Genomic DNA, 144,179 nt, shown 5'->3' with positions numbered 1-144,179 from the left:
GTCATGCAGCTTCATGCAACATGGTGTGCAGCCCTGGTTGCAGGTTTGAGTCTCCTGTTGGCTGGCTGCGGATGGTGCTTGCCCCAAATCACTGTCTGGCAACAGCACCACGAACCTCAGACACAGAAAAATATCTGAAGCCTCAACTGGTGCCTCTGTGGAGATGCCACAGCTCTCAATGAAAGCTTGGTGTGTGCTTAACTAAACACTGTGTCTCCAGTGCTCCAGACTGCGAAGGAAACTGTTCTGCTGACTGACCGACTGGGTCCTGCAGGGGAAAAAGCAAACACGAAGCGAGTAGCAAGTCCCCCAACAGCTATAAGCAGCTATTGACTTAAGCATCAACAACGCTCCTTTTTTTTCATGGGTGATTATCGCACCTTTTAATATTGAGCTGACACTTTCCCAGCGTGACTGGGTCCATTCCTGAGCCTGCCAGTTGTAAGTTTCAAAGGGAGGTGTTACAGAAAGGGGACTGTAACTGGAATTTTTATTGAAAACAGGAAGATTTACAGAAAGGGGATGTTGGTTAGGAAGGGAAGTTTTACAGAAAGGGGATTGCATTAGGAAGGAAAGCTTTATAGAAAAAGGACTGTAAAACCAGCTCATTTTGATAACCCTTCACTTACCAATCTATTTAGGACAGGTATTTCATCCAAACAGAATAGAAACTCATACTGCACTTATTTTCACTGGAAAGTAAATGGTCTCCCTGTTTCATGGCACTACTCCCATCACATGGGCAGCAGCACAAGCAGTGCTGCTGTCCTCCAGGAAGACCCAAGTCAGCAGCAGGAGCAGCAAAGCAGCTCCCTAGGGATGAGGACTCACTTCTGGTGCTGGTGGGCATGCCAGAAAGCCTGTCCAAAAACTGAACAAAAAAAAGGGACTTTTTTCCACCAGTCTTCAAAAGATCTTTCCACTCCACCCTCAGCCCCACTCCCAGCCACTGGTAGTGTTCAGCCCTTCTACAAACTCCCTTTCAAAGCTCTGACCTGGGATGTTGCCTTGGGGGGCAGCATTTTGGGGTACCAGCAGATGTTTGTGTCTATCACTTGTTCTAAAAGCCCGGCTGTTCTCAGCGAACACAGCTCCTAACCGAGCCCCTCACCTTTGCAAAACTCCATGGGCTCCTGCTCCCTGTGCCCACTCTGGCTGGGTTCCGTGCGCTGGCAGAGGCAGGCAGCGTGGTCCCTGCTCCAGATGCACCACACTGGGGACCAGGCAGCAGTCCTGGATACTGCTGGGGATGGGTGGAGTGCCAGAGGTGTTACAGGCTGGTCCTGAGGTACCAAATGACCATCACTTGCTTATCCTGGAATTTTACAGTTCAACGCAACTTTTGACTGACATCCAGTTTGTGCAGTGAGAAGGCAGATGGTCTATGCAAAGATTTCACCAGTACACCCTGGACTTCAGGCTCTTTCCTCCCATCTCACACTGCAGGATTGGGGCTTAATTTACCAAGTGTCTTAACCATATCAGAAAGTGAAAACACTTTAATAGAATACTGTGACTAATGAAAAGGTATCTTAATCTTCAGGTATCTTTTCTATTTCTGCTATTAATTTATATTAATGGCAGAAATCTGTACCTAAAGCTACTTCCAGCAAAACTCAGCCCACCATGAACTCTCCGCAGGGACTGCCCACACACATTTATTTTAAGTGCCCACATATCGCACATGCCTCTCTGATGGCATGGCAGGAGACAGCTGGTAGGATCCCCCAGCTTGGAGATGCTTCATCCACGGACCAAGCTCATCAGCACTTATGTGGAGTCCCATGTAGCTGGGATTTTCCTCCATGTCTTTTACAACTGGGAGGCTGCCAGTGTTACATCTGCCTCTACAAGTTGTGAGTCCTGTAACAAGTATTTGGGCTCCAAAAACCAGGGCCCCAGGAGGGAGAGGATTAGGCACAACCCTTAAAAAAATGAAGTCTTTGTGTTTTAATATCCACACTCATATCTCAGGCCCTGTCAAGCTTTTCACACAGCGCTTTGGGTGGGGGGCAGCCAAGAGTCATGGCACCTCGGAGGGAACTGCCGGTGGAGGGAGCACGTCCTTAGGCACCAGGAAAGGCAGCAATAAAGCAGACCCCGGAGAGGAGAAACACTTGCTCCTTTCTGCACCTGTATAATTCCCCAGATGGACACCCACTAGGGCTGCCAGATTTAAGATCTGACAATATGAGATGCAGCAGCCACAGCAGCTGGAGGAAGCTGTGAGGAACCATTTTTCCATCATCTCACCAATAAAAAAAAAAAAAAAGAAAAAGAAGATGGAATAGAAATAGAAAAAAAAAAAAAAGAAAAGAAAAGGAAGAGTAAAAACTGCAGAATGGAGAGGAACAGAAGTAACAGAAAACAGGAAAAAAACCTCAACACTCTCAGTCCTGAAGAGGAGTAAGTTTGGAGGCAAAAAGCAATTCTGCTCTCACAAAAACACCAAACAAACCCCCTTGGATAGACAAAACTGTGGCCCTAATAAAAAACTCATGATCTCCTCATTTTTTTAGGCAAATGACCAGCAATATGTCAACTTTTGTGCATCGATCCTTAGGAAACAGCACTCCCCCCGACTCCTGTCAAGAAGGACAAGGGATTAGCTCAGGCACTGAGGAGCTGACATAGTTAAACACTGCTGCTGGCATATACAATCCAGTTTATGACTGAGGCTGTAAAAACACGCATGAAAGCAAATTTGTAAGAAAGATACTCTAATGAAGATGTATAGAAGGGCTGTAATGCCATGTAGCCTCTTGATAGCTAAGGCCCTGATCCTGCAAATTAAGCTAAGCAGCGAAGTTAATCAGATGCATAAGCATTTGCAACATCAGTGGGTTTTTTTTTTCTTCCCCAAATGAGCTAAATTCAAAAAGCCTTGGCTTAAATTACACAAAGATATTAGCAACATTGGTTCTTTATTAGAAGCAGTTTATTCATTCAGGATGTACAGTATGGAGCAACACGCCTGGCATGGTTAGTGATGCGTGAACCTGAAGGGGAAGAAATCCCTTTGCATTCCCTTCACAGCCAAGTTGCACAACAATTCAGGCTGCTGCCTCAGCAGCCAAATGGGCAATTTTCCAAGCCTAAAAGTCAGCAACGAGCCTAAGTGTTAAGGCAGCTTTGTTCTCCCTTAAAGCTGACGAGATACCCTTGGAAATCTCCCTCAGGTCATTCTTCTTCCCCATCTTCCCCCTGACGGTGTTTTTCACTAAAAGAGTACAACCATGATGTTCCATTTTCCAGCCCTCCACTCCAAAGCAAGGGGTGAAAACCTCACGTGGCTTTACAGGGTCAACAGCAAACCCTTTGGTTTGTGGCAAAGCTATAAACATCCCGGTAAGGATGACAAAACTGGAGCAATGCTCCTGAGGGATGAGGAGAAATAAAAATTCAGGCTCTTGACAGCTCATCTTCTATCTCAGAGGTAAGTTTAAAGCTGTGGCAAATGTGTGTTAGCAGCAAGCATGGCAGGGTAACACTCTAGAGCCACCCTGCGCTTGTTTTCATGGCAGGGAATGAAATACTAACTCAAAGCAGCACTTAAAATTTGCACACCTCAAAGATGTCACTAAAACCATCTCTTTTGTACAATGCAGGAAGTCTTGTTCAACGAGAGAGAAAAACTGTCAACAGCTGAAGAGGCAAAGGAGAGCGAGAAGCCCTCCCTGCTCACAGTGCACCTCCACAATCAAGGCTGGGAGGCCTGGGGCCCTTGTTTCCTCTCAGCACACCCATTGACACCCCCAGTGAGATTTTTTTGCATTGATGAGTTAAATGGCAACTGTTTCTCATTTCGGTAAATTTTTAGAGAGGATAACAAAGCATCTGAGCATCATCACCAGGTACACTCATGCGATATTGGTGTGATCAGGCACTACCTCCTTTGCAGCGAAATGCGGGTGATGTTGGGATGGGATGTTTAAGCTACACCACAATATACAGCAATGATGTGTAAACGGGAAGAGATTGTGTAAAACATTTTAGAAATAAATTATTCAGGAAGAAATGTAACACTGAGGGGAAAGAGGAAAACAAAGAGAACAAGTGTATAAACAGCTCTTGCTTTTCCCCACCATTTTTTAAGAGGCTTAAATCATAGTGATAGAATCATAGAATCAGCTAGGTTGGAAAAGACCTTTAAGATCATAAAGTCCAACCATTACCCTAAAACTGCCAATACTACCACTAAACCACGTCACTAAGAATTAAATGGAAATTTCTAAACATATTTTTCACTTCATTTCCATTTTTTCTCGATCTATATCTTCTCAATTTTCTACTGACACTGATGAGATTAATTTCTCATCCAGGCATTCCAGCAACCTCGTTTACTAGCACTGACGATTTAGCAAATATTTTCATCCCACACCATGGCCGTATCTGGCTTTTTCGTAGTCAGTCTGTGCTGAATGGCTACAATGCATTTAGAAACTAAAAATGCCTATAAATATTTCACTGTGCATGATCTGAAATTTCAGGGTAACCCCAAAAACTCAATGGTCATTTCGGGTCATTCATGACTTCTGCAGCAGCAGCAAGGGATCTGATCTTATCTTTGAACCTTGGTCCTGTACTGAGAAGGAAGGTGGCAGTCACAGGAGTGAAACAGTATTACACACAAAGATATGATTTCTAATTCCCTAGCCACACATGTACAGAAAATATTTTGAGTACATACAATTGTTCTTGGTCCCTTTTGCAGTCTTGACTCCACATACCTCTTCCTGGTTATTCCTGGAGAGATAAATACTGTGCTAGATGGACTTTCATCCTGACCTGGTACACAACTTCCTAAATGGCTGTAGGATCAAGACCAAGCTTTTAAAAATTTTCTAGGTCTGGAAGCACTGGAAAAGTAGAAAAGAAAAATAAATGTTATCAATGTAACAAAATTTTAAATTTCGTTTTGGTTTTTTTCCATTCTTCCCTGCACTGTTTTTAATAACCAGAAAAGTATCAGTTACAGAGTGACAAGAAAAAGCAGAGGGGAAAAAGGAAAAGAAAAATCCCTGATAGCTCATTTTATTTCCTACAAGGCAAAAAGGGATCAAGGGAGTATTAAAATTATCTTAAGAAGTGAAAATAAATGCTAAGAATGATTAGCAAAACAAGATGCTGTTTCATTTCAAATCTACAAGAGAAAATCTGCTTTTTTTTTTTTTTAATTCATTAAAAATGAATTAAATTAATTCAATTCATTCAGAAGGTAACCTCTTCATTTCATTCTAACCCCTCCACATCAGAGTGCCGGATGAAGGGGACATGAAGGGAAAAGAAGAGAGGGCTTCCTGGAGTGCTTTGTGCCAAGGCTATTTTGGGTTGCATAGCAGCTGATGGGCAACTGTGGGCAGCATCTATAAGCTATAGCAACGCTTGGGGTGATGGCCAGCAGCTGTGCCAGCCCTTGGATCAGTCCTGAGGCCCAGAAATGCAGAGACATCATGAAGCCATTTTCCTCCCTTGTTTTGTGTTGAGCCTCCTGGGAGGCGCAAGACAAAACCTGGCACTGATATTCTTGATCTCTATCATCCAGAGCTTCCACACCCAGAACTCACAAAGTTGGAGCACTGTGTTTCAGAGATCACTCTTTCAATACAGTCAGGACAACAACAAACTCTATACGTATGTCAGCTCTTTGGAATAGCTGCTGGAACAAGATCAGATCGGTAGGCAGGATGTTTAGTCCAACAAAGCCTGGTTTTCAAACCAGAAACACTTGATAACGGTGCTCCCTTAGCTTGCTGCAGAAGATTGCTTTTGCTAAATCCAGGCACTAACAAGCGCTGCTGAGCTGCTCTATTCATGGGATATATGGCATGGTGCAAACGCACTTTCTGAAATAATCTGTTAACACAACTATGTGTGCAAATATAAGGATTGAACACAAGCCGGTACTTGTGCAATCACTGACTAAGACATTTTCTCTCGAGCTGATTTATGTTGACAATGTAAATATGAAAGTGAGCAGGTTCTGGGAAGTGCAACACAAAGTCAGCACCATTGGTACCACACCAGGCACTGCTGGTTCATGACTGCCAGTGAATGTGCATTTTGGCATTGTTTCTTCAGGAACAAGAGGAATGTGACCATCAGTCCCTGGATTCTGAATAACTAAACACAAAATGCTTGTCAAGAAAGAAAACAACAAAATTAATCTTCTCTTCAAGTGGCTGCCAAACCTGACATAGAAAAAATATCAACCAGGTGAAAAATGCTGCAGTTTCCCCTACAAATCTCTAACTGCAGAGCACTCAGCCACAGCTCTCTCCCAGATTAGCTAGAAGGTCAGCAGCTCCCATTAAAGAGCAGCTTTTGCTCCGCAGCTCCAGGCTGACAGCTGTCAGCTTCATCAGCTGGAATTGAAACCTTCCCCAAACCTATCCAGAGCAGGCAGCCCAACCTGAGCTCAGGCAGTACCAATGCCGATCGATAAGTGTTTTCATCCTATTGGCATCTGCAATCTGGCACCTATGCCAGAGAGAAAACAGTACTTGCTGGCATGTGATGGGTCTGCTCCAAGGGCTCTTTGCTACTGCCATCACCCCTGGAGGTGACACCGGGGACCTAAATGACTGGAGAACCTGGGAACCTCAACAGCAGAGCTTCCTACCTTACCTGCACAAAGTTCCAGCCAGGTGGCACCGGTGGAAGGCTGGAATTGGAGTTACACGGTAAGCCACGTGGCGTGACATGACCTCACTGGAGACTTCCTCCCTACAGGATTTCTGGGGGACACCGTACTGCTACTAATCTAATATTGATTTTCTTACAGGACTGCAGTGCTGTGCTCATGTCAGATGCTGAGCACTGCTGGTTGCAGGACTGGTACCTCCACTTCAGGCACTGGGAATCCTGCTTGAAGTCATTGGTAAAAAAGCAAGTAAAAAAGCAGTTTTCACTAATCCCCAGTTGGTTGCACCGCAGGAAAGAGCAACGTTTGCTCCAGAGAGATCCAAAGTGAGGATTTCAGGGCTCCAGGAGGTTTGGGCTGCAGCTTGCAATGGCTTAAGCATTCGTGGCTTATGTCAATTCTCTATGCTTTAAGTCTCATAAATGCTCTCATATTAAGCCCAGTTTCCTCATTCCACAGCAGAACTGAATGCTGCTTCCAAAATAACCTTAAATGAAACTCAAGTGGTTGGATGTGGCTGGTCTGCTTGGACAGCAGTTTTGTAAAGTGTTATATATATGTGTGTGCATGGGTGTGTGAAGGGGTATATATGGGATATTTGATATAAACAAGTATGGGAAACATCTGTCTGCTTCCACTTCCAGATTCATTGGCACACCTCAAGGTATAGCTAAGGCTGGGATTTTTGCTATTGTACCAACAGTTGCACTGAGATGTTTGGTGCCTGAATGATGTCCCTTCCATAACCTTATCCTGCATCGATCTCGTTCATGATTTGACTTCCTCTGGTCTCATTGTGCTTAAACATACCTTGAGTGCAAGGCAGGCACACCTCTTGGAACCTGGTTGTACTGATTCCTGGTCTCAGGCAGTCCTGCAGTTAAGAAGCATCACACTTGCACAGGACCAAGGGTTCAAGCTCTGTGAAAGCATGCAGTTAAGAAGGGAGGCAACTAATTCCACATTGGTGGGCATTTCCAGTGCATTTCCATATCCAGGAAAACTGTTGTGATTCCATCCAAATCAAATGTAAGGGTTTGTTTTTTTTAAATATCTATATGACATTTAGTATCATTTATCTGTTTTGAGTTTTCTTGTCTTGCTTCTCTTACATTGGTTATTTCTCAGCTTATCTTTCCATAGGTCTCCAAAATCAGAAGGGATGGTGGCAATTATTTTGTCTCATCTCCTGCACTGAACAGACAAGAGTTTCATCAAGACCTCTGTTGAGTCTTTCATTTCTGTCTGAGCAAAGAAATGTCATTACATGAACAATTTACTCCTGATTTAAAGGCTTCTACTTGTGGGGAAGCCATCACATTTTTAGGTATAAGCACATATGTAATTGTGCGTGCACATTTCTTTCAGTGTTTAAAGCATTTACAGATTTCCCAACAGGAAAGACCTGAAAAGGTCCAATTCCGGGAAGGAATTGTGAGATAAGCTTCCACAGTTAACTGAAACAAATATACAGAATATGTATTGAAAGCCCACTTCCGATATCACTCATTAAGTAATGGGCTTTGTGCAGTGAAGGAGCCTGGTCCCATTTGTTAATGACTGCAGATTAATGTGAGTGGTCTGTTTGTACACAGCTATCAGCAGTGCTCCTTGGACCAGAGGCAGATGCAGAATTGCTTCCTAACATGAAAACAAACAAACAATTCAAGTGAACTATCTTGCCCAGGGCAATTTGGAGAGGTACAGAGGAGCAACGAAAGGTTTGATCCACCTGATTTACTGCAGATAATCTAGATTATCTGGTTGTTGTAGTTTAATCGAAACTGGCAACTAAGCACCACACAGCCACTTGCTCTCCCCCCTTGGTGATACAGGGGAGAGAATCAGAAGAGTAAAAGTGAAAAAGCAAAGCAGAACAAGGAATTAATTCACCACTTCCCATTGACAGGCAAGTGTTCAGCCATCTCCAGGACAGCTGGGCTCCATCAGGCCTAACAGTTACTTGGGAAGACAAATGCCATCACTCTGAATGTGCTCGCCCCTTGCTGCTTCTTCCCCAGCTTTATATGCTGAGCATGATACCATATGGTATGGAATATCCCTTGGGTCAGTTGGGGTCAGTTTTTCCAGCTATGTCCTCTCCCAACTCCTTGTGCACCCCAGGCTCCTTGCCGGTGGTGTGGGGTGAGGAGCAGAAAGTGCCTTGGCTCTGTGTAAGCACTGCTCAGCAGTAATGGAAACATTCCTCTAATATCAACGCTGCTTTCAGCACAAATCCAAAACATAGCTCCACACTAGCTACTGTGAAGAAAATGAACTCTATCCTAGCCAAAACCAGCACACTAGTAGCCTTGTTCCTAGTACCAAGAACAAGAAGGCCCATGTGATACACAAAGCTGTCGAGGTCCATGAGATATAAAAAGCTGTCAAAGCTCTTTTTACTTGAAAAGTGAGCATCTATGAGAAAGTTACATGACTGCTCACATACAGAAGTTGAGCTATGCTCTATTTTTACAGACACATGCAGGTCTCGAGAGAAGGCCAAGCTACCAGTCAAGGAAGCTAAAATGATGATGAAATTGTCACCTGAAAGATTCAAACAGCACAGCTTTGCTTGTCACAAACTATCAAAAGTTCAAATGAACATCTCTGAAACTCTTGAATGGTATTTATAAGACCTAAAACCACCTGGCTGCACTGGGGAGAGGCTGGATGTAGTATCTAAGTGGATGTGCAGTGCTATCAGTTCTAGTGGCTGTGGTAGTTACTCAAAACATCTATTGCAGATACAGTTAATTTCACTTACCAAATTGCATGGCTTGCACTAACTACAGTATTTGCTTGATAAAATAAAATTTAACATACCAAGGTGGATTCTGTTGGGAAAATATTACACATTTTGGCTTCTAGAAAAAGTCTGTTTAAGTTCATGCAACCAGGTTGATATCTCTGCTAACTTTGGGGTTCACATTGCCCATGTTTATGTGCCTCTGTTAGCTTATTCAGAAGGACTACTCATTTAGATCCACACAGCAGACCCTTAAGGCATCCCCATAATAACTCCAAACATGACCATACTGTGCCTGGGGCACCTTCAGTTTTTCCCCAAATCCTCACAGCATCCATTCTAAAGCACTTTGACTACTTGCTCTTTCCTCAGCAGATCAGCATCACTCCAGACCTGCTGCTTCACTTGTACTTATGTCCCCCGTGTGGCTTATCTTGCCCTGTGGAAAATTGCAGAGCTGCAGCTTATCAGGGTGAGGGATAGAGCAAGAGCCTCCTGACAACTCCATTCATGATGCAGGATGGTCTCTGCAAAGGAAGCCAGTTACCTGTTTTTCTCAGCACTATGCCATGTGCTAGCATGTCACTTTTCAGAACTTCAAGAGCATTTTTCAACAGGACATGGCTCAAATCTTACACACTGGTAAGACATCCTTCTCCTTTTCACACAGGGAAATGCCAATTTCAGACTTAGATGCCTTTCCAGCCATCCAGTTTTAGGTTTCAGTTGATACAAAGTGGAAGCACTCTACTGGATCAGAACAAACCAGTTGTAGATGTTCCACATGGTGAAGTGCAAGGAGATCACTGGATAAATCTGGCTTGACATAGATGCTAGCATTAGGCTGCTGTAATTGCTTGTTACATGTTTCACATTTACTGTCTAGGAGACTACTGAGCACTGGTGAGGGCATACCTGGAGCACCGTGTCCAGTTCTGGCTCCTCGGTACGAGAGACACGGACATACTGGAGAAAGTCCAATGAAGGGCTATAAGGATGATAAAGCATCTTTCCTAGAGCAAAAGCTGAGAGGGCTGGGACTGCCTAGCCTGGCGTTCGCACTGACAGGCTCAGAGGCAATGGGCATAACCTAAAACTGCAGGAGGCTCTGTCATCAAGAAACACTTTTTTTACTGTGAAGGTGTCAGAGAACTGGAGCAGGTTGCCTGGGGAGGTTGTGGAGTGTCCATCCTTTCAGATATTCAAAAGCCATCTGGACATAGTCCAGGGTAACTGGCTCTGAGTGGCTCTGCTGAGCAGGGGAGTTGGACCAAATGAGTTCTTTGCCAACTGCAACCATTTTGTGATTCTGTGAGGATGCTGCCCACAAATCTATTGCCAGCATGTGAATTAGACTGGAGGGGACATCGCATTCTTCACTGCTTATAATCCAGTGTATACAACTTTGCCTCTTTGAGCCCTTATTACTTTTACTATCTTCTCTTTATTATCTTTTAGGCTGTCATTTTTCAGGGGACAGGAACTACTGTATCCTGAGCTTGTGCAGTACCTTTTGCAACAGGATGATGCTCTCACTGAAGTCTTTTGATAGACAGTGGTATGTTGAAAACACAAAGAGAAAATGGAAATCCAATGTTAAATACCAATCACTTATTTTTTTCCCCTACTTTTGAAGTAAAACTGAAGACATTGTTTCACCCACCTTGGCTTCCCATCAAAACCAAGTCAAAGGATGTTGCTGCAGCTGTGAGTCTGAAACCAGACCACACGAACAGCCACCAAGCAAACAGCCATGCAGCCAGTGTGCTCTTGTCCCTGGGACTGCCCACGGGTGCAGAACATAGGCACTTGCCTCCAAAGACCCCAGCTGCCACTGTCCTCCCTGGACAGCAGGGCACAAAGTCAGCACACTGGCCAGCGGGTGCCGCATGGTACAGTCTCCATGCAGCCTTCATATGGACATCTCTAGTCCTCTGGTATCTCTCAGTTCATTTATTTTTCTTGTTTAAGCGGATGAGAAAATGGTAGGGTTTGTTGTTTTTTTCTAACAGGTAAAAATCAAGCTTGTTCTGTGTTAAATGAATTTTTAATCGTCTTGCAGCTATTGAAAAGAATTTTCAAGGCATTTTGCTGTTTGAGGTTGAAAAGTGTTCTTGTCTTGAAATACTTTGTATACTTATTTTCACTGTCTAACTGAATCAGTAAACTGATGTGTGACCCAAACATAATGACTGAATTTTTAAACCAGTAAAAACTTCAAAGGAGCATGTTCATTGCAGACTACAAAACTGTCCTAGAATATTCACTGAGATACTCTACAACAGGAAACACATACATATTCATTAGGAGTTTTTATTTATCTTCAAAACACTACTGTTCTGAAAGAGCAAATCAAACAGAAGTCTAAAAAGCCTTTGTATTCAGCCAAGATTCTTCGTAGAAAATGATTAGTATTACTGCAATTGTACTGAGTAGACAAGGTTATTAATTAAGACATATTGGTTTGCTCTGTTGCGCTCTATCCTCAGCAGAAGATCTGTCAAGTTGTTGTGGTTTGTACAAAAGTTTTCTCTGCGTACCATTTCTTATGTTTTCTAAACTAAAAACTCACTCGAGGTCTTCATGCTTTCACATCTCTCAGGGCTGTATTCTCTGAAAACAATGGCAAAATTCCTACACACTATGATCTTAACAGACTCAATCTAGAAATATATCTGTTACACATTTAAAAGTGTCTTGCTGTCCCCCCCAGTAGATAACTACACAGCTTGTTTTATAGGCCTTCAAGTCTGGGAACAACTGCCAGCAGCCTGTCCTGTGAAACAACGGTCTTCTGGAGACCTTTGTTTGATTTGCCACAGAAGTGAAATCTTATCTCCTAAAGAGAGGAACAATGAATCAACAGTCCCATAAAAGGCTGAGATTTAGAGGAGAGGAATTAAATTTTATCATAAATTCAAACTTCTTATGTGATCTTGCACAAGACCCTTGTGAAGGTCTACGCTGCAGTGTCTGGGAAGCAATCTGACTGTGGAGAATTGGTGCTATGTGGAGCCTTATGCTGTTGCGGATGGCCTATTTCTGGGTCCTGAGACAGGTCCAAATGTGTTCATGCTGGTATCTTTATGCTGATCTCTGCATTGTAAGCCTGAGGGGACAGCTGTAGCCACAGACCTGAGAAGACTGGAAAATTAGCCTACACTGTGACACTAGACTTCTAGCAATAGCTGAGGTAGCTCAAATATCTCTAAAGTCCACTAGTCCTCCTGTGTCATTTTATTCTTCATTTTAAAACGGGGACGACAGTGCTGACTGGTGAGGTGAGTCTGGCCAGCCTGTTTTGGGGGTAAAGGTGTTCATTGAGCTGGGCCATTCATCCCCAGAGCAAAAGATTAATCCCTGGTGTCTCCTGTCATCTGATATCTCAGTGCCATTTACACTGATGCAGGTGTAGCTATTCTCTTCATTTTAGGACTCATTTGTTTTTTAAATAATGATCCTGTGGTAAATGGTATGAAGTGAGATTGCACTGACTGAATAAACAGCTTGTGAATGTAGCACAATCGCAACCCTTCCAGGTAGTACTGATGCTTAACAGAAGGAAATCTCTATTTTCCCTAAACCAAAACTGCAAAGAAATATAAACAATTTGATTCATACGTCAATAAAAAGCGGTAAACAAGGTACTTCTGCTGTATCTTGAGCTACTTTTTCCAGTAGTTGATTAAAGTGGAACTGCATACTGATTCTTAATCTTCCTCCAACTTTGACCCAAGTAATGCCCTTATGAGATCTTTGTGTTGCATTACACCTGGAGACTCTTACTGAGGATGGAATCTGCCTTTTCCTAGCTTTTGTGACTGTCCCTACCTCAAAGACTTCACAAAGTAAACATACAAAGCAAGACCAATATATTTAAAAGACAGTCCTGAGGATCATAAAGGAACAGAGGGGCAATAATGAGAACTGAAATGGTCACTGTCACAGCATGCCAACTCCACATAAAGCAAGTTGCACATTTTATGTCCTAAAGTAAGCACAGCCACTTCAACGTCGTGTAAAACTGTTCCGAGATAAGCACAAGCTACAGCAACTCTTCTTCTACGCATCACACACTCGACACACAGTGCTCTGCCTGTTCAAGGCTGCAGGCTATATTAACACAAACTTCCTCCTGCAAATGCCTATTAAAATTTGTCTTTCAGATAAAGTATTCCATCAGGAAATTTCACAGATAATACTTTGTCTGAAAAGTGAGCATCAAGTGCCTTTTGGAGGGTTTTTGGCTTTTTTTATTCTTCCCTCAAAGTGAAAAACATTTTGATCTCAATGGAAAATATCAAAGTATTTAATTAATATTCTGATCTTTCCTCTGTCAAGCAGACGGTACTGGATTCATCCCAAATCCCTGTGTCCAGCAAAGCCTGAATTATCATCAGTAACCTGCCATGATTAACTATAGTTTGAGCTCGGCTGTGCTTAGCTGGAGCTCTGTCTTCTTTTTACAGTACTTTAAAGTTCTGTACTTTTTTATTATTATTATTTTTCAACTTTCCTTACTCCACAAGTCCTGTAAGCATCTTTTCACTTGTTTAGGTTCTCCATAAGACACTCCTCGAACCCTATAGTGGGAAGACATGCGGGTTAAAACTTAAACATGGGAAGTTTGGATATAAGGAAGAAGTTATTTACTGTTAGAGTGGTGAGGCACTGGAATGGGTTGCTCAGGGAGGTTGTGAATGCTCCATCCCTGGCGGTGTTCAAGGCCAGGCTGAACAGAGCCTTGGGTGGCATGGTTTAGTGTGAGGTGTCCCTGCCCATGGCAGGAGGGTTGAAACTTGATGATCTTAAGGTCCTTTCCAACCCTGACTATTCTGTGATTCTATAATTCTAAAACTGTCACACATTCAGCTCCTTTGAGCTTCTTAGACTGGAAGTTCCCTCTGCAGTACAGGTCACCTCTGGAGAAGTGACAGCTTAAGCCTAGATGGATGCTGCAAAATACTCCATAGAAAATCTTACACCTACTCCAATTAAAATGGATAGTCTTCATACACCATCTAGCAGATGGAGTAAGGCTTGATCTTTGGTCTTACTGAAAGGCTCTTTGCAAACATTAGAGGCTTGTCTGTGCTGAGGTAAAGTATAACTCTTCTACTTCAGCGGATTTAGGATCAAGCTGTAAAAGCACAGGGATAGCCACAGCAACATGGAGTCTTATACAGAGCCACCTACAGTGAACAACCTCTTGGTTTCTTCTGGGCTTCTCAGAGTGATGTGTTGTATGGCTGGCGCTAAAGGTTTGCATGCTAAAAAAAAGTTGTGCTGTAACAATGCAAGTGTTTAAAATTCCTTTGGATAAAAATATCATCGAAGAGTCCACAGCTTCCACATGGGAAAGGATGGGAAGGAAATGGAAGCAGAGAAAGGTGGTGTGTCTTGAGGAAGGTCACAGAAAGTGTTGGTAGTAAGACCCAGAACAGAAACCAGGTGATCTGGATGGGACTTTTGTAACAGGAAAACACTGTCTCTCTTCTCATAGGGATCCCTTACCTTAGCATAATGATGAAGTAACTGCTGAGGGGACCACGTAAACCCAAGCATCGGCCAGCCACCTTTCCAGTAAGGAAACTCTGAGAAATTTTAGCAGGTGTCAAACAATTTCTTCTCCAGAATGCAGCACCAACATATGGTTGTGACATGTGCAATACGGCAGCATGGTACCAGCAATACCTGGCAATGTCCTTTGAAAATATCACTCACATTAGATGGCGTATTCAGATGCACACAAGATCAAAAGCAATAATAATAAAAGTAACAGCCGTAAAGTCACCCTTACAGACTGGCCATTTTCTGCAGAACTGTTTACCTGCAGCCAGTGTTTTTTCTTCGATTCTTGTTTCAGTTTAAAGGACTTTTCCTTCATTATTTTCTCATATTATACAAAGTATTCCAACAGCTGCTGGAAGCTGAATACCATGTTAACAGTAAATAATTTAGTAAATATATGCCCACATTGACATTGAAAGAAAACCTGAGATTGCACCACTGTACTGTGTGTTTTTATTATACTGCAAGTACAGTTTCAAACATAATAGGATTTATTCATAGCATATTTACTCCGCTGAAGTGAGCATAAATATGTAAATGTCTAAGGCTTAGACTGGGAGTTGTCTACTGCTGCTTTCAAGTCATGCAGCACTGTTCGCGCTGTAAATGCAGGCTGACAGCAGAAATGGCAGAACTGTACTTCCAAGGAAAGTATTACAGAAGGATCAAGCTTGCATATCATTACCTTACCCCTGACTTCTTATACAGAATGACATTGGACACACAGCTGTAGCTTTCACACTACTTTAATGCAAAAACTACACAGAGAGGGCAAGGGAGCACACATTGCTGACTGGGGCAGCTCGCACCAGAGTGTGATTAGAAGGCAATAAAAATCCCTTCTTATAAGATACCGTTCAGACGTACAAAGCAAAATAATTTTGTGTTGAAATAAATGGAAGTGAAGGGGGTTGATTTTGTTCCCTAGTTGTCAAGGAAGGACAGCAGAGTGCCTGCTAGCAGCACTCAGGTAAAATCTTTTTCGGAGTGAAATAAACATGAAGCATGTGGTGAGAAAGTTATTTTACTGAAGCCAGCAGATGCAGCTCTTTTGGCTTCTCTGCAGTATGAGCCATCAGAGACCTGTTCCAAAGGCTTGCAGGCATGAGAAGCTACACCTAAGTGAGGGAACTCTGTATGGGGTATATTATGGTGAGGGACTGTGCCTATAGCTTCCTCTGAGGCAGAAAGGTCACTCAATTTTCAAAGTTGCAAATAAATAAATAAAAAGACACAGCAGAAAAATTGCTCACAAGGCAATTACCAAAGGGTAGCTGGAGCAAGAGAATAATCCCAGCTTTACAGCTGGGATTTCAGGTCTAAGCAAATATCTGAGTAATTGTCTTTAGCTGTGTACACATTTTAATTCACACCTTTCCACTCACTTATTGCCTCTGTGCCAGATACTTTTTAAAAAAGTGAATCAATTGCCCATAAAAGGTGTCAGATTGTCAACAATGGAAATGAAATCCCCTGGTTACTGAACAAACAGGCTTGGAACAGCACTACAAACTTCCGCTCACTGCAGAGGCAATTTGCCTCTCGTGTAACCTGGAGGGTATTTCTCATTATAATTGCTACTCAGTCCTGGCTTGAATTGCTCCGAGCACTTCTAATACAATCTGATCCCTTCAGACCCTGCTTTACTGCCCCTGTTCAAGCATGAAGAATTCAAGCTGAAACAGGTGCAGAGCAGGATGATTAATACAATCTGGGGAACAGGGAGTCTTTCACAAGCAGAGCTGCCAACACTATCAATTTATGTGGTAGACAACTGCTTTGGGCAGTAACCTACTGGATTTCCAGTATCTGGCAACTTAGGTTCTTGGATGCCTGGAAATTCAGGAGGATTTCACAGAGCACACACAAAGCAATCTGAGGTGGAACGAACAGTGTGTGATACACCCCTGATACCCAAAGGGGTATGGAGTCAGTTTATCATTGTCACTTCTGGGCCTGCAAGGGCAGAATGGTCCAAGGGGGTCTCAGCTTACATAGTGCAGTAAAGGCTGACTGTTGTTGGGGCTTATATGGGGAAGGAAAAACACTGGGAAGAAAGAATATGTCACTTATACTAATAAGTGATAATATCAGCACATAAGACCAAACAAGTATGGACTGGCCAGGGATACAGGTACAGCCACACTGCAAACTGGAAGATCTCAGGTAATTACTAGCATTAAGGATGTTGCACAACAGCCTTCCTCTAAGGGAGGGGAGGCAACAGCCTACCTACTTCTAAAAGAAGCTTGGACCTTTATGAAAGGATTCTATTAAAAAATATTAAGATCCCGTAACATGAGGGATTAAATCTGCTAAGTCCAAAGATCCTGTCCTGGTTTTGACCACACAGTAGCCCTTATAGGCCTTTCTCATAAAAAAACATATGATCTCTCCTTTTTCTGTCACTTCCTCTGTGTTCTTCTCCTCTGGGCATTAGCAGTAGCATTGTGTTTTCCAGTGTGTTAAGTGCAAGTCTTTGCATTAGCTGTCATTTCTTTATATGTTTTCTGTTTATATGTCTTTACATCACACAGGCAAAGGACCAGAGATTTTGGCATCATTAGCTTAGCTGACAATACAGTCATTAAAAGAATTGTCTTGAAATTACGTGAATCTCCCATTTTTTTCTATTGTTTAATCCATTTTCTTTCCCTAAACTTTACAATATAATCACAATTGTAGCCCTCTGAAATCAGAAACAAACATATCTGTTCTATGGCTGTTGCATCATGGAGTCAATCGAAAATCTCCTGCAGATCAGAAGCTAAATTTCCATTTAAGCTGAAAGCTGGTATATTGTGGATAAAAACTATATAAATCCTATTAATTTCACCAGTGAAGGCCACAGGTGACATTCTTCCCTGTTACAACCTCCCTTACAAAAGTCCATCTGAATCTTTAATACTAAGCCATGAAGAAAAGACAACAACCTAGAACTTAAAAAATAAGGTCTTTTTCAATTAACAATTTAAAAACAGGTGAAGGCACCTTATGTACCTTTTCCTTATCTTTCAGATAAAGACCTCTTGGATAAGCTTGGTAAATCCTTATCTGCTAGACAAAGGACCACTATGATGGGCCTTATCGCTTAATTAAATCCTAGTACTATGTACAATGAAGTCAATAATTTGTTATACAAGATAGCACTTCAAATTGTGGCTGCATTGGATAACGCATCTCTATTGGTTCCCTGTACCACAGCACGATGTAATGGCTCCTGTTCCATAACCTGCTCCTGGGCTGCAAGGAACTCATTACAGAAAAGGTGCTCAGCTTAGCAAGGACAGGCTGTGATAAATAAATCTGTTGAATTGACTAGATAAACTAAGGTCCCCAGATGAAACTGATTTGATATGTAGGGTCTAATTCTGTCAGTTTTCCTTGTAAGGAACTCAGTTGAATGCGAAAGATTTGTGGATTTTGGCCCAAATAAAATACCGATGCTACAGATCACTGTAATGGAAAATAGTATAACCAAAGTTAATGCTAGGTGGTGTTGTGAAACCTGTAGAACAAACACAGCTACTGAAGAAAACACACAATAAGGTATAAATCCTGGCCATCCTTTTACTCATTACAGCTTACATCACTCATTGTATTTATACCCACACATATCTGGGAGAAAAAAAGAAACTGATCAATAATAGCTATAGCAACTATCACCAGATATCATCTTGGCAAAGTCTTCCGGAATACTAAACCCAGTTCAAATGATTCTCTTTTCCACACAAACATATTTGCATAAAGAAGTCTAATAATTACAATGCTTCATTTCACTAATTTACTGATAATGTGCTAAAGTAATCTGTTCCTGTAATCTGTTGGTGAGCGACAACATTTTTGTGCATAATAACAATAATAATAATATGGATAATCCATAAAATTTGGTGCAATGCATCTCCAAGTCTCTGAAGGACTCCATTATAGCCTAAACCTGTTACCCGCTACTTGATATTGCAATACACACTGAATCTCTACAAGCCAGGATGCTTTTCCTGGTAAATGTGCAAAATTTTAGACCTGAGATCTGTCACTGGCTCTAATCTTATTCAGCTCTATCAAAATAGAGACTCTACGGTTAGCATTTATCCCCCTTCACTTTTACCAAGACAGCTAAGAGCTGCCATTCAGCCCATCCAATGAAAATAAACAGAGGCGGTTCACACAGTGAGCTTAGGTTAGGCATTTAACTTTTAGGCAATTAGAGCTAAGAAACATTTCCTTTCCCTTAGAAAGAATCCCCGAGGAGTGTGAGCATGCTGTGGCAATATGAGTGTGAGCTGTAGCACTGCTATGACACAGATATCTGTCCACAAAGGACGGGGCATCAAGATTCTTGGGTGCTCATTAAAACAAAAGGTCTGGATGCAGATCTTGTTCATACTGAAGATGCCAATTGCTTTGAAGGGTGCTACTGAAAGTCTATGCTTTGTATGGTACGCTGTGAAGAGGAAATAAATTTGACCTTTTGTCCCTGTGGCCACACAGTATTCTGTAAGACCTGTGCTGCACAATTGCAGTCATATCCTGTTTGCAGATCTCATGTAGAGCATGTCCAGCATGTGTACTTGCCAACCCACACCAGTCTGCTCAATCTGTTTTGTTTCTTTTAAATAAAATAAAATAAAATTTAGTTTGTCGATGACACCAAGCTGTGTGGTTCGGTTGATACACCAGAGGGAAGGGATGCCATCCAGAGGGACCTTGACACGCTTGTGAGGTGGGCTGATGCCAACCTTATGAAGTTCAACCACGACAAGTGCAAGGTCCTACACCTGGGTTGGAGCAATCCCAGGCACAGCTACAGGCTGGGCAAAGAAGAGATTCAGAGCAGCCCTGCGGAGAAGGCCTTGGGGGTGCTGGTAGATGAGAAAATGAACACGAGCTGGCTTCACTGTGCGCTTTCAGCCCAGAAAGCCAACCGTATCCTGGGCTGCATCAAAAGGAGCGTGACCAGCAGGTCGAAGGAGGTGATCCTGCCCCTCTACTCTGCTCTCGTGGGACCTCACCTGGAGGATTGTGTGCAGTTCTGGTGTCCTCAACATAAAAAGGACATGGAACTCTTGGAACAAGTCCAGAGGAGGGCCACGAGGATGATCAGGGGACTGGAGCACCTCCTGTATGAAGACAGGCTGAGGAAGTTGGGGCTGTTCAGCGTGGAGAAGAGAAGGCTGCGTGGAGACCTCATAGCAGCCTTCCAGTATCTGAAGGGGGCCTATAGGGATGCTGGGGATGGACTCTTCATTAGGGACTGTAGTGATAGGACAAGGGGTAACGGGTTAAAACTTAAACAGGGGAAGTTTAGATTGGATGTAAGGAAGAAGTTCTTTACTGTGAGGGTGGTGAGGCACTGGAATGGGTTGCCCAAGGAAGCTGTGAATGCTCCATCCCTGGCAGTGTTCAAAGCCAGGTTGGACAGAGCCTTGGGTGAGATGGTTTAGTGTGAGGTGTCCCTGCCCATGGCAGGCGGGTTGGAACTAGATGATCTTAAGGTCCTTTCCAACCCTGACTATTCTATGATTCTATGATCTTTACTTATTTATGCCAGTGATATGCTCAGAACTACACTGTCAATGTTAAGCAGAGACAACTCCTGGCCACTGGGATAAACAGGAGTAAGTATAAAATTACCTAGATCATGCTAACCAAAATCCTGCCAGGGCTATTCTGTAAATTAAGCATTTCCACACATTTACAGGGTCTGTTACAATCACATTCATGTTTTCATAAAGCTGAGGGCATAAAAAACTGCTTCCAGAAACCACCAGTATTGAGGCCAGGCTAAAAATGCTCTAAGTTGCTAGAGCTGTGCGCAGTTCTTGGATTTCACAGCTGGGTACTTCTAGCAAATTGTACTCCTTTCTGTGCATAGTCCCGAAGGATTTCCCCATAAATGCATAGACCTAGTTCTTGCATGTCTGGCAAACTCTTCCTGTATGCTTGCCAAGTTCTAAAGGGCAAGGAATCAACAGCTGATAATTTATGCCAGGAACCTACAATGATCCAAATTCACCCCTCATGTAATTCTGGTAAAGCCAGCAGAGTGCCAGGGGAGAAGTTGTTGGCTTAGCAAAGTAAATTTTCACTGACATTTGAGGAATACACAGTATCAATTAAAGCAGAGCTAATTATTGCTACTATTATTTGCATTTCAGTAGTTCCCAGAGGCTTTTAACAGGATTATAGCCTTCTGGTACAAGGAGTTCTTAGGAACATAAGCTCTGATCTGGAAGTTCATGTATGAAAGCTGACATTTAGAACGTGTGTACAATGTCTCTACATTCAGTGGGGCTCCACAGAGAACTGGGCTTTGCTCACAGGTATGGGCCACAAGAATCTTAGCCACAGAAGTTGCTTGTCATGCTCTGAGGTTTGCCTAGAGCCATCAAATGTCCTGCTCTTTACAGAGTGAAAGGGGCCACCCTGGCCTGTGTCCAGAGAAAGCAAGCTCTTCCCAAAACTTGGCATTTGGGCAAGGCCAACGATGCCGTACATTGGCTCCTTGTCAGAAAACCTTGGGAAATGCTCCTAACTTTTACTTACTCTGATATATTTATTATGGGGTACCATTCCCTTTGCCTTAGAATAAGGCATCTTAGACATTTTCCACTATATTCTGAGTCATTCTTGAAAGGAAGGACTGTCTTACATTTGTCGGCTTTGCCCAACTCCCTTGCTGCCCCTGACACCAGACGGGCATCCTTATGAAACAAAGAAAAGCTTAGTCACCAAGACTTCCAGCACCCAAACTGAAAAAAAAAACCATGAATAAAATGCTGTAAAGTTTTGTAATCTAATATTTTGTAATGTAATAAAATCCATGCTTAACATTTGGATTCTTCCAGTGTTTATTGATTTCTTTCCTCTAGAACCCTAAAATATATTGCAAACACTGGGGTCTAGGGCAAATACCCAGTCTTCTGCATACTGCTCTCAGTTCAGAAGCCAAGCTACAGCCCAAACGTCCCTACAGCCAGTTAGAGCTAGTAATGATCTACATACTTCATACTATACTTCAACACTGTATGTGTTCTGTTGAGATTCTGAACTGTGGTGGGTGACCAGCCTTCTAGGGACTCCACATGTGACACATTAATAATACACTTGACAGACACATTGCTTGTTGAGACCATTTAGCAGTACACAAGCTCTCCTATTCTCCACCCTAGCAGCTGTTTCAGGGGTCCTTAGGTCACCTTGCTCAGAAGGTATTACAGCTGAAATAAGATGCATCAAGTGCATTGCAGACAACAAGGTGGATAAGCTGCAATAAGTGGATAAATAAGTAACAAGAACGGGAGAAGAAATAGAAAGAAAAATTACAGCAGTAACAAAATCTGGTACACATAAACACTGTCTGCAGCTCTGAAACTAATTAGTCCAGAGGCTGTAACACTCAAAATGTTTTATGTTCAAAGTTTACCACAACAGCCTTTTTCATGTATTTTAGTTGTATTAACCTCATACTGTTCCCTTTCCTTAAGTAAGATATTCAGTAGTTTTTAGAGTCTTTCCCATTTCCTACTCTGCCTTTGCCCTTCTGGGGAATATGCTCAAAGAAGAAGCTTATTTTACCTGTGTATACCTTTTAAGAGGTACTGCTGCTTCTGCCAAGAGGTCATAGATCAGGCCCAGTGACACTTACAAGAGACCGAATTCGCTTTTTCACTCCTTGTGTGTACACTTTAAATCCAGAATTTCCTGTCAGGTGTGACAGAATATTTGTTGCGTCACAGGATGTTGCTGACATAACCCAAGACCTGTTTAGTACCCAATTTGGAGGAACTTATCCAAAGACAAGCTTAACCCTGAATGGAAGATGGTGCTTGGAGTTAGATGTTGCTTTCAGAGGTTCACCACAAAAAGGTTATGAGCCAAACCCACAACCTGAGCACCCATCTCAGCCAGCCTGCATGCTATGAAAACTCTGGCTTTGCCAGACCAGAGTGAAAGCTCATAGAGGTAAGGGTGGTTAAAAAATAAACTAGAAGTATATTTTCTCTAGGGTATTAGAAGCCATTTGGTGTTGATAACACTGTTCTTAATAATTTTGTATTAATTTTAGGGTTTTAATAAAATTAAACTTGGAAGTCTGCTTTACTGTGTTTCTGACTGGTGATTTCAAACCATTTCAGTGCGTACGCAAAAATAGACAATAACTGAAATAAGAAACAAAATAAAACCAAACCAAAACAGATAAAAAATTGAATGTGCCTGTTCCAAACCTAAGCTACTAAGTATACTGGGGGAAAAAAATTAACATCCAAAACCAGTGTAAATAAAACTGATAATGACTATTGCCATGCAAACAGCGCAATGTGGAGGTCAGGACACAACAATTTTTCCTGAAAGGTTTAAAATGATCAGAAAAAACAGTTGTTTAACATTATTCTCCCTAGTTTAGGGGGAAATCTGAAGCAGCAGATGCAAGGCAACCTGCCCTAGTAATGCAGCAAGCGAGTGCAGAACCAGGATTAAAAGTTTCTTGAGTTCTGGCTCAGTTATTTACTTAATCTCCTTGCAAGTCAATCTGTTGCATTCCCAACTGCAACTGGATTTGCTTTGGAAGACATATGGCAAATAAATTATTTATGCAGAACTTCCAAAAGTATTTAACAAATTGATGATGACTAGTTCACATAAAGTCATATTAATTCATGAATTCCAGAGACAACAAGTATGTTAACCCCATGTACAGAAAAGACACAAGCACACATGAATTTTACAGCACAGGTTAGGTAGTAGCAGAGATTTTTATACAGAATCCTGAGCAACTATAGTTCCTGGAATTTCAAAACTCAGTGAAAGTCCTGAGTGAAGACTACATCTGTCTGTCGCTGTAGTTTAAGTCCCTGTTCCACACCTGCTGAACTTCACACATCTGGGAATGGTCACTCTTTTGTATTAGAACTGTGAAAAATGCCTAAGGACTCTGCATATTAACAGAGTAACACTGAACTATCCTGCTATTCTTTTTTAATATTAGTGTGTTAAGCAAAGGGTAACCTGATTTATGTTTGGACAGTCTGTCATGGAAATCAAATCAGCCATCATCATGAGCAAAAATACAGAGCATAAAATACACTCTTCTACATGTCTGAATGCTACAGAAATGCTCATTGTGAATAGTGCTTCTGTTTAACATGTAATTTCCCAGCCTCAAACAGAAGGGAGAGGGGATAGAGAGAATTAGGACAAGAGAGCTATGAATTTTAAAAGGCTGCTGAGAGTAACTGAGTTTTGCCCCCCCCCCCCCCCCCCCCTTCTCCATCCAGCTTTTAGATGGTTCAGAAAACTGCCTTCCTTACCAGGAAATGCTCTTGTGTTGCAAACTTGCTAATCAAAAGAAAGATCAACACCAACCAGCGATGGCTGAAATCCTGGCCCCACTCAGTCGTCATGGTTTTATACCATTGATAGCAGTTGCATTCATCTCACTGCCTCCATGTCAGGCAACCAGGGCTGGACTGGTAGACTATGTGTTAAATTAGCCTACTGATGGTCTGTTTCCTAAACTGAAGTCAGAATTTGATGTGACTTTACAGGAATATGTAAAGAATAAATGTCTAGCTGTACAGATGTGAAGAAAACCTGAAAAATGAGACCAAATGAGGTAAGTCTGCAGAGAGCCCAGAACAAAGTGACATGAGAACTTCCCTATTCTCATAGCAAGGGTTTAATCAGGTAACATCGATAATTTAAATACTAACATTGTTAATTATTTCCATGAGGAGTTGTTCACCTGGGAAAGATTTGCCATTCCCTTCAACTAGTCTTGTTACAGGAGGCTCCACTAAACTGTTTCAGATCAGATTTGGCTTCTTTGCAAGTAGTGTAACCTAAAAGTTTGTTTTATGTAAAGGCACAATTTTATTCTGTGTTTGATCTGTCACGTGCAGAATGCCAAAGTTCTGACTTCCCCATTAAAAGGTGGGAAGGAAACTCAAAAGGAAAACTCTTTTTGGAGAATTACTTTTCTGTGGGATCAGTGATCCAAACTGAACTACTCTACAGCCACATGATCACTGGGTCCTTTGAAAAGGAGAAGGGCAGCACATTGCCAGGCAGCCAGGAGGGATGCGCTCAGGGAGAGGTAACAGAAAAGGACTTCCAGCTTGCACTGGAATTTAGGATGACTGTAACAGTGTAAACAGATTTAGGATGTAACACCGTGTAAAGCACCCACGTTCAGTGAAGCAAAAATTACATGGCCCGAACTCTTTAGTTTATGCAAGCTCAAACCTCCCTGTACGCTCAAAAGGTGAAAGACTACGCATGCCCTTAACATAGCCCAAATTGTCCTTTTCATAGTGTGTTTTAATCCCATTAACTCATGGTTTTTTTTCCGACACAAGAGGCAGCTCAGCTTAGGAGCAGCAGCTGGCCCCACGACCTAGTGAAGCCTCAGTGGTGCCCAACGCGCACCTGGCATTTTGGGGGTACTGCGAGCAGCCCCTTTGGCAAAGACATCTACAGATCCGTATCAGGGAGGTGTGCGAACGCTGCCAAGCTGCCCCTTCCTCCCGTTCCCACTCCCTGCTACTGGTCCCGGCTAGGCGAAGGCACCGCAACCAAGCGGCGGACAGCAGCCTCCCTGAGGGCCGGCGAGCCTGCTCCACTGTGACGGGGGGTGGGGGAGCGCTAGGCCCAGGCCACCAGGGCCTGCTCGCAAGAACCCTGGGCACGGTGCAGAAGCCCCCCGAGCACGGCTCCACGGTGGCTCCCGAGAGCCCCTGCGCAGATCTCGGACCCAAGGCCCGAGGCGGCTGCTGCACGTCTGCGGCCCGACCGCCATTACACCGCGCACCACGGCCCTCCCCGCCCCCCGCGCGCGTGCGCGTTCCAGCCCCTCCACAGTGACACATGCGCGTTCCCGCCCAGCCCTGCCCGCAGGCGCAGCAGACAGGAGGTGGCTCAGCGCATGTGCAGAGGGCGCTGACGATGGCCGCGCACGGAGCTCCTGGGCCCTGTCTGGCCAACCAGCGGCGTCCGCTGCTCGCCCTCCCCGAGAGGGAGGGACCGGTCCTCCGCCATCCCATGATGCAGCGCGGGGGCGGTGGCGACAGCGACAGCGGTGGTGGCGGCCGCCGCCATGTTGTGGTAGTTTGTTGTTCTTCAGTGGTGAGTGCGTGCAGAGGGGCGGCGGGAGGGGGAACCGCCGGGCGCTGAATCCGAGCCTCTTCCCGTTCCGCGTTCCCCCCCTCCCCGCCGTTGGGAGCCGCCGCCGCCGCCTGGGCAAGACGAAGAGCTATGGCTGCCGCCCTAGGAGGAGGCGCAGGTGGGTGTCACGGCCTTGCAGGGCTGCGCCGGGGGTTCGGAGCGCTGCGGCTTAGCCTGTGGGAGCGGGGCCGGCTAGAGCCGCGGCGAGAGGCCTGGCCGGGGCGGCGGGGCTGAGGGAGCCGTGGGCTGCGCGGCCTTCCTGGGGCGGTGCCGCCCGTGCACCCCGCCACCTCTCGGTCTTCTGCCTGGGCGGGCGCGGCCAGCTGCGCCGGCGGGGCGCGGGTAGGGTGAGCCCCGTGCTGCCGCGGGGCAACAGGAGCTCCTCAGGCTCCGCAAGGCCTTAGGGGCTCCGCTCTTGCTGATGGGAGTCGGCGTCGTGCGCTGGTGGGAACTCTTGTGTTCCCTCGGCTGGGGCAGGGCCCGTGTTGCTGTTGGCCTTGCTTTCACTAGGAAGAACTTTTTTGATAAAGGCTGGTCAAAGTTGTCAGTTAATCCATTTACCCTTGTCTGTACAAAAGTGTGTTGATTTTAGTCTGTGTTTGTGTTCTGTAAGTAGGTGTAATGAAGAAGAGCATGGCTCAACCGTGTGATCACTCACCAAAGTGGTCAGATTGTTTGCATTGTTAGCTTAATTGGCTACAATGTACATACACACAATTAAACTTCTTATTAAAGCTAAATATCACAAAGAAATTCTCAAGTTTAGGAGTTGAGTTTGGGGAGAAGGTTAGGAAGGACAGCACTGATGGGTAAAACAGTAAATATCTTAATATCTTGGGCACTGTTTTAATGTTGTTAAATATGTTGCAATGTTAGTTATTTTACAAAAAACCTTGGTGCTAGAGCCTGTGGTTCAGATGAGTTACATGTGATGTGGAAGCAAAGTTTGTACGGATGTTCTGCTTCTGGGAGATTTTGTACTATTATGAGGACAGTAATTTAAATAAAGTGTCACTTTTGAGTCCTTTTGATTCTTGTGTTTAAAACTACTGCGAGGCAACTGAATGCGCCTTCATGTACAAAGGTATATGCAGCAAACAACCTTCAATGAAGTGGTGAAACCGCAGTTTCAAGACTATTTGTTTTTAGTTGTGGAGTACTGTACGTGTTTAGCCATGAGTTAGGTCCCTTTGTACTAAGTGGGCACAAGCAGTTTGTTCAGCATTAACACTGCTTATCAATAAATGGTGCAAATTATAAATACAATCGTTGCCCCATATAAACAGTGTTTGTCTAGCCTAGATGGTCACTATGCAGCGCTTGCATTAATGAAGAAACTAAGTGGTGTCACACACTTACGGCCATATGACTAGTCAAGGAAAATTCCTGTTTGAAGTTGTCAAATACATTTCTAAGACACAGTAAAAAAGCTTAGAATTTACAGGAGTGGTGTATGCAACTCTTCTTGGAAAGGGACTACTATCCCAAGTCAGTGGTACTCACAAATGGGAAAAAAGACCAGGAGTAAGTGGTTGTCTGTCTTAAATGTTTTTGATCAGTTGAAGTTTTAACTGTAGAATTTAGTGGTTTTTTTATATTTTGGGGGAGACGAAAAGACTTTAAAATATGGCGATACCAGCACCTTGTTTTGGTGTGGGGTTTTTTTATTTGTTTTTAAGGCTCTAATAATTGGTAAAATAGTACAAAATAGGTCTTGAGAAGGTAAATAGAGTGTTAATTTGATGACATTGCAGGGTAGCATGAGCAAGTTTTGGCTTTGAAGATGTAGATTAAAGTTTAAATTTTCTGTAAGGCTGTGTTGCATGGCTGAAAAAGAAAGTGAAATGGCTGTGTTGGCTGAACATTTAGATATGTTTGATGGAAGGAGGGTGATTTGTTGGACAGCATTTCTGGATTCACTGGTTATTTACAAGCTTTTAGGCTTTTGGGGAATACAGGCTTGATTCATAAGAATAAAGTATTTGTATGTACTTTTGTGACCATCTGTTGGTGAAGCTAAGTTTTCTAAGGGTGAAGGTAAAGGCTTTTTTGTGATAGGTTTCACAAACATAAACTGGAAAGTTTTCAGGTGGTGGTATCTGGGAGCTTCATGTAACTTCACAAATTCCTTTGCTATGTAGCCTGACTCAATTTACTTCTAATTCTAGAATGGCTGTATTGAACTGTAGAAGTTCAAGGTGTGTGTGCTAGTAATGACAAGGGACTTTAAGAGCTTATAGTTGCTTGTTAGTCTACTGATATGGTTAAGACAGCAGTTCCCAAACTTGGCTGTCATGTAAAAACAGAGTCAGAGCAAACATGTTGAATGTTGAGTAACATAATCTTACTCAAAGGGTGGCTGTAAAGAGAGTAGAAGCCCTCTATTCACAAGGAGCCACATGGAGAAGACAAGGATCAATGGCTACAAGTTGCATCAGGAGAGGCTTCCCTTGATAAAAGGAATACTGTTTTAATTCTGTTTTTACATAGAGAACAGTCAGTCACTGGAAAAACCTCCAGGGACATAATGAAGTCTACGTCACTGGAGGTTTTCAAGATGTGATTGGACTAGGGTGCTAGATAAATTATTTCATCTAGGCTTCCTGTCCCACAAAGGTTGGACCAGATGGTCTTTCAAGGTCCCTTCCAACCTGGGCTGTCCTATGATTTAGTGATCATCTGCTTATAGTATAATGTAATAACTGTGTTGTGTGGATGCTGACATTCTTTTCTTGGTGTTCACTGCAATTGGCTTACAGCTAGATTTTAAGCTTTTTAGGGAGAGATGGTTGTGGGGTAAACAACAGACCATTACTAAAACAAAGCAAGGAGCATGTATCTTGCTGGTCATACTGAAGTAAGGGAAAACTATTTGTAAGTTTTCTTCCTTTCAGATTAATTAACTTCTGATGAACTGCAGTACTCCACCAGACTTTTAGTGTAGATATTCTTGGGGTATGAATCATGACAGGGGTGGAGGAGGAGCTGAAGAGGGCTCTGTCTATATGTGTCTACCTCATATTCCTGCCGGAGGTCCTGTACCAAGAGTAGCTGAATGGATGTTTCTCTACCTCTGAGCCTGTTATGTTATTCCTCCAGCTTGAATTGCGCTGTCATCAGTTTAAGTACTGTAAGGGCTGCTGTTGTGCTTTCAGCAATGCAGTGGCTTTAAAAACCTTGTGAAGCTATTGATAAAAATTGGAAAAGCTTATACTGCTAGCACAGCAATCACCTTTCTCTGTGTTGTGGGTCACTGTCAAATTCAAAGATGTACTAAAAATTCTCTAGCGTGACAAATTCAGTTGAACTTGTTGTGCTTCAGGCTGTTCAACAGTAGCATACACGGGCTGGAAACAGATTCTGCATTTGTGCCTAGATGAAAGTGTGTGGAGTGCTGGCTGTATTTTCATCTCTCTGGGTATTGCAGCCTACTTTGTTAGGTGGACTGATACAGTTGGTCACTGTAACTTAGTGTGTGCATATTACAGTAGAACTCTTTCAGTGTCAAAGGCCTATAGCATTTGCAGCCATGAAATAAAAATATATGGTCATAGGCTACTCTACCAGCTAAGGACTAGTGCCAAAACCCATTACTGCTTGAATGAGCTTGTGGCAGGCAAATTTGCTTTAAACTGTAGCAATTTTTAATCTCTGTGCTTCTTTGACAAGCTTTCACTGAAAGTCTCATTATTCTGAATGTTCTCTCAGGTCATCTAAATTAAGCATACTATCACTTGTGTTTACAAAATCCAAACCATGCTTTGTTGTATGAAATACTCAACCTCAGATTTTAGGTCACATAGAACTTGTTTTCCAGAATAATTTAAGAAGATGGTTGTTAGTGACTTGGCCAAAAAACCTCCAAGTAATGTGTTTGGTCCTGTGTTATATTCTGCTGTAAGGCAGCCTCTGTTTTTACTGTAACTTTTGGTGACTATGAAAGATACTGGAGAGTTTCTGGAGAGTTGCAGTTTCTCATCAGTGTCCAAAGCCATTTGGGAGCTTTCATGTGGATTTCATTTAAGCTCTTGGCCATCATTCACTGTTCAACATTTGTGAGGCAAGGACTTTGAAAACATACTTGCTTTGGAAAAACATTTTAAAAATGTCAAAGCCAAGGAGACTTTGGAGTTGTTTTGGTTCTTTTTTCAATTTTTTTTTTTTTTTTTTTTGTGGCTTGATGGTTCCAGACAGCATATCATAGTTCTCTTCTTGCTTATTGTTAGTGGGTTGCTTTGCATCATAACAAACTCTCTAAAAAGAAAATTGTTTTTGAGAAGGTAAAAATAACTTCTGTGGAAATTTTCTACTTTGTCTCTTTGAGGAATTTAAACTCCATAGAGTAATTTGGAAAGAAAGCATGAAATACATTAGTTGGGGACCATGTTATGCAGTTGTTGCATTGTTATAAATACTTAAGGCTTCTGTGAGTGTTTACCAGTATAAAAGCTTTATGATGTCTGTTCCTGAACAGATAAACTAAACTGTGTCTGGGTGTGGTGTATTTGTGTTCTTTTACATAATGCAGTAATAGGAGTGAATGTGACTTCCCCCCCCCCCCCTTTTTAAGAATGGGTAGAGAGCTTGAGTATCTATAGTAAATGGGACTGCATTCATAGTGTGCTTCATAATGTCTTAGATTTACATCACAGGCATAGGAGTTCCTGTTGACCTTGTGTTTTTATTGCTGGATGCTGTCATGATTTGTTACCCAAAGTTTCCATTCAACCGATGTTAGTAAAGTTATATTGCCAGCCTGTGTTTTAGATGTGTCTGTTTCTCGTGAAACCTGTTACTTTTCTGTATTGCATAGCAAGAGATACTGAAATTCAGTTCACTACCAGGCAGAAAAATAGTATATAAATGTATATACTCAGTTCCAGAACACTGAGGCTTTACAATACCTGTATGTTGTGTAATCTTTTACAATAAAATATAAAGAAAAATATTCGTAGAAACAAGCTATTACGTAACAATAAGATGGTAATCTGTTTTTAAGCTGGAGACTTGTGCTTGAAATGCTGTCAAGTTGTTGTGTTGTGTTTTAAATGTGATACCAGGGAATGGGATGGGTCAAGATAGACTTACGTTCAGCACTAAATCTGAGCACAGAGAATTGTTATTTTTTCATGGGGTAAATAATTTTTTCCCTCTAGTTTTTTGTTGGTTGTTTTTTTTTTGTTTTTTGTTTTTTTTCCTAATGCCTCCCTCACTCTTACTTGCTCTGCCCCAAAGCAGTGTAGCTGAGTTACTTATTAAAAGACCTGTTAGGTAAAAGGTGTGTAATAAATTTTATGCATTGAACTACTGGATCATTGTGGCGTCTCTGTCTTGTTTCAGATAAGGAGACATCTTTGATGCTTTTTTGATGCCTGAAACTAATAGTATGTTTTATGTTCATCATAGTATGATATTGAGGCAAGATACAAAATTTTGAACTGTTAAGGTTTATGAGACAGCATGTGATTAGTGTTCCAGAAAGTGTGCAGGTGTATTTATAGGAAGACTAATGGTGCAGTCATCAAATGTTTTTCCTAGTTGAGAAGTCTTGGCCATCTCATTGCAGTAAAATACTCCAGCTTAGCAACAGTTGCTATGTAGGACTACCTTTTTAGGCTATATTGGTACCATTTTAAGATGTTTTAAGCTCTGCAGTGTTCTTACTGATTCACCTCCTACGCTTGTGAGACTTGACTGTGTAGCTTAGGACTTCCATTTTACATAGAAAAATGATTAGTGAAGGTTTTATTGAAAGGGTATCTACAGAGTTAAAAACTGCGACTGGCATAGCCAAAGAGGAAATGAGGCTTGTATTTTGTGGATTTCTAGTGTGGATGATTTGTTCTTATTAAGCAGTTCTGGGTATATATCATAAAACAACTGGAAAAAAAAAAAAGCTGTATAGAACAACTTTTAGCACTGCTGGTGCTACACCAGGGTAAGTGTAAAGCAAATAGGAACATTTTAATGTGGAGAACCAAGCATGTTTGGCTGTCTTTGTGCTTCTTAAGTTCAAACTTAAGCAGGGGAGATTTAGGTTAGAGATAAGGAAGGAATTCTTTCCTGTGAGAGTGGTGAGGCGTTGGAACAGTTGACCAAGGAAGCTGTGAATGCCCCATCCCTGGCAGTGTTAAAGGGCAGGCTGGACAGAGCCTTGAGCAACCTGGTCTAGTGGGAGGTGTCCCTGCCCAAACTAGACAATTTTAAGGTCCTTTCCAACCCAGGTCATTCTGTGATTCTTCTGGTTCACAGCTGGCCAGAGCCTTCTGAGGCAGACTGGCCTTCCAAAGCAGCCTGCATTAGTCAGTCTCTGCAGCATCCTGCAGCTTCTCTGTCACTTTGATAATGGTGATTTTCCTGCAGTAGGAAGAGCTATGCGGTAGATTATTTCTTTTGTTTTCCTCTATAACTGGCCTGCCCTGCTCCCTTAGTCAGTTAGTGCTTTTTGGTATTTCGTAGGGCTTAGTGTGGTTTGGTTGGGTGGTTTTTTTTTTTTTGTTTGTTTGTTTGTTTGTTTGTGGGTTTTTTCCAGTTTTTTTTTTCCAATCCTTCTAGTGCTGCCTGGAAGTTAGAGAGGAGGCTTAGTGTACTTAGTGATCACCTGTTAGGATCTTACAGTTGATACCCAGCTAATGTGCATACACCTTGGTAAGGTTTGCCAAGAGAGCCTTGCCTTGAAAGGAAGAGCTGTACCATTGCGTTGCATCTCTTAGCAACAGTTGCTGTATATGACTGCCTTTCTAGGCTGCACTAATGCTGCTGGAAGAAACACAAAACCTCTTCCAGCTTCTACAGTGGACGTTTTCCTGCTTAAAAAGCTTAAGTTCATGGATTCCTCCCTTTTTTCTTCTCTGTTCACCTCCTACACAGTACTGAGAATTATATAGGTATATATAAGTCTTTGGCTGTTGCTGTTAGTGGTTTTGTGCTTTGCTGATGCTGAGTGTTCCTCTTTCTATACAAGTTAATGTTTTACAGGCACTTAACCATGCTTGACGCAGACATTGACTTGAGTTTCTTAAGGAGAAACATCCATAAATGTTATGCTGATTGCTGTTTACTGCTCTTTTGTTTTACCTAGACAGGTAGAAGAAAATGAAAATATGTGTAGTGTCAGAAATGTAAAAAAAATGATGCCTCACTGAGGTTTGCTAGGTATCAGATCACATTGCTGGTGTGAGGCCTGTGTCTATTGCAATACTTGCTGTCTCACAGATGATGAAGCTGGCAATGAATGCTATTTGTAGATGCATGATTGTTGTGACCTTCTTTTCTAAAGGAGAGCTACAACCTGCTTTGGGCTCTGACAGTACTTAATGTCAAAATAGCATAATTTGTAATGCTCATTGTCACTGTCAGCTGTCGTAGAACAAATAAGTATAAAAAAACCACAAAAAACTGTCTTCCTCTGTCCCAAAGATCTTTGTATCATTAGAGTGTGATGAGACAGGGAGAGATAAGGACAGGGCGGTGGTGGGGACCTAGGTGAAGTGGTTCCTATAAGCTGTGGTCACCACACACAGGTTGACCAGTCATTTTTGAGGCTTTCGTATGCATCCTGCTAGACTTGTGAAAAGGGCTTTGTATGGATGTAACTCAGCTTTGGATTTTGATAGGGGTTGCTCAAAACCAAGGAATAGGTAGTGAGAAATTTGGAGCAGCTGGAAGAGCTGGAGGTTTGTGATACTGGTATCATGATAGAGTGGATGTCTGGCTCTGCACTAGAAACTTGACAGGCATGTGGACTCTCTTTTGTATTGTTTCTTTACTAGTAGTAATACTAGGTTGTAGCACTTGTATGGCCATTGAACTTCAATATCTGGCCTGGAAAAGTACTATGAATTGTACTGAAGAATGATGATTTTTGCTGTAGAGAGATCTCAGCAGAGATAAAGGGTTTGGCACATAACTTTTCTAGATTTAAACCTGTTTGACGTAAAGGTCCACGTGTGTATGAATTGTGTGCTGAAGAGCTAAGATCTTCAAGTGGTGCTGGTTTATAATGCAGCTCTCTGGAGTTCTGCAAGTGGTGCCTGGCATGAAAAAATACTGTATCTTGCAAGCAAGCGGGCAATGCTTAAAAAGAAGCTAGGTCTTTCTGATAGTGGTGTCTCAAGCTGTGTTAGTCAGCATGTGGACACTGTAGTTTTGGGCTGCTGCAAAAGCAGTTACCTCATTGCCTTAAAAATAACCCACAAACTAAAAGAAAAAAACCCACTTTGGAGGTGTTTATGTCAAGTCAGTGGGTTACTGCAATCCAACTCTAAGAACAATTACAGTGCAGGATACTTGCACCCTTAAAATGGCAATGCAGTAGAGATGCAATTGCCTAAAGAAGTTGTGGCTGCCCCATCCCTGGCAGTGCTCAAGGCCAGGCTGGACAGGGCTTTGAGCAACTTGGGCTAGTGGAATGTGTCTCTGTCCATAGCAGGGGATTGGAACCAGGTGAGCTTTGAGGTCCCTTCCAACCCAGACCAGTCTGTGATTCTGTGGTAGTCAATGCAGTATGATTTTGAATGACCATAAGGAGAGCAAGGTGGGGCTTGTTTTTAGTGGTGTGTTTTTTTTGGGTTTTTTTTTTTTTGTTGTTGTTGTTGTGTGGGTGTGGGGTTTTGTTTTGTTTTTTTTTTTTTTTTTTTTTTTTACTTTTTTGTTTTTTGTTTTTTGTTGGTATTGGGTGAAGCTAGTTAACTTATGTCTGTCTGGCTTTCCCCTGTGAGTGAAACAGGAATTGGAATAGAAGGAGTTTGCAGAGAAATGTGAACTGACAGTTTGTTTCTATGGTGTTAGCCAGTAAATTAGTTTAAATATAGAAGATTAGTTAAAAACATAGAAGTATCTGTAGGCAGTAAAATGGGGAACCTGATAAAAAGTAATTCTATTTAGCTACTGTTTCAGAATAAAAGAGTTGCCGCACTGGGCTTGGCTTGCATCATAATTCATACAGGGCAGTCTTATTTTCATAGCTATTTATGGCTGAATTTCGTGGTTTGAAAGCTCTTAATTTAGTGACACTGCAAGAACTGAATTTTGTATTTTTGATGTTTTTACATCTTCTTAAACTTAGTTGGTCACTATCACTTGTGTTTTGATAATATGAAGAAAGAAGTGAATAGGTTTGTCATTGCATGTGGGGAATATTCGCTGAAGGATACCGAGTTGAATTTAAAGAGTTGAAAACAGATTTGGTTTTGAAGTTTCACTGAAAAAACACAAACACCCAAAAGACCAATTTACCCTTGACATTGTACTTGTTCAAGGAGTCAAATCCAAATAGAGTCAGGAGACTGACCGGGTATATGGCATCTTAGTGATCATAATTTCTGACTGTCAGACTGCAAGGACTGGATTGCTTAATCTCCTGTATTTTGCAGACCATAAAACTGCAGTGGGTTTCTCGTTTAAACGTAACGTTCATTTGTGCATTTGTTTGACTCTTACAGAAGTAATTAAAAGGTGCGAAAAGACGCTAAATCCAGGTGTGCCTTCTCTGCTGGGCTTTAGCCACAGGATGGGAGAGTGAGGGTTGTGTGTTTCTGAAAGTGTGTGCTTCCAGTTTGCAGATGATAGAGACATCTGGGTGTCTGAACAAAGCAGCTGAGCTTTGCATTTCTTTTGCAGATAAATGGAAGATTTAAGATTTTTAAGTAGCAAAATTATAATTTGCAAACTAATCTATGCAAGAGTAATTTGTGATTTGACAGGCTAAAGTGAGGGTACTTGCTGAAATATATGGAGCACCAATTTTATCTTGGAAGGCATGTTCTATGCTTAGGTACCTGGAGTAACCTGCTTCAGTGACTTCTAATGGTTGTAATGCCCCAGTTGAGATAATTGATGGTGTATTACACCTGACTCCTCTGTGCCAGGTGGCCTTGTGCTGACCTGAAGTTTACTCCTATTTACAAAGAGCCTTTGCAGGCTCAATGTAGGTAGATAAGCTTGTGGCCCCCAAGGCAAGCAGGGAACTGGCAGATGTCATTTCCTTCATCTCTGTTGCACCTCAGTTTTGTGCATTCCTGGGGAGTGCCTGTCTCTGGAGTTACCTTTGTTGGCAAAATTTTCCAGTGATTTATCTCATGTTCTATCTGTTTTCCTTGGGTCATCCTCAACTCAGTGGTGAAGAGGGAAAGCTGTATAGTATATTACATTTTTTTAATTAATGAGGCATGTTGGTATTTATCAGCTTTCCTTATGTTAACATGGAAAGCAGAAAAAGGTATTTTTTGCATCTTCTGAAAAACAACCTGCACCAAATAATCCTGATTGTATGGTTGTTTCAGGAACCTTTCAATTCAGTGAGAATTCTTTAATGTAGTCACCTGTTTTGCAGATGATGACTTTGATCAGTTTGATAAGCCTGGTGCAGAAAGGTCTTGGAGAAGAAGAGCTGGAGATGATGACTGGGACAGGTAGGTAGAATACTTTCACATTCAGTTTCTGTGCGATGAATTGCATTGCTGTTTTCCCATTCTGTCATTTTGTATTCTAACATTTACAGCAGCACACATTTAGAAACTGATGAAGATGTTGGTGGTTATGCATGTCAGCTGATGCTAGATTGTGCCAAACATATACTTGCCTTGAGGAATATAAGAGCACTATGAAGAGATACCATTTAAATTCAGATAAATACAAAGTATTTGTGGTGTGTAATTAACTTTGCAATTACTGTTCTGGTTTTCCTTTTAAATATTTAGTAGATCCCAGTGATTTAAGTAGTTAAATTTTTGCTACTACTTGAATTTGTCCAATTTTTTTAATTTTTAATGAGATGTTTAAATTCTTATCCTCAAAGTCCTACTTCAGTTTTATGTTTGGGAAGAATAATGGAATGCAGGTGTGGGCTTCTATTGAAAAATATGGCTGCTGTAAAGATTTAAAGTATGCATGAACTTAGTTATTTTGGGAGAGAATAAGAACATGTTCTTTTATGTGAAGGCACTCTAACTGGGAGGACTTAAATCAAGCTACTGAGCTACTGGCTAGACCTGCCTGTTTATAGGGGAAAACATTTCACTTTTGTGGTTGGTTGGTTTTTTTTTTTTTTTGGGGGGGGGTTTTCTCTTTTTTTGTAGTTATCACTCCTTTTTAGTAAAAGAGAGACTTTTTCAGATTTTGCCAGTGGTTTTCACTATAAAAAGGAAAAAAATCCCAAACATTAAAATAGATTTTTGTCTTTTCTAATAATAATTCCAGGGATTATAATAAAAAAAATTACTGTAAGTACTTTTCCACTGAGCTGAGCCCTTGGATCGAATCAGGTACTCTACATTTATTGTCATTCCAGAGGAATTAGTTTCCTCTTCTGTGCTTTTCTGCTGGGTTAAGTGGGTAGTTTTCATTGCTCTAAGAGGTGAGTAAGAAGGAACAACGGATTTGGACAATAGCTTCAGTGTATGGGGTGTTCTGCTGTACACTGGTGAGGGGTGTCTGTTCTCTCTCAAGGCAGCACAGCTGTTTGAGGGCTGGCTGCTGAAATGCAAGGGACAGATCCAGTGTGAGAGTGTAATTAAAATAACTTTTTCAGGTTGGGTCACTGTACTGTGCTGCCTCCCAGCCCCAGCTCTGGGTATTCAGAACTCCTAAAGTCAATATTACAGGCAAAATGTATTAGAATATTTTCTGAACTTTTTGCCTTCACTAACTTAATTGTATGAACAGATGAGATTTTAGATGCTGGCTGCCCACATCTATGTTTAGCTGGCCTACTCTTATCACTTCAGAAAATTTGGAAGCATCAAACGGTTGCTGTATTGCAAGTTGAAATCTTATTGCCAATGGTAAAAATTTTAAGGTGCAGTGCTGGAAATCCAGAAAGTCATCTTGTTGGTAATTTCAGAAAATGTTGTGGGGTTATTTATGGGTTTTGTTTGTTTGTTTTTCCAGCTTTACCTAATAGAACAGTATTTGCATGTGTTGGATTTTTTAAATATAGTAATTATGTGTAGATGGAGCTGTCTTTGGAAATGTCAGGTTCTGTGGTTGTCTGGGCAGTTACGAATGCTGTACATGGATATATTGTTGCCTTCTGTAATTGCTTGAATTTTTTAACTACTGGCTTAATGCAGTATAGGACACAGTTTCTTGAAGATGGTAAAAAAGCTGAATGAACACTTTTTTTTTTTTTTAAATCCATCATGCTTTGTTTTGAATCCTAAATAATTTAGTGGGGAATGGTGAAGGGGTTATGCTGTTAGTCATATATCTTGATCAACCGTTAACTCTTGCTGTGTTGCTACTTAACTGAGTCCTATCTCCAAGATGTGTAAATAATTTTGAATTTCCAAATCTCTCTCCCAAACACATGCCCCTCTGATTTGGGAATACAAATGTAACATTGTTCTTGGAGAATTTTTCCCATTACTTTTTTTTTTTTATGAGTTCTTTTCCTGAAACACTTGTTGCCTTGCTACTGCTCATGTTTAATGAGGCATGCTCATGAAATTGGAGGCCAAAAAGGGCCAGTCTGACATCTTTATCACGGGCTGTTAATTTATATCTTTAGCTCTGTAAAGAGCCCAAAGATTTGGTTTGGGAAAAAGATGCAATTCTGGTGTTATCCTATGAGATGATAGGGCTGATTTAGTGGTTGACTTTTGCTGAAACTCGCATGTTCTAACCCTTCTATGAGTTTATTAGTTTCTCTACACTGTCAGAAAACTTTCCACATTTGTTGTCTCTTTCTTTTTTTTCCTGTTACTTTCTCTTCCACATTTAGTAAGCTGAATTTATTCAGTGAGGGAATGTTGAGTATTGCGAGTTCAGGAAGGGGAGGAAATGGATCTGTCTGCTGTGAGAGCAGTGAGAACTTTTAGATTATTTGAACACTAATTTCCTAGAATTGTGTTTTTTGGAAAGACCTTTGCGTCTTGATGGTAGTGAAGGTGAGTTGCCTTTGGAACAATCACAGATAAGTACTTTTATTCCAGTTTAGTTTATGTGGCGTTGTGTGGTGTCAGATTGCAACCATTCATTTTTGTCTGTTTTTCTCAGCTAGCCTAAGATATTTTAATATTTTTTTGAATTTTTTTTTTTTTTTAATACTCAGATCTGGTAACTCTGATCCCTCTTCTTTCTGATAGATAACTTGAGATTTGGATAGCTTAAAAGAAGCTTGAAATGGGTCTGCTTTACTGTGTAGGCTTTTCACTGTTAGTTTTTTCAGAAAGTTACCATGGTAAGTTTTCTTCTAATTTATCAATGAAAATATTGAGTGACAGTGAATATTATAATAGGTTTTGAGGGGCATTCTGTGAAAGACTTTTCTGTCATGAGCTTCACTTATGTGCTAGTGCTTAGATAATTTAATCTTTCCCTTTTTAATTCATTTTTTTGTTTGAATTCCTTACTACCTGAGCTTGGTTTTCATCATTGAATGCTATTATAACATGTGGTTTTACTGTCTTTTGGAATTTCTCTAGTGAAGTTTTGTTAAAAACTGTCAGTGGTGGACCATAGTGCTGGGAAATACTTTCAAACTTTTTTGTGCATTTGTCAGATTAGTGAAGAGGTTAGTGACTTTTTTCCTGCTTCAGTTTTGGTTCTAAATTTTTCGGCACCAATTTCTATTAGGTTTTCTGTCCCTGAAATAAAGACCTTAAATTCTGGTGATTTGGCTCTTTGGAATGTGTATGTTTTATGTCTCAAGTTTTGTTTAATATTGCAGTGAACACAAAGCAACTGGTATTTGTTAATGTTGAGTCATTCCTGGAACTGTTTGAGATCAGCAACTATGGTCAAATACTGTGTACTCATGATAACATCCTATTTAGAGCTGATTTCTAATATAATCTGTTCCTGCATTATCTGTGTAGGAACCAGCTCTGAACAAGGTTTATCCAACTGCAAAAATAACTCTTGGCACTGATTTACGTCTTGGGATTACCTCCCAATTTTCCAGTATTTCTTTTGTCATCCTAAAGAACTCTTCTACAATTTCCTCTTCTGTTCGTATAGCCTATTCTCACTTTTGGGTATTTAATTTTGATGTAGTAGCTAAGGCATGGGGGGGGGTGTTTGGTTTTTGAGGTGCTGGTAGAGTCTCCTTCTTGAATTACAGCTCATGTCAAATCACTGGCATTTTATTATTAAGACATGCATGTTCTAACACAGGCATTTGTGAGTTGTGTTTATTATAGAAGGGGGAATCTCTTTACTCCTGTCACTGGGTAATTCTTCCCCTGAAGAAAGAATGAGATTAAGCAGCTGTCCTAAAGTTTAGCTTAATCTGGACTGTAGTTCTTTGTGTTGCATCCTATTTATGGGACAGATGCTACTTGATGGCAGAAGTTTTGTAAGCCAGGTATTTCTATGCTTCCTGAATTCTTAGCCACACTTATAGACGGTGAAGCATGCATCTGATTTTGTTATTCTACTAATGTCTGTTTGACCTCGCTCTCAATGTGAAGTGGAGGGAGTATTTATGAAAGATCTAGGCCTAAATGGCCTCCCAAGCCAGCTGGTCTCCCAGTGGCTCCTTGCTGAAGTGCAGTTGGGCACTGAGTCTTGCCCTCAGGACACTGCTGTCACTTATTTCCTGAGGAGATGGGAACCAACAGTGTGGAGACTATGCCCACGTGGTCTTGAAGTGAAGGATCTAGAGTGGGGACCTGGCTAAGTGTACTTTAAATGTCTGTGCTTTCTCTAGGTTTATGTGCTGTGTTATAGTTTGGGGGACATGGAAAGGAGAGCATATGAAAATAACTGCCCAACAATGGTCTCAAGATGTACAGTCTATTATTTAATTTAAAATATGTTTCTCGTTTTTCAACTTCTTAAATGCTTTGGTAAAGGAAAGCTTTGTGCAGACTCAGCATCAATTCTCCTCAAGTTAGTTTTTTAAGATGTATATCCTGTATGGTGTTTGTTTCTGTTTTCTGAGATTCAGCTTCTGAAATTTGTTAATGTTTTCCAGTGAACTTGATGATGACTTGCTTGGAGAGGATTTGCTAACTGGCAAAAAGGTAAGAAAGAGATGTGCATTGAAGTGAAGTGTTACAAATACTAAAATATTAATGTTACTCAACTTGCCAACTTCAGTTGTTTGATATGGCCTCTTATGTATCTTATGATCACCTCCCTCAAGCCTGACAGCCATAGGTACCTGAGGTCTGCCCTGTAGCCAGATCTGCACCCAGAGCTCTGTTTGCTTTTGTGAATTACCTCCAAGTGTGTCTCTTTAAAATACGAGTTTTAGAAAACCTGTACTTTTTTTTTCTCAGATATTTCTTCTTGTAACACACTTTAAAAAGGAGATGGTTCTCAAAATTGGTTCATACTTACTTAATTAAAAACACAAACCCAAAAAATCAAAGAAACCCCAAATGAATTAAAAAAAAAAAAAACCAAACCAAAACTCCAAACCCAACAAAACTCCCACCCCCCAAAAAAACCACCAGAACAACCAAATCAACCCCTCATGCCTCCAGTTATGCCTCCTGAGTACTGATTGGCATTCTAGACAATTTACTTCAACTGCCAGTTTCCTGGCTATTAAAAGTTAGTTATCAAAGTATGGTATTTACCATACTTATGGTATTTACCAGAGAGTAAATAAAAAAGCAATCAGTGATGTCTATTAAAGGTCCACTCAGTGTACGCAGTACACTACTACTTTGTCTGCCAAGTAGGCAGAGGTTTTCTCTTCTACAGTTAGGGAAGAATACAGAGCAGCTAGCACTGGAGAACGTAAATGAGCCGTTCATGTCTGCTGCAGACTCCTCACTCAGGTACCTATTTCCAAAATGGAACTCTCAGAAAGGAACTGCATGTTTGGATTTGCCAGATACCTGCAGAAGACAGGACTTCTGTTTGGGAAATCAGAACTAGCTAGTCTCCTCTTCTTCCACTTTATCTGCTAAATAAATTAATCTAGAAAGTAATTTTCAGTGTTTTAGTTGGAGATGAATGAGTTTGTGAAGAAACCCAGATCTAGTGAAAGTTGGGTTTTAATTGATGATGTTTTTTACAATCACACTTTGAATGTTTCAAATTCAAAATAATTTCTTTAAATTATTTTGCAAGAAATCCCTATTAAAGGTACGAATTTCCTTTGCCTCATGTACTGGTTTAAAAAAATAAAATTCCAGGAGGATAGGGATTGCACATGTGTGTGTCACACAGTTATCAAAAACATAAGCAGTTAATATTGCATATGTGTTCGTAGTTGAAATGTGAGTTGATAAAGCTATTTATTTATATTAAAACAAATGGTGTAAATATTAATACTAGATTTCTCTCATGTATTATGTGTTCTTGTTTTTTTTCTATTCTTGGTTTCAGTTTGCCATATTACAGGGCTCTGAGCAGTGTCTGTGGGTATGGACTCATATGATGGAGTAATAATAGATTTCTCAATAAATTTTTCCTGGGCTAAATAGGCTAAACTTGCTTCTACTTCATCTCATCCCAGTACTTTTAGATAAATCTACTCTTATACAACCTTTCTTCCTCTACTAATTTAGAGATGGAAATAATGTTGCTTAGCAAAACTACAGTTACTTCCTCCTAGTGGGTAATTACTGAAAAAAAAAATAAAATATAAGTGAAACAACTGAAAGTATAATAGACAAAAGTATCTCTGCTCTCTAGAAACTGCAGGAACATAGATTTTCCTGTCTGATGCATCAAGGTCACAAGGCAGCATACTAAAGCTAACCTTTCTTTCTTCCTGGCATTTCTTAAGTGATTTGTTGTCTTTGGCTGTATTTCGGAATGCATCAATGATAAGTGTTGATATCTAGGCAGATCTGAGTTTTGTAAATGTCCATAAGACTGTCATATATTTATTTTAATATTTGTTGTTTTATGTTGGCCTATTTTTATCATCAGATGAGGTAATCATGATATGGTTTTAGTCTGGGTTCTGTTTTTTTTTTTTTACAAAAAAATACCTAAATGTTCAGAAATGTCAACAGTTTTGGTACCTAGTTAGTTGAAAGTTTATATCCTTGATGTTCATGATTTTTTTCTGAAACCTAGAATCAGTCAGACTTGTCAGATGAAGAGCTGAATGATGATCTTCTGCAAAGTGACAACGAAGAGGAACAAGAATTTCGGTATCTCTTTTCTAAATTTTGTATTTTGGATAACTCAAAGCCATCTTAATTTTAAAAATATATCTTGCCTCCTAAGATCCTGAGAAGGGGAGCTTTATAGTTTGTAATGCTTGATTTGTAACTGAAATATATATGTACAACTACACACCAGAAAATTTTGTACAGTTTATAGGCTTAAGCAGGTACTTCCATGGGATTTTTCTGAGGATCCTACCCTGTGAATACTCTGTGGTGATACAGCTCCACAACTGAATTGCGGGCAGTACAAGTCAAAATCAGTGTCCAGACATTTTTGCTCTTCGTGTTGGACTGAAGGGGAAGGAAGATGCTTGTGATGCAGTGCTGCTTTTAATGACCTGTGTGTTTTGTTAGCTTTTTCTTTACTTGTTTTATGAATATATATATATATTCCTCTGAGATCTTTCTATTCTTGGCTAGAATGGGATAAGGATTCCTATGCCTGTGTTGGATTGTTGAGGGTATATTGAAATAACTCAGACAATTTTCCATTACTTGTTTTCTTCCTTGCATGAGTGAGGGTTGGACAGTTCCCTTCAAAATGGGGAATCACAGTTACAATCCTTGCTGATGCTTCTCTGGATTTCCTCCTTGTGAGCCTTGGGCAGCAGGGATGGCTATGTGACTGCATGAGTCAATGAGAAAGTACCTGAAGTGTGATAATATTTATCAGTGGAAGCATGTTCTTGTAGACAAGTCTTGCATTTGTAGAGGTTTTATTGCCAGAGAGTAAGCTTTGCTCCACTCCTTCTACTCTCTATTTGCATTGAAACTCATTTATGCCTCTGTAGTTGGGAGGATAATGATAATCCTGGATAATGTCTTCATTTTGGTGTTAAATTTTCTCTGTCTCATAGATGCAAATAGTTCAAAGCTGCCTAGATCTTGTTCCCCTAAACACAGGAAGACAGTGAATAAGAATGTAGTTTAAAAAAAAAAACCAAAACAACAAACAAACTTTGGGTTTCCTTGTATGCAGAGCCCTCAAATCAAGAAGAGCTGTTCCCCCTGCTTTTCTAGCTAGTCTGCAGTTGTTTGGTTGCTCTTGTATGTACTGATGGCACTAGTTATTGTAAACAGTGAATTTTGAGTTTTGCTTTTTCTCCAATGATAAACTTGCCACTGTCTGTATTGATTTTATTTTTTTTACAGTGTCTGTGCCAGTGTTGTTACAAAGTTAGAATAAGTCTTCGGCATTTAAATGACAGTTCTTGACTATAGGTATTTTACATTATTTTTTGTAGAACATAAAATGTCATAAAAATGGAAGTTTGAATTCAAGATAATCAACAAGGAAAAATAATTCATTTAATTAAAAAAAATTACTAGCGTGTTCTGAAAGATTGGGATAACAGATGCAGTTATAATAATTTTATGTATTTTTTGTTAGTCTTGGAGTTAAAATTAAATCCAGTCTGCTTTGGTTACTAAGCAGGACTTTTGCCAGTTTGACCTGCTAAACCATCTGGTTGGTTTGATTCCCCTGGTCAAATAGCCTGCAGCTGGTGATAAGCTGCATACAGTATGCATTATAAGAATATGGCATGGAGTCAAATAGCATATGAGGTATAATTTTGCCTACCAACTTGGAGAATTTGCATTTGTTGGCTTTGTTCTGCTAAATCTTTGTGAGTAGTTGACTGTTATGCTTCAACCTCTGAATTTTTCCCCCCTTATACCATAGTTCTCAAAGTGTCACAGTTAGCCTCAATGCTACATCTGGCATACTTGCATCATATGATCTCTCTGAGACCATCAACGATCCATCGCTAGAACATGAGTCTGAGTATGACCAAGGGGAAGATGAAATTGGTTATGACAAATCTGAAGCATCTGACGTATATGCTTCAGAGTATGCAGAGGAAGGACATTATGAAGGCAATGATCCTGAGCTGACTGAAGACCAAATAGAATATGGAGAAGAGCATGGAGAAGAAGATGAAGTGCTAGACCTTGAAATCAATGAACCCCTAGATGAATTTCCAGTGAGTTTTCTTTTTTCTATTGTATCTTCAAAGGTAACACTGGTTCACGTGCACAGGATTTTAGACTGATTTGAAATCTGTTTACCTCCCTAGGGAGGAGGGGGAAATTAGACCTATTATCACTGTCTGCCAGTTTCTTTATCTAGCCTGTGACAAAGTTTGTGTTGACAGCTTGTTTGGCAGTAGGTAATGCTCCTTTGTCATGCTGGAAGGCAGTTTGGAATCATGACCTTGAGGATTGTATCCTTAAGGAAGAAAACAGCTTTGTGTGGTGCAGATACACTGCCAATTGTTAGAAGTACTTAATGCAAAAGCTTTTATCCAGGCTTTAGACAAGATCTGATAAAGTCCTTCGAAGGTGAAAAGATTATTGACCTGCTAAAGACATCTTTAAGGTGCTAATACCCCAAAGTGATTGATGTCCTGCTCGTTCATCCTTTTTGTAACTGAGAACTGTCTAAACCTGAATAAAGAGATTGGAGGTTAGTTCAGAAAATGTCACCTGCATAATTCAATATAATTTAAACAGTGTATTAGAGAACATGCGCTGGCTTTAATTGTTAGTGAAATTATTTAATCTTAATTAAAACTGTACGTGATCAGTGAGGTGTTTTCAAATACAAGCAAACTTAAAAGGTTTTGATGTCATATGTAAGCATGTGCAGAATGTTTTAAGAATGTTTATATTTTCCATGGCGTAACATCTGATGTTAATGTGTATGTGCTATTGATACATGTTTCCTTTGGTAAGAAAGTACTGCAGTGCTGGCTTCATGATTTTATAAGAAACGGGAATAGAATACAGAAATAGATGGGGCAAACAGTAGTAAATGGGATCTTTGACACTGAAATCTGAGTGAAAACTGTTATAGTTATTTTTTTTTTTTATAATTATACCTTATATGTCACTTATAATTGACAGTTGTGATAGCTACAGTACTTCCAGTTCTGAAATCAATAACAGTGCATACAGTTGCCATCTGTTAATGGGTTTATGATTCTGTAAAGTTGGCCTCTGTCTTTTCATCTGCATGTGTTACTGCCTTAGGATGAAGATTACATGCAGTCATATAATGAGCAAGGAATGGAAGAACAAGAATATACAGCTGATGAGGAACTGGAAGAATCCCACGCAATGGCAAATGAATCAGAAGTATGTTGTGTGTTTAATGGATACTTAAAATAACTATTTGTTCCAGAATTTGAATTGGTAGAATTGTCCATATTGCTGGGTAAGAAGTGATGCAGCTTTGCTGTTACTGGTGATACTACTCTTTATATAAGATGAATTGCAATAGCATCTGTATTATCAGATACACCAGATCCCGTCACTCTCTTGGCATCAAAATCATAAGGGAGAGCTCAAAATGTCCATATCTAAATGTAGTTTCAACATCAGAAACTTCAGGGGCCCTTTTGGCAGGACAGTGATAGTAATACTGCATACAGTCTGTTAAATTGGTAATAGCTGTGGTGCCTTGCTTTCCAGGTGGTTAATTTGCTGCTCTTGGGAGTGTGGATACAGTTCTTGGGTATCCTGTTTTGAGGAGGAGTGCGAGTGTGGAAGATTCTATGTTAGAAAGGCATAGTTTGTTTTTCTGAAAGATGTGTTGGGATTGAAATTTCTGTGAAGTTTTATCTTTATTGTTTGATTAGGGAAAGTATGAGTTCCTTCATTTGTAAGAGCAAAGCTTATTCCAAAACCTGCCAAATATATGCTAACTAGTTATAGCCTGGATCAGTAGTGTACGTGTTACTAATTTGCCAGTAGATTTTGGTGTGGGATTTATTTCCTTTCCCCACCAGGAATCTGCTTTAATATTACTTCTTTTTGCAGTTCTTAATTAAATAGGATTGAGTGGATTACCTGCTGAGAAGTGTAGTCAGAGTGTGTTCCCTCTTTGGAGCTTTAACTCATCAGAAAATTAATTCCTCAAAGACACAGCAGTGTTTTATTCTATGAAAATGGGTATGCTGTGATACTCAAGTTGTATCAAACTTGCTATAATAAAGTAACATTATTTGCTAGGTAGAGAGATGCATCGAAAGGGGCTGCCTGCATTTTTCGATCTTTGCTGTTGCAAGCATGACAACTTACACCAAATATACCTCAATGTAGTTAATTTCCTACTTTCTAAGTATTAAATCTACCCTTCCAAATAACTGTGAAACGCTTTTTATTGATTCACTGCATTATGTACACTTTCCTTCTGGTGTTTTAAAAGCAGATTGATGCGTTTGTGCTAACTGCAGCCACAGTCTGTATGAGACGATGAATGCATTGCACATTGTGTAAAGTTTTTCTAAGTACATAGTTGGGTTTCACTGTCAGACTTACTGCTTTAAAAAAGCACAGCTTCATTTTCAGAGTGTGAACTAAAGAGAATTCATAATGATCATGTCTTTGTCCAATTCAGAATGAAATTGCTTTCGTTCAAAAATTAATAGTAAAGCAAGTTTTTAATTGATTTTTGTTAACAGAGCTTCTAGAGGGTTTGTTAATCATATAACATGAATCTTTTGGCCACGTCTTTATTCAGTTATTCTACATTCTGCCTTTATTCTGGTAGCTTGCAGATTGCCACAGGTTTCTTGTTTCCAAAATGCCATCTTTTTATTCCGTTATTAATTCCTATGTAGTTTACTTATATTTGGCAGGAAGCTCACAATTGCACCTCCAAATGAGAACACCTCCAAATGAGAACACCACCAAGAGAAGAGAACCTTTGAGGAGCATGCACTTTTGGGTATTACATGGTTAGATGCATGCCTCCAGCTCTAAGGAGTTTTGTTCTTTATTCGAGTATTATATAACAGCACTCCTCCTTAAATCTCAGAACATTTGCTGCTTGTAAATGAGGGTAATTGTTGACATTCTTCTGTAGAAAATGCAACACAAGAATGGACCTGTAATAGATGTGGTACAAATAAATGGCATTATTATTTCTTGATTGAAATTTGACATCTGAATAACTGAGAGCAAGCTGATAGAGAAGAGTGTTGGGTAGTGTTGTATTTTAAGCATTTTCCTCATTAAACCCAAATAAACTCTCTTATTATGTTGCACGAAGGAAATTTGTAAAACAAGAAAGCCTGGCTAGCCGGGGAATTGGAACATGGCGGGGGGAAACTGGTGAATAAGAAAAGTGAGACACCGGTTGACTGGCACTCACAGAGGAGGACGAGGCAGGAGAAGTTTGTGTCCTTGACCAGCTCAGGTTCAAGGCATGCTTTTTCACTTGATATTTGATTTGAAACAGTGCTTAGATCTTGGATTTTTAATAAATAACACTTTGTGGAGCTTCCTTGAAAAATGTACCAATACTTCAGGAAATATTTTTGCCTTCATAAGGTACAAAGCAAAACCCAGTACCCAGAAGTTTCAGCAGCAAAGAACTGTGGTAAAACCATCAGTTATGTGAGTTATCATGTCCCAGATATTTTTCAAGGAATAATACCAGCAATTTTCTGCAAGACATTTTTAAAAATATACATTGTGAAATCAGAATTCATAATTTCTGTTTTATATTGGAACTAATCTCCTATGAAGTCTGTGACAGCATGTTTTTCATTGCATAAATGTAAATCATGTCTTTGGTTATGGTGATAACAAATGATAAGGGCTTCAATTAAGAAAACATTTCATAAAGAAATGCTTCGTACTGCTTTTCTTTTGCTAAAATACAGACTTGGGGGGGGGGGGGGGGAAAGGCTGATGTGCCTGTCTGTTGAATTGTTCCATCTTTGTTAAGCCAAGACTTACACATTTTAGTTCTTTTGCTCAAATTTGAAGACACTGCCTGTTAGTCTGGAAGAAAATGATGAAAAGAGTGAAAGCAGAAACGGCTAAGCTTTAAACATTTAGAAGCTCTTAGGTTTGATTTTTGATTCCTGTTTTTCATCCGTGAATGGAGATGCACTTGGAATAGGGTAACATCCTCTTATCTACTTTATTCTTGATCCCTTAGGATTGAGTGGTTGCTGCTGCTTCAGTGTTAGCCTCTGGCAGAAGCCTCCGCTGCTTATTCACTAGCTTGTTAATAAAAGTTCTTTGTTTCACCTTTGTAATGTTTCCTATGGAAGGAATCTGGTTTAGCCTTTAGAGTGCTTACCTGGTTTGTACATCTTGGCTATCTCTGACACAAAGCTCTCCAGAACACTTTACAATCCCATGTTTAGGAGGATCCTGTGCCAAGATCAATGATTATAATACAGACTAGTGTTTTCTCCTTCTTTTCTTGGGCGGTGTCTGTTATCAGTCGTGTTTGGAGCAGGAGTACTTACTCTTTGTCCATAGCAGATCATAAACCAGTGTGGGGAGTTCTGGTCTGTGGCTGGGATTTATGCCATAATTATTTAATGAGGATGGCAGAAAACTCTGACCTTGTGATCATAGAAAGTTCCTTATTTTTCATTGTGAGGAAGAGTCAGCAAAGCTCTTTGATGGCTTTGTGCAAGGTGTCATAGTGGGAAATGTTAAGCTCCCTTAGAAGAGAATTGCTAAGAAGCCTTGGCTGGCTAGTCCAGTCAAGTGACCTCAAGTGGCTCTTCAGGGACTGTTTATGTATATGAAGAGATATTCATGATTAGCAAGTATTAAATAGAATCCTGTAAGTGCAAGTATGTATTAATTCTGTGTCTGCACTTGTGTCTTTTGCTGTATAAGTTTCTTGTGAAACACAGGATCCATTCATGCACTATTGTCTTGAAAAAACACCTCATCCTGTTAGGCTGCGAGTTGGAAAATATGATCTAAAGAAGTCTTGCATGCTACAACAATTGAACAAATTGCGGGGGAAGGGTGTATGCCCCTACACAGCTCAGATAACCTTTCCTGGAGCTATATGTGGAGAACATATGGTTGGCTGTCAGACATACTTGTGTCTCCATCGCAACTAATATAAATCCCTCAATAATACGTGTAATCAGACTTGGACATGGGTCAGTTAGCATTCCCGAGCACTGCCTTTCCTTGGTGCCTGCTTTTTCATTAGCTACTTTGATTTTTTTTGTCTTTGATATATAACGCTTGTACAGCTGTTGTTTGTTAATAGGTGGCATGAGCATTGTACTGATGAATAAAGTGAGTTAGACCCAGAAGAGTATAGAATTAGTAGAAATGGTGAAGAACAGAATAATGCTGCTCTAGAAAAGTTTGAGAAATGTTTATTATTGTTGCATAGGAAAGTAGTTGTCTTGTAGTCTGTTACAGCTTGGGTGAGGATTTTTTAGAATGGATATATTAATATTTTTTTTTTTTCAGAATGAATAATTACCCAAAAGCAACAGTTTCCACAGGTATTTTCTTGTAGCATTTCATTACAGTATTATAAAATTTTTCAGGACAACGCAGAATGCATTAACCTTTCTAGTACTGATTCTGCAGTCTGAACTGCATATAGAGCTTTGCATGAGCCACATATAGAGCTTTGCATGAGTGAATTTTGCACTCACAGATGAGGTTACATGGTTGAGACCAGTCTTTGTATAAAAACTGAATTCCAATGTAGCTTTTATGGGGCATGGCCATAGAGAGTGGATGTGTTTGGGGCTTATGCTCTAAAGCTCTAAAGTAAAGCAGGAGGCTCAGTGTAGTGAGAGAGTATGTCTCACAAATCCTGAAAGTTTTTAAAGGCAAGCATTGAGAGAATAAAGTTACGGGGTTTATGATGTTTGAAAACATAAATTTGATAGAGATATTGCTGCACCTTTCTCTTTTGGGAGTCCCTCTTTTGAAAATAAAATGCTAACCCTGTCTTTTTCTCTTGCTTTTGTTTGTTTTTGTTAAAACCACCTTAGCATCTCTTTCCTTGCTAACATCCCTCCTCTGTTCCATGAGACACAACTGTCTGTTCTCAGAGGTGCTTTGATTATACATGGATATGTTAATCAGACCAGTTGTGCTCAATTTGGGTTTGCTTTTGAGGTTTGGATTTCTTTCAGTCTTGAAGGTTTGTTGTTTCGTTTTGTTTCGTGTTTTCTTTTCCTTTTTTTTTTTTCCTGCTATCCTGTCTGTTTTTAGCTGCATTTTTTGATAAGATAAAGTTGTTATGTAAAAGTAAATATGTTTTAAAAATATAATCCTTAAAGCTTTTTGTAAACTCTTAGCTTTGTAAATTCTCTTAGGTACATCTTAAAGCATTTTTGTGAGGTTAGGAAATGTAGTGCTTGAACGTTTGCCTGGCATGGAGAAAACACATTTTGAGATATGGAGATGATAAAATGAGAATAATTTGGGCTCAGTAACCCATTAAAGCCCAGCAGCTAACATACACATATCATTTATTCACCAGACCAAAGTTAGAGTACCTTTGAGCTTGAGTTCATGTGGTGTGCTGTCTTTTAATGTAAAAGCTGTCTTGCAGATCCATCCTGTCTTGGATCTTGCTTCCCGTGTTTCTTTCTGATTTTGGATGAAGTTGGGCTCCTTGGTAGGAAATTCATGATCTCTCGCACCATTTTGCCATTAATTCTTTTTCTTGATTTGTGACAGTATCTGTCCACCTGACTGGTTTACTTGCTGTACCTTTTTATATAAATTACCTTACCAGTCTGCTTTATGAGAAGATTAAACCATTTCCTGCATGTTGTATTTCATCCATTTTTTTTTAGCTGTTCTCAAGCAACATGAAAGTTATGATGTATTTTTTAGCTTTGCAAAGAATTAAAATGCATGTGCAGGTTCTAAGAAATGAGCAAGTAGGCTTGTACAGGAAATGACCAAATACACAGTAGCCAAATATTTTATGGAAAATCATATTATATTAGAATGCTTCTAATTTTCAACTCTAGAAATCAAATATAACTTGTGTAACATCCTGAACATTAATTTTGTCATGTCAGCACAGGAAAGTGAATTTGATTTTTTTTTTTTTTTTTTTAATTTATGTTAATTTGAAGGAGAAGGATCCATTTTCATTTGGGACATTTTTTCGTTAAAATAATTGTTCTCTGTTACAAAGCGAACTGGAAAGTAAATGAGGACAAGGGAGTAGCATTCCAATATACAAATTTATTGTAGTCAGATTTTATCTAATGCTGTTCTCCATTCGCATCGTCAGTTTGCTGAATTAAAACTGGGAATTTTTCAAGGAGTGTAAGATGTAAAGACAAGTGCAGCTGTACATACCTAGAGAAAACTGAGATGTAAGGTTACCTGGGGTTTTTTGTTGGTTGATTTGTTTGTTTCCTAGGGTGTTTCTTTTGTTTGGTTGATTTTAACAACATGCTACTGACAGTTGGCGAATGAAAAACAATGATTTCATGTTTGTATTACTTGAATCTGGTAGTATCCCAGGTTTGCATCTTAGCCAATTCAGCGATAAACGTGTCTCTCTGTGCAAAAAGTAGATACTAATCAGTTAGTGGTTCTAACTGGAGCTCCCATATTCCCGTAAATATTGCAGAAAATTGGTTTTGTCAGTAGATTTTACCATGTAATTTATTATACATTCTATATATTTATAAAAAAAAAAAATCCAAAACAAACAAGCTCTTAAATGTTAACTGAATATGAGAATAATGTATAATGCCAGCAAAATTTGTTCAAAGGGACCTTTAAAGAAGTCTTTGGGTTTTGACACTGATCACAACAGAGTGTATTTTTCAGGTTGCATGTCCTCTGTGTTGTGTTCCAGGCAGCTATTGCATCTCTGGAACTTCAAGAAGAAAGAAAAGAAGAATCTGATGAAGAGGAGGATGACGATGAAGAATCTGGAAGACTACGTTTCAAAACTGAACGGAAAGAAGGAACCATAATTAGGCTCTCAGATGTGACAAGAGAAAGAAGAAACATTCCAGAAACTTTGGGTGAGGTTTTGTGGAAATGGATTATTTTTAAGAGCTGTAATTAAAAGAATGTAAAAGATGTTTTTGCAGAAACTTTTAGAAAAGAGTTTAATGGGAAAAGATAGGCCAGTCTAAGTTAGAAGGAGACACTTCTATATCCAAGTTATCGAGTCATATGTAGTCATACTGTCCTGGGTTCAGCAGTAGCAGTCATTTTTCTCCTTAGTAGCTGGTGCAGTGCTGTGGTTTTGACTTTCGGCCTGGGAACAGTGCTGATAACACCGATGTTTTTAGTTACTGCTCAAATGTTTAGACTGACCAAGGACTTTGTGAGTCTCATGCTCTGCCAGGGAGGAGGGGAAGCCGGGAGGAAGCAGAGACAGGACACCTGACCCAAACTAGCCAAAGAGGTATTCCATACCACAGCACGTCATGCCCAGGATGTAACTGAGAGTTACCTGGAAGGGCTAGTTCACTGCTGAGTGGGGTGAGTTATCAGTCGGCGGGTGGTGAGGTGTTTTATTTTCTTCCCTTGTTATTTCCTTTATTATTATTGGTGGTAGCAGCAGTTACTTGTGTTATACCTTAGTTACTGGACTGTTCTTATCTCAACCTGTGGGAGTTACATTCTTTTCGATTCTCCTCTCCGTCCCTCCAGGAGTAGGGGGAGGGAAAGAAGGGGGGGGAGTGAGAGGGAGACTGTGGCTGACAGAGTTTAAACCACAGTGCATAGTATATATGTACTGTCTGTCTCCTTGGGTATGATGTTTATGCATATGATATTTTGAAAACCAGTGCAATGTTTCATTGTGGTGTCTTTAAAAGCTTTTCTGTTTTCAAGCAGCAACTATCTGATCTGTCTTTCATTACGCTTTGTGATAGAATACATTTTAAGGAATTCCTTTGGACTTATGTCCTTGGAAGACTTTCATTTGATAACACAGATTTTGTTACTTGTGTTCTGCTGCGAAATACCTGCAGGTTTGCTGTTTTCCCCCAGGAACATCTGTGTGCTGTGAATCTCTTGTGTTCCTCCTTTTTTATTGGCCTAGAGGAATTGTAACATACTGGGGGGGGAGTGTGTTAGAAAAACTACAGAAACCCCTATTTTCTTAGTTCAGCTTTTCTGACATGGAACAATCAGTCTTTTATCACCTTGATTCTTAAGGTGGTGTCTAAAAGGGTAGCTTTTCTTCGTGTTTGAACAGCATAGCACAAGTGTGTGTGTTTCTAGGAACACTGCTCCTATGTTGCTAATGAATTTGCCACTGCTAGTTCAGAAGAAACAATAGGTTTGCAGCTTCCTTTCAGCTACTCTATTTTAGTTTATATATAAAATCACGTTGGTTTATGGTTTAGAGAGTTAACTTCAAGACGTCTCGTGTGCCCTGGGTACTTGAGTATCTGTTACTAGTGGTTTACCTACCCCACTGGGGATAACTGTATTGCCTCTTTGTTTGTCTGACAGTTATGGTAATAATAATTAAAAGTCAAATTAAAGGTGATATTAAGGAGGTAGGCAGAAATTTAAGTTTTGCTTTCAGAAAGCTGTACTGATCTCATGGTTTTGCTATTGAACCAAAATATCAGTTCAAACTGTGGAGAAAAGGCCCTGATCTTTTGAAGAGAATCAAGGTATGCAAGAAAGGTGAACTGGTAATGAAGGTAAATTGTCAGATACTGTTGGCTAATTGTCAGATACAACTGGGAGAATATGTATGTTTTGATGATACTTCAATGACATGGTTTAACCCCAGCTGGCAAGTAAGTACTACACAGCATAAACACGATTTTGCCAGGCTGTAGGAATGGATTCTTCACACAGCATTGCTTTAAGAGTGGTGCCACACAGTGTGAGGTTGGAAGCTATGTGCTTCTGCTTTTGTTCCAGATAAGTAAGTGTCTTTGAGACAATAGGACATTTTGGAATTGCATTTACAGAACATATACCTACATTGCTGGAATTCATCCTTACGAAACTTTCGTCTTACCTTTAAAGCCTTGCTTTGCAAAGGATGTTAGTTCTATGATTTTTTTTTTTTTTCCCTTGAGTTGCATGGCCTACTAATCCTTCAATTCAGTTACAATGATTTTGGGCTTTTACTATGCCTGCAAAAATTGAGAAGCCTTAATTCTAACAAAGGTGTTGTGGCTAAGAGGACTTGTTCATGAGCAGCAGGGAGTCAGCTGCAGAGGCTGAACTAGATTTTCGCAGTGGTGTTCATGTAGGCCATGTCATGCTGAGAGAGAGACGTCAGTGCATGATTTTGAATCAGATCTTTCTCATCTGTTGTTTGTATTTAGCAAACAGCTTTTTGTACTTCCAGTTTCAGGGGAAGTGTATTTAAGGTCCTTTATTCAGCACTGTTTTAATAAACAGGAATTGATTCTGATCAGAATAAGACTGAAGGGAACCCTCTAGAGGCACAGGGTAGTCTATATGGGGAAGGGATATTTTAGCTGAAGTGTATTCCAAATGTGGTTTCAGTCATAAGACCATAGTTCTACATGCCACATACAGACCCTATCATATTTATACAAAAGGTGCTGATGGCTTAACAAAACAAACTATTTTTAAAAACAAGAGTGCACTGGAATAGCTAAATTTCTGCACATAATAGCAAAGTAAATGTGAATTGCATATGTTTTCATGTATCTGGATTTACTTTAATGTAAACACAAGACCAGCCAATGAGAAGAAAACCTGTAGTGGAGGTTGTCTGTTAAAGGAACAATGATTTGAATTAGGCTTATTTTTAAGTGTAATTTTAATTGATTTGGGATGTACCTCTTGGGTAATAAGGAAAAGATGATGCAAATGTGGCTGAATCAGTAAACTCAAGAGCTCTTTTTGAAACTAATCTTTGGCAAAAAGGCAGTCTTGCTGTTGTGAAATGGTTTCTATTCATACTAGTGTTGCACCTTAATATTTTGATAGAGAGACCAGATGATTGACCATGTGGTGGAAAGTTAAACAGAAAAAAAAATACTTGTTTGCTTATAAATATCTGCTTGCTTTTCAGATTATAGATAAGTTTTACAAGTGCTGCTGGTTGCAGAGCTGCTTCTCCTTACTTTAAAATCTGAAGGTAGTTGAGAAAACACTTAAAGAGGAATTAACATTTCAGTTGAAGTTACAAACGTAATTTCCATCCTGTCACATTTTGGTGACCTTTTGTGACAGCTTGTCTCTATTGGAGGAGTGCATTCTTACTTGCTGATTAAAGATGTCATTTGAAACCATTTTATTACCAGCGATAGTGAAATTAATCTTGACACTTAGAGACACTAGAAAAATAATTGCTGATTCACTGCATTAACTGCGTGTGTAAGAACCGTACAGTCAAGATGAGAATAAGTGTGTGGTGGTAAAAAATATTAAAAAATATGGAATATTCTCTTGAATGTAGCTGAGTGCTTTCCTAAACCCTTTCTTTATCCAAGATAATGTGTAAGCAGTGGTTTGAAAAGTTTAAAGGAAAGATACTGTAGGACAGCTATGCAGTTGATTTCTAGAAATACTGAGTTTCTCATCTTTGAGAAATAAATAACTTATTTCACTGCATGTAGCTGAAGTCTTCCTGAAGTAGGAATTGTCATTTATGCCTCTGGATTAATTACCTGTTAAGGAGTGTGAAGAAAAATGGCTTTGTTTGGCATCACCAAACTAAAGTATTCACTCTGTACTTCAAAACATAACAAACCCTTGCACTTAATCCATTTGCAAAGTGATAACAAAGGTTATTGGATGTGGTAGTTATGTCCTGCTTGGTTGGCTTATGTTGACTCTGATAACTAGTGGCTGAGATTTTGGTCAAGACTAGGAAATAAAAATAGTGGTTTCACTGTTGTCTTGTTGCACTGTGTGCAGAAGCACATAGTGTAATCATGTTGCAAGTCTGGATAATGGAGAGAAGTTAATACGAAGGACAGTATTTGCTCTCTCAATTTAGATTATGTATATATGTAAATGCAGGTATATTTTTTGTTTTTTAATAGCTGTTCTGGAATGTGTTTTAAGTTGTAAATCTCTGCATTATCCAGGATAATAGGGATTCTGGGATTCTCAAACCTGGGGATTTGAAATGCTGTTCCTTGCAGGGAGCAGTCTAAGGCAAATGTAGCTGTGGAGACCCTGCTCAGGGTTGGTGTAGGCAGGAGCCAGTGGCAATGCCCTGCAGCCTGCATGCACTCTCTAGGGGACATGGCAGCATCTAGCCTGGCTGAGCGTGCTTTGGTCACAACACACACAAGCTCTTGGCCAGGGAGAAGCAATAGACCTTTCCGTGTGAATTACCTGGTTGTGCTTTGGAAGATTCTAGGGAGGGAAACAGGATCTCTTTCCAGCTAGCAGCATGCCCAGGGTGCCCTGCAGGATTTGGGTTCTCTCTGATTAGAAGGGAGGAGAGCTAGCACTTTGCAATGTAAGGGCACAATTTCTTCCCAGAAGTATGTGGGACCTAGTGGTCTGTCTTTCCTGCAGACCAGCTAAAAGCCCATGTTAGCCAAGCCTGACTGGAAGGAGTCTTGAAAACAGAGCTCTGTTTTTCCTGTTAAACTAGGTATGTTTTATCTCTTGACAGCTGAGGTTGGATAAGTTGGGTCTTTTTAGTTGCATCTAATGCTTTTGATTGCTTTGGACAGAGTATATTTGTCTTAATTTTCCTCAGAAATCCATAGCGTGCACATTTAATACTGTGCTAAGACTTGAGGGAGTGTGATTCCCAACCCCTTTAAAAGCATGGTATGGGATTTTCCTGGTAAAGTCTGATTTGTCTTGGTTTCTGACAATGTCTTGAGGCAGGTGCTAGGGCAGAGCAACATTTCATAAAAATATCTGGCATGATTATAAATTAAGGCTTTATGCCACTTAATTGCAGTGTCAGAGGGGAGAGAAAAGGAGGTACACGTACTTGTCTCATCACCAGCATGAAGAAAGAGGAAACTCTGGCAGATCCTTCGCGTTTAGAAGTCTGTCGTGTTTGCTGTGTTCTTAGACAGTCAGCAAGTTGTAAACTTTTCTTTTAAAAATCAAAAAAACCCCTGCTTTCTTGAGGTGCTGAATAGCTCTGAAAACCAGGACATGCAAATTTACTCTTTGCAGCTCACTCATGCAGGTAGGTTTTGTAGCCAAGTAGGAACAACTGCCGCAGTGGGAATGCATGGCGCTCACCCTCTTCTGGCCTTCTGTCAGTCCTCAACTACAAAGACTAATTATTTATGAAGATGTTTAAAATGTTAGCTTAAGTAGCTTTGGCTGTTAGACTCACAAGAAATTTAAATAATTTCCAATTGCTTTATGATGTAGGATGTGTAGTGATATGTGGAGATGTAGTAGTAGTGTTTCAGCTGCTGGATAGAAGCTGCTCTTATGTTCAGGTATGTGTTCAGATATGTTCAGCCACTATGTGTTGTATTAATAAGTAAAAACACTACCCTGGAAAGTGATCCCTGTGCCCAGTCTCTAACATTAGGAGCAAATTTGTAAATGGAAAACTGGAATTTTTGCACTAATTGCCTCTTACATGAATTCAAAATATTTTTTTTATTTTTCAGGAATGTGTTTCTTGTAGAGTAGTTTAATTTTTCCCTGTTAGAGGCAGAAGTTAATTTTAGAGGTAACAAGGAATCTGGCTGGCACATGGCAAAATCCTGAGTTCCATGGGTTCAAGTTTATCCCTTTTTGAGTGATTGAAACCTGGCAAATGGCGCTGTTTTTGCTGTCACAGTGTATTTTCTGAGTTTATTGTAGATTTTCTCTGTATTTCCAGGTAACTTGGTTACCTGAGACTGTTACTATATGGTTTTCTTTTAATATTATCAGCATAGTCCCAGGTTTCAAGCAAATTTGGCAATCTTGCTTGAATACCATCTGTTTTCTGGTGTTTGCCTGTGATGTGAGTTGAGTTGGTGTTAACAGTGGCAATGTATTTGGCTTGAGCTTAGCACTAATTTTGATGTGTGCTCTCTTAAGTGGAATTATCCCTTGTAGAGTGCAGCTGGTTCTCAAACCACATGCAACAGAGTAGATATTAAGTAGTTACATACTGGGAAAACACTTAAACAACCGGGAAATCATTCTTTGAAACAGTCCAATGTGCAAAAGAATGTGGTGGATTAAATCTGTTCATATGGAAGACTCAGCGTATTCTTTATTGTAAAGTTTGCTGGGGGTTTCATTATACTGCGCAACATCTCTGCTGATAAGTGGGATTTTTAAGATATTACAAATTTGAGAGGAGCCACAGCTGCCTCTTACAGCATAAGGCAAATTTCAATAGCTTTAAAAAAAACCCAAAACCAAACCAACAACCAGACTTTTTTGTTCGTGTTTATTTCGTTTACCTGCTGCTTTTTGTCTGTTCAACAGACACAGGTGTCTGTGCTTTTTCCTTTTAAAGATTTCTATAATGAAATGCTAACATGCCACCTAAAGGAGATTGAAGTGCTTGCAAATTTTGTTAGTTGCAGGGATGCTTCTCTTTATTATATTCTCCAGCTTTTCATCACAAAGCTAAAATATTTTTTCCTCGTCTCTCTTTCAACAGAACTTTCTGCAGAAGCCAAAGCAGCGTTACTTGAGTTTGAAGAGAGAGAAAGGCAGCTTAAACAGGGACGGTATGGCTCAAGGAGAGGAGGGCGAAGAGGAGGCTCAGTTATGTGCCATGGAATGGGAGAACAAAGGAGAGACAATGATAGGGGAAGAATGAAGGATCACAGGCCTGCGCTGCTGCCAAACCAGCCATCAACCATGGTACCTTTAATACTTAGTATTCTTTGAAAATACTTTCAGGAAATTAGAGAAATGCATTCTAAATAGTGAATCTTTACAAAGGTGGAATGTAGGTTTCCAGCGTATGGTGTTTTTTTTCTCTTTCAGAGCAGTGTTAGGCAGGATGGGCTTTTGTAATGTGATTGTAAAGCCTGTTTTTAGTCCTGCTACCAGCCTCAACTTGAGGAACCCCAAAGCCCTCAAATAAAATGTGTATTTCAACTCATACAATGCAATTAGGCTTACTTACTGGTTTGCATAAGGATGGAGAAGAAAGTTGATTACTCAGACAAGCCCTCTACATGCAGCATGAACACATGTTCAGTCCCACATTATTAAGAGTAATTAAATTAAAAAATATAATTCTGTAAAATATTTCCTGGGTTTTGTAAAACATACTTTTGCTGATACTTCTAAAATAAAAAAATCTATTTGTATACCTGCCATGATACTACAGAGGCAAATAAAACCCTAGGAAGGTGATGACACTAGATAAATTAGTATCTTGGAATTTCAGATTAAATGTAGCCTCTTTATTCTTTTTCCACCCTGTGCTTTGAATCACAGTCTAAATGATGCTACTTTTTCCATCCAAAAAACCCCAAACAGACCACAGGTGTGTGATCAAGAGGTAGGCCACAGTTACCTTTGTTAACTGGCATAAAACATACTGGAAGCTGAGGTTGTAGAACAAAGTCTTTATATGTGTTTGCAGGACAAGGTCTTCTGTGTTAAAGGGGATTTCTTTCCAACAGCAGTAACTCTAGATGCTGATCACTAGCAGGAGTTGGTGGATATTCCAGCGGTTGAGAGCCCTGCAGTAGACTGTGTCATGCTTTTAAAACAGTGGTGTCATACTTCTGTATTGCTGCAGTCTTTACTAGCTGTTCTGATCATAAATGTAAACATTTTTGTGCTCACCACTGTGAGTGCCCATACTTTGTAGCTGCTTTGCTCTGTGTATATGGATGTTGAAAAAAGTGTCACATATTTGTTACTAAAAGGCCTGTTCGGGACTCTTTGCACTACTGTTTATAAGTTACTGATCCTACTGACTAGGACTGATACCTAGCATCAGTGAGTTTAGAAGCAAAGAATGTTTCTGAACATAATAAGTTTTTAAATTATAACTTCATTTTGTCAATTATATTTGAGAGGGTTCAGTTGCAAGAGGCTTTCTTTTATGTTATGAAACGTACCTTGAAAGGTATCTGTAAAGTGTTATTTTCTTCAAGCAGTATGGATAGATGGGCTGCACTGATACCTTAAGAATCTGGCTAAATTTGTGTTTTGATTTTTGTTCCAACTGTTAGGCCTGTTTTCTCAGAGAGGCTGTTCTGCACATGAGATAGATGTTAGTGGACTTGTTTTGGTACTAGGGTTCAGATTCCTAGTGATCATCACATACCTTACTGCAGTTGACAGTTTCCAGTAACACATACAGAACCCTAACACATAAAACTAGATAGTTTCACTGTTAAAAATAAGTGGATGATTGTCTTCATTCCCTGTGTGCTTCCTTACTCTTTGCCATCTTCTCCTTCACATGAATGTCTTCAATTGTCCCTGTGCTGATGGTTCTTAACAGTTCCAGTTGATGATATGGGACAGAAGCTTTTCTGTTCATATTTGGCCTTAATTGTTTTCCAGTGGTGTCTTGGTTTTGTGCTGGTTTATGCTAGGATATTGTAACTTTGAAGCCTATTGACTTTATTCTTTTGTCTGACTTTAGACGCATTCACAGAGGTTAATTCCAACACACCAGCAACCTGTTAGGAGTCTGTTCCAGCAGCAGCAACAGCAGCACCACCACCAACAGCAACAGCAGCAGCAGCAGCAACAACAACAGCAGCAGCAGCAGCAACAGTTACAATCTCTGCTTCCTTTGCAGCATCAGCATCATTCTTCTCCTCCTCCAGGGCTACATATGCCCCCTCAGATAGAAACGCCTAGAATAATGATGACTCCACCTCCAGTGACACCTCAGCAACCGAAGAACATACACATAAATCCACATTTCAAGGGGCCGGTAGTGACACCTGTACAAGGTGAGCTTTCTAAACACCTTCCCAGTCACGCAAGTGTGACTCACCATCTACTATGCCAGAGATGCAGCAGTTTGTTTATCACTTCATGGAAATGTGCTTCAGGCTGGTATTTTTTCCTTAAGCTTGAAACAAATATTTTGCATGAAGTAAGACATAATATTGTTGGACTGTGGGCAGCTGAAATAAAGTAAAGCCTTTTCGCTTATCATCTTTGTTGCTCTACTGTAAAGCCTGTGAAGAGCAGTAAAAAATGGAAACTGAAAGGAGGATGTGCTTTTTAAAAGTAGTGAATGTCAGTTTTCAATCTGGGTAAGTACTGCATTCACAGAATGCCCACCCACCTATTTCGGTGAGAATACACCAAAGCACTCCTCGCACTGTAAATGCTCTGTGAAAGGTACCAGCTGCTATCCTTGCTTAACAAGATACATACCCTCACTTCTCCTTTCAGTGCCACATTTGTGATTGTTGGATTTGCAGCCTGCAAGTACATTTTTTCCATAACTTAAAACAAGCAGTCTTTGGGCTACACTTTTTAGGGCATTTTAGCAGAGCTGTTAACATTACTTAGAAAGTGTTTAATCCCTAAGAGGGAAAAAGAGACACCTGCATAGCTCTGATTCTCTTGAGACTAGATAAAGTAAAGAAATACTTAGTATTTATACAGATTCACCATTAGATTTTCTGTATTCTTCCCCCATCGAATCAGCAGAACTCCAAGCCAGTACTGTCTTCGCTTCACTTATTTGACCAGTGAAAAGTAGGAATTTGGAAGGGTAGGATATTGCCAGTTTGTAGAGATCTTTTAGGCTTATCACAGATGGCTTCATAGTAGCTGTATTGGAGAGATTATTTTGCTTTTCCTTGTCTAATAAAATCAGTGCTTTCCACTAAATTATGCATTGGGACAGATTATATGGAAGCAGTCCAAAAGGTCCTTTAGTCTTGGATTTATGCCTTCTGTGCATTTTCCTATCATTTCCAAAGCAAAAGTTACTATTTTGCAAAAAGCAAAAATCGGCTAGATGCCTGTCTTCTCTTCCTGTGAAACAGTCAACAAATCGTCTGTAGGAGTGTCCTCCTAATGCCCGCAGTGGCTACTGAGGATTTTTGCTTTTGCCTAACATCAAAAGTATACCAGTGTATCATTCTTTTGTCCGAGGTGTTTTTCTTTTCACATTATCAAGTGACTTCAGGCTTGTTTCAGCCTTACTACTGCATCTGTGGCACTGTGGGTATTCCAAGGCCCTTGCCTGATCTTCAATTTAGTCTGTTCTTCTGTCTTTACTTGCAGATCCTGATTTTAATAAAGTTGTGTACCACCTGCATGTTAGGAGATCTTCATTATTGGATGAATAGTGCAGCCCTGGAGAATAAGTGATCAGTTTTTGAATGGTGCAAGACCTGTATTTCAGTGAGGAAGATCTTTGATACGGGTATTGATGGCAACTAGTACACGAGATACCTTTATGCCATAGGTTTTACTGAAGGAATCCTTGGCAAGACTGTTGAATATTTCTGCTAATAGGTGTGCAGCATCCTATTATTTGCAGTCTTTTAAATCACTGTAGAATTTTAATCTTGATCAGAAAGCATGTATGGGAAGCTGAATTTTCTTCAGTGACTGGCAGTAGTGGGCATCTCAGTCTTTTAGTCTGCAGCAGGACAATTATGTTACATGAAAATATAGATTTGCACACCTTAAGAAAACGTGTAGGAAATCACTAGTCTTCTTCAGGGAAGATGAGGATAATTCTAAAACCTTCAGTGGCAGTTGTCACTGCAGGCAAATGGTAGACAGAAATTTCAGTGTAGGGAGGGCTGTTATAAACTTCCTCTTAAAAAGTTATCCTCAGTTTAATCCTTCTGCATGTGGGCCCAGTTGGCAGAGACTGGTAGTGGACAATGTTAGGATGCATTTCACATGCAGCATCGTTTATTTCGGGGTAATGGGAGGTATGAAAGATCAGATGGACTTCATGTTCTTAATGATGTCTTGCACCTTCTTAGCTGAATATATTTCCAGGTACACGAGGGGTTTTACCCATGAGAGAATACAGTCGGGTAGGTGCAGAGTTTATTGCGATTCTGTTGTTGAGAATGTGATGCCTGGAAGGTAAAAATGCCATGTCTGGAAGTACCTGATATGCACACTTAGGTTCTGGTAATTTTAATGGTGTGCTGTCATGTTTTAGTGTAGACTGGCATTTTTTCCTCTCTAATATTCTGGCATGATTAAGCTCAGATACTTCTAATTGTCAGCACCAGGAACACTTTTTCAAACTGCAAATCATAGAAATATACTTTCTCAACATCTTTTCTGTTTGAGTTAGTCTTGAAATTCATGGAGTGTATCAGTGTTTTCTAAAATAGACTTAAACTTCTTGTAAATTGTTATGAAATTTTCATGTGAGTAAAATAGCATGTATAAAGGCTGTAGTACCAGCTACTGCAGCCTGAAAGGGAGTCGAAGCACTCTTGAGGAATCCTATCATTGGCTTATTCCTTTGATGTTTCCAAGGCGAATCTCTTGTAGTGGCCACCATCTCCTTGCCTGGCCTTTGCATCTTGGTTCAAAAAAAATAGTTACTTTCAGCTTCTTTCGAACAAATTTCTACTTTTAATCAAACTTTTCTACTTTTAGTTTTTGAAGCTTCATAAATGATTAAGAAGGACTCAGTCTTTCACACACACACACACACACACACACACCCCATAACAGTTATGTGAGCCGTTGTGCATACCTGTTGCAGTTACTGTTCAGTTGGTATTCAGGTGTCTTTTGTGACGTTTGAATCACATGTCCTTTACTGGCTTGCTTGTCGTATAGTTTTCTTTTTGTGTCCTATTTTCTAAATTAGTTCTGAGCTACAGTTAGTAATTTTTGGCTGAATGCATCTCCAATGCTTTGAGTATGATCAGTTTACAAATACTGGAGGACTGTATGTAGATACACTATAATACTAATTCAGCCTGTGATAATAGGTATTGATTTTTTTCCCCCTTCATGTTTATACCACAAACGGCTATTTCAAGGATACTGTGGTGCTGCCAAAATTGACATGAACTACTGAGCACTGTATGGCTCAGTAGATCAGTATGCCATTTACCTTTTCAAAACTGTTTGGTATCTTGGGAAAAATCACATTATATTTCTCCTAAATAATTAATATGGGAATTGCTTCTCCATCTTTCCAGGTATAGCATTGGAATTTAGAGCCAAAAGCAGTTAAGTCGCCTTAAAATAGTGTCCAACAAAATACTGTGCATTATTTTTGAAACATACTTTTACAACCTATGGAAGATTTGACATCAGGAAAACAAATGCCTATCTGATACTGCTGCTTCAGCAAGTGTCCAGGGATCCAAAGGGCAGGCTTGAAATACTGTCTTTCATGAGTGTTAAATTCATTTCCTTAAAATATATAAATATATCTCTTTATGCTACTGCCAGGGGCAGGATACTGAAATAGTTGTAAGTACCCTGCTCAGCTGACATTTCTCTGTATTTCTGACTAGCGATTTTTCTCGGTGCCTCTGTGACCTGTAATACCTGAGCTGTTTTCATCCTAGGTCTGTCAAGAGCAGCCTGTCAACTTTTTCCAGGTGGCTATGGCTGTTGGGTATGGACAGATGTTCATTAGAAGCCAAGATGAGACTGTTTGACTAATTTTCTTGTGTAACCTGATACAAAGTTTGCGCACAGTCCTTTGGTGCTGAAAGACTGGTGCAATTAGTTTACCCCATCAGTCCCTGAACTAGTAAACCACAAGTACTTAACAAAAGAGGACAGAAGCCAGGCAATGGGTGTAGACTAAAAATAACCACTAATGCATTAGTTCTTGTGCCTCAGTTGCCAAGGAAAAAGAGATTTTGAGGCATCTTGGCGAACTCCTGTGGTGGGAAACGTACCCAACTTTTCCCTTAAACTAGCTACATTTCATAACATCTTTCCTGTTCTGGAGGGGCATACAGTAGTTGTCTACAAAGTTGATGTTTAACCAACTGTGTTGGAAACATTTTCCTGTCACTTTCAGAAGTGCTGAAAACAAACTGAGGAAAAATAACCTTACTGAAAGTATTTTAGTAAATATGTAGACACATTTAATGCTGTTTTGAAATGCTGTATCTTAACTTCTCACTTCTCTAGACCTTTGGTGTAACATTGAAATGTGCATTTTTTAACTACTTTGACAACTTGAAGAAATAAAAAGCGCATCAGAAGATGTCACTACACTTTGTACTGGAGATTCAAACGTAGATTCAGTCCCCAGGGTGATCCAGCTGTAGGTGCTCTGTGCATTATGTCATAACCTTAAGTGAATGTTTGGGGAGATATTTTTTTGTGACTAGTCTTCTGAAATGCAGTTGTATGGACAAGTCATCCTTGTTAATCTCCCTGAAATACTAATTTTTGAGGTTATTTTTCAGGAAGAGGGTCTCCTAATTCTTGGTGTCTATGAAATAGCGGTCTTTAATCTGAGATCAGCAGTTCTATGGTTACATGAACTGTGATCGCAGTTGCATGTACTATTACAGTGGCAGGGCCAGATGAAGTAGTTTTTGCTAGCTGTTAATTGCCACTGCCTCCCTCATTTTACCCTCCTATGAACAATGATTTATACCAGATAGTCTCTCATGCCTGTGCTTGCTGTGGGAGGTTGGTGGTGACACTGGGAGATACCTAGGAAATGTTGAGGGGCGTGAAGTTGAGAAGGCAAATTAATCATGTATTCTTCTGTCTGAAACATGAAATTATCGTTAGAGTCTCTGTCAGCTTTGTCTAAGAGATGTCTTTGGTTGAATAAGTATTCTAGTTTTCCTTCCTGCAACAAGGAGCAATTTAATTCTGGAAAATGCAGAATTAAATTATGCAAATTAACGAGGAGAATCCTAATTGCCCTGTTGCGTGTTGCAGGGGAGGGGATGGTTGCTTAAAGTTAATTGTAAGAACTGTGACATGCGAGGGTAAATGTAGCAGATTTTAATCATGCCTTCTTATTGCAACCGCTTTTGGAAATAACAGCAACAACTGTTAGGTAAAACAAATGGTGTTAAAAGGTGCTTCTTGTTTCAGTGCCCTTGCTGCCAGTTCCAGCCCAGCCACGACCTGCTGTAGGACCCCAGAGATTTCCTGTGAGTAGCAGCTGTTTCTTCTTCTCTGATATGGATAAGCATACATTTGGAAGGAAATATTAATATAGCAAATAAAAGCTGTTCTAGTGAAATATAATTTTAAGGATTTGTAAATATTGACAATACACTCTGCAGTTGAAAATGTTTGTTAAAAGCTTAAGGTCAATGGGTTTTTGAGAGTAGAATTAATTCTGTTTAACTGTAAAATTGTTGAACTACTCTCTCCAGTGGGAGAGGCATGAATGCGTCTTGTCTTAAGGAATATTGCCTTTGTTTTATTACTTGACTCTTTATGTGAAAATGGAATCCTTATTTTATTTGATATAATAAAAGGCTATTTGAAATAATCCCTAAGCTTAAAAAGCAGTAATATACATTTATTGTAAAAATCAGCAGTCATTTTTATCATCTCTTCAGGCATTTTAATGCCCTCATGGCTTTTTACATAAAAATGGGAATGGCATTGCATGACCTTGCTTTCTCTTACGTTTCTAACTTCTAAAACAAACAAGGCACTAAGCTGCTTCAGTAGGCTGATTTCACTTGGTAATGTTTTTCAGTTCTGTGAAGGCAAGGAGTGCATGCTGCTAGACCTTTTCTTATCATTTCAGGTTTCTTGGCCTGAATTTTTGGGTCGGGGGATTTGCAGAGTATCAAAATAAGCAAAAGAAAAAAATAGTTTGTGCAGTATTACCTTAAATATTTTAAATATTTAAAGACCCATATATTATGTTTCCCAACTATATAAAGCACACAAAAATTACCCTCTGTTAATGTGTGCAGTGTTAAAGGCAGAAAGTAGATGTTTGTGAACATCTGTGTATTATATTATTACACAGTAAATTTCTTGGATAGAGATCAGATGTATTTGAAAGAAGCAGGTTTCAGAAACCTGTGACTTTTGATTGCCATGTTGCATACCTGTTGTTTTTTATGACACAGTATTTTTTGTACAGGACATCTAGGTGAAGAATTGTGATGTCTGTATTTTGTATAGTAACTGAGGTTTTTAAGTGCCATGTTTCCTTTGTGAAGTGTAAAATGATGAAGCGTTAAAACCACAGTTACATTGGGGAAATTCATGTTATATAATTTTATCATCAAAATTTAACCATAGATATTTTCCTGTTTAAAGATACTGTGGTTTTCAGAGGAAATTATTTTCTTCAGCAGCCTTTAGTATTATGTGGAGACCTTATTAGCATTTTGAAAGTAATTTTGATTGGTTTCTATGCAAATGAGCATCTTGCATTTGTTTTCCTTTGACACTAAGTTGCATTGCCAATAAACACAATTCAGGATAGAAAAGAAGTTGGAGGACAAGGACTATCTGTAAAGGCGTTGTAACTGACATCTTTGAAGTGTATTTACATCACTGTAGAAAAATCGAAATTTTTTATTTTATTTTTTTTTAAATTGACTGTGAAATGAGATTTTAATTATGTTCACTTTTGGGTTTGCAAGTTGAGAAATACTGCAAACCTCGCTAATCTAGTGTGCAACAGTGTTAAGGGAATCAAATAGACTGAATATTTTTGGTAGGACTCACTCTTTTTGCCTGAAGGAAATTAGTTGACTGCTTGCTGCCTTTTCATGTAAGCAGCGCACTAGCAGAGAGTGAGTCGGTGTAATTCTTTTTCAATAAAGAGGAGAAAGGCTATCTTAAGTAAGAGGATCCAGTATAGGGATTTGGTTGACCTGAGTTTGTTTTTTTGGGGGGGGTTGGATGGGTGGTTTTGTTTGGGTTTTTTTGGTTTTTTATTACTTTCCTTGCTTCAGCTGCTAACCTGCTGTATGACCCTGAGAAAGTTACTTAATCTTTCCATGACTCACTGAGTTATAAAATGGGTATAATACGGACTTCCCTTAGGAAGTACTTTATAAATTTTGCATAGGTTATCAGTCATATTAGGATTAGGAATTAAGTGTCACTGTGTACATATCTCATGTTTGTTTTATTAAATGTAGTATGTTAGCTCTTGAGCTGAAGACAAATTTGCTTTCTGACGAACGTTTTATCTTGCAGAACTACCTTTTTTGCTCTGTTACATGTCAGATGCCTTTGTGCCATTATAATGCACTTGTTTATGTATAAACGTTGACTCATAGCAATGCTTAAGACAACTTTGACAAGCCATTTGAAAAGATCAAAGAAGTATTCCAGACTGTAGTTCATTCATCCTTTTCCTCATTGTAGGAAGAATCTCTGGATATGTAATAACTTGAATTTGCTCTTGGCTTTAGGATTGCCTAATCACAGGCTAATATTGAATTGCAATTTGTGATTGCTTAGTTTCCAAAAAAACTGTGGGGTTAGAATTAAAAGTTTGTAGCCTGCTTTCCCCTTTAACTCTGAACTGGATGGTTTATTTTGATTGAATGTGGCAGAGTTGGAAATATTAAAGGTAATAAAAATATGCAGGGGAGAGACATGAAAGTGGCTAGTGCCCTAACTGAACGAAGAAATGCCTCTTAAGTTACTACCTTATCTAGGAGAGAAACTTCTCGACACAGAGAGCCTATGTACGCTCTGAACATGGAAAGAGCTTCTATCAGAGCTAATCAGTTGCGAGTCATAAATCCATTGGAAACCAGGTATTATTAATTTTGGGCAAGTGAAGTGACTTGTAACCATGTAATGGTTAATTCTTACAATCTTCTACAGAAGGATGTAATTGAGGAGGTGAACAAAGTTGTAATGAACATGTTAGCATACTGGTGTGAGTTCTAAATCATAGGAAATAATGTAGTACTAAATCAGGGTAATGTTGATCAGGATTGAACCTGCTTTGAGTTGGGACTGATTAAACTCACTTTCCATTGAATCTAAATTTTAATTTTTCATGGTAGGGCTCATTGTTATTTCTTATTTTAGAGCTTAATTTCTGAAATGTTTAGAGAGGAAGTACTAGAAAGGACACAATAGGATAAATCTGTATTCCCTACTTAGAGTTATTTTAACATTTACAGTAATCCTGAAACAAGCGAGGAAGCTTTCTCTGTTACTCCATAAGTATTCAAAGGTGACTTGTGTGAGTGATGTTTGAGAGATATGTTCAGCTGATTAAAACTGAATAAGTGGTGGATCTGAGCATGTTACAGCTGAGAAATGTGGTGAGCCTGTGGTAACTCAGAATTAGATCAGAGTTCTGTGAAGGCTTCTATGCTTGTCTGAATTGCACAGTTCTCTTTAGGTGGCTGTGGTTGATAGTAATCCAATCTTCAAGCATAGTCAATGCTAATATTTTTTGAGGTATTTGAATTAATGTGGAACTGTACAAGTGCCAAGCGTGTGTTTTCTTTAAACTGTTTAAAGAACAGATTAAGCCAGCCTCTGTCAGAGTCCTTCTGAAGGCCTTGCTTTATCATCTACCTTTACTTTAAAGTAGTTAAGATGTCTTTTTCCAATTTCCTGTCTTTGTGTCACAGTTGGAATTTCACGAATAGCAGTCTGCTATGGGGACTGATCCATTTAAAGGAAGGTGATGGAATACTTTATTCAGAGACTAGGTGTATGGGTCTCCTGAACTTTTCACATGTTTTCTGGCCAAATTATTAATTCCTGCAGATGCCTCTGTGCAGGAGCCTGTGGTTTTTCTTGTTGCACAAGAGGGACCATTGTGGTTCTTGTCCTCTGGTGTTTGTTATTTTGGCTAATTTTTCTTTTAACTCCTGTTAAGAGAGTAGTTTAAAAGTTCTGTGAAGAAAGGTGGGGTAAAACAAGGGAAGAAAAAAAGAGTAGAAAATGGAAAAGGTGTTTCTAAACAATTACATGTAAGCTGCTGCTAACCAATTGTTATAGAGACCAGATCATTACTAAATACAAAACTATGAGCTAAGTTGATGGTCCCATCATTTCATCCCTTATGTGAGTCCACAGCACATTCTGTGCCTGAAATATTTCAGCATTTGCCTGAAGAAATATTTGTAAAGACCTTTTACTTCAGACATCATTCAATTAATGAACACTGAAGTAATAACCGTGTGGCATGTGTGTGCATTTTAGGGAGAGAGAGATTGAGAGATAAAAAGTGTAGTGACTGTTGTCATGCCCGACTCAGCATAAAGCATGTCAGAAGAGGGAAGATGTTTTCACTGTTAACATTCTTCAGCCAGAAATTGTGGGATATCCCTAGCATCCATATTTGTGGTTGGAGTGGGGCATTTAGAGTGAAGAGTAAATTGGGGAGAACCTACCTCATGGCTCAAGGTAGAGGAATTCCTTGGGTCTGAGGCCATTTCCCCACTGTCTCTGTCTTGGATCCTTCTCTGAAACTGTTGAATAGAGAGCAGAGCCTGTTAATACAGCTGTATGCCTTTTGCCAGGAGAATTCTCAGAGCTGAAGCAAGTCCATAGAAGGCCATGAAGATGCTCTTAAGGTTTGGAGCACCTCTCCTATGGAGACTGGCTGAGAGAGCTGGGGTTGTTCAGCCTGGGGAAGAGAAGGCTCTGGGGGGACCTTAGAGCAGCCTCCAGTACTTAGAGGGGCTGACAGGACAAGCAAAGAGGGACTTTTTACAAGGGCTTGTAGTGACAGGACAAGGGGTAATGGCTTTAAACTGGCAGGGGGGTGATTTAGATTAGAGATTAGGAAAAAACTCTTGCTATGAAGGTGCTGAGACATTTGGCACAGGTTGTCCTGAGAAGCTGTGGCTGCCCCATCCCTGACAGTGTTTAAGGCCAGGTTGGATGGAGCTTCGAGCAGCCTGGTCTAGTTGAAGGTGTCCCTGCCCGTGGCAGGGGGATATGACTAGGTAATCTTTAAGGTTACTTCCAACCTAACCCGTCCTGTGATTTTGTGATGCCAGTTCAGCCACTGTTCTTAATCTGACACCCTAGGTGTGGTGTGAGCTGGGCACATGTCCAACCCACAGACACATTTTATGAACTTTAGTCAACTTGAGTTTCAGAACTGGCGTAAGAATAGTCTGAAGTGATATGGAGCACAAGATGAAGTGGCACTAGTGTCTGCCTGACTAATTTATGCCAGGAAGGCTTTGACGTTTCTTAATGCACAAAGCTTTTATCTTTTGATAGGACACCTTAATGCACAGGGTGCCTTTTAGGTAACCATTGAATTTAAGTCTGGAAAAGTTGAATTGTATAATGTAAATTTATGTTTTATTCAGTATTGAAAAATAAAGACTTCAATAGAGTGACTTGTCCTCAGGCCCTTGTGAATATTCTCCACTGTATGTCTTTTCAGTTCCCAGGGGATTCTGACGTGATTTGGTTTTAGAACTTCCCTTACAATTTCTTTTCAAAATAATCTTTATCCCAAAGAATACTTGATTTTATTTTTTTTTTCCTTTTAACTGTACAAATCTTTATTTAAACTTCCTATATATTGTCACTCAACTTCTCCAGGACATCAGGTGCTGTCTTAAATGGATGCTGTCAGAGGCAGTTGATTAGTTGTGATTAATTTTTTCCCCACCTTTTCCGAGAACCCTAGTTTGTTGAATTCTAAGCTTTCAAGTGTTTGTAATTCAGACACTGGTTTTAAATGCTTTTTTATGCTTTTAATCTTTGAGAGGTTTTTAAGTATGTGCTCAAGTTGTTGCTCAAAAGAGATTGCCATTTGTCACTGCAGCTTGTCTGGAACATTTCTTTTAGACAAATGATATATTATATTAGTGCTATACAAGTTAATTATAAAATGTACTTCAGCATAGTTTACTTTTATTTCCCCCAAGTGGTCCTTGGACTGACTTGAATAAGCCTACAACACCATGGTAGCAAACTTGGGTCAGTTTAATGGATATTAGTGCTCTTGGGTCTGTGAGTGTGCCTTTAAACAGCAGTATGTAGCAGTGGTGATATTTAAAACAAACCTGCTTGCAATAGTGCTTGCTGTTTGTTGTGGGAAGTGCAGATAGCCCTTCACTCCTGTTTAAAATTTGGCCATGAGTTGCCACATACGAATAAAGGTTTTGCCAACTGCTATTAAGGTCTTTACTGTAAGTACTGGAGAATATGAGCCATGACAACTTAAACAGTCCAGCATCTGAGTAAAGTCAATCATTTAGAACTGGCATTCAGTAAGTAATGGTGTTTAGTAACTAGTACATGTTTGCAACAGTATGTATGTAGGAGACAAACTGTTAATGGAAATATAAAGCCACTTGTGAAAATTATTTTCCTACTTCCTCACAATTACTCTGCTTTAGTTATGGCTTTACTATAATGAGTAAGAATAAATGAAATTTTCACTCTATTACTGTGTAGCAGTGGCAGATCACAGGTAGTGTAGAAAGCGTTTTGTTTTAATTTAACAGGATACATGGTATCAGGTGGCGTAGATTGACATTTCTTGGATGCTGCTTTACACAGCATTTCATGCAAATCATGTTTGAATGAGACTGCTGCATCAAATTACATTTCTTTCAGATTATAGCCCTTGCAGATGTGAGACTGAGCTTGTTCAGCAGCTAGCAAAAAGCTTTGTTTTTAGCACTGTTTTCACAACTTGACTGCAAAGCTGTATAATTACAGCACTTAAGATAGTGAAGGAATGATCGGCACTTTCTTGTATCAGATCTATAAGTAGTAGGAAGCAGATGCAGCATGAGATCCCACCAGCTGTCAAGTATTGTCAGGCTGGCATAGAGGGAATGCAGTTTAAAATGCAGGTGACATAATACCCAACATCCTCCATTTGCTAGTGGGCTTCTGATTAATCACGATTACCATACATTATCATACCATCAAATTTAATCATATCAATGAATTCCCATCTGCAGGAGGAGCGGCAGCAGCAAAACATGATGGTAACAGCTATTAAATAAGAGAGAAATAGATGATTCTAAATGCAATAACCCTTTAACTAGCTTCTGTGTGCACATGCTCCATAGATGTTAAAATCAAATGGAAGACTTTTATAGTTATTGTAATTTACCTTTGTGTTAAGTGACTGCTGTTTAGCACTGCCAAGAAAACTAGTGTTGTAGAATTAATATTTTTTTCCTGTGTCAGTGGTGCTAGATTTTTTTTTAAATCTCAGCTTTAGTACCTGCTAGATACAGAATCACAGAATGGCTGAGGTTGGCAGGGACCTCTGGAGGTCATCTGGTCCAACCCCCTGCTCAAACAGGGCCACCCAGGGCCAGCTGTGCAAGACTGTCCAGGTGGGTTTTGACTGTCTCAAGGATGAAGACTCTACAACCTGTCTGGGAGATTGTCTCAGTGCTCAGGCACCCTCGCAGTAAAAAACTGAGATACCTTTTTACATATATGGGTATGTACATCAGTTTGGATATATTTGTATGAATGAAATGTGAATTTTTTTTTTGAGCCTTGCAAGCAAAATACAAACTTTTATTGAGGAAAAAATACTGTGCATATAGCTATGTAGCCATGAATTAGGCACTATTAGAGATGTTTCACCGAAGTCAGGATTCACACAGAAATCCAGTTAAAATACACGGTTGACATCCTACCACAATGCAGTAAGAGTAATCTAGTGCTAAAACACCGAATTAAGAACTAAAGTATATTTATTATTAGAGTCCTGCAGTGTAGTTCTTCTAAGCTATTTTAACTGAGTTGAGAAAAATGTCCTTTTAAAAGACAATTCTGTGCATTAGTGTCATCACAATACAAAAATTATAAATCTATAAACTGGTATTTATTCAATCTGCACCTTCAGTTCTTGCTAATTGTTTAGAATGTGAAAAGAAAAAAAAAAGCTTAGTTCACTATAAACAGGTCATATTCTACTGTTAACGGTAAAATATGGTAGTTTAGAGGGATGTTAGGGGTTGACTGTATGGGGTTTCCTTTCCAAAAACGAAAAACTGCTTAGGCCTTCATGCACAACACATGAGTAGTACCTGTAGGTACAGTGGGATCTCTGGGTCTGTAAAGTCCTCACAACAGTATGTTTGCAAATTCTAATATTTGTCTTCTTTAAAGCTAGCTGCTTCTTGACATTTTTATTGCAATCTGAACTTTTTTTTTTTTAAGGGAGGAGCATCATCCCCAAGTCCTTCAGTAATACTTCCATAGAGTAGTTTGGGGTAGATCCAAGGAAAACGTGTGAATCTTGTTAGTTATTTTCTCATTGGTTCTGAAAGCAGAGGAGGTCCAGAACTTTTGGGTCCCTAGTTTTTTCCACGTTCCTGAAAGTTAGCCTTCAGAACAAAAAATATGCAGAAGTATTTTGTCTCTAGATAAAATGAGTATGAATTTCTGTTATTTTAAGGGAAAGTTCATAATTCTAAATGGCACTAATATTTGGCACCCTTACACTCTTTCTCCAAGTTCCATTTGTATTGAACTTAATGTTAAAAAGTCAGAGGGTGCCAAAGAGAAATGATAGCACCACACCCCTTAAGAGGATTATAAACTAAAGTGAAATTGAATCTTCCAGATGAATCAGTTTAAAACACCTGTTGAGGAAATTACTTAAGTTTATGCTCTAATCTGAGGGGTTTGGGTTTATTCTTCCTTTAAGCAGTGCAGTCTGCTACAACTTGTCTGTCACACAGTTTCTTACTATGGCTGGGGAGAGGTGGCTCTGCTGGCTAGAGACATCCTTTCTTCATCCACACAAAACAGGTGGATGAGAGCATGTTTTTTCTGCGCATCAGCAGGGTTAGAAATTTAAAGCTAGAGTTGGGATACCTTTCCTAAGCCTGCATTTCATTTAGGAGTGTTTTCTAAGAATTGTTCTTCAGTGGGATCACATGTCCTGCAGATTTGCCATTTCTAACATACATACCTTGATGGCAAAACAAATGCAGGTTCAGAAAGTCCACCCATGAAGAGCTGGTTCCTTGTGAGCTGTTTTGCTTTATTGTTTCTCTTACAGAAATACCCTGAGGTTGGGATTGTTTTTGTCTCTGCAACATGAATATGTCCCTGCTTGATGTAGTGGGGGAGGATGCCTTGAAACTTGCTGGAAAGGGATACTTTTACTATACAGTGAATCTGATTTTCAGCTTTAGTCCCTTGAACTGTTTGGGATTGTATTAGTATGATTGGAGTATCTTTCTTTTTCTGTATTGCCTATGTCCTTATTTTAGCTATTTGATCATGACTTGGCTTAAATAATGAAGGATTCCATGCCTATCTCTTTGCTTGTACTGGTTTTCCATGGTGACTGAATTCTATTTTGGGACCTTAAACAGTGAAATCGGGCACTGGTGACTTCTCTAACTGATGACTTGGGACTTGTCAGGAGGCCTAAATCTCCTAACAGAGTTTCTTATCTTTTGGAGTTGTGTAGTATCAAAGAGAAGCTTGTCCAATTTATGTAGTATGTTTTAATATTAAAAAAAAAATCTCTTTCAGCTCAGTTGAGGAAAAGATCGACCCGTTGTTTCTCAGACTTAGTCTGCCCATAATACTAGGATCTGGGCAGTCCACATACTTGAACCAGCACTTAACTATCTCCTTACACTTTCCCCCTCAAAAGATATATTTCAGAAGCTTTGAAAAGAATCATGTATGGGTAGTATACAGTTGCTGTCTTGAGCTTTATGATTACTCTGGACTTTAAGTTTTGTCCTTGATTGAAATGTATTTAAGGCATGAATTTTTATACAGGGTTTTCTTATAATACTAAATCCATTAGAAAAATCATGGTGCTTGTTCACTTTGGAATTACCTGACTATCATAGGGATCATTGTGACACAGCTGAGTCATTTAAACTGTATTTAAGGAAATACCAAATTAAGTTTTACTATAAAATTTCAGTGTATCATTTCCTTTCTGTATGTTGTACACAGTAAATGGGAATACTGTGAAGAGCCATGTTTGTAAGATACATGCATTTCTACCTGAAAATTTTTGATACATCCATGATGTATGAAGCAGGGCTTACTACACAAGCAGATGAAAAGTCAGTTCCTTGCAGTGGAAGGTAGGCATTTTAGGAAAGCTTTTCATAAAGTCTAGTAGCTGCTGAAATAAGAGGATTAACATCTTGTGACAGATGGCTATAGTTTTAATTGTCATAGGTTATAGTGGTCATTATTCTTTGCATTTAAACCATATAAGACGAATTAACTGAGTGGCCCTGCTCAACTGTCAATGGGGTTCTCCTAGCTCTTTGCATTTTAAGTGAGCTTAATAAATGAAAACATGTTGTAGAGGCAGGGTGTATTTTATTGAAAGATTCATGAAGTTTCAATGACATTGTTAAGGTATTTAATTAGTCTCATGAAAAAAAAGTAGAGTGACCCTTTTAGAGAAGCTGATAAGTCATATAATAGCTGTTAGATCCTCTTTATTCCTTGCTTTATAAGATTAACTTTGTGCTAAGCAATTTATGCTAAGTTTTCCCTTTTATTGGTAACCAAAGTTATCTGTGCTTCATGAATAGATTATTGGAGATAACATCATGTAATTAACAAGAGATGCAGAAAGTAAAAGTACAATTTGTGTGAGAATTGTATGAGAGAGAATGTTAATTTCTTAACTAGGAAGGATATTTAAAGGGATAAAAGGAAGGCAAAATAGTGCAGTTCTTTGAAAGGATTAAAGTAACCTTATCTCATGTTCTTTCAGAAGGTGGGATTGCCAGAGTGTGTGAAAGTCATGTTCAATGAGCTATTCACAACTCTAATGAATTGTAGACACACTATTGCATTGCATTTTTTTTTTCCAAAAGTGATTGATAAGGTGTAAGTTATGCCTTAGCTATATTGAAAGGGGAAATCGTACAACCCACAGGCATGCAGAATTGACATTTTTATATAATCTGAGGAGCTATAAATTACACTGTGTGGGGGAGGAAGGGTGGGTACAGTTATTTTTCTTTGTCAGAATAAACTTCAGAAAATTAAAGACTTAAGACAATAAAATACCTGTCAGTAGCACTTCACGTGCTGTTATCTTCTCCTTTAAAGTATTTCTAAAATGCCTGGGATTGTGGTCTCTTTTGAAATCTACACAGAACCCTATTTCCAGTGTAATTTCCTTCTAGACCTTAGTTCTTGTATTTAAAGAAAGATGGTGCGCGAGAATTTTTGAAGTAAAATTGCATGAAGATAAATTAAATGATGGAGTTCAGCACACTCCTAAAAATCAGGAAAAAGTACAGACCAAAATTTACTTTCTTTGGTAGCTTAAGAAAAAACTTCAGTACCTTGCTTTCAGTGTTAAGGCATGGGCTTATTTTGGTTTTCACAGGAAAAAAAACGCCCAGAGCTGGGTTCTCTTGAGGCCCACAAAGTCTTGCTGAGAGGCTGTTCAACAGTCTCTCAGGTCCTCGAAATGGTTAATACCAGGGCTACAGGTAGGGGTTTAGAAGGAACTACAGTGCTGAGGTGGTTGCAGTTTTGTGAAGGGGAACCTGTTGATTGGTTACGGACTTCAAGACCAGACTGTGGTGTGACTGGTACATCTGCTTCAAGTGTTCCTCTATTTCCTTATTCTGTCCTCTTTGTGCATCAAGCTTTAAATCTAGCTAAAAACTCCATTTTAGGAGTCTTGCAGTTTGATTACTTGGAAGTGCACCAATCTGGTAATCCATGTTAATGATTTTAAATAATAATGGTACTATATGATTCAATAATGACGAGAAGGGGAGAATACTTCTCCAGGAAGTTACCGTATGTGCTGTGTTGAGTCATTCTTATATGGACATTTGTTAACACCATCTTTATAACCATTTCTGTATGAACGTGAACCAGCCTGGTGGAATCTTGCTGGAAAGGCACATAAATATTTTGTCCTTTCCCCAAATGTTGGACTTCAATGTAGAAACTGTCAGCCTCTGCTGACCGTATGAATTTGCAATTCTCTCTTTTGTTATTTTGAAGACTGAAATTTAGCAAGTAGAGAGGTTTCCTAAAAGGTTTAGTAACAGTAAAGTGATAGTTAAGATAATTTTTTGTAGGGAGTCTTCATTGACATGTGTACTAAATAGCTGGTTGTAATTTGAAGCTGTCCGGATAGCAAAACCATGAAAAATGGGAGTAACTACTGTGCATATAGAGATTTATTATGCATCTATGTTACAGTATGCTTATTTTATCAAAAATAGACCATTATGAAAACTGCCTTTTGCACCTGCTCTTCATTAATTTTTAAAGTTAAATAGCTCTGAGTGGTCTTTTCTACAAAATACCAGAAGGCACTTGGGGGTTATTAGCAGCAGATACTTGCTGAATGTAGAGTTTAACGCTAATGGGGAAATAATCCACTCCTAGAATTATAGTTTAAATACTGTTAAGGGAAAAAATCCCGAACAAACCCACCCTCAAAAAGGGTGAGTAATGGAGAAGTGTTCCATTACTTTGTACTAACTTTAGGAAAGTTGGAATTCGACATTCGTAAAAGATGAAGTTATAGAATTGTTCCTATTGAATTGGATTTAAAAAAATAAAAATGATGTAATGGTATTTCAGAATAATAGACAAGCACCTCATAACTTAGAAAAATATCCAATATAGTTTACATATATTCTTACAAATTAGAGAAAGTAATTTGTGTTTGGAAGTAATAGCTGTAGTTTAACCTAAAAAGTTTAAGTTTCACATATAATGTGTGAAATTAATCCGTCACACCATCAACTTCTTGTTGGACTTGCCCTGAAAGCTTTTTTCCAGAAGAAAAATCTCAGCAATGTAAAAATCCAAAAATGCAAGATTCTCTCTACCCATGTTACTGTATTTTAGGGCAGAATTTTATTTCAGTCTTTAGGGATAGCAGAAGCTAAGTTGGTTTAGGGGAAAAAGTAGAGGTCAGTCTTTTTCACAGATGTTAGAAGGAAGAGGATCAAAGTAATTTAGAGAATCAAACTAGCAAATATTGGTAATTCTTTTTTCAGCAAATAACAGATGTCTTTGCAATTAATTTTGCATGATGGGCCTGTGGTTATCAGCCAAGATATGTGATCAGTCATATTTTAGTAATTCTGCAAAATGTCATACACATGAAGTTAAAATCTGTTCAGCGATCAAATAAGTAGGCATTTCTTAGCGATACTCAATTACCTGTATAGCATGCATATACTTGCATGCACATACTGTGGTGTGACTTATGTCAGCCATATTTTCATAGTTCTGCCATTTTTGAAACATACGTTTCAGTAAACCCAACCCTGTGCATGGGGTAAGCTTTCTGGCAGGGAAGTATCATTGTTTTGGCACTAATGAATCCTGACAGAGGGGGGCAACTTATATTCGTTGCAGGATATAAAAAGGATCTTCATGTTACTTTTAATGCAAAATGGAGAAGGAGGGGTTGGTTTTAGGATTGGAAAATATTTGCTATCTTTAAAAACTTCTGAGCAACAAAGTTTAACTGGAATCTTATTTAAAAGTGGAAAAAAACCCCACACTCCAACCAACTAACCAACCAACCAAACTCCCAAATTCTTAAGGATAGGAAAAAAGAGAGGTCAATAGGAAATGTTCCAAACATCAAATAATTCCTTCTCACTCTGATTTTGTTGGACTGGTTTCAGTTATTTTGACCCAAACTTGTGTTGTGGGATATACTTGTATGAAAACACCGCTAATAAAACTAGAGGAAAAAAGCTGTTTTCTCAGTGTGTCTTGGTAGGCATTTGTTGGGATTTTTGGATAACAGTTGAATAACTGTTAGTTTGTCTTAAAGTTATTGAAAGTGTTTAGAGAACAGTAAATACTTGTTGCTTAAATTTAGCTGGGTAGACACCTTTGGTACTGAAGGGAGCTTGAAATCAGTATTGCATGTATTTGTAGCAGTAAAGTATCTTTCTGGTTATTGGCTTCTGGAATATTTTTGTAAATAAACTATAGTATCACTTTTTTTAAAGTGTGACCTTTCTTAGCTCTAAAACACCCTTGTATTATTAATCAGTTCTAAAACTTAACTAAAGCTTATATCATAAGGGTTTAAAGTTTCCTTACGATGGGTAATACACAGCTTCTCTCAGCGTGTGTAGTACTACCAGGCTTCTGTGCCTTGAACCAAGATGATATGTGGTTGCCTGCTTCAATTTGAATTGCTTTGGTTGAAGTTTTCCAAATAGTTTCATTCCAAGATTGAAATAATGGAAAAATATTTAGAAATACTTTATTATTGCCCAAGTTTTCAAGGAAGAAAATTGAGTTTGGCTGCACTGAGAGTGTTTTGGTATGTAAGACCTGTGTGAAATTCAGCAGGACTTTCCACACATTTTGCAGTTCGGTGCTGCTTTGGGATGAGGTAGATCTGGCATAACGATGAGGGTACGGGCTGGCAGGAGAGGACAAGCTGGTACGAAGAAGTATGTATTTAAAACATAAGTAGAGGATCTTTTTCAACCTGTGCTCTCATTTACTCCGTTCCCTGACAGGCAAAGGAGTGGGAATTGCCTGGACTAAGTGTACAGGCAAGCGTGGCAGGGTCTGCCTGGGGTAAATAAGAGTTTCTGACTGGCTGCCACAAGACAGGACTGCCAGCATGGAGTCAGGGAGCTGGAAAGCTGGATCCATGCTGGGGTTAGGAACCAGCAGCAGAGCAGAAGATGCAGTGGGGGTGAGAATGTATCTGAAGAGCAAGCAGGACCAAAAGAACAATAAGGCATATTGGACACAGAATTAATATTGGGGAAGATGCTTGATACTGTGTTACAAATTTGGTCATAGAAGCAGAGATACCTGCCTATTTCATAGCCTCAGTCTGTATTTTGTAACCTAGCACTAAAACTGACATTTGAGAGTGAGGGGAGAGACTGGTAAGTGTCTGGTACCTCAACCAGGGCAGAATACATGGAGTTAGGAAGAAGCAGGCAGAGGAGACTATGGTTGGTGTAGTGCCATTTGGTGCTTGGAAGCAAGCCCAGCCAGATCATTACTGCTGCCAGTTCTTCAGCTCACAAGGCAAATATGTGATAAGTATGCTTTATTAGCCCATGTTGCAGTAGGTTTGCACATGATTTGTTTTTTGCTGGCTATTCTAGAAATAACTAAGATACATGTAGGTATATATTGTGTCTAGAGAAGAATACAGGGAGAATTGCAGATCTTCCAAGGCAAGCACTCCAAAACCAGGAAAAAGCAGGTTGTCTGTTCAGGCCATTTTCTCTCCCCAGGTGTGACATGCTTGTGTGACTGTGTTCTGTAAATAAGATGTAAGATAAAAACCATCTTGTGTGAAACTGCCCTGGTGAACTGGTTTTTCCCTTGCCTGTGTTGCAATGACCTCATATATTGATAAATGAGTAACTAAATAGCTGAATACCAGTTGGTTTGCAGGATGCCTCCCTCGAGGCTGTGCTGCTTACAGAAGCACTGTGTATTCCCTAGCATGGCTGTAAGAGCAGTGCATTGAGAAATAGGCTTTCATCACCACGGCTTCCAAGATGAGGGAATGCATTTAACCTTAGTTTGAAAGTACCTCCGGTAGCTCCTCCATGCAGTCATGTTAAGAGTTGCATTTTATGAGCAAAGGGTCAGGATCCTGAAGGTTTGTGTTCAGTTGCTCTTTTGGCAGACAGCCAGTGCTGTCCAGCTCAACAGAGGGAAGGGCAATGCAGCTGAGCAGCCTTGTTCAGCTAACCCTGAATGGATTTTGATGGGACAAATAAATGTCACTTTTTCCATCCCAAATAGCTTGCTCTTCCTTCAGCTGCTGCTGTTTGCAGACAGCCTGTGAAAATACAAAGGCATTAGTCTCTTCCAAGGTAGCAAGAATATTTTGTGTTGGTAACTGTTCACTTGTAGAAGTGTAGCAGCTCCTCTTACAAACTACATGTATGTTATGAGGACTGTCATGCTTGAGTGTAGTATAATGTCTTTCCACTAAATGAAAACCCAGAGGAGACTGGCTGACTAGGAGCACTGGCGACGGGATATAGACCCTTTAATCTCTAGGAATGATAAAGTATTTACAAGTGCTGGCTGTATAATGACATAAAGTAAGTAGTCACAGTCTTGCTTCCAAGTAAGAGGTCTTAGTATCTCACATATCCCTGTTCAGGTGTTTAAAGAGGGCCAGAGATTTAATAATGGCTGTGATCCCCAGTGCCTCTCAGCCACTGGCTTGGGCCTTGCGAATACCATTTGTATTGTGCTGGTAGGAGGATGTGAAGCAGCTCTGTCTTGTTGCTACTTCAGTAGTGGGTAGACTTCATTTTCCAGGGCAAATACCTATTTTTGCTATGCGAAAACTTCCCTTTGCTCATATTTTTTGCAGTGCAAATAGCATAGTGTGAGACTGCACATACTGTTGGTATAGCAAATTATAAGCCACTGCAATGTAGTTGTATGGTCCTTTGCTGATCACTGTGTTTCAGTCTAGCAGGGAGTGTTTGACCTGAATTCTGTTTTGAAAAGCTTTAAGTTGAGCATCAAATGTAAACAGAACAGATGCCACCACTGATTTCAGAATCTGTAAAAAGAGGAAAGCAAAGATGTTCGTAGATGGTGTTCGTTATTTTTTTACTCATAATAAGGAAATACTTCTGCACATAATAATTTTTGTGAAGCAAAGCTGCTTCCGTTTATCAGACATTGCTAACGTATTTTATCAACTTTAGATATAAAAGAAAAAATGATAGTGTGACTTACTCAAGTGTGCCTTCTGCAAAATTCTGCTTTTGGATTAATGTTATACTTTTGGATTGCCATCCTGCTTTCTGCAATATATAAAGGCTCATTTCACATTTGAATGAAAAAAATAGCAGGCCCACCGTACTGGAGGAAAGATAATTTTGTACTCTTTCTTATAATGCTTAGATGGTACATTGTGAAAAGATGGAAGTGTGACTCTACTGTCATTTATTTTTAAAAGATGTTTTCTTTATTTTCTGGATGCCATAAATTGTTCTCCCCCACCTTTCCTTTTTTGTAAAGCTGCTTCACTTCTGTAGCTTACATTGTACTAAATTGATGGTGAAGAATAGCGTGGTTTAAGAAGATAAATGTCAGGAATGTCTTCTAAAGTAGACATTCAGATTTTTTTGGATTAATGGGAAAGAAGGTCAATAATTGCATGGATTGCAATAAGCTTGAGAAGAAATGGCATTCCTGCGGTGCTAGTGATTATTAAAACATTGTGAATTCATTTCATGATACTGTACTTGGGTTTAATAGATCTTCCATTGTGAAAGAATGATTCACTCAGGGCTGCCAATTTGTGCAGATGATACGAGATAATTCAAAAAGCAACTATACTTTTAAGAGAAGTTACAGCAGGCAATAGATACATTCCTGGATGTTAGTCTTAATCTTAGTTCTGCCTTATAAAATAGGGCCCTCCAGACTTTCAGCAGCATACGCCTGGACCAGTTCCCACTAACTTCTCCCAAGCCCCAAGGCTGCCAATCCAGGACCAGTGGAGAGGGCCACCACCACCGCCACCACCACTTCCTCCTCCACCTCCTCAGGAAAGAGATCCTTTCTTCATAGCAGGTAAGCCTTTCCATTAACATACACAATCCACTTTTTGTAAAGTGGCTATGCAGTGTAAGTTGTATCATACAATGTGAAGTGTTTGGAAGAACCTGAAGGCTGGAAGGTCCTGTTTGATTTAGCCAGACTAGCACATATCAAAAATTCAGTGGTCTGTTATGGTTTTGCTGCTTTGATGTAATGTCTGGTATCTGTAACTACCATCAACCTGGATACTTTTATACAGGTACAAAGTAGTGTGTAGGTGATGGTTGCAATACAGTTATAATTTGTTACGTTACTAGTACTCTCCATAAGCTTTAGTTTCCACCAGTGAGTTTTTAACCACCTGGAAAATGTGTTTTGTAAGAAATCTGTTAAGGTTAGTTAAAACGATACAGTGTAGCAAACAAAATAGCTACTAAGTGCATGTATATGTGTACTGTAATCCCTGGAATCCTCCCTTGATTTCATTAAAGTAGAATTTCTAAAAGATACTGCTAATTCCAGCAAAGTACCAATTGTGCTGGTCTTTCAGTCATTGATTCCTTTTATACACAAGTGGCAGAAGCAAGAGAAACATAGCCTTGAAGGTAGCTTTTAAAATTAAAACATCCCGTACAGTTTTGCTTTCTACAAATTTCAGGTAACTCTTCCAAATCAGTATAGAGCATTACATTTCAAAAGCATATTTGTGTCCCAGGGAGGTTGTTATTTAATTGCTTACGTGATTTCCACAGATCCAAGGTTTCCAAGTCATCCCTTATTTGAGCAGCGAAGCCCCCCACCACCGCCACCTCCTCCACTTCTTAATAGTGCACATCCTGTCCCTACCCAAAGTCCAATGCCATTCAGCCAGCCCGGGCCAGCATTCAGTCAGCAGGGCCAGCAACCAGTGTTCCCCAGGGAGCGGCCGGTTCGTCCAAACATGCAGCCTCAAGGTCCTGTGGGGATTCTCCACTTCAACCAGCCGGGTTCAGCAAATCCACGGCCGTTCATCCCTCCAAGACAGCAGTTCCTGCAGGCTCCGGGACAGCCCTTCCTTGCTGCACACACGCAGCCCACCATGCAGGTATGAGTCCGCAGTGGCAAGGGGCCTGTGAGGAGCATGTGAAGTGGCCCAGTGCTGCCATGTAAGGAGTGATGTAGCTCGGGTTATTTGAGATTACAGGTATGAGGCAGATGGACCTGTAATAGTTTTTATTGCTGTACCTGAAAAAGTGATTAATCTTCTACCTAGTTGGCAGCACTAATGCATTTCAGATAGTGAGACTGCAGCCCGGCCCTGGCTCCTGGAATTGCCTTAGCCCCAGAGGTAGGGAGAGTGGCCCCGATCTGGCCCCAGTCCCGGTCAGCAGCAGGGCGGGAGCGCCCTCTGCCGCTCACCTGCGGAGCCCGTCAGGGAGCCAGGGGCCTCCTGCAAACCGGGAGGAAGCTGAAGTGATGCTTGAAGTGGATAAATGATTTTGGGGATGTGCAGAGTGATGTATTAGGGCCTTGCATGTTCTGTGGGATTTATGCGGGGTTTTCTCATAGTGTCTGCACTTTGAACGTGGGGGAATCCTGAAGTCTAATGATGCTGGAGAAGGGGAAAATCATAAGAACCCCCAAACAAACAAATTTAAAAGTAATTAAAAAAGCTGACAGAGGGTGGCAGAAACCTTTGCAGGTGTCTTTTTTCCATTTCAGCTGTTGACTTACACAGGTCTAAGTTTAGAACAATGCTGTACAGCTTCTGTTAGTCTGTTTTCTACTCAGTATACTTTTGGTTTACCCTAGTCCATAGCTGCTTACAGATGTTTTTGAGGACTTGGAAGGCTGGAGCTATTTTTCAGAAGTTTATTACCTTGAAACTAAAACCAAATAATCTTTTTGTTCATGTGAAGGGTCCCTTGCATCCTCCGTTACAGCCTCAGCCACAACCTCAACCTCAGCAGCACCACCACCAGCAGCAGCAACACCATCACCAGCAGCCGCAGCAGCAACACCATCATCATCTCCAAGGGCCACCACAGCCCTTGATGCCCATGAACCAGCCACAGTTCAGGCCTCACATGCAGGCCACACAGCAGCAGCCACCAAATAACAACAGGATGCAGTGTCAGCCACGGCAGGGTCCAATGAAGCCAAGGCATGTAAGTACCACATACGTCAATGTTGTTGCCTTGTGTAGTTCTGTATGAGTAGCAGACATGTAAGCACAGGCTTCAAATCTCACCAGCATGGTTTTCCAGTCCCTTTTATTTCCTTCGTACTCTGTTCCCTTCTTTCACCATTTCTTGCTCCTTTTCTGCTTTGATCATTTTATAACATCCAAATGATAGCACTTGGATGATAGTACTACATCCAGAAATAGCATTTGTATCTTTCCCTTTTAATTTTCTTCTCCAGTCTTTGGTGGTTTTCTTGATCTGGGTCCAGTAAGAGATGATTGTGTTGCCCAAAAACTGGCAGTAAAGGGTTTTTGAAGGATAGATTTGCTTAATAAGACTTCAGAATTGCTGGTAGCCTGTGTTTGTGTGGGAGTGCAGTTCTCTGGCACTGTCTTTTAATTTGAAGGCTTCTCTGTATCACTGCAAATAAGCTTTCTGGTTCAGATAGTGCCACTCATGTCTTGTGACTTCGCCTTTGTGCAGCATATTCTGTTGGTTGGGTAGCACTACAGTCTGTAGCAGTGCTTGAGGTAATGAGACTGTAGTTCAAACTAATTGCTTTGATTAGGAAATGAAATCACACAGTGAAGCTGATTTCTGAGAAAGAAGTTAAACAAGATACAGTTTTGCTTTTAGTTAAAAAAAAAACCCCAAGCCCTAAAACTATTGTTAAAATAGTCTCATTTCTACTGTGCCTCTTCAAAATTATGAAAATGTGAAACACGGAGCACATCAGTCTGATTTGTAGTAGAAGTCTGCAGTTTTTTTCCTCTCTGCTTTTCAGAGTACACCATCACAAAATATTGTCAAGCGTCCAAATCAGCAGCTACAGTCAACTGCTCCAAGAAATAGTAACTTGCGTGAGTTGCCAATAGCACCATCACATGCTATGGAAATGAACAACAACAGACGAACCTCCACCCCAGCTGCTCAGGTCAAACCCATTACCAGCACGATGTCTGCCACCAAGCCTGTAGCTGGTGTTGGAAACTCACAGGGAAGACCTGAGATGAAAGCCAAAGCCATCACACCAGTGGGCCAAGCAAAATCAGAAGTAAAATCTGAACCAGAGGTAAGGCTTTGTAAAACAAAATCTTTAATTTAAATACAAAACAAACAACCAAACCCACCAAGAAACAAAAAACTCTGACCTTTCTAAAACTCTTCTAGTTTGACTTGTGACCTATAAGCACATTTAATGCATTATTCGCCCAATAAATTTTGGTACCACTAGAGGCCTCCCTTCTGAGTTGTAATTTTCTCTAATGTGATAGCAAAATCAGTCTCCATTGACAAAAAAAGACCTAAAAAAGACATCTGGAAGGTTGGCAGGGCTGTGGTGAATCTGTTTTGCTGGATGAGGAGTCATTTGTACTATGGAAAAACAGAGGGTAAGTTAGGGTCATCAATGATGCAAGCCTCTGAAATACCCATTGTGCCTATTCTTGTCTTCCAGGATTACGATCCCTTATTTTTTTTTTCTCTCCCAGTGATCACGTTCCCTAAATCAGAGGGCCTCTTCTCTTACATTTCCTATAATGCTGTACGGCTGAAAAAAAAGAGGCTATTTGGAGACCTGTGAGCTGATTTTTCTCATGCTGCTGTCTTTTAGGCTGTTAAGTCTCCTTTAGGGTCTTGAGCAGTCATGCAGGGGGTTGCAGCTCCATTGTCCATGGAGCTTCTTGCTCTTGAAGAAGAAAATCTGTGTTTTATGAAAACTTTTGGCATGAAGGAAAATAGGAGATGCTCTTAAGTTTTCCATTTTGGAGAAAATTTTACTGTTAGCTCTGCTAGTACTTCTTCACAATCAAAAGAATGAGATGCCAGTATTTTGGCCCTCAACTACATCATGCAGTGTGAACAGATGACCATTTCCCTACACAGATTCTCCCAGAAGCTAAAGAAGACTCTCCATTACCACTGTTAGTTTGAGAGAGTGGATAGGATTGCACTGATGGTGCTGTTAATCCTGAATGTCATGAGATACAAGAGGAACATGATGGCTAAATGCACCCTGTATAATTTCGGGTGTCAGTTTGTTCTGAGTGGAACTGTAAATTTTATAGTTTAGATAACCATGAATCTTGTCTCAAGGACCAGGTTTTCTTCAACAACTGCTGAAAGCTTTAATTGTGGTAATACTGTATTCCCTTTAAGCTGCTCGTGATTAGCTTTTTCATCTTGTTCTTGAATTAAAGATGGTCATAACTCATAAGTGAGGCACAAAGGAAACCCATAGCTAGCAGTGTTTGACCTCTTGTGTACTTGCTTTTCAATGGAAATATAAAAAAAAATAATCCTTTTTTCAGCTTTGAATTTTCATCACGATGCAAATTTCAGTCATTGAAAAAATGACTGAAGTAATCCCCTTCCTCTGAAGTCTGTCTCTTGGAATAACCTAAGTCACAGAAATGCACTGCCTCTTAGAGAAGCCTCTGTCTGTCAGGCCATTAGTAAGGTAAATTTTGAAGCAAATCATCTACGGGCCTCTCCATCTAAGACATCTTAAAGCTTTTCCGGAGTGTAGTCATATAAAAATTAAGGCATTAATTCCAAAGTATTTCTGGCAGTGTTTAGACAAATTAATATTTTTTCACCCCTCTTAATCAAATTAATTAAATACCTCTAACCAAACATAAAACCCCACATACAAAAAAACAAAGCAAAAACCCCCAAAGCAGTCATCTTGTTCTCTCCAGTTTTTTTTAAACATATCTTTACAAATTTATAGTTACAAGACAAACTAATCTTGCTTGTATGAATTCTTAGTGTTTTCAAATAAAGCCTTATTGCTATGTCAAAGCTGTCTTTTAAAACAGTTTGATACCTGTTTTAAGTCAGTTTTTGCAAGACAGGGTTAAAGAAAAAAAAGGCTGTCTTGGAAAAAATGGTGTCTCCTGGAGTTTCCAGTTATTAAGTGTAGAAGGAATGCCATTACCGATACACTTGGCAAGGGCTAGAAAAGTGTGTGAATGGTTCTGTGTGGGCACACATTCTTCTCCCAAAGGGAACTTGAAAGAGAGCCTCGTGCTGCAAGCAGCGTAGTAGCAGTTGTACCTCTTCAGCTATGCCACTGTGGTACTCTTGTTCACTGATGCCACTTATTGTCTCTTCTACAAACAAGATTGCTGCACTAGTAATGTTCATTCCCAAGCATTTAATCATGTTCTTCACTGTTACAATGTATGTTGTTACATTTCCCTCCTTAGATTGTAATTCTTTCCGGTCTTTTTTCATGTGTTTTTCTTCTAATTAGCTAACTTTGTCCTGTTCTTCAGCTCCCTATGAAGATGAGAAAGAGTTAAGTTCTGTCATCTTTTCAAGCTGCATTGCTCATAAGTGAACTGGGCAGGTTATTTTGCAAGCGTCTTCAACTGGAAAATTATTAAGACTTCTCTTTGTAACCTTCTTCCTGAACAGTCAGTGCCCATATTTATGAATGCCCTATCAATTCAGGAAGCACCCAAAAAATAAGTGTTGGCTATCAGAGATTTTGCTCACTTTCAAAATAGATATTTGAAAGGTTTGCAACCTGACTGACTGGAAGATTAGTAAACTACAAATAGAGCTTTTAATGGTATGCTTATGTTCCCATTCCTGTGAGGCTACAAAATACTGATTTTTTTCAGTGCCTTTGTTCAGAATAGCTGTAACTCTTCAAGATTTAAACTCACATACCCTCAGTCTGAAAAATCATTCTGTCAGTGGAACTGGAAATTGTGGATGATGACTGGGCCTAATTCTGCTCATGTTGAGGTCAGTTTAGCATAAGAGGAATTGAGACAATATTATAAGAATAATATTAAGAATTTTTGGATTTAAAGGAGGGGGAGAATGTGGAAAGGTGGTGTGAAACTATTCAGATGAAATGGATATTGGAGCTCAAAACAGAAGAGAAATTAATGCTGCATAATCGTAACTGTATTGATATTAACTACTTATTTTGCAGTAAATAGCCCTCTTATACTGAAATCTTCACATGTCATTTTCCCAAATCCAGTGAATTTTGTAGTGGGTTGTTGGATTTTATATTGCTGTCTTGTTTGTTTGTTCTAACAAGACTCACAGTATTAAAAATAGTAGCTGCATTAAGTTAATAAGACCAAATGTAACTACATCTTTTCAACTTTTTGGAAATTAACTACCTGAGAAATTGTATGTGTCTCAATTTGAGTTTTGTCCAGTTTAAATAGGCTTGATTTCTAAATTTTTGCAATGGTGCCTTCTGTCTTCTGCTTAGAAGTTCTTTATCATGATTTTTTTTTTCCAGTTGGAAGATTGCAAGAGGGCAGTGTGCTTCTCAGAGTAACTTAAACTTCTTAATTCTCTTCCTGCTTGTCCAAGATGTGCAACTCCTGTGTTTGGTAGGGTGACTCATACCTTCTGAGGGTTCAGGAGCTGATATCAGCAACATGAAATATGTGATGTGTATGTAGATACCTTTATTTAAGATACTTTATGGTTTTGAACGCAAGCAGATAAATGATGCAACTTGGATCTGGCCTTACCTTTTATGAAGACTTGTCATGATTTTTTTTTTTTTTTTTTGACAAATTATTCTAGCCTCTTTGTTTCTAATGTTACAACTGAAAAAAAGAACTATGAGCCTGCTGAGTAGATTGTGTTTATGTCACAGATCAAACCATTTTGATTACTCTGTCCTTGCACCCATTCTTCTGAAGGACACAAGTGAGCCTGGTTGCATGATTCTGTTTTTTTGTTCCCTGATAGCAAACCAGAACACTTGCAGTCCTTATGACTCAGTGGTTCTATTAACTAGTAATAAAGCCTGCAGAGCTCTGAAAAGCTGTGGGATGAGTTGTTTAATTTGCTATATGGAAAGCAAGCTAATAATACTCAGACTTAAATTTCACTAGGAATTTTATTTCCTTGGTTTAGAGCATGTCTTTGCTGACTTTTCCTCAATTAACAGTGCCATTCTAAGTTCTCCTGAAGAACGATGGAGGACAGCTGCTTGTCTTACTGCTGCTCCTCAGCTAAACTCAGAAAAGCTGCCTGTAACATTTTCTTTTGGCGCTTGCCATCAAAGCTGCTTTGGATCTTGGGGCAGAAGAAAAGCCTATAGCTAAGGCTCAGTCTTCCTTTCAAACCAGAATGAAATATATTGTGTTTATGAACTGTTCAAAGATGAATGAAACTGTCCCCTAAACAAAAAAACAAAACTCCCCAAACCCAACAACAACAAAAAAAGACTTTCACAAAGCCAAGGGAACTGATTTGCATCTCTGGCCTTTTATACTCTGTAGCCTTCTCTAAAAGGAAGAGCTGTATCCAGTATACCTTGGGGTTTTTTTTATGTTGTGGAATTTTTGACAAGTTTGATGCATCAATAGTTTATCCAAGAAAAAGGCTGCTCTGAGTTTTTTTTTCTGCTTCTTCACCTGCAGATAATGTTGGTTTTGGCAGCAGACTTCCAAACACAAGCTCTGAACTTTATGACAACTTTGAAGGATATCTACTCTTTCCCAGCTGTTTTTTTTTTGGGGGGGCGTGGGGGGTGCAAAATGCCTTTTTTTTTTTTTTTTTTTTTTAAACTGCTTGTTGGAAAAATCTGTATTGGGCTTATTAAATTAATAGGATGAAAATCATTATCAGTCAGTATCATGTACTGCTTCCATTTTGACCTGAAGTACTGTCTTGCCTGTTCTGTATGACGAAGCTCCTTATTGGATGCCATAGGTCATATATATATGCACACCCACACTCTGTAATACAGTATGCATAGGGTGCTTTTAAAACTGATCAGCAGAGAATTTCATTGTCCCTGTTTTCATCCTAGTAAAGAACTTGCTGCCATTCTGAATCCTTTCTGTTGGATCATTGTACAACTAGTTTCAATTAAACCTGACTCCTAACGCAGATACTCTGTTAATCATCAAGCCATTAAATTATTTGGTCTTCCTCTAGCTGCAAGGATATTGTACTGAGAACAGTAGTAGCAACTTGCTTATGATGGTGAAGGATGTAGGTCTACCTATATCCCATTAGCAGGCTGATCTGCAGTTGTGATATAGCCTCAGAGCTCTTGGCCTTGATGTTTAAGATTATTCTTTAAGAAGGGATCGACTTCTTAGGATTATTACTGATTTCCCAAGTATTGAGTTCCTGAAAGGAAAATTTCAGATTGTATTTGAGCTCAAGTTACCTGAATATTCTACTAAGCATTCATCTAATTTCATATGTGTTGGTGTTACAGTTTGTCAGTTGTCTTCTGTGTTTAATGCTAGTGTAGTTGAAATCAGCGTATCTGTTCAAGGGGTGTTGCATGGATGTATTGGTCGGAGTCCCTCAGGATGTTCATTTACTGTCTGCTGGCAAGACTCATTTAAGTGTGCTGCAAAGTTCACGTATCTGTGCTGCTATATGTAACTTCGAGGTAGTGCTTGGAAGTTATACATTGTGATCTACCTCCCCGAGGCCTTCAGAGCTTTTTAGACGATAAAATGAGCAGACAGTCTTAATAATAAAGGACAGCTCATAGAAGAGCTGGTCTTATGCGGACTTGTGCTGATATTGACATCCTAAGTTGAATATAAGGAAAAAATACACTGGTACCTCCAAAGGTAAATTCAGTACTGGCTTGCTGGAATCCATCAAATCTGTTTAGGTAAAATGTTGAATATTATGATTTGAAGGAAAGCAAATGGATAAACTAATTCATTAAGTTAAACACGATTTCTGTTTGGGCAGTTTCAGTAACTGAGATATTTACTGTCTCTGAAAATGACTGAAAATTTTATTCACTGCATCAGGATCAGCATAACAGCATATCCTCCTCCTGTCTGTATCTTATCTGTATTTTCTCATCATATGAAAACTAAAGGGCCTTACCTTTTGACTGTGTTTTGTAAGGATAGTAGTATTTTTTTCTTTTTACTACAATCCAGCATCTCCAGTTTTCAATGTAAGATGAAATATTTGAGTTTCCTTCTGTAGGAGCACGCTTCTGGTACTGTCTATCAACAGTGACCTGTAATCTGGTTCTTACAGTGATTAATCATTCATTAATACCACCATAGTCAGAAAAGTATAGAGGAAGATCAGAACCTTTTAGTATATGAAGCAGTCTCATAAAAAGGAAAGCGTTGGGCCTCATCCCTGACTTAAAAAAATAGATATAAAAAAATACAAATTTTGAAAATCCAGTTTTAGAGGAGTCTTAGCCATTGTTTAGGCTGGATGTCTAGTGTGAGACATGCAGCTGTTTTTTAGTAATTGTGGGAATAATCCCTATCAATACATGCTCAAGAAAGAAGCAGTTACTGCTGTAGAAGACAGCCATTCAGGATTTGTGCATCTGGATTCTGTGAGTACAAATACGACAACTAGACTTTTATATCTGTGAACCAGCTTTATGGTTGCATTTGTTCTGTTCTGTGGTTTCTTTTGTTTTTCCCCTTGTGTTGGTGAGGATTCTGGGGCATACTAGGAATGAAAGACAGGGCAAAAAAATTACACATTTGGCTTGTATGTGTACAAAAAATGGCATTTATGTTGCAAAGAGTTTGCACTCGTTTGCTGCAGGCTAAATAACTTCATCGTGGATCCCCAGTTTTTGAGAAATATTTTAGTATTTATGCTGTAATTTACTGACATGCAAAGTATTGTTAATTTGAGAACCTGTTTTTGTTAGGGGTGATTAATATATACTGAGTAGAATGTTGTCCTTATTTATAAGCAGACTCTATATATGTCAAGTCTCGAACTTAATCTTCCAAATGGTTGAAAAGAAAAAAGTATAATGAAAAAAGTATGCTTTGTAATTTTGAAAAATTCATGTGATTATATCACAAGAGCAATTTGGTTTCTTTTCTGGGATGATGAGCATCTGCATTCCTTGACTGTTGTCTGTATTTATACAGCTTTTCATAAGAACCCGTTCTGCCAAAGTTGAACCTTGAGAAAGGTTATTTGTTAGTGTGTAATACTTTCAGAAGAGCCCAGGGCTGGAATATTAAAGGCATTCTCTATATGCTGTTAATATTCCAACGCTGCATTTGGCAACATTTTGATTCTGAAGAGAGTGCATGAGTTCAAGGTCAGAGAGATTGACTTGTGCTGTTCATTATAACCAATTACTGTGTGACAAATGAGTTTGAGATCAGGCTGAAAATTCTGTGAGAAAAATCAATAGTTCTAATCAGGGCCTTTCAGGTCATTTACCACCCTACCTTTTGTTACTTTGTCAGAAAAGAGCAAGATAAAACCTGTGTGACAGTGGGTTGCCTCTGTATTGTTACCTTCCATTTGAAACATATTTTGATATCTTGAATTACAGTGATAGTTTAATTGGTTTTAGAAACTTCTAAATGAGTTCAAATTTGTAAAACTTCATTAGATTTTAATATTTTTCATTTCATGTTCTGATCACAATTTCAGCTGGTGTTGAAGCTTTTCTGTTTAGGAAGTAGTATATCTAAGTCCTAAACCAGATTTGAGCTGTTTGTCTGTAATGAATAGCAACTAAAACTTTCCAGCAGATACACGGCACTAGTTGCCTTAATTTGGTATCAGGGATAATTTTAAAAGCTCTTCAGGGAGTTACAGCTTTAAAACATCTGAAACAACAATTCAGTGTTCTTTTGACCAATCTGGACATTAGTTAGGAATCTCATAAATTCATTTGTATTTTCCTTTATAGTATCCAGATGAAGATGAAGAAACTAGATTGTATCGCTTGAAGATAGAAGAGCAGAAGCGTCTAAGAGAAGAAATCCTGAAACAAAAGGAGCTGAGACGGCAGCAGCAGGCTGGTGCTAGAAAGAGAGAATTGCTTGAAAGACTTGCGCAGCAGCAGCAGCAACCTTCTACGCAACAGTCCTACATGCAGCAGGAGGACGACTCATCTGAGTACCCCACCAATGGCAGCCCTTACATACCCCACTCTGGCTTACAGACCAGGCAAAATGTGAAAAACAGACTCCTTGTTAGAAAGCAAGATACGGTAGTTCCAAATATCCAACCCAAACCCACAGATTTCCCACAGGTTGGGGCAAATATGCAGTATCAAGGACAGCAGATGAAGCCAGTGAAGCAGCTGAGGCAGACTAGAACGATACCTTTGAGTTCACCTCAGACGCCACAGAAAGTATTGCAGACAAAGCCTGCTGCAGCATCGCTGCCTACAACACAGACTGCTCGAGTGGCTTCGGTACAAGCAAGGCCACAGGAACTGAAATCTGGCGTGAAAAGGACTGTCATGCACCGGACAAACTGTGGTAGTGGAGATGAGCCCCATGTCGGCAGCAAAGTCAGGGTGATTAAGTTGTCGGGAGGGGTAAGTTTCCAAGGCTCATATTGTGTGTGTGCGTTGTCATGGTTTGTTTTTGTGTGTTTCATTCTGTGCAATCCCCAAATAAAATATGGGCCTAAGCTGATAAGGGAAGTAGCAGGTTTAGCAGAGGTAATAGTCCATATTTTATGTTTTCAGAACTGTAAGTTATTAGCAGTTACTCAGAAATTAGTGCTTTCTGTGATACTTTACTGCCAAGCAGTTATCACTGAAACATCATTGAAATAATACTCTTATAAGTTGTAACTTGCGTCTGAAAGACTCCTCCACAGAGCTCCTTTTGCTTAATGTTAATAGGTCTGATATTTGGTCAGAGAAAAGGGTTTGGATGGCTGTTTTTAAGGTTTGGTTAAAAGCCAGCTCTGCTTACTTGGTAGTTGGAGCCACCTGATTTAATTGTGTGCTAGTGTTGGTGTGTTTTCTGTACACAAGGGAAGATTGTTTTATTTTCTTGGGAAGTGTGTTTTGAAACTAAGCAGTGTATTGGAGGGGGATGTTTTCTGACACAGGCTGGGTTTGAAATGTTACCATTTCACTTCTGCATCTAAATGAGATTTCCTTATCTTTTGGTGAGGGATCTATTATCTTGCAGAGTGTCCCTTGAGCACCAGTGTTGTGGAAGAGTCACAATGCTGATCTTGATGGCAGTGTGCCTATTTAAGATTTGGGGCTTTGGTTAGAAGGTATCTCTACCAAATTTCTTCTGTCTTAATGAAACGACAAGTTAATTTGTTAGGGCTTTAAAGCAAGTGAGAGGAGGGGACATAGTGAGATGGCATTATCAGTGGCAAGACTGATATGGTTTAATGCTGAGGAAGAAGGAAGGATGTGGTGTGGGCTTAATGCTGTGCATTAAGGTGCATTGGAGGTGGTTTGTTTTGTTTTGGAAGAATGCTACTTACATTATTTGGAGCATTCATTGGGGAAACTTGCAGAACTGCTGTAATCTGTAACAAAGCGAACAGAGTGTGTTTACAGGGACTGAACAAGGCTTTGACTTTCCTCTGTAAAATGGGGAGAAAGTCAAAATGCCGGAGTCTTAACTACATTTTAGAAACGTTTTTCTATGGCTCATGAAACTTAAATGCATTTAAAGTTGTGAACTGCATAATGACCATGTGGTCTTTCAAAATATTAACATAAAGGGCCTTACTGACCACATAGAGCTGACAGCAGCTTACCTTGGAGTATGTCTAATTCCTCCTCAGACAAGGTAACTTAAGTACAGAAGAATAAACTGCAAGAAGCTGAAAGAAACTGATTCTGTTGGGCTAAAAATACTTATATATAAGTATGTCTGAAGGAATCCCAGTGGCCTGCAAGAGGTGTGACAGGTTTGTTGTTCATGAATAATTGAATAAAGCAATCATGCGCAACTTCTTTTATTATGTGGTGAAACAAAACAATGCCAGTCACCACTGTATACAGCTCTTCTTAACAAATGGTTATCAGTGCCCACAGTAGCATTCTCAATGAAATATTTCTTATCATAATACTCTTTCATAAAACCGTGTTTTGTTTCAGATAAGTCTCATGGTAAGCAAGAGCAATTAGCTTTGTTAAATACATTGCAACCCCTCTTTCACTGCATACAGAAATAGATTTGCTCTGTCCATCTTAACTTTCAGAAACTCAGGGTTTGGCAAGATAAAGCAGGTTCTTCATGTGTAGCCTTTGTTATTTCTTTTTGTATTGCCATGGCCATTTTAAGTTTTCCTTTCAACTGTGGAAGAATAAAAGCAGGCATTGCAATTAGCTATTCAACATTGATCAAGGTAGTTGATTAATTTTTAATTAGTGACAAGCGAATCTATGACTTTGTTTCTTTGACCACACAAGGCAAAAGAAAAAATTGAGCAGCAGGGGGGCCAATCTTGTCCATTTTGACAGGATTTTGAAGAAGAATTAATTAAAAGCTGCTTGGACTCTGAATGCTGTAAAGATCACAGATCACATTTAGTTTCTGTTTCTAGTGCTTACTCCTGCCACACGCTTTATTTATTTTTCACAACTTTTGCCTCAGGGTTAAATATAAGGCAAAAAACAGATCTCATTTTTTCTACCCATTCTCCTTAGCATGTAATAGTGCCTCCTCTAATTCCCTGCCTTTGGCCAAAGGGGTGGCTGGTATCCCTTACCTATATGCATTGACTTGATCCTGCAGTTAAGCAGCCCTGCTGTTGCTCTCACTCCAAATGCTAGTACCCTTTTTCCTTTCTAGAGCTCTGTGCAGAAATGTGTTGAATACCCATGTAGAGTGAGATGGGGTTTGATTAAATGCAATGTAAGTTAGACACAATGCAGGTGCCTTTTCAGAGTTCTCTTGATTCATGTTGGTAAAGACTTGGAAAGTCTCTTCTCTTACAGCCTGCCAGCATGATAGTAGAGTTGTTGGCGGAAGAAGCTGGCTGAGGCCAGACTCGTACTAACCATCCAGATCAAATTGACCTGAAACAGGAGCTGGTAGCAAGGACTGTGTAAATTTATATAAGAAAGCCCCAACCCTGGCAGTGTTCAAGGCCAGGTTGGATGGGGCTTTGAGCAACCTGCTGTATTGCAAGGCGTCCCTGCCCATGGCAGGGGCTTGGAACTGGATGAACTTTAAGGTCCTTTCTAAGCTAAAACATTCTATGATTCTATGAAATTTAGTAGTACCATCTGTAGAACTAGGATTAAATGGTGGTGTGCTGTTGGTGATGTTTTTTAACAGATAGATGTATTGTTAAGATTTGTGGTATACAAGTACTGCTGTAAGTATCTTTCCCAGTTTAAGCATCTACGTTAATTTGTGTTGCTGGGCACTGCAGTACAACAGAGGATCTCTGACCTCCAAGTAGAAGTATCCCTTGTTACTTAAGAAGTCAAAATGTCCTTTCATCTGTTTCCATAATATTCTCTCTTGAGGGGATTTTGTTTTATAAGTATTTTTGTGGAATTGTAAGAATTACTAATTATATTCCAGTAAATATTTTAATTTGTCTAGTTTCCATGATATATAAGATGCCTTAATCTGTGGTTTCTTAAAGAAAAGGGAATTAGAAAATGATTCAGCGTTTCTTGTATGTCAGACTAAGTCTGCACATCTAGGTGACACGTTGGGTACTGTCTGTGGTTTTTTTGTTGTTTTTGTTTGGGGTTTTTTGTTACTACTATATTTTTGCTTTTTTAAATCCATCTCCTTCTTTCCCTTCCCCCATACTAGTATCCCTTTAAGTGTTATGTTCCTGAAAATTAAGGCAGTGGTTAGCAGATGAACTCTGATTTATGGAGGCCCAAATAAGTCTTAGTGGATCCAGTGTCCTTTATGGTTTGTGTGACAAGGCTTCAGAGCCATCCTTTCCAGGCATAAGAGTTCAGTGTATTTGCTGAGTATATTTTACTAAGACACCATCTGAGATCTACCTGGCTTGGTGAGGAGCCTGAAGTCAATCTTAGAGATACTTAAAAGAATAAACTCGGTGAGACTGTAGAATGTAGGAAAAAACCCCACTTTAATAGATCACTTAAAAAGTGACCGTAGGAGCATAGAAAATAGGGGTGAAAGGACCATAGAAATGATTTATTTTGTCTCGAAGGTGGAGATGAACTCTGCAGCATTACTGTCAGATTTTTCCATTTTTTTTCTGAGATCTCATTATTGGAGATTTCTTTGGCCATCTATTCCAGTGTCCAATATGGACATTTAGGAGAATTCTTGTACTGACCAAACCACATTTTCTTGCTGCAATATTCAGTCTATGACTATTTGTATTAAACTTCAGTCTTTCCAAACCTTCATGATTCCATGATTCTATTCTGTGATTGAGAGAGATGAGAAAGAATTTACATCCCTTCGTGGCACTTTCTCTTTTAAAAGATCTCTTAACTGTTTCTGAGAACTAATATCCTTCACTCCCTCTGGATGGGGCATGTTCTCTCACAGTTTGACTGTTTGTGGTGGTGGTCTTTGGGCTCTCTGTGATCAGTCTGTTGGTAAATAGTTCTAGAACCAAGTGCAACTGAATTTTTTAAGCGAATATATTAGAAGTGCTTTTAGTCGTGGAAGAACTGGTTTGTACTAGCTACAACCTTAGATATCTTAAGATTATATGAAATGTGTACTGAACATGTTTTTTCATTTGGTTGGAGGCTCTGTTGGAAATAGCATCTTAAACTCACTGTATCATTCAGCCATCTTAATATTGTTGTTGGGTGATTTCTCTTTAGCCAGAAAATAGCCTGCCGTGTTCAAAGAGATGTGTGTCTGTCCCAGAGGCCTGAAAATGCTGATTCTTACGCTGCACCAAGAACACACCAGTCTTTGTCACTGTGGAAAGCTGCACAATGAGCTTTTTTTCATGGATGTATAAAAATACATAAAAACACATAATAGATAATAATACATAAAAATCTGATTGTTCCTTCTTGCATTAGAAGTAATATCTTATTGTTCATCATAATTCCTGAAAACCTGGAATGCTTCATCTGAAAAGCTTGAAGAAAGAGCTGAGAAGTTCTTTTGTTTGGAAAGCTTGTCACAAAAACTCTGATTGGGTTATAAAAAGAAAAAGGGAATTGGAATGGAAGCTAGTAAGCTTGATTCATGTTTAGAATAATTGAAAAGTGTTAAGAAATTAATATGGAGTTCTGAGTATGGAAAAAGACTGATTGAAATGATGCTTGTTCAATAATGTAACCGTATCATACACCCTCACTTAATGTTTGTACTTGTTTCTACTTGCATGTTTATGTTCAAGTGTAATTAAAAATATTTGAATTGAAAGCTCTATAGCGCCTTTTATCTAAATATGTCAGGAATTATAAACACTAGGTTTTTTGTCATTTCTTTGACAAGTTCTTGAGGAAGTCCCTTACCCAGCTCTGCAGTGGTACCACTGCGAGAAAGAACACAGGAACTCTTGCCATATGTGGTCCTATGACCTTTTTATGAAGCAGGAGCATGGCATTGTGTTTTGTTTGTATACCACTGCTTGAAGGAGGCATGGATGATGTCCATATTCTGTGGACTGAAGGAGCTGCAGAAACCATGTTACCTGAGTGCCCAGGGATCATGTTTGTCACTTTGGGTCGAAATGGGCAAAACCCTTGAAGCAGTACTAATATAAATGCTGCTGGAAAAGGACTGTCTGCCACAACTTGCAAGATTTCAGTCTGGAAATATTTCACAAATGGGCATTAATTCATTAATTCAATCTCAAAATAAGAAAAGGAAGCCCTGTGGTAGTCCAGTTATGAAGAAGGCATGGTATTTTCATGAAACATTTGGAAATGAGCAGTACCCTGTTCCTCACAGTCCTCTCAGGAAGAGGGTCCCTATAGAGACACTATTTCATGGCTCGGAGTAGTGACACAGATTATGTTCTACTGTTTGGGGCCTATTCGGGTACTGGGAAGATGAAATATGGGGGCATGTGTGTATGCACTTAGCAGCTAGAGGGATTTAAGCTGACAACACCACCAGATGCAGACAGTACTTTTTATGGATTTGTAATAAAATCTTTGAAAGTGGGAAGAAAGATCTCCCTAAATTGAATTTAAGTTTGCTGTGGATAACTTGGAACTAAAGTGCAATAAAGTGTTTCTGTTTTAGGCTTCAGAACAGGTTTCTGCTTTTCCTCAGGAGACTTTTAAATTGTATGTTGAAGAGCGCTGCTTTCTCCTGAACACCCTGAAAGCAAGGCATTTGATATTGCTTGTCGCTCTTGTTAAGTCTCAAAGGAGAGTTTTTCTGCCATCGTGTTATAGTGCAGAATTCATATTGATAGGATGTTGGTGTTAGAGTATCTAGTAGCCTAGTTCCCTGCTAGCAATGACTAAAGGCAACCTTGGCACTTCTAAAGTGCATTACTGTCCTGGGTTCAGCAGTAGCAGTCATTTTTCTCCTTCTTAGTAGCTGGTGCAGTGCTGTGGTTTTGACTTTCAGCCTGGGAACAACTCTAAAAACACCGATGTTTTTAGTTACTGCTCAGTAATGTTTACTCTGACCAAGGACTTTGTGAGTCTCATGCTCTGCCAGGGAGGAGGGGAAGCCGGGAGGAAGCAGAGACAGGACACCTGACCCAAACTAGCCAAAGAGGTATTCCATACCACAGCACGTCATGCCCAGGATGTAAAACTGGGGGCAGTTACCCGGAAGGGTGAGATCACTGCTCAGGTCGAGCTGGGTATTAGTTGGCAGGTGGTGAGCGGTTGTGTTCTCGTCCCTTGTTCTTTCCCTTATTATTATTGGTGTTAGCAGCAGTGGTTTGTGTTACACCTTAGTTACTGGACTGTTCTTATCTCAACCCGTGGGAGTTACATTCTTTCGATTCTCCTCCCCATCCCTCTGGGAGCAGGGGGAGGAAGGAAGGGGAGGGAGTGAGCGAATGGCTGCATGGTTTCTGGGTTGGTGGCTGGGCTTAAACCATGGTAATTACAAAGAGAGCTAGTTTTGAATCGAATGTGGTCTCTTAACTGGAGGAAGCATGTGGATTTGTGCAATTCAAATTTACTATTTCCAGAAGTCACAAATGCCTTTGTTAAATGGTATTTCAGGTTTGACCAGTTGGAATGGACCAGAGTACAGAGGTATGGGAGAATCCTAACACTGTGAGTGGTTGGGAAGGGAGGTGATACAGGTTGTCTGTCAAGACTGTACAAGGAGCTTAGGGGAGCACACCAGAAGGATTTGATGCCATTAGTTTTAAGCTTCAAGGAACGTAAACCAGAAAAAATGGACATGACAGAAGGCGGCAAACTCTTAATTATGCTGGTTTCTGATATCCAGTACTGGCTTTCTGTGCTGGTATCTAGCTGGGAAGTACCTTCAGGAGCTTTAGGCTGTCAGAAGTTTTGAATCACTGATATTTTCCAGCAGGAGTCTTTTCTCCTGGTGATTCCCCTGTGTGCCACTGAAATCACCTGGAGAAGGAGCCAGGAAACTTGCTCAAAACCGTGTTTTTTGACATTACATTGCATTATATACTTTGCAGGCAGCAACATAAAAATGAGGCTACTTCTCAGAGTATTATACATATCCAGTCCTGAAATTGATTTTCCTGTAGCTTTGACACAGAATTAATATTTTTTTGCATAATGAACTGGTGGGTGGTTGTGCTAGAAAAACATGTAGTTGTGATTCAACATCTGATCAGTTTTGTTTCTGGCAGTCCTGATGAAACTTCATTGTAGCATGGCTATGACTTGGGATTGTCTAGCATCATTTTGACCAGTCCTTCTCCATGCCTTAATTTTTCTCTTGGGCAGTTGAGGAGATACTTAAGGTAAGAATTCTATTAGTACATGAGATTAAATGGAATTGGCTGGTTTTTCTGCAAGATGTTTTCTTCTTGCTGTTCTGACTTTTCATACACCATTAGCTGCAGAAGATAGTCTTCATCACATCATGGCTCACTGAAGTGTAGCACTGGCTTTTTGTCACAGGAAGGCAGCTATTTCTGCATTTTATTTATTGCATAGTCTGGGTGCTCTTGTTTGAGATAAGTTAGTTCCATGGAAAAGTTCTAGGCTAGGAAAATAACCTGTAATTCACTGGCTAGCACCAGAAATTTCTTTTTTTTTTTTTTTTTTTTCCTGTTGTGGATTGGGAATGCTTTGGTTGTTGCTTTCTGTAGTCTGATGTAGCTTATTTCTGTGTGTACTCTGAGCCAAAACTAGACCATTTGTATGTCTTAAACTGGTTGTTAATGATGAGTTATCTATTGACAGTGCATTCTAGCCTGGCTGGAGAGCAGGAGTTCTCTCAATAATGTTATTCTTGAACTTAAAAAGGTACTTTTAAATGTCTTAGAGGGCCTTTAAAAAAAAGTCTCCAGGTGTTTCAGTCTGTCAAATGACACTGAGAAAGCAGATCTTCAGCTGTTCAGAAACAGTGCTTGATCAGATCACTTGGTTGTGGGATATTTGGCAAGTGATTACGCTTTGTATTCCCACTTCCCCAAGTCTGTCAACTAGCCATATCAAAGTGGTAGAGCATTTGGAGCACCAGTCAAAGAGAAATAGCATATTATTAGGGGTTTGCCTTCAATGCTTTTTCCTGATAATTGTAATGAGAAAAATATTCATATATATTAGATGATAGTTCATCTTGCTTTAAGTGTTGGGGGTTTTTTTTCCATCTCTTTGTTACATGAGGAACACAGTTGTCTGTGTAGGCATCTGTCCTTTTTACTGTAGTCAGTCTTAGTAAAATACAAGTTTACATATGACAACCTGTGTAGCTGATGAATAGTAGTTTCTCTTGTCCTTGAAGTGAAGATGAATTTAATAAGCTATAGGATGGTTTTTTTTAGCTTCTTTACTACTGTGAAACTGTAGAGGTACTAATTTCTGGAAATATTGACTTAAACTAGTAACAGATGAGGGGTTTCTCCTTTCTTAAAGGAAATCAATTACAAGACATTTTTGGATGGAGATTTTCCTGCAAGATTTAAGCCTTCACCATGCTACAGAGAATTTGAGTTATAGTTTATCAAAGAAAAGATGAAAACATTTTGCTTCTCTGTTATTTTTACACAAATCAACCAGAGTTTATTTCCTTTAAGTGCTTTATCCAGCATGCACAGCCCTTTACTATTGGGTGATTTTGAATTAGCTTTATAAAGATTACATGGATAGACACAGCATTGTCGTAGTTAATAGAAACCTGTGCAGTGAGGTCTATGGGCTGCAAGATCACTAACAGTGCCAATGACAGTGAAGTATGGCCTTATCGAAAGGAGAATTCATAAGAGGCTGCCCTGGGACACTGCACCACTGTCCTTCTGTGTATCCTGACAATGTTATCTGTCCTCTCAGTACGGAGTATCAAATGTCTGTCACGAGTACAGAAATTAATTTAATGTCACCTGAAGACATGCAATTAATCTTTTAGAGGTTTTCATAATACCTTTACAGAAAGAGTTGCCAGTTTGGCGGATTTGGATTTTGGGGTTTAGCAGAAGATAAGGAAAATTAATTTTTCATCAGGGTTAATACAAGCTAGCAGGGCCACAAAGGCTGAGAGAAATGGTTTGGGAATTTGTCAAGTGTTGTCACTCTAGAATAATGCTGCTTAACGTCTGATAGGTGTAATCAAGAGTTGAGATTTCTATAGAGGGGGATTAATCAATTTGCTCACTACAGAATGCAAGTTGGTGATACCATTTCTTCATGGGGTTTAAGAATGAAAATAAGATTTGATCTGTCAAATTGCAAGCAGCTCTGACAGTATCAATAGGCATTTTTATCAGTACATTTTAAAGCATTTGTTATAAATAAATTTGTCCTGCTAATGTTGGTGGCAAAAAAACTTCATTGTAAAACTGTCATAATGATTATGATAGAGTAGAGAGCTTCAGCTTGCTAAATTCAAGCAGTTCCTCATAAATTGCTACTTTTAGAATTTGTGATCTCATATTTGACAGAATGGTCTATGCTTCTCAAAACACACCACTATGTGTACAGTGAGAGAGTCTCACTAATGAAAAGCAGCCTCGATCAGTATGAGGGAATTGGTTCTAAAATACATGACCATTTTGCTGATGCAGTTTTGGATCAAACTGCACACAGACTGTTCCACAGTAGAACTTTTGAAAACCATTCACCATGTAGATAAACCCTTTTGCCTTGATCTTTTTTGTTTAGTTACATACAGTATTTGAAATTAACTTGGTTTTTTTTTGGCACTGCAAATAATCTTGCAGTGCTTGAAATCTGAAAGATAGTTTTAATACTTTTTCCTGAACAGAACTCCTGCAACTTTAAAGAAAGCATTTTCATTATTCCAGAGTTAACTGAATAATGGTAGAGTTTCATTCAAGACAACTTTTTCCTGGCTGTATGTTGGGAAAGCAGAGCTTTTAAAAAACTTGGAAATTCAGAACTTTGAAGGTCAGAATGATAAGTAATATAGAAATTAAGCAGTAGACAATAACAGAAGAACAGTCTTCCGTTATTGGTTTGCAGACAAAGAATGGAAATCCGCTTTTCTGCAGAGGACTTTAGAGGAAATTTGCAGTATGAAATCAGAGCTTGTTTCAATAAATCACAGGTCTCTGTGGTGGACTGAGAAGCATTCTTTCAGCACTTTGTGCATCAAATTGTATGAGGCAGGCCATGATAATGAATAGAGGCATCTTAGTGTTGTCCTGTACATGTCAAAATGCTATAGAAAAAATTGAGTTATGATATTTTTTGGCAAGAGAAGACTCAGAATTTTAATACCTTCTTCTGTTGCTACATGTTCACATTTGGGGAGGGCAGTGACGTAAGCTAATGAAAAATAAGCAATATTGAAATTGCCTTTAGGAAAACAAAGGGTGATTTCAGATGGTCTAGAACTGAGGCATTTTAAGTAGAAGACGTGCTAGCAATTTAGCTTCTATGATTTAGTCATCATTTTGGGTAGCTTCTGCAGTACAGCTTCAGTTTACTTGCCTTGAGCTTTGCTGCGGGCTTTGATTTACCTTATGGGTGCCAGCTTATTGTATACCTCATGAGTGAAAATCAGGAGTCAGTGTTACATGTGGTCATCTTTATAGTCATCCTTACAATCATCTTTAGTCATACGTCTTTTCTCCAAAATGTTAATGATCTTGTATGAACGTATAACCTGTATGTAATATTCTGAGGTTTTGTATCTTTGAAGTCCAGACATTGAAAGCTCTTTGTGGGTGTTTGCTTGACTTAGTTCTTCTCCATTTATGTGCCTCAGGAAGCCACTAATTGTCTTGCATAGAAATTTAAAGGATAACGGTGATGATGAGTCTAATTTGCCAGTAAATACTACTAAAGTTCATTGTGGCTCAATCAGTGCTTGTCCTTGCACTGTCATATCTGTAGCCAGTGAAAAAGGAATTCGTTCTAAAATTCATAATTTGAGGCCATGGTGTTCTGCTTTTTAGGCACATAGTGACCTAGGAGTCACATTTGGTTTTCATTTTCTTAAGAAAACCACCAAAATTTGTCTTCAGCTGAAGCCAGGGCTATCTGTAACAGGAAGCAATGTACTGCTGACCTGTAGGGAGCACTGTTAGTCCTTGAGCGCCAAGTCGCTCACTCACTGACCTCTCCTGGGAGGTGGTGGTTGCAGGTTCATCACTGCTTCCCCTCTTCAAGTCATCCCAAAAAGCAGTAGATGTTCAGAGCAGTAGTATAAAAAAAGGGTTTAATCCTGTTGCCCTTTATTCCTTCTTGTTGCAGGAAGAAGCAGACCTTGCTCAACGCCTTTTTCTTACCCTATGGACTTTATTTATTGTTTTGCATAGGTTTTCTTATTTCTGAGGTGTGTTAATTCATCAAAAAGTGTGGTGATTTTTCTACCTTTCGACTTTCGCCGGAGCATCATGCTCGCAGTGAAGCCCAAAGGTGGCATTTGAAACCCCAGCAGGGAGCAAACCCTGTCAAATTTTTCATCAGTGTGACCTAACATTGTGTGTTACGTCTTCAACTCTGTGTTTAGCCTACGCAGTTTTATTTGGTGTTAATTGGGCTTGGTAGTTAAATATTGGGTGGTTGTTGGCCATCCTAGCCTTTTATGGGAAATGTTTGCTTTTGAAGTTTCTGTAATGAGCACGTTGGATGTGTTTTGTACCTGAGGGCTTCACTTTCACATGCTCTTCCTATGTACTGGGATTGCTTTTTGCTTTGGAAAGAAACCCTTGCAAGTATTTATGGTTGTTTTTCACAGCAGGCAGTTAGCAGAGATTAGATATTTAGCTCCCAATTATTGCATTTAAATTCCTCCAAAAATCTTTGTTGTTCCTGTTAGTTTCATCTCCCAGCTGCTGTAGGGTTGAATAAAAGAAATTGTTTCATCAGGGCATAAGGCTTATGGTAATACTGATATTGGAACTAATAGTAAACTAAGGAGGATTTAATGCTGGTTTCCTGGTAAGGTTTTGTTTGCGTGTGTACATTTGGGTTTTGCAGGAGAGGAGGAGAGCTATTGCTCTTATATATTTTGAGCAGTAACTGAAGAGAGAGATGCTGAAGGGAAAGCTTTATAATTTCCCACTAGTTCCTTCTCTCAAAGGTTTATATACCACATTTTCTGGAAAGCCATGGAGCCATTCAGTTTAGTAGAGAAGAAAACCCTGTATGTGATTAGAAGTGGAAAAACTGGATGCCCTCTCAGTTCGGACACTGATTTAAAGCCCTTACATGGGAAGAGCTTCAAGATTTTTCCTGTGACAGACTGTGCTTTTGTAGTGTAGACAGTGCAGGGGGACAGTGAAGCTCATTTGTCTGGAATTTAACTAGTTGAGTTCTTGAGAAACTGTTACCTGTATATACTTGATAATACCGAGGACTTGATGTAAGGGTGTGAGTTGTGAACAAGTGAACTTGCAAACGTACATATCGCCTGTACTGGATTATTTCTCTTCAAATGATAGTGAAGAGACTTAGTAACCAGTCCTCAGTAAGTGTTTTTTTTTGCTTTTGTTTAATCCCAGTAGAAGTGTAGCGATTTTTATTCCCAGTCAACGTAATCTTGCTCTTAGACCATAAATCTGTTTCTTTTGCAGCCTTGTATTTTGTCTCCTTATCCACAAGAAACATGCCAGTTAGCGTGAAACCCTCTGGTTCATGAGATATGTTAAGAGATGCAAAAGGAGTTTTGAGTTATGAATATTTAAGGAAAGGGGGAAAATAACCCTGTGTGAAGAAAGATGCTTTCATAATTCCTCCTTCCCCCCCTCCCCCTCTGTTTAGACATGCCTTCTTTGAGAGCTTTGGCAGGGTTGCTTGAGGTTGGTTAGGGACTTAAACGAAGCCTTCCCCTGGCAAATACGAGCTTTGCTAGTATTTGAGTTCTAAAGTTGGAGTCCAGTCAAGGTATAGATACTGCTCTTAAAACCATGCAATAATGCGATGTGCTTTAGAGATGCAAAAATATCTGTCTTTTGTCAGGCTCTGCTGTCTCTTTCTCCATGTGATGTTTTTCAGGGATTGATCTGATCTGGACAGCAGGCTACAGATTCAAGAATCATCAGTCTATAATAAAAACAACTTTCTGGGTAGAGGCAGTGGAAGGGAATCATTTCTCTCCTAGTGCTTTCAGTTTATGCTTTTACTCTGCTTGATTGCACTGAGGGGTGTTGTGGAAAGAACTACATTGGATGAGAGAGGCACTGAGGTGGTGTTTGTTGTGTTTGTGATTATAAGTATCTATAAGAGCTTTAGAAAACAAAGAAAAACAAAACAACCTTAGGGAAGAACTGTTCCAAGTAGAGACAGCGTTTGAGGAAGGAGGCTGCTTAAAAGGCTTACTGGTATAGAAGCTGGCAGAAAAAGTATGTGCTTCAAAGTAGATATCATTAACTAAAGAGAGGTTGAAGTTTTAAAGATGAGCAGAGTATTTACCTGGTTCTTCCAGCCTTCACAGTTGTTTGCTCCTTCTGCAATGTGTATGTCTCTAAAAAATAATAGTAATAAGTAATAGTAATGACAAACTCTTAGTTTACATGTAACCCTGGAAGGAAAAATTTGGAAAGAGAAGTGAAAACACCTTGCTACTTTGTGTATGAAAAGACATTATTTACCATTGTGATTATAATAAACCCTGAACAAAGTAAACTGTTCTTCAGATACGCTGGGTTTATTTTAGGCTGGAACACACTTCCCATGCCTGCCATGGCCACTGGTTCACTTTAGCAGGCAAACTGCTAGGTGTTCTCTCTGCACTGAGCAAGCTGGATGGGGCAGTAGTCTGCTCAGGGCGAGGGTTTGCAGTGCCTGGACATTGAGCCGCCTGTTGTTGTGTTGATTTCAGCAGGGGGGAGATGATGCTGGCTTTTTTCACCCAGAGGGCCAGCCCCAGCGGCCTCAACAACCTCTGGAGCCGAAACAGCAGCCAGTGCGGAAGGTCACATTGACAAAAGGAATGCAACAGCAGCAGCACCACCAAGAGCAGCAGCAGGCACAGATCCATTCACCAGCTCCTCAAGGGGTCAAAAACATCCAGGGAATCCATCAACCTAAAAAGGTGATTTTTAGATACATGTTGCTGCTAGAAATTTTACTGTCTAGCTGTGTTGCTCTATTAATAACTAGCATCCTGTTTGTCAATTGCTAGCACAGGGCTGCATGACCCAGGAGAAGCATAATTGCACATCAAGTTTTTAATTTAGAGAGACCTGTTTGTACCCAGTGCAGACTGGTGATGCTTGCAGGTTGTTTCATCTGCTGACTTCCTGGCCAGTACAGTAGTCTCTCAGGAAAATGCGTGCATCCCAAGATAGCTGCTGTAGGAGGTGGTATCCAATGTGTTTTCTGTCTTTAAAACCAAGAGTTTTTCTGAAGTTGTGCTTAAGGTTTTATTCTGGCTGTTTCTGGCATACATAGGAGTGCACAGAGACTGTTTCAGGATGCTCTTTGGTCGATCCTCAAAGTTTATATTGCTCAAAACGGTTGATAATGTTGTAACTTGATTTTTGCACTGGTCATGCACTGGGAGGAGGCAGAGCAAGGGTTGGGGTGGCGGTGACCTGTGCCGCCTTTGCATTTGCAAACTGGCATGCTCCTTGAAGATAGCTGGTATTTTGACTTCCAAGTTAATTTCTTTGTTTTGAACTCTTGGCCATAATCTTCCTGCTTCTTGTAAGGATTAAGTTCCCTTGCTGATGTGGAGGGGTGTGGAAAGTTGTTAGCCTCCACAGGCTTTCCAAGTAGGAATGGAGAAACCATATTGGGTGTTAACTCAGTGTTTAAGTGTTAATTCTGTTTAATGTTTGTTATTCTGTTTCATTGTTATTTAACTTCTCTCCAACTGTTCAGTCTTTCATTTACAAGAGTTAAATCCACACATTTCCAGCTCCAGAGCATATGGTGGTGCCAGGCCCTATAGGATTTGGGGGAAAGGAGCTTTGTTTTAAAATTATTCAGCATATGCAAGTAGTCCATCCTGATGACAGACCAAGAGTTGGTAGCAATAAAGACTGGAGGTATTTGAAGCAGTTTGCTGGTCTTGTGGGTACATTAGATTTACCTGTAGGTTGAGAAGAGAAAAAGGAGGGGAGTGATTTGTGGGGTTTTTGTCCAGACTTAAAATATGGGAGCTGAACACATCCTGCTAGTGTGATCAGTGTTGAAAATTAAGTTATGTATTTTGGTCTGAGAAACTCCACTGCTTTGTTGGTCTGTGGTAAAGCTAAGGCTTTTAGCCTTAATGCAATATATAAAACTCAATATACAACTTGCTGTCCTTCTAAAACAGGTTTGTATAAGCAGTAGGTGAATATTTTAATAAGCGGCACTTCAAATCAGCAAACAGCAACAAGCTGTTTTACATCACCCTGTTCGTTAATCAAGTCTTTAAGTAAATAGCCAACTTCTGTATCACTTGTCAAATGCTGTGAGCAGAAGCTCCAGGTAAGTAAATCAAAATACTGTTACTTTTGTTGTTGGCAGGTCATTATGCATGGCAGAGGCAGAGGAGTAGCAGGCCAGATGGGCCGAGGACGCTTGATGCCAAATAAACAGAACCTGCGAGTGGTGGAGTGCAAACCTCAGCCCTGTATTGTGTCAGTTGAAGGGCTTTCTTCATCAACTACTGATGTCCAACTGAAAAACCTGCTGATGTCAGTGGGACCCATTCAGGTAGGTCAGCCGCGGTTTATCATTTTTGTGCCAAAAGGCTTTCATTCCAGAAAGCTCAATTAATTCTCTGACACTAAATACAATGTGTGCTTATTGGTAATTTATGTTTGAAGGCACCCCCATCCACACATGCTACACCTGGTAGGAAAGACAAGCACATGATGATACTGCAGTACAAGAGGTACAGTAGGATTTTGCTAACCCTCACATTCCTGCCACAAAAGTCTCCTTCATTTTGGAGTACCTGTGCTGTCTCCCATATTTTCTTACACAATACAAGCCTGTCTATTCTGTGACGTTGTTAAAGACAGACGATCATATAAAAGCAAATGTATTTTTGGTTGCTGTCCTTGCTTTTATTCTTGACTTGCACCTACCATCTTTTTTTGACATTTACCTTTTCCTGTCATTGCAGTCCTGGAGTAAGAGCACTTAATGACCACTACCCAGTGGAGTTTTTTTATCATGCAGCACCATTGAATATTTCAGATGAAAACACAGTCTCCTTTGAAGGATGTTATTTATCCTTCATTTTTATAGAGGATTCTTTTTAGGAGGGGCCTGTGAGCAAGGCAATGACACAAACACACACACTGATACATCTCCTGTGAAGCTTCTGTTTGTAAACTGCCTCCTTGAAATGATGTATCAGTTAAACTGACTTTAGGAATACAGGAGGTTTTCAAAGCGCTGAAGGGCTTAGGAGGCCCTGTCTGACTTACTGTTAGTGCATTTGAAAATGCCAGTCAATAAATAATGAAACATAGAGATGAAGAGAATTTTTTCCTTGATTTTTTTCAGTTTGGAGTGCTCCTTTTGACAAGATCAACGATTTCAGACAAATGCAATGCATGAATTGGTGGTATTCTGGGAGACTTCTCTGTTAGTGGGATCATCTCTCTGTTGCAAAACACACTGCTCTCTTAAAGACGTACACTTTGCCTCACTTCTTCCCAATTTAGTAAATGGAATAATGCTGAATTATTTATGTCATCAATTCAGAGAGGTTTAATTTGTTTGTGAAAGCAAAAACACTCTCACAACATACTTTGTGCCTTCATGTTCTGTAGTACTCTAGAAAATTATTCATACAGATCCGCAGCACATTTATTCATTGTTTACTTGCTAAATCTTGCATGAGAATTTTAGGAGGAGATTAATAGAAACCCTGCTAGGAGATACTCACAGTTGAGAGAAGTTACTGAGAATGTGCTAAAAAATTTATTCAGTACTTGCTGTTTCATAGCAGAATCTAAACTCTGGTCTCTCAATTCAATGTCACAGATCAATTTAGAAGGATCTACTTAGAGGAATAAAAAATGTAACTCATTTTGTAGTGGGATTTGATACATCCGTGTGCCCTACAGAACTTGTATTCTTGCAGCAGCATCAGCTGTACCTTAGGAAATGAGGGTTTCTAAATCATCATTTTCACCTTATCAGAGATCTCGAAGTAGTACTTTAGAAGAGACATTTGAATTTAGCAAACAGTGCAGAAGGCCTTTTCGCTAATTCTGCACTTGAATTTCAAGTCTGACTTGTAGAAGGCTAGGAATTTCCTGGCTAGTCTGAGATTGAATGATGTTTCACAAATGTGGATAATGAGATAGATATACAGGGGAGAAGTGATCCTTTTGTAGGAAGAGTCTAAGACTGGTATTACCATGCACAGTATTTAGCTGTTTGGTTGGTTGTGGGGTTTGTTTTTGGTTTTTCGTTATGGTACTCTGAGAAGTGGTACCACAGAAAAAATGTTAACAAACTGAGGAAGAGGCAGCAGCAGTTTTAGGTGCCTTGTAAGACAAGAACTGAAAATGAAATATTCGAAAATCTGTCTTGTCCCTGTTCACAGCAATCACTTTCATACAGGTGGTGCTAGATTTTTCAAAGAGATCAATATTCTGAAGTGCATGAGTGGATTCTTTTGTGGCTGTTAATTAATGTTTTTCCTGGTGTTTGTGCTCAGTGCTGCACTAAATCCCCTGCCACTGGAAATGGCCAGCAGGCTCTGGTAGTGAAGAGATACTCTCTACTTGGTTATTTCCTCATTCTTTCTTTAAAATAGGTTTCATGTAAGTGACTTGCAATGAGAAGTGCAGCATGAGGGCCTAAGGAGAGCAGAGTAGTGAATGGAAAGGGTCCCTGCTGTGTGGACTTTAAGGGATTTCATGTGAGAGGCAAGTACAGGTCATGGCCATGACCAGAGCAAAGAGATCTCAGATAGTGCAGAGCTCTGGTCTTCTAAAATGAAAAGCTTGCTGAACTCGAAATAGACAGAGTTTGGGGAGATGGCTATTGTGGAGCAAATGGCATGGCGAGAAATTCTAGCTGCTGTTCTGGAAATGAAGCAATGTGCTCAGGTTTTAGCTTGTTCAGGTGGAGTTCAAGAGATAGTAAGAGGAGAGAAAGGTGAATCAGTTGTAGCTGACTCCATCTTTAAGATGTAGAGTATCCTATCTGTAGCTGTTGGCTGTATTCAGCAAATTTTTTCCTTAATGAACACTGAGACAGCAGTTTCTTGAATTTTATTTATCTTGGGATGGGGGAGAAATGTGTGTCAAGCTCATGATTACTTTTTGCAATTCTAAAAGAAATTTCAAATCTGAATCAAAATTTAAGGAGTTATCTTCCTGCCTGGATATCGTTTTGAAACAACACATGCTTATTATCCAGCACGCAAATTCCTGGTTAAAGACAAAGATTTCAAAACTGTACCTCAAGGATCACCTGGTCCAACCTGGTAGGCCATGCATCTGTAATGGTGATCAAACATCTTGCTTCAAAGTGACGTGCAAACGCAGCTCAAAAATCGAAGTATTTCCTCGTGTATCAATTTCTGCTGCAGAGCCGTTGATCCCACACCAGCTTCTATTTTCAAATACAGTTTGACTCCTGATTTTGTTGCAGTGTGCTTAATCCTGCATGTGTTTTCTCAGGAAGAGGACTTTTTACAAGCGCATGTAGTGACAGCGTAAGGGGAAATGGCTTTAAACTGAAAGGGGGTAGATTTAGATTAGATATTAGGAAAAAATTCTTCCCTGTGAGGGTGCTGAGGCCCTGGCACAGGTTGCCCAGAGAAGCTGTGGCTGCCCCACCCCTGGCAATGTTCAAGGCCAGGCTGGACAGGGTTTTGAGCCCCCTGGTCTAGTGGGAGGTGTCCCTGCCCATGACAGGGGTTTGGAACTGGATGAGCTTTAACGTCCGTTCCAACCCAAACCAGTCTATGATTCTATAATAGAAAGTTTTAACATGTTTATGGAAAAAGTCACTCTATTATCAATGGAGTGAATAGGGGAGGATGAGATTACTTTGTTTTTCTGGGTACAAAAAGGCTGGATTTTTATTTTAGCTTTTTCATGTCAGTATCATTGAGGTGCTAGCACCTTGCACAAACCTTGAGAAGGGAAGTTAAAAACTTTTCTCAGTTCATAATGTTCAGCACTCCTAGCTTTGCCATCATTGAGGTAGGGGTTCTGGGAGCCAGGGTTTGGGAATAGCTGGGTGTGCATAAAAGATGAAGGATACTTTTACAGTTGTAGTTGGCAATTCAGCATTTTTTTCCTCCATACCCTAGAAATTAAGAAAATTATGTTTTCCTGTGTATGAGCTTTGAAATACCCTCTGTTGCCTAATCACTGAAGACTCTTTAGTTCTCATCCTTGCTTCATTAAAGCTGCTCTGTTATTAACATAGGAGAATAAAATACCATGAAGATTCTCGAGATACTGAATAGAAAACAAATCTTTGGGGCTCCAGGAACAGCCCCGTAGTCATAGCTGCATATTACAACTCAAACATGATTAAATTAGCAGGAAAAGTGCTTCCTTTCAACATACAGTTTGCTGTCAGACTCTTTCTAGAGAGGATGAGCTTTCAGGTACAAATAATGTACCTTCAGTAAAATCAGAGTGCTCAATCTAAAATAATTACATGCTATAAGTGAAATTATGTATTCCAAAGTGTTGGAAAGTACAGATTTCTGAGCACATCACCAAAATGGAGCCTCTTGGGGTTGTGCTAAAGCAGTAATATTCAGTACACTTCCATTCAGAAACGCTGAACTAGATTACTAATAAGTTGCAAAGGTCAGGAAAAATGCAGTCCATTCTTCTGGAGCTCTTGAATCTGAGTTTAATGTTCATACTGTCTCTGGAGGCTTGTGTTCAGCTAGTTATTGCCACCCTCACATTTTTTTCTAGAATGGTGACAGAGGGGATCGCTTACTAGACCTCCAGATAATTTGAGTACTGATTGGTCATTCTGTAGATGTCTTCCGTCATCATCTTTAATTATATATTCTTACATGAAATGGTTGCAAGCATGCAACATCAGCACAAAAATCACAGTATTGCTTTGTGAAGATTCAAGATTACAAATTCTGATGTTTAAAAAAAAAGGGGGGGGGGGGAGAGATACTAAAAACAAAACACCAACCCACTGCTCTGTATCAGAGGTGATGAGGACGTGGCGACTGTAGGTGTATTTTGAGTAGTTTTACGAATACGAGTTTGATAACGTCGTCATTTCTTCTTTGGTCTTAGGAGGGAAAACAATTCCCATGTCGGTGCGTTTCTCTTTGCTTTCTTAGAGAGACAGCGCTACCTAGTGCTCAGTCAGGGTAAAGGCAGCTGTCTGCGCTGACACTATTCAGAATTGCTGAATTTAGTTCTAGACTTAGCAGTGGAAATGACAAGCGTACGTGGATGAGTATGCCCAGGACATGAGTGCTCTTGCAGATCAGTGGGGTGGTTCTCTGTGTGATGCAGCACACAAGGTTCACAGAGCTGGCTGGTGACCTGTGTAGTCTTCTTCTCCAAAATATGTGTAGTCTGCTGTAAACATATTTTCAGCAGAAGATGTTGGTAGTTCTGCTTCATCCTTGGGGCTGTAGGAAGAGAAGAGCAGCTCCATCCTGAGCCTGTCTAGCTCAGCCCTGCTCTGGAGGGCTCAACTTCTCAGCCTACCGATGCCCATCTCAATGAGAGAAGATTCTTTCTTCTCACCTCATCTTGCATATGGAGATGGAAAGCTGAGTGCTTTTAAAGGATGAAGTCAAAGGTGGCAGCAAAGCAGGAAGGAGGGACAAAAGGTGGAAGAGATCAATTGCAACAACTGAGGGCAAAATAAATACGTTCTGTCCCAGCCTCTATGCTTGTTGGAAATGACTTGGAAGTGGTGCTCCCATGAAGGATGCTTCATGTGTCAGGGGACTGTGACGATAATAAAAATGTGTCAGCAGTTATTGATGGGAGGGAAGAATTAAATAGAATCTGATCTTTCCTTTTAAAAAGTGCCTGCCATGCTGCTATTCGACTTGTTGCAGAGCAGGTTGGATCACATGCTGGACATGATGTTGGTTAGGAAAGTTTACACTTTCTGCACAGACCCTTTTTAGCAGCTCCTTATGGACTGCCACTGCTAGTCCCAAACTCACTGGTGAACTGAATTTGCGGACTATTGGGTAGTCCATTTACTTCAGTGAAAGAAATTGAGTAAATGAGGAAACTTTTGATTCTCATTTGTCTCCTATAATTGAAATGAGTGCTTGTTCCAGTCTCACTCCTGCCTGCTTGGTTTCCATCTCCCAGTGCTCTGTTATCTCGGTTTTAACTTCTCTGTGTAACCTGTGAGAGTTTTGATGTCAAAGATGTTTATTCCCCACAAGCGATCTCTTGCTTTCTACTCATGTTTGTCCTGCTGCTTGTCTCAAGGCTCTGTTTGACAGCGAAGCTTAACTAGAGATTATTGTGCTGTGACTATCATACAGGCTTTTCAGTATTATTTTCACTGATATCATAGAATCATATAATATTGTAAATGTGTAGATTTAATTACAGAGCTTATGTAAAGGAGAAATTTAAGGGCAGTGTAGGTCTGCAGACTCTGAAGAAATGTCTGCAGAGGGAATAGTTGTTTTATGATATTCATGCTTTAGTCACTGGTAGTAGTTCAGTTGCAGAAAAAGCCAGAGCCCCTGTTTAATTTTTTTTAAGTTGTTGAATTAAATAGCATGTTTTAAAAGAGTTTGTAGGCAAACTCTCAATCAAAAAACATGAGTGATCGTGAAATACTGGTTTTGTGCCAGTATCTGCTCAATATAAGGTATGCATCTTCCCATGGCAGTGCCTAAGGAAGCAGAAAAGGGAGATAGAGCAGATGTCGCAGAGCCACAAAGATGATTAAGGGAGTGGAACATCTCCCTTATGAGGAGAGGCTGAGGGAGCTGGGTCTCTTTAGCTTGCAAAAGAGGAGACTGAGGGGTGACCTCATCAATGTTTACAAATATGTGAAGGGTAGGTGTCAGGATGATGGAGCTAGGCTTTTTTCAGTGATATCCAGTGATAGGACAAGGGGCAATGGGTGTAAACTGGAACATAGGAAGTTCCACGTTAACATCAGGAAGAACTTCTTTACTGTAAGAGTGACAGAGCACTGGAACAGGTTGCCCAGGGGGGTTGTGGAGTCTCCTACACTGGAGATATTCAAGGCCCGCCTGGACAAGTTCCTGTGTGATGTACTGTAGGTTACCCTGCTCTTGCAGGGGGGTTGGACTAGATGATCTTTTTAGGTCCCTTCCAACCCTTGGGATTCTGTGATTCTGTGATTCTGTGATTCTGAGATAGTCAAATCAGCATGAGTTCTATGCTGCCTAAATATTTCCATATAAAATACTCCTTCTTAGCCTAAACCAGCTTTTTATTTTTGATGCTGGGAATATGTCAGAATGTAATTTCTGGAAAACAGAGTCAAATGGGAGCATGCCAAGAATACCTCTGATGTCAGGTTGGTCCCATGAAATGCTGTATGGTAGATCTCTACACCCAGATCTATAAAGTAACCAGTTGTTTGAAATCCCTTGGAAGTTATTGCATGTATTGTCAACCCTTTACACCTGAGTGGGTCTGGGAAGGGGTTTTCATCCTCTGGTGAACATCTTACTAGGTCAACTTAAATAGAAGTGTGAATGAAGTTGTTTTCTCAGAGCAGTGACGTTTGGGAGGATTGTGATATTTCAGCTTAGGAATTCATGATAGAAGGTGATTCTAGTGCAGTGCGGTGTGGCAACAGGGAAAGCTCCTGTGGATGAAACATGAGTGTCCTCCCATTAAATGGGAGGTCAAGTATTGCTCAGTAAAACCAGCCTGTCTCCAGAGGCAGTGCTGCATGGCTGGTTGTTTCCTGCCTTCGCTTACTGGCTTTTCAAATAGGTTACAGAATAATACTAAATTCAGATCAAATTCCTAATGAGCCATGGTACTTTGGGGAAGATTATGTTTTTAGGATGGAGATCATAAGACTAAGAATTACTTAGTACTATATGCTCTTTGAAAATGAGAGAACAGCTGTCATTAGTACTATATGAAGACCAGTCTGATGCTCTTAGCTTCTTTGTGGTATTGTGTCAGGTCTAAAACCAACGTACTAAAGTACTTTTTCAGAATATGTATTGGGTTTGCATGGCAAGGTTTTGTCAATGAGGGTGTTTCTGAGAAGCTGCCAGAAGCTTCCCCCATGTCTGATGGAGCCAATGCCAGACAGCTCCATGACAGACCTGCTCCTGGCCAAGGCTGAGAGCATCAGTGACAGTGGTAGCACCTCTGGGATAACACAGTTAAGAAGGGGGAAAAGTTAGTGTGCAGGAGCAATTGCAGCCAGGGAGGAGTGAGAAAATGTGAGAGGAACATCTCTGCAGAAACCCAGGTCAGTGCAGAAGGAGGGGAGGAGATGCTCCCGGTAAGAAGAGCTTTTGTTCAGTAAAACATTAATTAGTTCTAACATAATCTTCAGAAGTAGTTAGGCAGTATGAAAAGAAATGACAGAAGTTTAATCCTATCCTGATATACAGTATTGTTGGAAATAGAAGTTAAGATACATTGTGGGGAAACAAAAATAATAAAAACATTATAAGTGAGCATCTATTTTTGTACAAGCTCTATGATAGCTAATGGAGTACTTCAGGTTTTACTTTGAAAATGAAAGATTAATGCTTGTACATGTATGGGTTTTTACATTAATGAAATACATTAAAGAGTGGTACCAATAATTTTGGAAACTTACTAGGGCGTTCTTTACAAGTAAGCTGGCTAATACAGTGATAGTCTGATGAAGGAGCATGATTAAAAATAACAGCTTTCTAGGAGGTTATTTCAAGATCTTTGTAGTTAATGTGTAAGCGCTCAAACTATCAGAGAACGTTATGGATGCTAGAAATACCGCATGTTACCACTGAAAAAAATAGGCTGACAAATTATTAAACAAAGGTGGAGAACTTTGTTAAACAAAGCAAGGTAGCATGATTAAGATACAGAATTAATTTTGTGTATGTACTTTCCCAACACGTATTTGGAATCAACAAAAGCAGAAGGTGGTGAAGTAAGTCTTTAAGGTAATGCCTTGAACAACATTTTGAGTTAATAAAAATCCACAGGTTACGCACAAAAAAGCATTCTTCAGACTGTTATCATCATCTAACTGCATGTCATCCTGAATTCAAGGAAATGGAAATAATCCAGTAGGATGAGTATGCAGTTACTTTACGTCAGGTTTCCACTGAAGTGGAACACTAGTTTGTATGCCCAGCCGATAACGCATCTGCACTGGGTGGGATAACAGCAGCTCAGGACCTACACACTCTGACAGAATCTTACCTGCTTGTTCTGTATCTGATAATTAGTGTTGCTAAGTACAAAACTTGGATTTAAATAGTAATGCAAGTAAGCAAATATTATCCCAAAATCAGAACATGCGTTTTCAAGAGGTCTTTGTTAGCCTGGATAAATAATGTTTATACTTGCAGGTCATGATAGATGTGGATTTGTTAGAAAACATGATGTAGATCACAGTTTATGTTGAGATATTAAAAATCTTTGTCAGCAAAGATATTTATGTTGGTATTTCAGGCCATGGTGGTCATATCATTAAATTAACTTAGCTTAGTAATTGTCGTCTTTTGTGTTAAAACACAAACTCTTTTTTTCTACCTAAATAAGGTATATATAGCTAAGGTACCTAGACAAACATAAAGTGATTGTGCACCATTTTCATTACAGTAGTTTAAATGCAGTAGAGGCTGAGAATTTGGTTTAAAACCATTTGAATTAACATTTTTTTCAGACAGTTTCCAACTAAAGAAGTATTGTTTGTGTAGCATTAGTTTATCCTTTCTTTTTGCAGTCCTTAATTCTCTTTCTGGTTAAAGCACAGGCATGTGTAACTGCAGTAGTTGAGAAGACCCTGATGCTAGAAGTTATTGCCTTACTCCAGGGTTGTCTGAAGGGAGGTGTTTGGGCAGTTCAGCAAAGGATGAGATGGGTTGGCTTTTTATTTCCACAGTTGTCTGTATTGACAAGTGAAATTAAATCTGATAAAGATGCTTTTCAATGGACTTATCAAAGAATTGATATCTTGTTGACAGAGCAGCTGAGCATTAGAATCATAATGTGTTTAGCATTTTAATTGTTTGATTTTTTTTCTTCGAAAAATAAGGCAGTAAAACAACATAAGAACAGGCTGTGACATAATACCCAAGCTAGTCAGTCAATAAACTTTGTTAATTTGTATGAAAATGTAAGTAACTTGTCTATAATAATACTTAGATACTTTGCCTAATTTCATTAGTAAGTCTGTACTATACCAGAATGTCTTCCTTTAGTCAATTTTATATGCTAATTACTTTTATTATTTTTTCATTATGGGTATATAAACTGCAAAATGAAATTTTCTTTTATACATCTCAGTAATGCAATAATAATTTTAGTGGAAGAAGTTACTAAATGTAGCTTCTCTTCTTCACTTGATCACAACGTGGGTCTAGACCATAAAGCATCTGGAGAATCTCCTGTGGTTGAGTGAGACCTGTTGTTGTGAGGATTGGTTACAGCAAGAGAGCTGGAGATGGTTCAGGAATGGGGTGAGAAGCAGGTGACTGCAGGACATTCAGGGTACAGCTGAAAGGATATGTCCCTGGGTTCTTTTCCAGCTGCTCTGTTCTGTGAAATATTCATCCTTTCAGTGATGCAACAGGTTTTCTTATATTTAAAGTGTCAAGTTCTTTGAAAGGAACAGATTTACTTCTTTCTTTTTTTATTTTTTTTTTTAATTGCAATTCAGAGATTTTCCCCAACTATTCCAAGTTTCTTGTTTCTAAATCTTATTTAATGCCTTTGAGTAAGTCTTCAAAACTTAGTGATAGGACTTACTTAATCCTCAGTGTTTTCTATCCAGAAAAGCAGTGTCAAGAGAATGTGCATTAGATACAGTTCTGTAAATCATGATAAAGTGACATCAGTGAAGGAGGAGAACACAGACTTCAGCACCTTCTTCACCTGCTCCAGCAGATAACCTCCAGGAGAACTGAGCTTTGCCCAAGGACAAAGGCATTTTCTGCAGCCTGAATGTATTCTTGCTGGTAAAATGTGCTTAACCTTGTAAAGACCAGCCTTGTTTAACATGTTCATCGCTGACATGGACAGTGGGATTGAGTGTGCTCTCAGCAAGTTTGCCGATGACACCAAGCTGTGTGGTCCGGTTGATACCCTGGAGGGAAGGGATGCCATCCAGAGGGACCTTGACACGCTTGTGAGGTGGGCTGATGCCAACCTTATGAAGTTCAACCATGACAAGTGCAAGGTCCTACACCTGGGTCGGAGCAATCCCAGGCACAGCTACAGACTGGGCAAAGAAACGATTCAGAGCGGCCCTGCGGAGAAGGACTTGGGGGTGCTGGTCGATGAGAAAATGAACATGGGCTGGCAGTGTGAGCTCGCAGCCCAGAAAGCCAACTGTATTCTGGGCTGCATCAAAAGGAGTGTGACCAGCAGGTCGAGGGAGGTGATCCTGCCCCTCTACTCTGCTCTCCTGAGACCTCACCTGGAGTATTGTGTGCAGTTCTGGTATCCTCAACATAAAAAGGACATGGAACTGTTGGAACCAGTCCAGAGGAGGGCCCTGAGGATGATCAGGGGACTGGAGCACCTCCCGTATGAAGACAGGCTGAGGAAGTTGGGGCTGTTCAGCCTGGAGAAGAGAAGGCTGCGTGGGGACCTCATAGCAGCCTTCCAGTATCTGAAGGGGGCCTATAGGGATGCTGGGGAGGGACTCTTTGTCAGGGACTGTGGTGGCAGGACAAAGGGTAACGGGTTAAAACTTAAACAGGGGAAGTTTAGATTGGATATAAGGAGGAAATTCTTTCCTGTTAGGGTGGTGAGGCACTGGAATCGGTTCCCCAGGGGGGTTGTGAGTGCTCCATCCCTGGCAGTGTTCAAGGCCAGGTTGGATGAAGCCTTGGGTGGGATGGTTTAGTGTGAGGTGTCCCTGCCTATGGTAGGGGGGTTGGAACTAGATGATCTTGAGGTCCTTTCCAACCCTAACTATTCTATGATTCTATGATTGAAAAAAGACAAAAATCATCTACCAAATGTTTTCTCTTTTTAAAGCTAAATTCCATTCCTTACAAGCCCAGAAACTAAAAGGTTGCAGTGACTTAACTAAATCTTTTCATCATAGAAAGATATACATTTCCAAAAGCTATACAGTGCAGATTAACCTGAATATTCTGCAATGCTGAATACTTGTTGCATGTTCTCATTGATTGTTGGGTGTATACCTACTTGATGTGTAAAACTTCATAGTCTCAAATTTGTGACTTGTCTTTTTGAAAAATATGCTGTTATACCTAAAATGTTAACTCAAAGCATCAATTTTAATCTTAGTAAGTCTGAAAAGTTTTCATTACCAGTGCCACAGGGCTGCTCACGGAGATCATCTTTGCATTACCTGGACTTCTTGATGCAGCAGGGAGCAAGGACACGAGTTCTCCAAAGCCCTGTCTGAGGAGTGGTCAATACTATACAGGGTTTTTTTTGATAGTTAGCATTGTGAAATGCTGCTCTCGTGGTATGAGAGGCACGTATCAGATGGACTTACCTGAGTAGATGTGTGTGGCATGGTTTCCCATTGCTAGGATTTGGAAGTGGTGACCTAAGCCATTTCATCAGGGTTTTATGCTGGTTAGCATCTGTCAAAAGCTAGCCACTTGTTTTTGGTAAAGCGGTGTGAGGATATGCAGTCTAGAGATCAAGACCTACCACTTCTTTTTCCTGATTCTGCCCTGTTTGACCTGTGGAAAGCCCCGATCCTTTAATGTACATCAAGTGGGTGACTCCAGGTGCTTGTGTGTGAATTTTTGCTCTGCCCAGTGGAATGTTTCTTATTCAGTTGGTGTGAATTTGGCTGCAGGGTTTGGGTCATCTCTATGGGTAGAATCGAGGAGCTGTTGCGTTTGCTTAACGTGTGATGGTCTGGGGTTTCCAGTCAGTACAGTTGCTTAATGCAGCAGCTGAAACGCCTTCAGCTGTTTCCCTGACTGCAGTCCCAGAAGTCTCTTTCCATTTCCTGGATACCAGTAAGAAGAAAGAAATATGGCAGAATTTCCATCAGTTTGGTGCAAAATGAGTGGGTTTTTTAAGTGTAACTTTAAGAGAATATTAAAAATGTGTTTTGGCTTTTTTTCTCCACAGAGTTTACAGATGCTTCCTCAACAACGGAAGGCCATAGCAAAATTTAAGGAGCCAGCGCATGCTTTAGCATTTCAACAGAAATTCCACAGGTAAATAATTAAATGCTGCTGCTGCTTCAGTTCCTTCCCTCCCTTCAAAAGATTAAATCAGTCTCCTCTGCTCAATGTTCCTCTTAATCCAGCCAAGCATCTGTTTATTAGTGACTTTCATAGAACCTCCTTGTTTGTTCTCCACCCCTAGATTTGGTTTGAGTACCAGGTTTAAATTTCTTTTAACTTTTAACAGGCACATGATAGATCTGTCCCACATAAATGTGGCACTGATAGTTGAGTGATGACTGCTGAGAGAAACCCTGACACTAACAGAAGCATACTGTGGAGCTACATGAGGCACAGTGGCAACACCATCGGGTTGTGAAACCTTTCAGCTTAGTCTTTAGTTGCTAACTACAGAAAACAGCAAGATGTTCTCCAGAAGAGCAGAACTTGAGAGGATCTGCAAAGGTGGAATTTCTGTTAGGTTTGTTCACGTTCTTTGTAACCACATGGAACTACAGAGTCTTTTTCAAAACGCTTTCAATGCACGTAGACACTGTTCTTCAAGATCCTACTGTGTGACCACAGTGACTTGAGAAAGAACGTTTACATCGAAAGATTTAAAAACTTTCTCCATAGCAAAGAATATTTGATAATGGTTGCTCTTATCTTCAGTTTTGAATGAAAACTCACTTTTCTAAACAAAACACATTAGCTGCATTGTATATCTGGGAGCATAGAAGGTATTCTTGCATAGATTTAAACGTGGTCTACTTCGCTGAACAGCAGTATGCTGAGAAGCTATGGAGATGACACGGGAAAATTGTAGTTCTGATCTTTGTAAATAAGTTAAATCCGTCTTTGCATTTTTCTATTCCAACACAGACTTCCATCTTCTCCTTCCAACTCCACTTATTCCGTAAAACCCTGTGTAGGAATAACATTGCTGTATTTTCCCTTGGGTTTTAAAAACAAGGATCTTTGCCCTTCAGTAGCATTGTGGGGTAGTGAACTCCAAGTTGTAACTAGGTTGTTTTAGATGATGCTGCCAGATACGAGGAAAAATAAATATTTGGTGGCTCACTTCAAAAATGTTACATAGGAAGTGTGGTGCATTCCTAATAGTTCTCTTGGGTTAGCGTTCAATGATTGCCTTATGCTTTATTTTGATTAGAGTTTTTTTCTTTGGGGTTTATTTTGTGACTAATGTTGAACCGTAAGAAACCCATAACTGAAAGGACTTGGTTTGGTGTGGTGTTCCCGATAAAATACAGGACTATAAGGACATTGCGAGTCTGCTGGTGAACGTGGCAGTTCCCAAAATTATGTGCAAACATTAAGGAGCTTATATCTTATTCAAGTAAAATCCGTATTATTTCCTTTTGGTTAAGAACCATCTAGATGGTGTTGCCAAAGGAACAATTTTTTCAATTACTTCTGAATAAACTTATTACACTATCATCTTTATATTGGATTCCAGTTTTTATGACCACTTCCTTAGTTTTAGACCATGAGCTTTTGGTTCATCCTTTATTTTAGAAGTACTCTTAAGTACCCCACTTACTGCTTGAAGGCGGGGACTTACAGAAACCTTACAGGTTTGTTACCTGAATGACCACAGGAGAACACTATTGGTATGTAATGAAACAGCTGCAAATGGGGTCCAAAATAGGCATGTCAAATGTAGAAGGTGAACTAAGCAAGTTTATAGCACCATACAGTACCATATAGTACCATTTTTTAAAATTCTTTTAATTTTTTTATAAGGAATTAATGGTAACTGAGTCACAAAGACCTAATTGGCTTTCTTACAGTTTTGGTCCAGATTTTCAATTAAGTAGAAGTTACTAAAAATAATGATTGAATAATAAAATACTGTCAAAAATCTAGGTAAAACTGCTCTTTGTTCATTGAAATAATAGAGTAATGTAGTACTTTGGAAACATTGTACTGGGAAAGAAATTGATACTCTAAGCCCATTAACAACTTAGTGATGCAACAGTGTTGCACGCAAGTGAGTTTTGAGCTTTGCATCTGTCTCTGTAGTTCCCCATTTGTGCTTAATAGTTAATAACATCTAGCACAATTACTGCACATGAAGTCTTATTAGTGCTTCAGGTAGACCCAAACCCAGGACAGAGAGCAAGCTGCAGGTAGGAGGTGCCCGGTGGGAGCCGACCCTGAAGACTCACACAAGGTGATCTGCCCCATGCTGCTTAACTCCTCACACTGTGAGCACTAGGATCCCTACACTGCCTCCTTAGGTTATGTAGTTTTTATTTTTTAAGAATTAAATGCTTATCTTTAAAACAAGTAATGAAACAGTTGTTCATCTCGCTGTTAGGGAGCAGCTTCTTGCAGTGAGAAGGATGGGAAGATATCTCGGAGTGGAGTAATAATAGTGCATGTCTGGAAATCTGGGTTAGATGCAAATGCCAGACAGGCCAGCAGCTGAGTTCAGCAGTAGGAACATCTGCAGCTGATCAGCTGTCCTGTCAGAACCAAATGTTATTGGTGTTAGAGTTTTTTGGAGCCTAAGAATATGGGTTTGATTCAAAAGTCAAAGAAGTTTGTAGAAATGCTCCTGCTTTGGGTTTTGAATCTATCCCAAAGAGGCTGAGGTTCAGCCAGCTTCAGTTGAAAGAATTTTTATTCAGTTGGGGTTAAAAAAAATAAAAAATAGATTTTTGAGGAGAATGTGTGGCTTTGGATTAAAGACCTGAGATCACCTCACATCTATTTAGATGTTGGAGGCAACATAAGCAGTGCCTGTTTAATGACTATATGCACTCTCTTTAAAGGCGGTTGCAGTAGTATTACTTGTTCATAGGCAGAGTACAGGCGGGTTGGTGGTGATCATTTTAGCTGCTTATTGCAGCACCTGAGTATCTTCCTATATGTAAACATCCTATATGTATGTGTGTCTATATGCATTTTATTATAAGCATACATACATACTCACACCCTGTGTTGTCATCATCTCTCTCTAATATCTTAAAAAACTCAGTAGCAAAAGTAGCAGTTAGGCGAGTCATTTGTTAAAATGTTCGTGTTTTGTTAGTTCTCAAATCCTAACTTAAAAGTGGATCTCTTGGCAATGATCAGCTTGGGTGATACAGCTCTTCTAGATCCCTTTGCTGTCTCCTCCCAAAAAACCCAAAGGAAGTAGAGGTAAAGCTAGAAGGATGTGTTCTTGTCATGTTCTCTTTCAGCACATAGTTAAATCTGAGCATCTCAAGTTAACTTTCTTGGAAGATCTGTTGCAACCATTATCTTGTTCTTTCTTTATCATATGTTCAAAATACAATGCAAAATGCGGGGGGAGGAAAAAGGAATTTAATGTAGTATGTAAATATTGACCTTTTAAGATTAAAATGTTACTCAAAGTGCTTACAGTCAACCACATCTTAGCTCTTTGTTAGGTTGTTTGTGTTGTCTCATCAAAGTTTAATGGATACAATTCCATAAATGTTGATGTGTTTTTGTGTATATCTTCAAATTTTTATAAAGATGCTAGTAAGTCAATACATATATCCTCATCTGTGTATTATTTGTTCACAGTTTAAATTAGCATAACTTTATAAAGATTCCAGGAGGTGATTATATGAAACCAACTTTTTTATTATTTTTTTTTCTAAATTCTTTTGTTTTCTTCTTGTAGCACTGGAGAATTTATTTTATAACTAAACGTATTTTGCCTTGACTAAGAGATTGGATTGGCTGTATGAGCTGTGGTGTTTTAGTAGAATGTTCTGCCTTTTTTTTTTTATTATTAAAAAAATAAAAACCTTGTCCTTTAACTTTTGAGGGGAAATACAGTGCACTGTCAGACCAAGGCATGGGGTTTCTAGGTTTGTTCCATTGTGCTGTGCAAGTGCAAATGAGGTCTGTCATGTAATATTGTTCTCAAAAGTTCGGGATATTTTGGTTTTACACATATTTCGAGTCGGTCATGTAACACATTGGCTCATCAGAATGTTGGTAACTAGTGTGGCACGTGCTGTATGGTGGAACAGTGTGCAGTGCTCGGGAAGCTCGGTGTGGTTGGTGCTAAGCAGGAGGAGGACAGGTCCATAGCATCTCATAGCTGGAGGAGCAAATATTCATCTCAGAGAGGGGTAAAGAATAAATTTAGACAGGGATATTGTTCATGGCCCACATACATCTCCAATGCAACTTTGGGGAAGAAGAGTATATACTGGCAGCCCTCTGTAAGGTATCGTGAGATACCTAATTTATTCCCCCATTTAAATCTTGAAGATTCACTTCAGATTTCCAAATTTCTGTTTAAAAAAAAAAAGCCCTTCCAGCCATTTAAATGCCAGGCAGACTGAGCATTTAATGTTAGGTTTCCACTGCAAGGATATAGGTATTTTTTTTGTAAAGCTGTGGGTTATTTCTGAAGAATCTTGAGGGTCTTCATTGTTTTTTCTTAACTTTATCTGGCTGCTTGGAATAAGAAAAAAACGTTCACTTCATTCTGAATTTTTAATACATTTTCTTTTAGACATAGTATCTTTTATCTGTTTAACTTGAAATTGTGCCCTTATCCCAGAAGCTGCTGTAGGCGCTTCCTCTGGGTACACACAGTAACTGCGTGTCTGTATGTGTGTGTGGGTGCGGTGCCTTACAGCTGGGGTGAGAGGGGTGGTGGGAGGCGGGCACGGGCATTTCTTGCGGGTTTTTTTGCCTGTTTTTTGTCTAATTTGGGAGATATCCTGGATCTGTTCTCTGCTGTAGCATTGTGGTGTTCTTGTCCTTCGCGTAGTGCTGTGTTTGTTACGTGAGTTGTGATAGTTGAAGGTTGAAATCTGACTTTGCCTCTTTGCTGTCAAAAAGGCATTTTTTGTTCGGGGAGACACAAACCCTTTTTTCTTTTTTAAAATTTTTTTTGTGTTTTCATTTTTTTTAGCAGCGTGTTGGATGAGGAGTTAAATGTGAAGGAAACAAATCCTGAACAGATTGCAGAAGGTCAGCTCTGTTATAAAGGTCATTTAGGGTAACATAGGGCTTTCGTTTGTTACCTTAAATCATGCCTTAACCTCTAATTAATTCATAAACATAATACTTGAAAGTATTTTATCTTCAATTAGTACCAAATCCTAAGGATTTTATGTAAGGTTTTTTTGTAACCTGTTTTTTAGTCATGGAGATGACTTACTATCCACATGAGCACAGGGTCTTGTGTATGAAAACACTGATTCATATTGGATCCTTACGTATACCAACTTCTGGTATAATATGGTTGGGAAGGATCATTTTGTTCTTCATAACACTGCTTTTTGCAGGGTTGGGGTTTTTTTTATAGACAAAACCAAAACACTTCCATTTTCTACTTCTGTGCTTATTTTGCTGGGAAGTATGGTCCTTATTGCACTAAAGAAAACCTCAAGGGGAAAGTTAATGTCACTGGGTCTTCTAGGTGCCTGTGTTGCTTTCTCTTTTCTTGGTTGGATGCACTGATTTTTCTAACTAACTGGAAGTGGGCTTTATATGCACACTGTATTTCAACAGGTTACACTGCTTTTATTTAATGTAACAGCACTTGGGTTAAGTGATTCTTGCCATATAGTTTAAAACAGTATTGCAAATTAAGAATATTGTCATAGAAGGACCTGTGTACAGTTAAGCATAGCTGTATTGCACTGTTGTGTGTAGTCACTTGGAACATCCCAATTTAAGACACTGCAGTGTTTAAACATAATATTTTATGTTTGCTCAGTGGTTCAGGATTTTCATTGTGTGCATCAAATAGTTTTTAATACACATTGTATTTTTTCCTAGTGTCTGTCATGCTGACTTTGGAACCTTACAGTTTTATTTCTATTTATATAATAACAAAACCATTTTTTGCAGGATTTCTTTTTTAGATGGTGAAACGTCTTTCGACGGTTTAACTTGTAATTAATACACATTTCCGCTTACAGCAGAGACAAGATGCTAACACTCATTTATTCACAGCTGATCTTCTGTTGCATTGCATACAGGTTAAGTCAGCTTTCTTTTTTTTCCTGGGGTATCCTTTACCTCTACCCTGTGCTTTACCTCATTTCCATCTCATTTGCCCCTGTTTTTTCATTCCCACAAGGATATTTGTATCCTTGTTACATTCCTGCCCTTTTCACTCTCTGCTCATCTCTCCGCACTTTTTGCTATCGGAGTGCACTGCATTCATTCTTAAGCTCTATTTTCTGGTCTTATAGCTCTTTTGAGGATACCTGAAATCTGGAAGCACATCCTACTGTACTTTCCTTTGCAGGCTTTGGTCCATAAAGTTGAGGTTGTTTTTACAGGTATTGCACCTTAGGAGATGCTGCCCGTTCCAAAGCACTGGAGAAGCATCACTTAACAGTTTTGCTTTGCAGTTTTACCCATGCTGGAGAATTAAAACATTTTGTTTACATGCTCTAGCATTTTCAGCAAGCCAAGCGAAACAGGATTAACAACTCTTTTATCCTTTTCACTTTTTCAGGAGTTCTGTTCTTGAATTCAGTGATAGTAATAGCACTGTTTTTTCTATTGCCACGTACAAATATGAACACTGTCGACACGATTCTACCTCCTATTACTATTACTGAATGTGATCCTTCCTAACCTGTAAAGTCTTAAGTGCTGTATATATGTGGGTATTTTGAGAACCACTTCAAATGTATTGCTCTAATATGGATTACAGAGTTTGTTCATTAGCAGTTCAGGATATAAATTCAACAGCCGACTCTATCATACTGACTCCACTGGGAGTTCGACTGCCTCATGTTTTCTACAGCATCATCTGCACACAGTGTTTACTACCGATTTCTTGAATGTAATACTGAAGTATACCAAATCCTGCACTTCCATAAGAGACCTTTGTTGTACCTATTTAAGTGAATGTAAAAATGGAAACACAAGATGATCTCATGTACAAGTTTTTTTACATGTAATTTTATGTTTGAAATGTCAGCATGTAAATCTATTTATTGTACCTAAAATATGTCAATAAAACTTAATCTTTATCATATTTCCTCTGTTGGTGCTTGATATACAACTTCATCTTGTCAGAATAAGCTTCACGTAACATATTATTTTATGATTTTGTTATGGTAGTATCTCTGGGCTCCTGCTTTCACATCAGCATCTCAGCATGGGGTTCTTTCAGAGCTGTGCGAAAGTGCCCCAGATGGAAAAACAAGTGACTGAGGGTAGGTGATGGTGAAAGGGGCTTGGGCTTGTGTGGCCAGTTCCAAAGGTCTAGAGGTTAACAAGGATGCCGCAGGTAAAGGAGTGTAAAAGCTTTTCCACTTTTTTTCATCCGTACTGACATGTCTAGTAAAAGATTTCTACTTTCAAATATTGCCTATCTTATGATGTAAAGAGGAGCTCTTAGCATGGTCATCATCAACTGTAACCTGAACACAATTATATCAGCAGAAATGGAGGCTAAGGTGTATCATGAAATAGTTTGTTAAAATTATTTGCAAAGTTGAATGTACACCATCCCACTATCGCCCTGCTGTCACTGGAGGTGGCCACCTGTGATCCCGCACGTGCGTTTTCAGTGATGCATTACTAGCAAGTCACATCATCATTATTGAGGGTAGATCTCCAGAGAACATTGTTACCTGGGGACAGACTAATGATACTTCAAGGTGGTTGTTCCTGCTTGTAGCTCGATAGAGGACATGTTAGTGACAAGCAACACAGTGACCGTAGAAAGCTCAATCTAAACATGCCTCTGATGTGGCGTTGGTTTTTTTTATAGTGAGTAATGTGTAAATAACCACCTTTGCTTACTAAGTTTCAACTTAGTTTTCAACTTTTAATTTTGGTTTGAGTTAATAGGAGGAACACACTAAATATCCATCCGATGCTGCAGCATCATCTCTTCTGTATCTCCTCTACAGAAAGCTCAAAGCAAAAGTAAACCTCACCAAAACCCTTCAAACTCCAGACCTAATGAGTTATATCTCCTTGTTTCTTTGTACCTTCTTACCCTGCCTCTGTCAGTCTGCAGTCTTGGGACTGCAGTTCTAGTGAAGTTAATGCACCACTGAGTATCAACTCATCAGCCCACTCTTGCAATAAACTGGACGGGTTAACCATTACACAGCACAGGGAAACAAGCTTTCTTTTTGAGAGCACTGGCTAGGATCAGGCATCTGAGTCCATGTGGTCTTTAGAAGTTAAAATGTCCTGCTGATGAACTTGTAATTTCATAAGATCTCAGGATTCATGCAGGGATGTGCTTTGAGAACTAGACGGCTGACAACTGCAGTGATGGAGGAAACCCATGGGTTCAAAAACTAGTGGAAAGGATGAAAAGGGAGTGACGAAGGGAGGTACAAATAAACCTTTGAAATCAAATTCTGAGGTGCCTTCTGGAGTGCTTCAAAAATTGGTCTTGATTGACCTTAATTAATGTGTAACAATCTGGGCAGAAGGAGCTGGAGTGTGCTCACCGAGCGTGTTGGGAGGTTCACAAGGGAGGGCTCGGATGAGGAGGAGGACCGGAGCATCTCAGAGGAATTGGATGAGCTGGAGAATTAGAGTAATAGAGGTGAGATTAAATTTAATCTTGCAAAGTGCAAGACCGTGCACTCTGCTGTTAATAAATAAGGGGTTCTGCTGTAAGAGTCACTGGGAAAAGAGAAGGAGCTGTGAATTAATTGCAGATAGCTGATGTGGTGAGCTATGAGAAAAGACAACTGGCTGCCTTTTTAGGATGGATGGGTCAGGCACTTCTAGAAATGAACATTAGCATGTATAGTATGAAGATTTACTGCTGGATTTCAAAACAGCAACCAAACACCTCCCTGCCTACAGCCCTCCCATTGTGAATATTTATTTTGGGAGCTTTTTGAATGGTTCAGCTATCAAAGATTTTCTCTGGTTTTGCTCTACACATTCAGCCTTTCAAAGACCAGGGCTTAAGCTACAGAAAGCATCCTTGGTTGGGTTCAATGAGAACTGATGCATCACACAGTGCCACTGCTCCTTGGTTTCAAATGTCAATTCTGGTAACTGCTGAATATACATTAAACATTTTCACCCATCCATGCTGTTTTGGAAGGATCCCAGGGGAAGGTGCGTCTTCAACTGGTGAAAAATTAAAGATGCTGCCTGGGAAAATTGTTCTGTGGAGATGTGGTCAGCATTAGGGATGCATTGGATAGGGCTTGGGAGCATTTCCGTTTCTTCTGATTCTTGTCCCGTATTCCACTGGTTCTTAACTAATTACCTGCTTTTCATTACTGATGAGAGGGTTCTACTTCCATAAAGGATTTTAAGACAACAGAGAGAGGATGGACTCAATAGCCCAGCAGCCTTTTCCAGTCCTGTTTTCTTGGGGTCACAAACAAATTGGGCTATGTCTTCCAAAGCTTAGGTATCCCAGTTACAGCATTACAGCAGACCTAGTGTGAACAGAAGCAAAGAGGGTTTGGAAGCTTCTTCCTTCATATATCCATGCTATGAGTCAGGTACACAACACTGCTGCATGCTTTCCACGGCTTCGGTTAACATGGCTCCCACCCTGCAGGGCATGCGGGCTGGGGAAATAGCTAGAAGCTTCAAAGGAAAAGGTAAAAGGCCACTGAGGGCACTTGGTTTGGTAGGGGTCAGAAGATTTGGTGGTTGGGATAGCTGTCTGCTCTTAGCTTGGGGTCTTCAAGCTGTTTTTCTAAGACACACCACAGGGGGTTTGGGCACTTTCTCAAGTATGAGGTATCTATTTAGCAAAATGGTCTTGGGGCAGGTACTCATGAGCATGGGATGTTAATATTTAAGCAATGTAGGATAATGTTTAAGTTAGTGGTGGCTGGAATCAAGTCTTTTGCATGTAGGCAAAATCCTGTTCACTGGCATGGTCAAATTGTTAAAAAGTTATAGTATCTTCCTGAAATCTAACATTTCAAGACAAGTTGACAGCAAGTCAAATTACAAACACCGAACACTCATCATCCAAATGCTTACTGCTTTGTGCTTAGACAGGGCTTTAATAAAGCAGAAGGGCTGCTGTGCATTTGCTCCTGAATGAATTTCTGTGATTTCTGTGCAGATATTCAGTGACTCTGATATTTGTCTATTCTTTGTCACTTCCTATCAATTGCTTTTTACGTTATTACTGTTATTAACCTTGTTATTGAAACTGGAGCTTTGCAAACAGTAGCTGGATGCAAAATCTGTGTCCCAGGGAACTAACTAGGGTTTGGCTGGTGGAGCCCAGGGCACTGTTTGAGAACCTCTGTGTTGTAAATATGTCCTTTTCTGTTTCCAGCCTGAGTTTTATGTGACAAAGCCAGTCCTGGAAGCCAAACCCCATTTATCTGAATGAGGAGATCACTTCTGTGTATATTCCCCATCTCAAAGACTGTCACAAACTGGCCTTTCTGCAAAGTGTTACCTGCAGTTCCTACTGCTATAAACCTTTCAGAGTGTTTAAAGGTGCTAGCTTATTGAAAAGGGCTTGTTTTCATTCAATAAGATCAGGAAAATTCATGGATCATATTGAAACAGGGAGGATGCGGCCATTCCCAGGTCTTCCCTGTGTTACTGCTAATCAACCGTATCCAGAGGGAGGATGCGCGTTACCTTTAACGGGGGTGAGGAGCAGGAGGAATGTAATCATCCCTCATCAGTGAGACCCTCAATCACTGCACTTCAAACAGCTGGGGGTATGTAACCTCATCTTCATTAGAAAATTTCAGTACCTTTTCTCCTGCCCGCCTCCATTTTCTGCCCTTTTTTTCCCCTCATAAATTTTTATGATTTTTTTCTTTTTTGAAGGAGAATTTATGGGCGAAATGGCAGAGACCGTGTGAAATGTGGAAGAGCTAAAAGGCTATCACGGTGCTAAATGAGGCTAAATGGTTCTCTACCACCAGCTGTTTGGAGTTCAGTGATTGAGTCTAACTGACAAGAAATAATTACCCCCTCTCAGAGGGGTGAAATGGGTCCTTACGCTGTGAATGCTGCTGATGAAGGGGGCTGTCCCGGGAGAAGGCAGGATCCTTTCTGACGGTTTCTATGCCTACACAGGCTGCTCAAACCCCTCACGAGCATCTTGCGCTATGGTTTTTCCTGAGTAGGGTGATGTCCTTTGGTGACTCAGCACATCTCTCCTCTCTTTCTGGTCCCAGGGAGGTTCAAAACCTTGACACAACATCTTTTTGCAGAGATGAGCCCAGAGCCAAAGTATTCCCTGCATTATTGATTAAAACTGGCCTGTGTCTCTCAGCCCTTTCTATTTCAGAGCAAGAGCCCTTGTGTTTCTTATTGCAAAGATGTGCATTAGGATCTTAAAAGCACCTTTTTTCTTCTAGTTACAGAGAACGAATACGACGAGTGCATTTGTTTGCAGGCTGGAAAGGGTGAATACCTTGACTTAGATCAGGGAAGGAACGGACTTACAATGCTCCAGTGTGAAACCTGCAAGCTCACACATCACACTGAATCCAAATCCTGAGGTTTTTTAAACACGTACCAAACACTAAACATTTTGGGCATCCAAGAAACATGAAATGAGACACAAAAGTAAGCCTAATGGTTGTGGGTTGAATGCCACAATGTTCCTCTGGCTTTATTAGCTATGTTACTACATTGATGAGGATGCAGACACTTTGGATACGTCAAAAGAGATGACTAACTTAATAATTACCGCATAAGAGCCTGTCTGGGGTTGCACTGCATACTGCCCGGGCAAAGCCGGGTACCAACTCAGGTCAGCTCAGGAGGGTGGGAGGATACTCTGGCTGCAGCCTGACAGTGCTCTGTGACCATCACTTACCTAGTTTCTGCAGATGACGAGTGGTCACCAGATGGCTGCCATGAGCCACCATGGTGCAAACAGGGCTTGGGGGAACCTCAGCAGTGAAGGAAAAGACAGAGTGAACAACAGCTGCCAGCTCTCTAGAAGGTATTGGAAAGGTGATTTCTTGCCCAGGATGCAAGGATTTACACTGGGCATGATGGTACAAAGGCTTTTCTTCTTCCTCGGCCTCATAAAGTTGGATGATTAAGTCTGGTATATGTCCTTCAACCACACCTTTGCCCATCCCCAGGCCAGCAATCCGTGATGCACAGGCATGGAGAGGAATTCTTCCCCCAGGACAGCACCCCCCAATCCCCTCCCAAATCCTCTGTCCTATTCATGCTGCCCACACGCGATGGGTTGGGGAGAGTCCTGGCCCACGTGGGAAGGGGTCCCTCCACCCTAAGAAGAGCCTGAGGCCATCTTTAATCCATTTTATTGATTAAAGATCCATTTTATGTGCTTATCTTCCCCTTCCTCCTCCTGCCTCTACAATAAGATTCCATGATGGAGGGACGCACATGAAGCAATGGGACTGGCAGAAGCAATGCCATAGAATCATAGAATAGTTAGGGTTGGAAAGGACCTCAAGATCATCTAGTTCCAACCCGCCTGCCATAGGCAGGGACACCTCACACTAAACCATCCCACCCAAGGCTTCATCCAACCTGGCCTTGAACACTGCCAGGGATGGAGCACTCACAACCGCCCCAGGCAACCCATTCCAGTGCCTCACCACCCTAACAGGAAAGAATTTCCTCCTTATATCCAATCTAACCTTCCCCTGTTTAAGTTTTAACCTGTTATCCCTTGTCCTGTCACTACAGTCCCTGACAAAGAGACCCTCCCCAGCATCCCTATAGGCCCCCTTCAGATACTGGAAGGCTGCTATGAGGTCTCCACGCAGCCTTCTCTTCTCCAGGCTGAACAGACCCAACTTCGAACTTGGTGTTGGTCATGCCAAAGTTTTTCCTGCTTATGCCAAGCCCAGAGGAGCCAGGATAGAGGTCTGGGCAAGGGCTGGTGTGCAGAGAGGCATGCAATGGGTGGACGGGCTGCCCAGCCGGGAGCTGCCGAACTACCCAGGGGCTGGAGCTGGCAGCGGGCAGGGACAGCAAGTCCTCATTTCCCACAGGGATACGGCCCTTGTGCCATTGTTAGAAAAGTCCTGAGGAAGCACAAAGAAACCCAAAGAACTCCTTGTTGCCATTTTAGACCAGCATTGTTTATGCCAAATGCCCCAGAATATTCTCAGAGAACCAGTTTTAGTATGTGATTTTGGAAAGGGCATGAAAAACCTTAGGTCAGACTGAGCCAGAGATGTAACCAGGCTCAAAACCCATTTACAGGAACTAATTACAAGGGGCTTGGGTGGTTTGTTTGGTTTTTATTTTCTTTTTTCCCTGGCATTCCCAGCGAAGTCTTTAGACAGAAACATAATGAACAGGCAAGGAAGCAACCAGCTCTGACAACACAGCCTGCTGCACTGTGGGGTGGCAGGGAGGATGCTCCTTGCAGGACACACATCTCCATAGCATGGGTTGCCCATGAGCCAGCCACGTTCATACTCCATGCCCGGAGCCAGGCAGCTGCAACCTGTGACCAAAGGGAACATGCAGGGAAGATGGACACAGCTCCTGGCGCAGGCGGTGCGGCGGGCTGGCGCCTGGTGACCTGTCATGAGGGGCGGTCAGATGGAGGGGCCCATCCAAAGTAACCCTGGAGGAAAACATTCAATTTGCCAAAACCAGAAATGAGTAAAAAGCTGAGTATTGCTTCAGGGCATGTGAGCCCAGGTACCCTATGCGCGACACCTCGCGATGGCAGAGGAGTTCAAATCCCCTAGCACGGGGGCACTGAGACTTAGTCTCACCCCCTGTGCTGTCCTCACTGCCTACCACTGTGGGCCTACAGCCCGTTGCAGGTGTTTGGCCCTCTCAGTCACCATCACTGCTCCAACTGAAGGAGGCCATGGCAAGATTTGTACATCCTCAGTCCTTTGACTGGGTTTTAGCATCAGGGGAGAAGGTTCCCCAAGCTGTAGTACCATCCTTGCTGATGGAAGCAAGAAGTTTGCTGAAGGACTCAGTAGAAACGCTGTACAGCTCACAGCCCTCCTCCATGTAGGAAACCAAAGTATCAAAGGATCGCTCAGGTTGGAAAAGACTTTTATGATGATCAAGCCCAATCATTAACCTGGCACTGCCAAGTCCACCACTAAACCATGTCCCTGGGTGCCACATACACGCATCTTGTAAATACTTTTCCCCGCTTCCCTGGGCAGCCTGTTCCAATGCTTGACAACCCTTCAGTTGCCACTTTATGTCCAATCTAAAGCTCCCCTGGTGCAACTTGGGGCCATTGCCTCTTGTTCTACCGCTTGTTGCTTTAGAGAACAGACCGACCCCCACCTTTCTCCATCCTCCTTTCCTGCTGTTGTGGGATGCTGTTTTCAGGACCTGAGCCAGTGGGTGGTGCTGGGAGGCTGGCCACAGTGACAGAGCATCCCTCGGCTGCTGCATCCAGGGCAGGGGACCAAAGTCCTGGGTGTCAGCCTAACCTGGAAAAAGTGATTTGGATGGTGGTGACAGAGTAAAGCCTGAAGTGCGGTCTCCATCCTGCTGGCTGCCTTCTAAATGAGCTTCATTACACACATAATTAAAGGAAGAGATTTGAATGCTATCTAGCAGTGTTTTAGGGGCATTAATTTCAAGACTAAGGGCACCTGGAGATTAAATGAATTAACTCACAACCAAATCAGGTTAATTGTAATTTTCTTTACCTGGAGTTGAAAAGTGGAAGGTTTTGATTCAGTAATAACTGTGGATATATTAAAGGAAATCAGGTTCTTGAACAGAAGGAAACTCACTGTGAGAAATAGTGAATTGGGAACCAGGGTGGACATGAGCAGTGCTGAGCAGCAGCACGGGCTTCAGTCTTGAGGGGATGGACCTGGCATCCCAGGGAGGCAATGAGGCTGTGCTCAGACACTCACATTCCTGATGAAGGAAGGGCGCCAGCCGCTCCTCTGCCTTCCCCATTTCCTCTCTGCTGCTTTTAAATGGACATCTGTTGTGTAATTGAATGAGAAGCTTCCAGTTCCTCTCAGGCAGGGGTTGGAGCACCCATTAACACGGGGCTCGGACTCACTGCCAGTCCTTGGAAGGATGCAGAATGGGAGAAAAGCTACCAGGGAGCGTGGCTCTGTGTGCTCAGATGCAGAGCTTGTGCTCGCCCTGGAAGCACCCTGCCCTCTGATCAAAGCACTAATCCAGCAAATCTAACAGAAAAGGATGTGCCAGCATGACATGCAAATTCATCTTCTATAATTACGGGTTTGCAGTCTCAGCTCTCCCCATCAGCTGTTCGGAGCATCGCCCGGGCTCGGCGGGTCCTGCAACAGGCTGCGGCATGGGCAGGCAAGGTTCCTGCTGAGAGCTTGGGGCTGGGGGCAGATATTTGTGCTTGAATTTGTCCAGGCAAAGATCCCATCATCGCACTGGGGAGAAACTGGGCTCTGCTCTGACCATGTACCAGTACAGGTTGGGGGGTGACCTGCTGGAAAGTAGTGAACGGGAAAGGGACCTGGGGGTCCTGGTGGATAGGAGGATGACCATGAGCCAGCAATGTGCTCTTGTGGCCAAGAAGGCAAATGGCATCTTAGGGTGCATTAGAAAGGGAGTGGTTAGTAGGTCAAGAGAGGTTCTCCTCCCCCTCTACTCAGCCTTGGTGAGGCCGCATCTGGAATATTGCGTCCAGTTCTGGGCCCCTCTGTTCAAGAAGGACAGGGAATTGCTTGAAGGAGTCCAGCGCAGAGCCACAAAGATGATTAAGGGAGTGGAACATCTCCCTTATGAGGAGAGGCTGAGGGAGCTGGGTCTCTTTAGCTTGGAGAAGAGGAGACTGAGGGGTGACCTCATCAATGTTTACAAATATGTAAAGGGTAGGTGTCAGGATGATGGAGCTAGGCTTTTTTCAGTGATATCCAGTGATAGGACAAGGGGCAATGGGTGTAAACTGGAACATAGGAAGTTCCACGTTAACATCAGGAAGAACTTCTTTACTGTAAGAGTGACAGAGCACTGGAACAGGTTGCCCAGGGGGGTTGTGGAGTCTCCTACACTGGAGATATTCAAGGCCCGCCTGGACAAGTTCCTGTGTGATGTACTGTAGGTTACCCTGCTCTTGCAGGGGGGTTGGACTAGATGATCTTTTTAGGTCCCTTCCAACCCTTGGGATTCTGTGATTCTGTGATTCTGTGATTCTCTCTACACAGGAACAGCCCAAAATTGGACCCTCCATTGGGTGCTGCCCTGTGCACCCTTCTGTGGTGGGGTGATGCTCCTGGACAGGAGCATGGCTGGACTGTGCTCACATCATCCACACCACACAGGTCATCACTTCCCAACCCATGTCACACTAGCCCTTTCACCGCAACCACCAAGAATAACCATAGCCATAGACAAGCCTTTCTGGGCATCCAGGGCTGTGGCTCTGCATAACTGTCCAGTGCCTCTCTGGAGCTCTCTCCTGCCAAACACCTAACCTCTGGGCTTGACATGCCTGTTTTACTGGTGCTTGAATCTGAATGGGTATCTTCAGTGTGACCTGTGCATCTATCCATCTCTTAACTGTTGCTCCTACACCTACAAGTTAGGCTTGTCAGCCCTGAAAATCCATGCTGACATGTAACTGCAAGCTAAACACTGCTTTAAATAACAAATAATTAGCTATAGAGATATCTGTGAAACCTGATGAAATTCCTGGAGAGATGTGAGGTATTGCTGATTGCCAATTTTTCCATGACTGGTGTGGCTGGCCAGTGTTAATGTGCATGAAGAATGGGAAACCTTTCAGCAGAGGACCCGTCTCTAAGCCTTCATCTTTCAAAGTTCATAACCCCCTCAGTTTCTTCCTACATCTCTGTCATCATCAGACTCATTTTAACCCTAAGCAAAAACTTCATCTTCAAACCCATATGTGCTGCTTCCCAAAGCTTTTCCCCTAACTCTGGTGGAAATACCTCTCCTGATACCTCTTAGCATCATATTAGCTTTTTTGCATGGGCATGCTACATTCATTAAGATTACATGGAGGTGGCTAATGCCTATAGGACTCATTTATCTTCTCTTACCACCAGTTTCCAATAGAAATCACTGGTTTTATTCCTTATGTACACAAGGAGCACTTTTGATCACTCATTTTCACATAATTTCTCTTATGCAGTCAAGGTCATCTCATGCTTCCTGACCAGCATTTTGGTCACCTTTACTGACCATGGCAGCTCTTGTCCTGTGACCTGTCACAGCATACTCCTAAATTCCTGCCAGGGGTATTAGAATAGAGGATAGAAATGATCCATGCTTGAAGAAATCTATTTCTGTCCTCCTTCCATTTTAACAGTGAGCCTTCCGCAGCCTCTCGTTGCCAAGCCTTCAGCTCGTCCACTTGTTTCTATCTTCTCGGGCTTAGTTAGCATATACTAATGTAGCATCCTTGCAAATTCCTCTTAGATCAATTGTTCTGTCTAAAAATAAGATTGCTGACTTTATCAAAGCATCATTCTACATTAACTGACCCAATCAATCCAGTACTATATATCCCATTTTCTGTTTGGCTCTCTAGCTTTGATCCTTCTTTCATCTAAAACCTTTTCTGTTTTCTCATGCAATGCTGAGAACAAGAAGTTTGCCCTGTGCTTGTTCAAGCCCCTTGCTCTGTACCACAAATTAGAGTTTCTACCTCTGCAGTTGTCCACTCACCTGCCAACACAGCCAATTTGATGGATGTTTTTAACATCATTCTTCCTGGACGTGTCATCTCACATGTTGGTTCCCTCCTGTTCTTGGACAGAGAGTAGCAAGGCTTGTTTTAAGGACATAAAAGAATAAGTTTAATTTCCATGATAGTTCCAGTCATTTTTCCATACATACCCCTTGTTAGCATGAACCATTTTTCTGCTCCTTCCATGTTCAAGGTCAGCATCTTCCTGCAAAGTATGGTGCGGTCCTTTTTAAGCCAGGTATCTATGACTTCCTCCTTCTTTGCAGGGTGAACGAAGTTATCCTTGCTCAGCTTCATCTTTATCTGGATGTTTCAGAAACTTTAGCCTTTTCCTAAGCAAAGCTGAGCTACAAAACCTGCATTTTGGCAATTTTCCTTGTCAACCTTCACAAAGGTTTGTTTCTCTGATGCTCAGTGGCTTGCCAGCTTGTCTCCAGGAGTGCAATCTGCCTGCAGTTGTGTTAGTGCCTGATTCTCCCTTGTGCAATAGTGCCAAAAGAGGACTAGAAATGCATTTTCAACTGGTATCACAAAATCGGATAAAGCGCAGAAGCAGCCCAGGAAGATGCAGGGAGAACAGGTATTAGTTTCAGTACCTCCAGAGGGCTTCACACTGCATTCGGGCAGTCAGTGGGGACATTGTCATTTCAATTAACACAAGGTTTTATTGCCAAACTCTTTATGGGTGTTTTTTCTGTTTATATTTGGCTGCAAATTGTGTTTGGCAGCTCCCCCCAGAGCCAGGGAGCCCTGTGCTGTGCTGTTACCATTCTGTGACTCCCTCCCCTCTGGTACAAGGGAAGTCGGGGAGGTTGGCTCCATTTGGAAACCCGTGCCAGCAGATGCTGGTGAGATGAGAGCAGAAGGGACCTCCCCAGCCCTAGTGTTAACCCTTCCACTCCCTCTCCCCCTCCTCCATCATTCTTGGGTGCCAAGGCAGGATAACCAAAACTCCACAGACATACAGTTGTGAAGGGTCTGCAGGAATGTATTAAGCACCCCTTATTTCTCCAGGCTATTTAAGTAGTCTCTGTTTCTGCACCCCACCATTGCTTTAACTCCCAATAAATCCAATGAGACATTTCCTAAGGAGCAGGTTGTCAAAGCCACTTTCCTTAGGGAAATTTTCCTTTGGACAGCAGTGGACCTTTTATAAAATATGCAACACCATCACGTTTCACTTCCTTCAGACAAGTGCCCATGCATGACCAGCGTGACCTGCTCTTTCGAAGACAGCTGAGCTGGGTGGCCTGGCTGGTTTATACTTCTCTGTAGCTTCTAGCATCGAGTTGTTTAGATGTCCTACTGTGCTACTTTTGACTCGTCTCCTGATGCCAATTTAAGCTGTGCAAATGTTACCATGACATAAATACAAGGCCATTTTAAACTCAAGTTTTATTTTAATTTCCTTTTTGTTATTATCATTTTTATTTTGGCCTCCAGGTCTCCACGACTGCAGGTTCAGCTTTGTAACGTCTCTGCCGCAAATGATGACGGCTGGAAGCTAACTTGAAAAAAACCCAACATAACCTGAGATTTGCATGCAATCGCATGGCTCACAGAGTCAGATACTTAAAAATGCCTCTAAGTATCAAGATATTCAAAACAAACAAAAAAGAGGTTTAGTGAAATTACTGTAAAAAGTCCAACTGTTATGCACTGTTGTCTGAGAAGTTCTGTTGTCAAGCTGATAGTTCAGCAGCTTTAGACAGATGAGATTTCTAAAGGGGATTTCTGATTTGTATTTGGTTTTAATTTGGGGTTTGGATCACAGCAGTAGCAACAATTTGTTTTGTTGTGTATTTATGGCTGCACGTGTTTAAAATAGTAAATCTGCACTGACCTATTAGACCACAAAAGTGAAACCAGCTTCTGTATTCCCATTCCTTAGCTGGAAAAATAAACCCACAGCATGCATGTATAAAATAAATTATGTTTTTACAGCTTTCAGGTTTGGGACTGAAAGGCTGTGCAAGTATTTCAGATTATTGCAGCCCTGGCTTTAAAAATAAGGAAATGGTTCTTTACGAGAAAGTGACTATTTCAAGACAAAATGCATTTTTGCGGCTGCTGCCTTTCATTAAAATTATATCAATTTATCCAAATTGAAAATGAAATTTATAAGGCACTTAATAAAATGTGTAAGTTTTTTTTTTTTAGAAAGAAAGTACAGAAAGAAGCTGGTTTGGTTTAACACCAACAAAGAGATCCAGGTCTAGAAAATAATTCAGTTAGCACCAGATCATCCTGCACTGAGCACCCTGCCCTTTTTTGCCTACCTGTTTTTATTGGCTTTGCTTCTCACAACATATAAACATGTTTTCCTTCAGCTTGTAAGCTTTAAAAGCACACACAGGTCGAGTCATATTTGATTTAACACAGAAACATGGACAGGACTTCTCACTTGGCTGGTCTAGTCAGGGCTCTGAAGAAGGCTTACCCAGGCAGGGCAAAGGGACTGGGCTGGGTTTTTCTGGTAGCTGGATTCATTATTTGATGACAAATCCATCTTCTCTGGCTAATTTCTAAGCCCTGGACAAACATGTGCTTAATTTTACTCATTCAAGTTTCTTCATGCACCAGGGTGGAGGAGGCTGAATTCAGGAGATGCTCCTGAGCAATGACAAGTGAAACCATAGGTTGACAATAACAGCCCAACATCCAGATCTGATCTGGGCATTTTGGGTGTAGACAGCAGCAGTTATGAGGAATACAGCCCAGTTTTACCCATGAGTCCTTCAGAGAGGCAGGATGGTCCTGCAGGA

General features: G+C 40.1%; 1 protein-coding gene across 5 annotated transcripts; it reads left to right on the top strand.

The window, feature by feature from the left end:
* The first annotated feature begins 25,988 nt into the window (after window positions 1–25,988).
* Window positions 25,989–130,842, top strand: RBM33 (RNA binding motif protein 33). Of its 5 annotated transcripts, none has more exons than XM_065666809.1 (19): window positions 25,989–26,244; window positions 36,460–36,538; window positions 41,044–41,092; window positions 43,110–43,186; window positions 44,889–45,189; window positions 46,238–46,342; window positions 52,827–52,998; window positions 59,526–59,731; window positions 61,641–61,797; window positions 66,875–66,933; window positions 84,106–84,265; window positions 84,985–85,316; window positions 86,131–86,379; window positions 87,182–87,469; window positions 95,060–95,695; window positions 109,464–109,676; window positions 111,101–111,289; window positions 123,808–123,896; window positions 124,093–130,842. In XM_065666809.1, exons 1-19 carry the CDS (start codon window positions 26,217–26,219, stop codon window positions 124,139–124,141), a joined length of 3,438 nt encoding a protein of 1,145 aa, XP_065522881.1. In that variant the 5' UTR covers window positions 25,989–26,216; the 3' UTR covers window positions 124,142–130,842. The 5 variants fall into 5 exon arrangements, with proteins under 5 accessions (XP_065522881.1, XP_065522880.1, XP_065522879.1 ...); XM_065666808.1 differs by having other exon boundaries at window positions 61,482–61,797; window positions 109,467–109,676; XM_065666807.1 differs by having other exon boundaries at window positions 61,482–61,797.
* The last annotated feature ends 13,337 nt before the right edge of the window (window positions 130,843–144,179 follow it).

The sequence above is a fragment of the Lathamus discolor genome, chromosome 2 (genome assembly GCF_037157495.1).
Source record: "Lathamus discolor isolate bLatDis1 chromosome 2, bLatDis1.hap1, whole genome shotgun sequence".
Lineage (NCBI taxonomy): Eukaryota > Metazoa > Chordata > Aves > Psittaciformes > Psittacidae > Lathamus > Lathamus discolor.
The sequence above is the reverse complement of the archived record's forward strand: the minus strand, read 5'-3'. Positions and strand labels throughout refer to the sequence as shown.

Excerpts from the sequence above, each read along its gene's own strand:
- RBM33 (XM_065666807.1), top strand. The coding sequence starts at position 26,217 with ATGGCTGCCGCCCTAGGAGGAGGCGCAG. Across the intron at positions 26,245-36,459 it reads CGCCCTAGGAGGAGGCGCAG|ATGATGACTTTGATCAGTTT; the intron begins GTGGGTGTCACG and ends CCTGTTTTGCAG. Across the intron at positions 87,470-95,059 it reads AAGTAAAATCTGAACCAGAG|TATCCAGATGAAGATGAAGA; the intron begins GTAAGGCTTTGT and ends TTTCCTTTATAG.